Raw genomic sequence first — 144,179 nt, 5'->3', positions numbered from 1 at the left:
GTGAGGGAAGTGAGAATAAAACTAGCTCAAGGATGTCAAAAAATCTTTATTGTTAGACGTACTTCGCCAGGACTAAAAAAGCAGTGCACTAGTGGTCTAGATTCAAAACCGCAATGGTGAAATGAAAACGAATTGGTCAACATGTTTCAGCCTTATAGCCCATAGTTAGGCTAGGCTTTCATCAGGACCTAAGATGCTGCTGCAAAACCAGTGTGAGAGTGATATAACACAAAAGGATACAGTGACACGAATTTTCTTGATGTGCCCATTGCAAGAACAATTGAGGATATTTAATAAGAGAATTAATTTGAATCATCTATCACTTTCTAAGGGTAAAATCAAAGTGTGCTGTTTGCAACTGTATGAAGCTGGAAGAGCAGGGTAAAGTATTTTCATTGTTAGCTAGATGTGCAAATAGTGACACACTAACAACAGGTAATCAAGCAGTGAAGATGAGTTATGATGCTAGCTAACAACACAAATTGCCCAGCTTAATGCCAGAGCTGTGCCAGAGAGTCTTAGGGTGTTAGTGCGCTATTCAGATTGATAAATCAATCAACCACTCAATCAACAGTTAAGATCTCTCATCATACTGCAGATTTCTTTTAGTTAGAACATCTGTGTGATGGTCATCAGGGAAACTTTGGGGCATATGAACAATGAACTGACAGAGCGCGGGTTAGCTCCAAAATTGCTAACGCCACACTCCGTCAATTCAAGCACCCCTGTATTTCCACTGGCGCTAGTTTGAGATGCCTACCACCAACACAGGCACCCTTGCACTATAGTGAAAGGGGTCCTGCGTTGGGGGGAATGATTGTTTATGTGTACAAAGGTGTCCCTTCCTGCACATAAACAATCCAGAATGGGGATTTATAACTCCTATGTGTGCTGCATTGTGCAGCACACATAGAAGTTGCAAATCGTAATTTTTTAAATAATTGTTTATGTGCAGGAAAAATCATTCATGGCAATTTGCTCTTTATTAAAAATTTCTCCTAGTTTGGCCATGTTGAGACAAGGTTAATTTTGTCTTAATTTTGGCACTGCCCCTATTTAGGCCACCCTTGTAAATAGGGGGCAGTGACAAAATCAATGGGTGTTGCAGCAGAACGCCCACCGCAACACCCATTGCCCACCCCAAGCGTGTAGCGTGAAAGGTGGCCTTATGTACAAGGTGGAGTTAAGCCACATTAAGTGACCTCATGTCACCTTGCAAATAAGGCTATGGACTTAACAAGTATTGTTCTGGTGGCGTTAAGTCCATGTACATATGCCCCATTGTTTTTTAATAGACTGTCTGCAGGAGCCTTTCTAATTAAAGTGATGGTAGTGTTGCAATTTTGCACTCCATTGGTTTTAGTTGCAGGGAGCAGGCACCCCAACCTTGCTTGTTAAGTGCAAGGCGTGAGCTGTTTTTACCAATATTACTGCTTTGATTTAGAGCCCACCACAGCATACTTTGTTTCTATCACAATTTCATGATTTTTGTGCACATTTGCAGCCGTTAGGGAATTTTAGATGAATTTAATGTAATACTTTATCTAGAATATTCAGTAGAAGAGGATATTTTAGTCCTTCATCATTTCATCTTCATACAATCGGGTTTATTCAATGAAAAGATAGTCCCACCCATAAAGGTGGCTATTTATGAGAGTTAATTTTAGATTTTAATCTGCAGCCCAAAAATCAAACAAGTACTCCACTGTCATGTTGTGCTTCAAATTGTTTTTATGTTGAGACACCTCTAGCTAATCAGAGTATGTAACAGCAAGCGATTTTAAAGCCCTTGAGGAACCAGAGATGCTTCATATATATCTTAATTAAGGGGATCAGTTACATATAAGTGCTACTCCCTCAATCCTTCTTCAATTTAATCCAAAATCTCTTGAATTTTGTGACTCACTAAGATTATTTTTTTCATGAGAAATTAAGAGTGAAATTGAGGCTGATCTTTCATTTATTCAATTCCCTCTCCTTTAACTGCAGTAGAGTTTGTATTTCACTGCCCTGTCAAAAAACCATTCTGATCTTAATGTATTAGGGATGTGATTATGCCTGCTAGTCAAGCTGCTGACCCCTCTGCTAGGATTTTGATTTCATATTGATGAAGGTACTCACACAGCAATATTTTAGTAAACACGTTAAAAATCTTTCCCCATTGGTTCTTTTGACCTTTGTGGTCGACTTGAAGTGCTGCAAGGGAGAAGATATCAACAATACATTTCTGGCTTTTGAAGCCAATGTGTCTAAACAATAAGAAGGAAGAATCTACAAATATGGTTACATGGATTTATTTTAGGATACTAATGAATCCAATATATAAGCAGAAAAAAAATAAGTTCAATAGATACAACAATGCAGCAGGTAAGATGAAATATCTCAATAGATTGATTGAGATTGAGATACAGAATAATGACAGCCACAATATTAAGAAAACAAATTAAAATAAAAGGGCGTTCCATAGAGAAACGGCCCTTATCTCTTCTAAACATAGATTGACTACAGGACCATCTACCCAGTATTTCTGATTAGGGAGCAAAGAAGATGTCGAGCAAAGACGATGTCAGCATGATAAAGACTTCTGTAGAAGTCTTAGAAAAGGAAATAAGTGTTTAGCCTAAAACTTCACACTTACAAGAAAAAGGTAAGCAGGGAGGCCTGTCCCTCTCTAAGTCTAAAGAGAATCTGCCTTCTAACTGTGGGAACACCAATTAAAATAACAGGTGATTCAAAAACATCCTTATCTCCTTTCACACCACCAAAAACCAATCAATTTGTTACTCCAGAGGATCTTCTGCAACTTTCCCTAAGTTTCCCATCGCTTCCAAACTTGGAAAGTAATCCCCAGCCTTGAACATTTTGCTGTCCTGGTACATGATGAAAAGAAGGCCTCTTTTTTTTTTTTATATATTTTTATTGCAGATACACATGGAGCCAGTATACAATCTGTCTGCGGATCTCTGTGTACATCAGCTGTTGTTACCTCGCTTCCTGAAAGATACACGGCCATCCAGCCCACACCCCGGAGGTCGGGCGGCGAGCGTTGTCGGTGTAATAATTCCACCCATGATTACCAGCTATGATCAGACTTAGGCTTCCCAAGTTTCTGCTTTTTCTTTTTTGTTTAAGTATTGAAACAGTCCCCCCCCACCCACCCCCCTCCCTCGCCCCCATGGCGGTTAAACGTGAAAAGACTCAAGTTAGGATTCAGGAATATACAAGTAGATTTACAGAAACGCATCAGTTTCGCATTCCTTCCCTTCCCTCCTCCCTCCTACCATCGGCCCGGTACATACATTTATTCAGAGCCTGCTGTAATCGGAGACCCTCTATTCCTCAGTGTTCGAAAGTATGTCCACTCAGTCCCTCCTACACCTCAACCGTCTAAAAGTTGTGACGCAGCCCCTCTACCCTCTCTCACCCCACTATAACCCCCCATCCAATCCATGATAGTGCCCCCATTTAGACCAGACTTTCCTGAATTTTCGGGGACAACCTCTAGCCTTGTATGTGACCCTTTCCGCTGCCATATACAGGTCTAAACCTCTCCTCCACTCCTCCAAGTCCGGGGGTTCTGGCGCTCCCCAATGTTTTGCAATATCTCGTTTGGCAACAACCAATACTAGGAGCAAGAGAATGAGTCGTGGGCGGGTCAGGTCCACCTCGGTCGTCATACCAAGCAGCGCCAGCTTGGGGTCTTTAGGGATGGGGGCCCGAGGATCTCCTCCAGTTCCCGAAAGATCAGTGCCCAGTACTTCTGTATTATAGTGCATGTCCATACAGTATGAAAGAAGTCTCCCTCCTCCTGCAGGCATCTAAGGCATCTCAATTCCTCTATTCTCCCCATTTTGTATAGGCGTACCCTGTCAAAATATGTCCTGTGAAGAAAATTAAATTGAATCAGCCGCAACCTGGACTTGATGGCCACTTCCCGGGGGTGTGTCAAGACTATCTCCCAGTCCAGGTCCTCCATCTCCCCCACCTCCGCCTCCCACGTTCGTCTAAGTTTTGTTAAGTCACCCAGCATATGGTTCGTCAGTGTTTTGTATGTGAGGGACACCGCCTGACCCACCATGTGCTCCTGGAGCAGCCTCCCCTCCAGTGGTGCATATTCAGGAATATCAAGCAGCGTGATATTCTGGGCCTTCCAGGCATGGCGCAGCTGGACAGATTTGAAATGTTGCGTGTTGTGTAACCCGAACTCCGTTTGGAGAGCCCTGAACGACTTCAGTTCCCCTTTGGCTATTACATCCCCAATGGTGGAAATGCCAATGTCGTCCCATCTGTGGAATCCGCGTAATTTATATAACTCATGTAGCCAGCGACAATGCCAAAGTGGTGTCTGCCGCGTAGGTTTCTGTTCCCATCCCATGCGTTTTGTAGCTTTCGTCCAGGCCCTTAGCTTTATGGATGTAGCAGGGAGAAGGTGGGCTCCCCTAGCCTCCCCATAGAGATACCGTAGTATGTTTCTAGGCGCCAGCTTAGCTCTTTCTAGGGAATATGTTGGGTGGTCCGCCGCAGCATGGAGCCAATCATTGATTGGAGTCAGGTGTTCCGCCCAATAGTAGGCTTCCAAATTGGGAAGCGAGATACCCCCGCTGTACTGGTGCCTTTGTAGTGTGGTCAGTGCCACCCTCGACTGTTTGCCGAGCCAGAGGAAGGACCTCAAATCTGCATGGATCTTAGTGAAGACCGCAGTCGGTAGCGGATAATACTCATTTTGGAGGGCATATAGAAATTTCGGTAGAACAACCATTTTATACATGGCCGCTCTGCCCAGGAGTGTTAAAGGGAGCTGTCTCCAGCGGTCCATATCCGCCACTGCGTTCACGATTATCCGCTCCACTTTTCTTTGGAACGAGAGAGGGACATTCGTCGTAATATAAACCCCAAGGTATTGGAACCCATCTGCTGTCGTCATCAGTTTCCCTGGTAGACTCCCCCACTGATTGCTTCCCTTCGGATCATATAGTACTGATTTGTGCCAATTTATTTTGTGGCCCGCCATCTCCCCATATTGTTCCAATTCTCGGAAGAGCTCCGGCACGGTCGTCTCGGGCTCTGTTATATAGAGCAGGACGTCATCCGCGTAGAGCGAGATCTTTTCGTGGGATAGCGCCGTCGCCCCAGCGGTGAAGCCGCGAATATTTGGGTTGTGCCGGATCCTGGCCGCTAGTACTTCTATAACGAGTGTAAAGAGAAGTGGGGACAAGGGGCAGCCCTGCCTAGTACCTCTCTGGATAGAAAATTCACGGGAAAGCATTCTGTTAACCCTCACCCTCGCCCTTGGACCGGTGTAAAGTAATCTGATCCATGCCGTGAACTTTGATCCGAATCCAAACCTCTGGAGCACTGCAAACAGGAAGGGCCAATGTACCGTATCGAACGCTTTTTCAGCGTCCAGGGAGAGGAACCAATGCGGGTCATCTCTCTCTTTTACCACCTGGAGCCAGTTGTGGGTTCTTCTGAGATTGAGCTTCGTTGCCCTGTCAGGTAGGAAACCCGACTGGTCCATATGTACCAGGCCCGTTATGACCGCCCTCAAGCGGACCGCCAAGATGGTCGCCAGCACTTTCACCTCCGTGTTGAGTAAAGATATCGGCCGGTAGGAGGCACAGTCATTTCGCGGCTTACCCTCCTTGTATAGTGGTATTATAGTGGCCATAGTAAGATCTGGCGGGAGTTCTCCCACCTCAAGGGCACCCACTAGGAGGCCCCAGAGATGGGGGGTCAGCAGGTCTGATGTGCGTTTAAAGAGTTCAGCGGGGAATCCATTTGGGCCTGGTGTTTTGCCCGGTCGGAGTCTGGCTATCGCATTCGTGATGTCATCTAGCGTTATGTCTGCGTCTAGTGTTTCCACGTCTTCCGGGGGGAGGATCGGCAAGGGGGTACCGTCTAAATATTGAAGGGCCTCCTCATATGTCGCCAGGTCGTGAGTTGTGTAGAAGGTTTCATAGTGGGTAGCAAAAGCCTCTGCTATCTCTGCGTCTGTGTTGACCGCAGTACCTCCTGCCGTGTCTATGCTGTCTATCCATCTCTCAGCTCTCTCTTTCTTGCTGAGCCATGCCAATAGCTTCCCTGACTTATCCCCCACATCATACAATCTGTGTAGGGTAGCTAGTGATTGGGTCTTGGATTCGTTAGTCACCAATTCCCGATATTGCTTCTGGACGTCTAGTAACCGCCGTAGGGAGTCTTCGGACTTATGGGTTAAGTATTTGCCCTCCCATTGTAGAATAGACTGTTCCAGGGCTGCTATCTCAGTCTGAAGTCTCTGTCTGTCCTCCCCTAGTCTAAGACAAATCCTATCGCGCATGACTGGTTTCAGTGTAAAAAGTGAGCCCATATTACTATCGATGCCCGGGCTGCTGGCGCAAGTCGCCTCTTAGTTCCCATTCTGAATAGTTACCAAATAAAGAGATGGGCGCTGGAAGCAGGAATCACAAGAACAGAGTTTTATTTCTCATGAGGAGAGCCTGTCATTTCGGACACGAAACACAGTGTCTTTCGGGAGGTGCTCCAACAAGTTCTCTGAGACATCGCCTTTTATACTTTACAAAACATTCCTTATTACAATAACGACATTGTGAAACAAGGAAAGACATCCCCATAATATTCGTGTCAATCCCACCCCACATACATCCACAATAGAGGCCCTTAGCCTGCCGATAAGAGGAGGGGGCAATCACGCAGCTGAGTGTTCCGCCGATTCTTTGGATGTGTGCGCCTGATCGTACCCCAGGGGGTGGGGAGGCCAGGATCAATAGTGGGTCCTTTGAAGAGGAGTGACTCCATACAATAAGGGGCAGTAAACAGTATCTCCCGGCTTAGGCGATGGCCTCGGACCTGTGTGGACAGTCAATTGCGGAGGGAGGGTTTACCAACAGAAGGGTTATTCATGAAAGGAAAGGAGGTGTTGGTCAGGCGCGGCCGTGACTCCCAAGGACAGGGTCATGCGGACTTGTGCATGTGAGGGAGGGGGCAGCCGGGGTGCGCGGAGGAAGAGGGTCATTTGAGAGTGGGGGGGGGTGTTCAAAATGCGTGCAGGAGGGAAGCCGGGGATTTCAATGAGCGGGCAAAGAGGCCATGGTGCCTAAAATGGCTGTCAGGTACATGCAGGCATGGGCCTTTGCTGGCGGTGTGATGCGGTCAACGTCTCAAGACATTCATGGTGTGCACAGGGAGGGGAATGGGAAAAGACAAATGAACGCCGCTTATGTACATCAATTTCGTGAATTTCCACAGTCGCCGCTTTTTACATAACAAAGTTCATTTCCTAATTGATGGGTGTACATATAAACATGTGCGGTTGATGAAATAGCATTTGTCAATACTAACATATTGCATATAATCATGAGCAGTTGATGTGATTGGCAGAATGCAGCACATAGGAAATTGCATTTGCAAACGTACTACATAGCATAAATGCTTCTGACTTTCTCAAAAAATGTGACCAATGAACATTTTGACCAAGTAGTTGAGGGAGGAATTCAGTCCGATAAGATCTCTTCGTCACAGTGTCTTTTTAGCAGTGAGCCATCACTGGTAGGCTCTAGTCCGTGTCCTTTTGTTGGCGCTATTGAGCACCGGCGGTGGAGCTATAGGTCCAGCTCGGATTTTAACCTTTCGCGTTGCAAGGTGCGGTCTGTCCTCTGCTGTTAGACCACAGTCCTGTTCCCTAACCAAACCTTTTAGTGGCGCCTTATGCTCGGCACCTATATTTCCGTGGTATAACCCCATTTCCACCTAAATGCTGTTCTTCCTTTCGGCAAAAAGTCACGTGGAAAAGAGGGTGTGTGGTTCAATAGTCGATGGGAGAGAGAGTGGAGTGGGGTCAGATTTCCTGGCACACACCAAAGGGACCAAGGGAGCAAAGGATAACAAGCAAGCAGGCCCATCAATCGGGCTCGAAAAGGGGGGGGGGGCCGGAGGCTTCAGGCACACGTGGGTTAGCGGACAGAGAGCTTCAGGACAGCCCTTCATCCTTTCGTCTACCGCGTTTGAGAGTGCTGCCTCGTCCCGTATCTTGTTGCGCTGCGGCTCCACCTTTGGTCGAGGTCGCATGTGTCTCATGATCTGCAGCCAGGCTGTGCGCCACGTCCGACCCTTCTCCTCCGATGATCGTATATCTTTGAATGGGTAAAAACAAGTTTTAGAGAACTGGCAGGAGAAGAGATTTCTACATTTGAATTCCACTCGCAATCCTAGCACCTGGGGGGTATGCTCATTGGTCATAGTCAGAAGTCTATTACCATGAAGTAAGTATGTGGGTATTTCTACTGTGTTCGCACCCAAGTCTAATCGGCGTTCATTCATGACACATATGGACAGAGGTCAGACTCCTATCACTTGCGTATTTCATCAAAAACTCCAAAATTGGCAACATTCAGGGGAGACTCGTCCTTCCAACCCGAGCCTTAACAGTCTTACATTTCCCTTTAGAGCTGGCTAACTCTTTCAAGCAGAGCGGGGGTGCAATCATCAAAGGACAGTGTTAACAGGTTTTTCTCGAGGGGCGACAGTTGGTCATGGTCATTAGTTATACATCGGGGACAGCAGCTGGGGTCAATCAGGTGGGGCGGGGACGCTTCGGGCATTCGCGCTTGAGTGCAAAGGGGTGGGGCAATCTGGGCATTGGGGGTCAATCTGGACATTGGCGCTTGTCTCTAACGAACTGAAAAATAGGTGCCATTGACATATAATTCCCCTATAAAAGGCCATATTAGGGGACCTTAGTCGTCTTACCTGTCCTTTCTTTCTTAGCCAATTCGAGTTCATTCATTTTGCGGAAAGGAGAGGTAGCAATATGGCAAGTTACAATCGTTTTGGTTTCTGTCAATTTCGCTGAACACCTTCGCGTTCAATAAGCATCCAATCAGACTGGTGCCAGCGGGGCACAATTTTACCACAAAAAGGAAGATGGAACAGGGGGACTCTCATAGAGAGTGAGAGTCGTCCGCAACCTAAACGAGCCATTCGTTACACGTACGACATGTAGGGAGAGAGAGAGAGAGAGAGAGATAGATTGAGATGGAGAGAGAGAGAGAAAGAGAGACGTGTACGGGAATAGGCCATTTAGTGCGCTCACAACACAGAACAGCAGGGGTCAGGTAACAAAGAGACGCGAACAGAGGGGAGACATAAACCCATACAGTACATGCACACAAACTCAGACGAAGGAAGACAGGACACGTATCACATACAAAAAAAATATCCACAACAAAACATAAAACAGTTATTGGCCAAAAAAGATCTTTCTGCATGCTGCGCATCTTTAGTATCCTATTTGTCTACGTGCTGAGCTCTTTTTACCTCTTCCTCCTTTTCCTTTCGTTTGCTATCTTTGCGAGTGTTCTCGATCGCTAATACTTACACCTCGGTCGGCCGGTCAGAAATTAACCTGGTCGGGCTATTGCCCACGGTTGGATCTTAAACCACTTTGAAGTTTCTCCTTTTGGTGAGAAGTTCTTCAGGCTGAGGCAACGGAGGGTATTGATCGGGAGAACAGTCGGACAGCTTGGCTATATCTATAAGAGTGCGAGAAGGAGGTGGTACATTTGGAACATCAACAACATTCCTACTTTCCCAGACGGGTGGTGCCTAGGTGACCCTTACCCCGGAACTTTTCCTTGTCCTTTCCCTATCTAGTTAAACGTCATAGGTGCACTATCTGGCGTGCTGGTTCGAGTCAAATTCCGTCATACAGTACTAACCCGTCAAGTTTCTATGTCAGTCCATCCTCCCAGTCGCTATATTCTAAGGAGGAACAGTCATATCTAAGTCTATGTCTTTGAAAACTCGTTAGCATAAGTACTATGCTCAGATCCCCTCCTTCCCCTTTCGTCGGTCGTTCGATCATCACTCCTCCATACTTCAGCCGATGTTCCGGCGCAACCTGCAGAAGGGAGGAGAAAGAAGGGGGTGGGGGGCAGCATTCGGAACACATCAACGCGCATAAATCCGAAAATGTTTTTACCTACCACATACTCGACCTATCTCCACGGGGTGCATTCTCTACCATCTCGGCGTTTAAGCCCAGAGGGACCTGTAGTGTTTAGATAGATAATCGTCAATGGTCTGTGTGTCTACATGAATCACTTGATCGTGGCCTTTTAGGTCATGTGCAAGGGTGGTGGTCAAGTGGCATTTCTTTGGTATCGCTTAAGGGCGTCTAAAACACTTTCCCGGCTGCCTGTGACACATAATGTAGCTGCTAAGTATCGGGCCTTTTTACCCTTCAACCTTAATGAGGCTGCTTATTTTTCGCTTATGTTGGAGACAGTAGTAACACATTCGAAACTCATTAATGCAATCGCTACAATTATACTTTCTTTTTCAATAAACCTTTAATTTAAAAAAATGTTGGCGCACAAATACGGGCCTACAACCCAGTGGGCCGGCTACGGAGCAGACTGGAACTGTGCATAAGAGGAACGAAGTCGGTGGCCATTCATTTCATAAAGTGCAGCAGTGCAATGAAATCGTATCGAACTTTCTTAAGGGGCGAGTATAATGCGTGTCAAGCTTTCAATAATATCATCTCATTGTCCAACTATTTACTCAAGACCTAACGTTTATCAATTTATTGTCCAAATGCTCAATCAGTGCTTATTTTATTCCAATTCATTGCTTCCAAACATAATTAGTACCCACCCTAAATCAGTTCACTATCCCAGCACATAATCAATATCCATCTTATATCGCTTTCTTTTCCAAGCACATACTCAATATCCATCTTATCTACTTTCATTGTCCAAAAACTGCATACATTTCTTGGAGCATCAAGGCTGAGCAATCAGAGTGCAACAAGGAGTTTGAAAGTCTCATTTTGTACCGGCGCCATTTTGGGCGAGGTCAGGCGGGTCCCAGTAGAGTCGGAATGCTTCCACTGACTCGTGGTTGGACCAGAACCTCTTTTGGTAGTTCAAAAAGTTTTTCGCAATGGGGTAACAGACTAGCAATATAGACCATCAGTCAAAAAGTGGGGAGGGCGGCAACAATCTTTCCTACCGGGTCATTCTGGTGTTCCACCGGAACTGAACAAATCTGTATCTTTGCAGGATTTTAGTCATTTCCACACTGAGGCTGGCGCCGGCAGGAGTGCGCCGACTTCTCGTGGCTCCATCGGAGGACGGGGGCGGGGGGCGCCTCGTGGAGAGGTCGGCCCCCCGGCTCTTTTAGAATCTTCAAGGTTGAGGAGCACAGGGCGTGTGCCAGTCCCGGGCAAGAAAACCCGCTTTTTGATATGGACCCTCTTTAAGCAGGAGCGTTGGGGTGTCGCTGGAAGCCTCCACCTGGAGGGAGGTGGGGTGGCTCGTTCGCGCCGCCTCCCCCTTTCAGCGACCCCGCGCCGTTCTTCGGCTCCAGCGCTTTGGTATGGCCGTGCCAGGCGATGAAGATGGGGGGGGGGGGGTCGGAGGCAGCAAGACACCCCCCCCCTTTTGTGGCGGGACTACCTGCAACTCTCAAGGGTTGCCGCTGTGGCGGGACTACCTGCAACTTTCCAGAGTTGTCCAAGACATAATTGAAAAGAAAGAAGTGTTGTCGCAGCCATTATAGCTGAGAGAAGCGCTGCCGACCTCGCCTTGGCTTCGGTCTTCGATGATGACCGGATCAGGCAAGAGAGGGGGGGGGGTCGGAGGCAGAGGCAAGACATCCCCCCCCCCCGTGGCCTGCAGGGCAGCAGAAGAGGGGAAAAGGGGAGACCATTACGATTTTCGGGCCGTCCGCCCTACAGCCTCCCCTTCCGATGGCGGCCAGCCAGGCCCTGCTCTGCACGCGCTGAGGCCTCGCCTTCCGGATGGGCGTAACCGCGGACCTGTTGCACTTTGGGAGCTTCCGGAATGGGGGTAGGTGTTTATTGATTTGTATCTATTTCATGTTACCGTTATTTGGGCGTGGTGGGCAATGAGGCAGATATGTTTGGAGCAGGAATAGGCAGTGGAGCCTAGCTACCTCGGGGCTGTCTTGCCGTCGAACTTTCGCCATTTTATATTTCTTATTACGAACTATTCCTAATGTTTCTTATTTTTAGTGAAGTCGAAAGCTCATCAGGGGGTTACTGACTTAGCCCGATTTCTTTTATTTTTCCTTCCTTTCCTCAAGCTAAAGTTTCTGTTAACAGGGTACGGTGATCACTTCATATTTTTATATGTCCTTTCATTAGGGGTACTCCTGGGCGGACCAGATGAGTTACCTCCAATAAATGGTCCGGGTGGAACTAGATTATCAATCAGTGGGGAACACATGTCCCTTCATTAGGGTATCATCCTGGACGGACCAAATGATGTACCTCCAATCACTAGGGTAGCCTCCTGGACGGACCAGATGGCCTACCTCCAATAAATGGTCAATGAGTGGGGAGCATATGTCCCTTCATTAGGGTAGCCTCCTGGGCGGACCAGGTGAGCTACCCCCAATAAATAGTCAATCAGTGGGGAGTGGGTTGGCCTGACGAATCATAAAGGGGCATAACCTACCCTTTACTACTTGCAAAGACTAGACAGAATATTTCTATTCCACGTTATTTTCAAACAGAAAATACCTCAAACGAACAATTCCTTGGACAACAATGTCCAGTCAATCAATCAATCAGTGGGGAGAAAAACAGGCATGACGGATTACAACGGGGACAAACGTCTGCATTACCTGCCCTTCGCTATCTGCAAAGGGAGACAGAATATTCCTATTCATCTCTGTTTGTGGACAGGGAAGATCTCAAAGAGCAACAATCGATATTTAATCGATATCAAACAATCAGTGGGGAGAAAGGTAGGCATGACGAATCATAAAGAGGCATTACCTACCCTTCTCTATCTGCAAAGAGAGACGAACGTTCCTATTCGCCGCTGTTTGCAAACAGAGAATGTCTCGTTCTCAAGAAGAGAACCAATATTTCAAGTAGCAACCAAAGCTAAATGAACCAATAAACAAACAATATCAGTATTTAAATACCGATTCCAATACAATCAATCAAACAATCAGATGGATAAAACCATCCTACCAATCAGGCGTAAAAACGCCCTACTTAATCTTACCCGGACCGGACCATGCGGACAGTTCTTCGTCTTCCCCCTCCAGCGCCCGATCGTTCTCTTACTCTATGCAGCATTCCTGTGGGATTCCAGTCAGGACAATAGGTCACTCGAGAGAGGTCCGTTCAGAATCGGTGAAGTTCATTCAATCGGCAGCCGGATGAGGGCCCTCTCAAGGCAGGTATACTCCAATCATTTAGATGTTCACCTCATCGTCTGGATCTCTCTTACTGGACCTTATGTCACTGATGGACCCCGCGTTGGGACGCCAATTGTAAAAAGTGAGCCCATATTACTATCGATGCCCGGGCTGCTGGCGCAAGTCGCCTCTTAGTTCCCATTCTGAATAGTTACCAAATAAAGAGACGGGCGCTGGAGGCAGGAATCACAAGAACAGAGTTTTATTTCTCATGAGGAGAGCCTGTCATTTCGGACACGAAACACAGTGTCTTTCGGGAGGTGCTCTAACAAGTTCTCTGAGACATCGCCTTTTATACTTTACAAAACATTCTTTATTACAATAACGAAATTGTGAAACAAGGGAAAGACATCCCCATAATCTTCGTGTCAATCCCACCCCACATTCATCCACAATAGAGGCCCTTAGCCTGCCGATAAGAGGATGGGGCAATCACGCAGCTGAGTGTTCCGCCGATTCTTTGGATGTGTGCGCCTGATCGTACCCCAGGGGGTGGGGAGGCCAGGATCAATAGTGGGTCCTTTGAAGAGGAGTGACTCCATACAATAAGGGGCAGTAAACAGTATCTCCCGGCTTAGGCGATGGCCTCGGACCTGTGTGGACAGTCAATTGCGGAGGGAGGGTTTACCAACAGAAGGGTTATTCATGAAAGGAAAGGAGGTGTTGGTCAGGCGCGGCTGTGACTCCCAAGGACAGGGTCATGCGGACTTGTGCATGTGAGGGAGGGGGCAGCTGGGGTGCGCGGAGGAAGAGGGTCATTTGAGAGTGGGGGGGGGTGTTCAAAATGCGCGCAGGAGGGAAGCCGGGGATTTCAATGAGCGGGCAAAGAGGCCATGGTGCCTAAAATGGCTGTCAGGTACATGCGGGCATGGGCCTTTGCTGGCGGTGTGATGCGGTCAACGTCTCAAGACATTCATGGTGCGCACAGGGAGGGGAATGGGAAAAGACAAATGAACGCCGCTCATGTACATCAATTTCGTGAATTTCCACATCAGGGCCTCCCATAAAGTGATTTTTCAGTCAACCGAGCCTACATTGTCCGTAAAGTATATCTTTATGCCTGTCCTCACATCTTTTAGTATTTTTGGGTTCGGGAGGTCCCAGGCCGCGAGTCGCCAGTACCCCGCGTCCCTAGCTCTGTCGCGCCCCACTGTTACAAACAAAGGAGTGGTCAGAGATACCCCTGGCTCTGTATTCAGCGACATCTCCTACTTTCAGCCATTGTCTGTGCAGGAAAACATAGTCAAGACGTGAGAACGTCTGATGCGCCCCGGAATAATAGGAGTAGGCGCGATGTGTCGGGTGGAGCCACCGCCATACGTCCGTCAGCCCCAGGGTAGACATCAGGTCAGATAGTGCAGTCCTATGTGGGAAACACCCGTTACAATGCAACTTTTACAACGCACTACCATTACATCGCAACTTTTACAACGCAGGATCCATCACAATGCATGCCTTTACAACGCATGACATTACATAGCAGATGCTATTACAACGCATGCCGTTACAACGTAAGTATAGGTAAGTATATAATTTTATTTTATATTTTATTTAACATTATTTAATTAATTTAATTAATATTAAAAATAAATACATATATTAATTTATGTATTTTTAAAAAAGAAATTAAATATATTAATTTAAGTAATTTTAAAAAATAAGTATGAGTATAGGAGTATATGTTTTGGGGCACTGAAGTATATGCTTTGGGGTGTTTGGGTATTTTTAGGGTTCAGGGCTAGGTTTGGGTTATGGGGTACAGGGGTATTTTTAGGGTTCAGGGCTAGGTTTGGGTTATGGGGTACAGGGGTATTTTTAGGGTTCAGGGCTAGGTTTGGGTTATGGGTTACTGGGGTATTTTTAGGGTTCAGGGCTAGGTTTGGGTTATGGGGTACAGGTGTATTTTTAGGGTTCAGGGCTAGGTTTGGGTTATGGGGAACAGGGGTATTTTTAGGGTTCAGGGCTAGGTTTGGGTTATGGGGTACAGGGGTATTATTAGGGTTCAGGGCTAGGTTTGGGTTTTGGGGTACAGGGGTATTTGTAGGGTTCAGGGCTAGGTTTGGGTTATGGGGAACAGGGGTATTTTTAGGGTTCAGGGCTAGGTTTGGGTTATGGGATACAGGGGTATTTTTAGGGTTCAGGGTTAGGTTTGGGTTATGGGGTACAGGGGTATTTTTAGGGTTCAGGGCTAGGTTTGGGTTATGGGGTACAGGGGTATTTTTAGGGTTCAGGGCTAGGTTTGGTTTTTGGGGTACAGGGGTATTTTTAGGGTTCAGGGCTAGGTTTGGGTTATGGGGTACAGGGGTATTTTTAGGGTTCAGGGCTAGGTTTGGGTTTTTGGGTACAGGGGTATTTTAAGGGTTCAGGGCTAGGTTTGGGTTATGGGGTACAAGGGTATTTGTAGGGTTCAGGGCTAGGTTTGGGTTATGGGGTACAGGGGTATTTTTAGGGTTTAGGGCTAGGTTTGGATTATGGGGTACAGGGGTATTTTAAGGGTTCAGTTTTAAAAAAAACGACTTTAAATAAATTAAATTAATTAAATTAAATTAATTAAATTAAATTAAATTAATTAAATTAAATTAATTACAATTTTTTAAAAAAATATATACTTACCTATACTTACGTTGTAATGGCATGCGTTGTAATAGCATCTGCTATGTAATGTCATGCGTTGTAAAGGTATGCATTGTAATGGATCCTGCGTTGTAAAAATCGCGTTGTAATGGTATGCGATGTAAAAGTATGCGTTGTAACATCATACATCCGTCCTATGTACGTCGTCAACTGTGGTGCATGATCTATCGAGGTTAACGTCCATCACATCATTAAAGTCCCCCCCTACCACCTGTATCGTGTCTGCTGTGTCTGAGAGGATGTTCGCGATCGAGGCGTTCGTGCGCGACTGTAGTTTAGGTGGTGCATATACAGAGATCAGGGTATATGTGTGCCTGTTCCAGTTACCCTGCACTCCCGCATATGTGCCCTGCGGGTCAAGCCATGTACGTGTCATGGCGAAAGGTTGTGATTTTTTAAGTAGGACTGCCACTCCCCTGGAATCGGAAGTGTAACCCGCATGGACCAACACCCTGTATTTGCCCCTAGCAATGAAGGCACACTGAGTACCCCTAAGATGTGTCTCTTGCAGGAAAATGATGTCGGGGTCTGTCCTTTTAATGTATGCGTTTACCAGCCCTCTCTTGATCTTCGATCCCAACCCATTAACATTCCACGTCAGGATGTTCAGCCTCTTGCCTGCCACTTGCAATGATTCTACGGTACCTGCCATGGAAGAGTGCTGTAACTATGAGTGACCCAACACTTACAGTTGAAGGTGTTGCGAAGGCATAACTTGCTGAAGTGGTCCTCTACCCGAGTCTTCAGTTTACCCACCCGAGTCCCTCCCCGTACCCTGCCTGACAAATTTGAAAACCTCCCTCCCCTTCCAGTTGTGTCCGATTGCCAGGCATAGCTTTCCGAAGGAGTAGGCCTGTCGCCCACCCACCACACCCTCCCTAGTAAGCACCAAACAACCCTATAAACAAGTCAAACAAAACACTCTTAAGGGGGTGAGTCAACTTGCGTGCTTCCCTTCAGCGGGCTGCCGTTCCAGTCCTGCAAGTCCATCGAGTCATCTATTCGCCATCTGCTTCTCCGTGCCATTGTATGCAGAGTGCACTGCGCATTGTGGGCTCCTCACCGCTAGGATTTGGAGTCTTGAGTGTCAGACTCGGGAGCACTGTGCTTTCCCGACATGTCCAGTTCCAGCACTCGGATTTCTTTTACCAACGGGTGGTCCGATTGCCCCTCTTCCTCCTCTCCGTCTCCACCTGATGTGTGGCTATCAAGTATCTCGTCCTCTTCTCCTTCGATCCCTGTGCTGTTGCACCTCTCGGAGAGGCAGAACGTCCTTTCCGTGTCCTCCCGGTATCACGTCCTCTATATGGCGTTGCTGGGGTCGGCCTCTTCGAGCGCCTGGATTTTAGTCTTTGGGGTTTCGGGAGTTCCCACTGAGTCACATTCCTCAGTGACTTATCCAGCGCATCACGCCTCGCTGTTTCCCTGCTAGTAAGGATGGGACGCTCCTCCAGCCATTGCCATGCGTCTTCCGGATGAGTGAAAAAAAGTGTCTGCTTGTTGAAGATCACTTTAAGTTTCGCCGGGAACAGTAGCATGTATGAAATTTTTAAGTCTCTAAGTTTAGCCTTCACCGAATCAAAGGATCGCCTCTGTTTTTGCACCTCCTGGCTATAGTCTGGGAAGATCATGACCTGGGAGTTTTCCAGCCGAATCTCGCCCATCTTCCTCGCCTCTCTCAGTACGAGGTCCCTTTCTGCAAAGTTCAAGAAACGAGCGATGACCGGTCGTGGTCTCGCCCCCACAGGTGGTTTTGCAAGGAGAGCCCTGTGCGCCCTTTCTATTATGAAACAGGGTGAAAATTGTGCTCGCGTGAACGTTTCTCGCAGCCACGTGTGTATCGTTCTTTTCAATTCCTTCTCTAAAGCCGACAAAGCGCAGGTTGTTACGTCTGGCTCTATTTTCGGCGTCATCCACCTTTCAGACTAGTTGGCGATGAGAGGCCTGAAGCTCCGCCATGTCTCTTTGGAGGGTCGTGATCGAGTCTTCGGCCTCACCCATTCGCGCTTCTGCCGAAGTGACCCTGTCGGACAAGTTTCGGAAGTCCTGTCTTAAAAGCGTCACCTCGGACCCCACCTCGCCGATTTTGACCTCCAGCGCTGCCCTGGACTCCTGGATATCCGTGCGGGAGGCCTGGATCGCCGCCATTAGTAAATCTGTGTCGGATCGCACGTGCGGGGCAGCCGGGAGGCCCTCCGCCACCGGACGTGGCGCAGCAAAGTTGTCCATTGGGCCTTGTTTGGGACCTTTCAACGGGAGCTCCTTTTTCCCCATATTTCTTCAAGTGGCCGCAGCCGGATTGTGCTTATCTCCAGTCGCCGACCTTTTTTGAGGCCTCCGGACGCTCCCCCAATGTCCAGGGCTTCGTAGTCCTCTGTTGCTGCCCGGTCGGGCTCCACCTGTGGTGGCTTCCCTTCTGATCTCTCCCGTCGTATCCTCGACCAGCTACAGCCTTGCCCGTGTCTCTACACTGCTTTCGGTCTCAGGCGGCCTGCCTCAAATGTTGGGCCTGTCCCCGGGTTGTTAGTTCCCATCAGGAACAGTCTCTGATCCACCGTCCGTCAGGTACGGACTCCCCGGGCCTCACACCTTCTCACGTTCTTGCACCACCAGCCGCTGCGATTGTGCCCCCAAAGCGCGACCTCCTTGTGTATATGCTAGGAGGCGTGTGCCCTGTTGGATTTCTTCGCTGCTCCGGGTTGTGGCGGCCGTGAGTGCAGGTGGTCGTGCTCAGTCGCGCCCCTTGGTGCCTCTAGGGTGACCGTAGTCGCCCCTCTCCACCTGCGTGTACTCGCCCTACCGTTACTCCTGGCTCCTCGCCGTTTCTGTTTCGGTGTCCTAGCCCATAGGGAGACAGTAACCAGGAGATGTCAGCCGGACCCTGAGTCCTCCAGGCCGTCCCTCTCCCCACCGGCGGCTCCGCCAGCATTGACTCTCAGCCGCTCGGTGGATCTCTCGGGGATAGGCCTGTATCAGGGCTCAGTCACAACTCCCGCCCTCAGTGGTGTTTTCCAAGCGTACGGGGGGCCGCACCTGCCGTGTGACACCCCCTTCGGCGGTTAAAGCCTTTCCTCAGCCGGGATTCCCACCCAAGGGCTTAACTATGAGCCCCGCTCCCGTTAGATACTCCGCACCAGGCCTCCGGGGATCAGGATCGAGGTTCGTGATTGTGGGCAGGTCCCGATCCTCACCTCTAGGGAGCTTCGCTCGTCGAGCGGGTAGACAGCCTCACATCCGCAGCGGCGCTCCACTCGGACCGCTGTTTGCACCAGCCTTCCCTCGCCAAGCAGCCGGCAGGTCAGTCTGTGCCTCTCAGAGCCGATGGCTCGCATTCCTCGTTCCGGGCGCCATTTTAGTGCAGGTCCCCCTCTGATACCCGGTCCCCGACAGGATAAGGGAGGGCGGGGGGGAGAGCCGGTGCCAGGGCCCGCTCTAGAAGCAGCTGTTCTCTCCTGCGTCCCCCTCCTCAGCACACTGGATCGATGTTGGAGCAGGAAACTAAGCTCACAGCGCTCCGAGCACTCGGGAGCCGACGGCCGCCATATTGGTGTGGTCGGTGAGCGAGCAGGGGACTCCGGAGCGTTTTCTTGGTCCGTGGCACCGGAGATCTTCGTTTCTTCGCCCCGTACCGGTGCAGGACACCTTCAGCCACAGATCAGTCGATTTTTGTGGGTGCAGGATAAGTTTCGACTTCGGATCATGAGGCAGCCTCAGAGGAGCTCCGCAGTTGCACGTCCTAGCCGGCCATGCTGTTGGCCACGCCCCCCCAAGAAGGCCTCTTTTGACCATTAATTATCCACGTTCACTGCCAAGTTCTTCCCTTCCGGCCTCCCCATCGACAGTCTAATACAAACAATAAGCCTTTCCCTAACTAACGAGAAGCATGATAATGCACTTGCAAAAAGAAAGAAAGAGTATACTGGCAACACTATGCATTTCAATTGAGGCCTATAGGCAGGTTAAGTTAGCTCAGCAGTTGGGGGTGTGTGGTATGCTGCGCAGCGGAATGGCCACTTCCTGAGCGAGCTCCACCGGCCGGGATAAAATCCTTCAAAGATCCTGCACAACGGTGGAATGCTGAGCGGCCCTGAGGGTGGTTGTGGATCGCGGAACAACTGCTGATCCTAAGGAAGTGCTTCTGAGCTCGACATATCACCCCAGGGCTGCCGTATCTAAGTGGAGGTGGAGAAACTGGGCCCGCTGACGTCGCGACTGCTGGGCCTCCGGGACACCACAAAACATTAGCCCGTGGCACCGGGCTGTGAGTGGGCTGTGCCGCTGATGCACTCGGCCTGAATGTGCACCCTCCGTCTGCAGAGACCAGATACTGTGCGCATCGTGTTGGCAGTGGACTGCGGATGCCTGCTGGTGGCCTCCTGCACCCTATGGCTGTGTGCATACATTGAGAGGGTGAGTTGAGACACGGAGCTCAGAGCGCCGCTCCAGATCCACCATTTTGAGGCAATCGGTAGAGCCGCGGGAGGAACTGCGGGGCCGCTACTAATCTCTCCACACGGACGATGCTGGCTAACACCCTTGGGCCCTGTTGCGTGCTGGCTGGTTGATTGCGGCACATTTTTGCCCCTGCTGAGCCCTGAAGCCCATATTGCGGGTGCGATTGGGAGCTGACGCGAGAGAGCTGAGGTTTGATGATACCTCAATGCCACGCTGCCACCCTGTGTATACCCGGAGGTGCCGCCCTGGGGACCAGAATAAGACCCTGCATGTATCCCTGGGATGTGTCAACAAATGAACATTGCTTGAGCCCATCTGTGTGACTGCGTGTGTGATGGGCCATTGGCGATCTGTGCTGAGCCGCATGCTGGGTTGGTGCGCCCCACGGTCACATTTCTGACTCGGTGGGAGAGCGTGCCTTGTCTGGATCCACCTTTCGTTAACCGTCTCGCTCATTGCTGCTGTCTAGCGATATGCACCACTGCTGGGCCGCATGCTGTGGGATGTTGTGAACCCCTTGGCGCTGCGTAGTGCCTGAAGCGAAACACATCGGCGGAAGGGGCCCTGACCGAGTTTGACTGGGCCTTGCATAAGCTGCACTGGATATTTGAGCCTTGTGGACCGCGAGGTGGTAAACTGTGGCGTGCATCTGCCCCAGAGTCATAAGTAGAAGTGGAGGCTGTTACTTGTCGTTCTTGACCTGGGCGTCCTTGATTGCGGTCCCTGTGCTGTACACTCTGCGCCTCCCTGATCATGGGTAAGCCAGACGCTAAGCAGCCGAAGATAAACTTTGAAAATAAGCGCGCCACGGGACATACAGAGCCTAAACACGATGCGCAGGCTGATGGCCAACACGACTCGCAGGTGGAGGATCAAGGGGAAGATCTGCGGACTCTCATGCTGGAGATGAGGTCCAGCCTTTGCAACATTGACACAAAACTAGACAGGCTTACGACACAGCTAGACTCCGTCAAATCTCAAGTATCAGCGCACGAGACCCGTCTTGATGTTATGGAGAACCGCCAAACTGAATTCCACAAATTTCAAATGGAGACCAAAGAACAGCCGTGTCACATGAGATCCTCCTCGGCGGCTTGCAGAGGATGGGGATTGGAGGAGTGGCGCTGTCCTGGCTGGAGAGTTTTCTTTCTGGCCGCTCACAAAGTGTCAGACTGGGCTCCTATCGTTCTACATCTAGGGAGCTCACTAAGGGGGTCCCGCAGGGCTCATGCCTAAGCCCCACATTATTTAATGTGTATGTGGCCCCTCTTGCTGACATTGTGAGAACACATGGATTTATTCCAGTGCCGTACGCCGACGACACCCAGCTTCTGTTTCCCTTCCAGACCCTCACCCCGGCAATAAAAAATTCTTTTGCTGAGGGCATGAGAGCGGTGTCCAATTGGATGGCCTCCAATTGCCTACAGTGCAACGTGGGCAAGACCGAGGTCATGCTTTTTAGAAAAGCTAATCTCCTATGGGCGCCAGACTGGTGTCCACAGGATCTAGGACCCGTCCCATGCCCTAAGCCATCGGTGAAGAATTTGGGAGTGCGATTAGATCAGGGACTAGTTCTAAAAGAACATGCGAACCTGGTGACTGGATCCTGCTTTCGGACAATTGGACTTCTGAGACGAGTGTTTCCATTTCTGTCAGACGTCTACAGAAAGACCCTTGTCCAGGCCCTTGTAATAAGTCGGCTGGATTATTGCAATGGCCTTTTTAATGAAGATGTGCTTAGCCGACTGCAAGTGGCTCAAAATACCGCGGCAAGATTGGTCCTTAATGTCCCGCCGAGAACTCCATCTCGCCCCCTACTGGAAAAACTCCATTGGTTGCCCATTCGCCAGCGAATCAAGTTCAAGATCTGCTGCGTTATACATAAAAGTCTCTTTGGCTTAGGTCCCCAATATTTGACCGAAAAATTTAAGACTCACAAACTTGAACGCCTTCTGCGCTCTAGCAGTCAACTTTTGCTAAAAATTCCTTAAATTAGGAAGGCTAGGCAGGGTGGTCAAGTACTCTCATACATAGGGCCTACCCTCTGGAACAAACTTCCTTTCAATCTGAGACAAAACTCTAACCACCTTTCCTTCAGGAAAATATTGAAGACGCACCTGTTCTGGCAGCATAGTCTTTGGCACCTCCTAAAGGCTTGGTTTCTGGTACCTATGGCAAACTAAGCGCGGAGATACCCCCTCGGGGGTCGAGTCCTGCGCTATATAAGCATCTAAATAAAATAAATAAACAAGCTCTTAGGGGTCATCAGGACCGAGAATGATGATTTGGAGGCGAGATCTTGATGTAATAACCTTCGTATCACTGGGATTCCCGAGGCCACCGCCATATCCAAGATGGAGACCTTCATCGCCGACCTCCTTCATGAGCTGTTTAACCCTAATTTGTCCTCTGTCTTCACTGTGGAACGAGCACATCGCTCGTTGGGGCAGAGACCTCCAGTTGATACACCACCGAGACCCATGATTGCAAAACTCTTAAACGACCAAGATAGAGATCTTATCCTAAAGCTGGCTAGGGAAAAGGGGAAGATACAGCACAAAGGTAATGACATCTCATTCTATCCTGACTTCACCCCGGCGGTGCAGGCTGCACAACTCGAATTTCTACCTGCCAAACGTATTCTTTTACAGGCGCAAATTCCGTATTCCCTGTTGTATCCAGCCAAATTGAAAGTGTCTCTGGATGGAACTGCCCACTTTTTTACAGACTCGAAATCTGCTTTAACATTTGCCGAACATGTAGGGAATAAGACTTCCCGGCAGCCCCTCCAAAACTTCACGCATTAGAGAAATCTCCCTCTCCCCTCAAGTTAGTCACACACTTGTATACACAAATGCAAAACACAGCCCCGGTGGTGAAACCCAAATCCTTCCAGAACTGGAACGAAGAACTTCTCATTCCATTGACTGAAGAACAGTGGGATTTTTGCTGTAGACAACTGAAAGAGGTGTCTCCTAATTACAGGCTCTGTCTGATCCATTTTAAACATTTAATCAGATTTTACAGAACACCTATCAGTTTGCATCGCATGGGGCTAAGGGAGGATGATAGCTGCTGGCGATGCAAGTATTCCCCTGCAACATTTATGCATGTGGCTTGGGACTGCCCAGTGATCGCTGAGTATTGGTCTAAGATTTTTGCCTCGGTCAGTCAGATTGTTGGGGTACCGGATACTCCGACGCCCATTTTTGGCCTATTAGGCCATGTCAAAGATACCCCACTCAAACTGCGAAAATTACACGCCCTGCTTGAAGTGTCAGGTTGCAGTGAATTGGGGGAGGAGGAAGGCGCCCTTGATCAAGAGGTGGATTGCCGACGTCACCTGTGGCAATGAACAGCTGAGTACATTTTGGGAACTAGTACCCCCTACTTCACGCCCTCTGGACATTTGGGAACCATTTTTGACGTGGCTCGGGGACAGAGTGAAGTGGCCGAGGTTGAACATGATGAGGGTGCGCAGGCTGCCCAATAGATTCAGAATAGACTGAAGATCACTGAATTTTGGGTGCAACCCTGTATTGTGCTATCTCTGGGAACAAACTGTAAACTGCTTATGAGTTGAGCTGACATGTATAGTACCAGTGCGGCCATATATTATTCTGTGTAGACTGCTTCTGTATATCCACAGACTGCCGTCAAAGAAGGTCTTACCATCTGCGATTAGAAATTCTATGTATTAGGGAGACATGCACTACGAGATGTAAATGTAAATGTATTGGCATTTATATAGCGCACTACTTACCTGTAGGGTCCCAAGGCGCTTCGACCGCTGCGAAACCCTTCCTGGCTTCCCTGAGAGATGGTCCCTTAATGGGTATCTCCAGGGTGAGACCAGGCATCCCCGGCGGTCTGGTGGGGCCGTTAGTGAAGATGAGGCAAGCTAATGCCCAGAGTTGCCGAGTGTGATCGCTGATCAGAGTGGGCACCGAGGCGAGAGAATTATCGAGTCCGCTGACACTGGTCCAGAAACCTGCCGCGCCGGGAATCGAACCCTGGTCCCGGGCCGTCCTCTGCTCTCGGGTCTGCCGCCTCTAACCAGTGAGCCACACTACTTCACTTCAATTAGATAGATCAATTACTGCTTTGCATTTTCGTCTTATGAAATGTAACCGAGTCATATTCCACCTTGATGTACAAATGTACTGGCCTGTTATGTTGTTATAAAGTTTTTGTACCGTGATAAATGCCAATAAAAAAAATAAAAAATAAAAAGTTAGCTCAGCAGTTAATATGATGTTCAAATATATGATTATACATACACAATTATAGCTCTAAGAATAAGTACAAAACATGAATAAAAGAATACACTGTTACATGTTTCAACTGAGCAGTAGTGAACTTCTACATAAACCTCTAATCCCTACGATGATTACATTTCATTAATACATTTAAATGCTTCACACAAGCTAAGAAAGTTAAGATACACAGTGAATATTATGTCAGTTATAAGTATTAAATTGCATAATTGTGACATATAAAGGGTGGAGCCTAAATTATTCTGCTCCAATGGAGACAGGCTGGTACAAGGCATATTGGTCTGGGGACTGTCCTGGTTGAGTATAACTGATATTGTGTCCTCTCTAATGTCTGGGAGCATGAGCCATGTTGGGGCGTTTCACTTAATAGTGCCAGACGATGTGTGGATAGTAAAGATGCTTATTTCTTAAAGAATTCAGTTGGAAACTGATTGTGGCCTAGTGTTTTCCCTGACTGGCTGCCTTTGCATGCTTCACCAATTCCCTCCTCGATCAATAGTGCATCCAATAGCTCCCGTTCTACTGCACCAAGTGTTAGAAAGAGAGTTTACTGTCCGATGGCATCTTGTGCTCTCTGTCAGGGGGGGGTGGGGTTGCTTTCTAGATTTGGCAATTACAGTTGGTGAAGGCAACCACAGTGCAGGTGACATCAGAGATTATTTTGGTGCCCGCAGCCCTTTTCCTGGCTTTGGTGCAAGATGCCAGGTTCCAGCTGGCTAGCCAGTACAAAAGATTAACTGAAATGTCACTTAATTCATAGACTCAGTTTTCCGGTGCCAGCTATATGCTGAGAGTCGCTTCCATCACCAAGGGCCCGATGTAGGTGGCCCATTACCCGTCGGTAAACCCGAAAAATCGGTAAATTTCAGGTTTACCGACCGGTATTGAGCCATTTGCTATTTAGGGGAGAGTCGGTAAATACCGAATCGGTATTTACAGATTCTGTATTTACCGAATCAATATTTACCTAGTCGGTATTTACCGAATTGGTAAATGACATGTAGGAAGCACTTTGAAGAGTGCTTCTGTGCTTTAAGGATTCGTTATTTACCACCAACTATTAGTTGGGGGTAAATAACGAATGCCTCCGTAAATGCAAATCTGTGCATTTACACCAGTGCCATGTGGCAGACATACATGACCTTAGGGCATGTAAGTGTGCCACATGTGCACACAAGCACTATTCAGGGGTGCAACAGGGTGTCAATGTGACACCCTGCCACCCTTGACTCTTTCCCTATTTTACCGAATTAGTATTTACCGATTCGGTAATTCACATTCATTCCTATGGGCCTGGAGGCCCATAGGAATGAAGGTAAATTACTGAATCGGTAAATAGCGATTCGGTAAATACCGAATCCTAACGGTTCAGTAATACTTACCAAATTTTTCTCTACATAACATTTATTGATTCTAAAATACTGAATCGTTAAAATTCGGTATTTTAGAATCGGTAAATGTACTTTACCTACATCTAGCCCTTAGTGTTTTCATTTTGTGTGTCTCTTCCTTGGTTGCTCTACATTATTTTTGAGGTGCTATAATTTTCCATTCTAGAAGCCTCTAGACCCCACTCCCAGTCCTTCAGATAACCTTTATCCCTACCACTCAATACTAATTTGTAGATTTTCCATAGTACTTGTTGCAATTCCACCAATTCCTTATTCAGTTCAAAGTAACTTTTAATTCCTTTGAGTAAAAATATGTTATTTGCACCTCTCAGTTTTAATTTCAGTGGAGCATGGTCTGAGGTATCATATGGCAATAGCAGTATCCCATTGACATGGTGTAAATTAGGCAACAGCAGTCTAGCTCACTTTAATAACATTGTTTTGCAGAGCTAGACACTACCATACCTCTAAGACGTATTAAGAGCATTCTATCTTGAATTACATGACACTTTGTTACCCTGGCTGGTTCCAACAAGCTACCACTCTACAGTGAGATGTATAAGGTCCTCTGGGTGTATAAGGTGCATTATGAAAGACCCTGTGTCTTCATTGTTTTCTTCTTTGATTCTTCTTAACCTCTTTCTTGTATTCTTTGGATCCTTTCCTTTTTCAACTTAGGGTTGAGGCTTTGTTTTTTCTGCTCACGGGTCTTTCCCACAGTTAGATTTTAAACACTTAGTAGCACTATGGAGCACATTTACAGGTCCTGCTCTGGAGAACAGAGCAATGTATTTACAAATTCGATGATTACGTTTAGGATTTCAGTGGTTGTATGGGTCACAGGTTGTACCAAAGGATGCCAATTCCTCCGAACTGTAAATTTTGACATCGTTTTTTCTTGGCAGTTTTCCCGGTATAGTGTAATTGGAATACAATCTTTTTTTTATTATTTCACAGAGAAACCCCTGCCAACCGCTGTGATTTATTTCTCAATCAATATTGTCCTGATGAAGGTGGTTATAATTCCTATCTACCGAAACGTGCGTTGACCGACCATATGGGAAACCGTCCTAAAACAACACACCAGTGGATATTCTTGAGATTAAGTCAAACCACATAATTGTAAAAGAGTATGTCATATGAAGAAAACAGAGTTTCCCACAGAATTTCATTTTTTGTGTGTGAATGTGCTGCAGGTGTGAGAATGTTCTGATTGGTGAGAGTGACTGCTTGATTGTTTGTTAGTGGGGTTACAGTCAATTCTTATTATGTTATTTATTGAAGTTTGTATGTTACTTTATTCTTCTCCTTAGGATAATCCTCCATGCAGACAATGTTGTTTTGCTTTTGTGAAATATTATATGGTGTTTATCTTTTTCATAAAAAAATGAGAATTAAATGTACAATTCTGTCCAGATTGAATTGGTATGAACAAAATATACAAAAAGTTATAAAAAATCATTTACAACTGAATGAAAAATAAACTGTACTAAAGAAAAATGATTGTATTTTTGAATAAGTGGTTGTTGTTGAGCTTTGTGCTGTTCGAGCCTATTGGAGTCCGCTTAATAAGAAATGTAGGTCAGACAAGAGTTTTTTAATATCAATTGTTTTTCCCTCTTACTCTTGGACCTTGAAGTTTGCATAGGGGGTACCTTTTCATATATGTTTGTATCAGGAAGGGACACGACTAGTCACACTAACACAGCAGTCTCCACATTCGATGTTACAGGGAAAACTAATACTAGGATATGTATGATCCTATTAGATGCAGAGAAGGCTTTTGATTACGTGGCTTGGGATTCTATGTGGGCCACGTTGTGTGCTTTCAGTGTCGGTGACAAATTCTCACAAATACTACAGACAATATATAAGACCCCGTATGCTAAGGTGACATACTCAGGGAGGTACTCAAGCACATATCAGATATACCTTGGAACTTGACATGGATGCCTGCTGTCTCTCCTGTTACTTGTTTTATATATTGAGCCATACCTAAGATCGCTGTTACTGAACCCTGGCATTTCGCCACTGAGGTTCAGTGACTATGAACTCAAAATCACTGCTTATGCAGATTTTGCATTAGATCCACTGTTAGCCCTGGGACAGGCCGTCAAGGAGGCTGCGGGTTTCTGTAAGTTTTCAGGGTATAAGTTTATTATCTCGAAAACACAGGTCCCTATGAATTTTGAGCCATATGCCTCAATGGAAGGGGTAGTCTTGACTGCTATATACCTTTGTGTTAAATTGTGCCCTAAAGTGAGGGAAATAATTAAATTGAACTATGAGACCCCGTTGATGTCGGTCATCGCCAAAATGAAGATATGAAATAAACTACCACTTACTATAATTGGAGGATGCAATATTGTTAAAATGAGAATCCTTCCAAAATGTCTTTATCTTTTCCGGGCCATCCCTTTACAGGCCCGAACTCTTTTTGTAGGCGCCTGGAAGGAGCTATTGGAAGTTTTATATGGGGCTACAGGCAAAGGAGACAAGCATCCAACTTATGAAGCTTCCATATACATGAGAAGGGATTCAACTTCCAAATTTTAATTTGTATTTATGGGCTGTTTTTTCAGGTGTTTGCATAGTCTATTAGTCCCGGCCGACCCAGATCACGTAGAATTCTGTTATCAATTAGCGCTAGGTGTGGACTTAGAGCTTTTTTTATACCAGTTTGGGGATCAAAAATACTGTAAGAGGGTAAGCTTTAAGGTCATGAATGATACTATTCGTATTTGGCACAAAATGCATAACAAATATTCAATTTCTTTGTTAAATAAATAAACGCCGTTGTGGGACAATCCTGCCTTCCCATACATGTTTTAAGATGCAAGCAGGAAAGCCTGTAGTTGATATGGGGTACAGACCATTGGACATGTGTACAATGTGAATGATTTTTGCTCTTTTTCCGATTTACAAGCTAGCTATGAGCACCTGCATCAATTTTTTCTTTAAATATTTACAAATGAGAGATGAATTCTTGACACATTGCAGTTATCCGACGGAGTTTGAAGATACTGAATTAATGATGTGTCTTTATAAAATTGGTAGGAAACCAACAATAAGTTTGGTATAACAGGCTCTTTGTCAGTATATAACTGATGATAATTTGTTATTGGCTTTAAAATGGAGTTGGCAATTTGAGACAGATGTTTATGTCTCACATATACAGAGGGCATTGGAGGCTGTCGACAGATCAGTCCATTCTATTAACCTGAAGCTACAACAATTCAAGACTATCTGTCTTTTGTATTGTACACCAGAAATAATCTCTAAATGAGGTCCCAATGCTCATGGGGATAAAACTAGGTGTCTAAAGTGTAGGGAACAGTCAGCAGATACGGCTCATATGTTTGTAGTATGTCCTGCCCTACAGCGGTATTGGTCTGAGGTTATTAAGTTAATATCTTATTGCCTTAGCCTGCAAATGTTTTATCCCCTAAAGAGATTTTGGTGGGTGTTAAATATGAATGTGATGGCGGCATCAAGTGTCTAGTGTCAGTAATGATAGTTTGTGCCAGGTTATGTGTGTTCCGTGTTTTGATTTCAGATGTCCCTCCTAAAGCAACTGAATTTTGGTTTCTTCTGAGACAAATATACGAGTCAGAGCAGGCCCTTGTCAAAGTAAGATGCCCTTCCCCACTCAGGGAATTTGATAAAATCTGAGTGGGTCTCAGCTGGGACCTGACACATTATAATGGAGATTAAAATATATATATTTTTCTCTCGTTTCATTTATATGCTCGCCTGCGATGGCACCAAGTATGTATTTATTTATGTCTGTATTAGGAATATCCTCATCCCTAGCTATTTTATGTTGTAGTATATTATTATGTAATTAAAGATGTTTTCTGCTTTTTATATACATACTTTGTTTATCGAGACTTACGTATTGAACATTCTGACTTGAAATAATTAAAAAAAAGACAGAAATGTGTAATGTTCCTATGAATATGATCATCATATTTAAAATGTAGATAGTATATAAAATGTACATTTATTTGTGTTAATAACCTGTGCTTGTATATAATTGTGCACTTAAGTTTCTCTTAACTTCAACAATGTTATTTATTCTGATGTCATCAGGATTAAAGTCGTGTAACATCACTTCCTGGTAGGATTCAGTGTCAAAGATAATACAGTGTCACTTCCTGTGATGTTATTGGGTCAACGCATTAGGTTATGTCATTTACACTATCCCTGGCATTTTGGTGGATTGACACCCATGAACCTAACCCAGGTCAGTCAGTCAGCCCTTTCATCCGTTCACCCATCTGTGGAGAGCACAGGTCTCTGGCTCACCTTGCAGACTTCTAAGTACTCATCTGGGCTGGCTGCCTGGCTTCACATCACCTGGGAGCAGGTCCATGATCCTGGCACTGTTGGTGCCGCCTTGTGCCTCTTCTCTGTTATTCACAATTGAATTTATTCTTCTTTTAGCTGTCGTCTCCAAGGCTGCGATTTTTCCCCCCTGCCTGGGCCTTCCGCCCTTCCCCACCCTCCTGCAATCCAGTAGTCCAGCAATTTTGGGCTGTGCACTTTCCAAATAGGGTAGGTCGTGGGACTGGCTCGCTCTTCTTCCTGCTCAGCAGGAAAGTGTCTATTCCGCTAACCACCAGGGGCTGTCACTAGACATGCAGCCTCCAAACCCCGGGCCGCACTCCAGACTTGCGACCACCAGGGGCTGTATTATGAAAGTGCCCTAGGGGCGCAACAGGCATTGGCACCCTCTTTGCTGCCCGCAGGGCACTTTGGTCTTACAGAAGGCCTCTGCCTGCACCTGCCTTCAAGGGGATCTTTAATCCCCATTAAAAGTGCAGGCGGGTTGCCACATGTACTGCGAAAACAGGAGCAGCTTTGAAGCAGCTTTGTCCGCTTTTCACGTTAATGCACTGCACCCAGGGCAGCGCCAGTCGAGGCTGACCCCTGGATCGCGCTGGTCGCACCTTTTGAAAACTTCTGTAAGATGGCCCCAGGTGTGCTTCACCTGGAATGCCAACAGCCTGCACTCCGGGGAGCTCTAGTGCAAGCAGCAACCTATTGGGCTATTAATTCAACCCATTCAGCACTCCTGTTTGGCTCTGCAGTGAGTCAGGAGCTCTGTAGCCGCTCCACAATTACAATGTTGCCATCTCTTTGAAGTTCATGATCACACACCTACGGACGGTGAAGGATAATTATGGATGTGTGGGGCTGCAGGCCTCGTGGAAGTGTGTCCAGTACCTGGCCTCACTGGCTGCTTATACTTCCTGTCTCTTTATCTCTTTCTTGCAGGTTGTTTTTGTTTGTCCCTTTTTCTCCCATTGACGCCGTTCTCGTGTCTTTCTATTTATCTGGGTGAAAGTTCAATTATCAAAAATGAAGGCCCGATGAGTGCTCGTCTCCACCATCTGCAAAAATCAACCAATCTGTGAGGTCGAACCAACTTCAGGAGCTACATGCTTCAGGAGCCATGCGCGCTCATGTTTACCTGCTAACATACTGTGTGATCTTGGTAAAGTCCCTTTTACCTCTTCCCTCTGCACCGAGTGGCACCCACAGATGCATGCGGGGGCTCTCTTCTTTCACATACGCCGCTGCCAAAGCTTCATAAATCTATCTCAAATCCGCATTGTCCCCGGTCCTGTTTCCACCCTTTCATGCCGTCCGTCTTTCAATGTGAGTGCGGGTGATTTTATCAGCCGCGTGTCCACATAGGTGGAACACGCAGCCTTCTGTAGTCCTGTAACCTACACCAGCAATTACTTCTTATCGGACGGCTCTGTGCAGATGTTGGTCTCAGATCTCGCGAGTGTTGACATTAAGTAATTCCAGACACATCATCTACCGCCGGAGTCCACGCACCGAGCTGGCCTGTTCATAAATCACCGCTCTCTTTCAATGGGCTCCGCTGCTTGCCAAAAGTTGGTTGTGTTCAAAAAGCTGAATTAAGCGTGATTTAGTGTGCGAATTGCCTGAGCATTTCTCACATTTTTAATTTAAAACTTCCATAAGTTATCCACGGGCTGTCCACACGACTTTCACCTCGTCACCCTGCCTTTCAGTGTAATCTTCTATTACAAAGTCAGCAGCAGAAGTGTAGCTATGCAATTACACAAAGGCCTCACAGTGCCAGTCTGCCATCCCTGGGCTGAAGTACAGCTCAGGAGTCAAGACCTTCAAGGAGAGAGGAGGCGAGGGCATTGTGTGGCATGAACTGAAATCTATATATATTTCAATGTTTGGCACCATCGCTTGTATTTGTGGTGTGGGAGCCGCCCAGCCCCTTGCTACCCCCACCCTCCCACATGCAGGTGTGGGACCAGTCTGGGTCAGTTCACAAAATGCTCCCCTAGAATTATGATTCTAGTTTGTATTGTCCTTTTTAGGGGATTTTGAGTTTCATGGTTATGTGGTAGAGATTTTCACATAATGCCAAAATATTCCTTGGACGTTACAGCATTCCCTATACAAGTTATCCGCATTTGTCTTTCTGCCTAGGCCAGTTAAGACATTTGGGGCCATATGTATCAAGCTATTTAGTTGCGAATGCTAAATACCTAAATGGTATGTATGAAACATTTTTGCATCAAAATAAGGAATCGCAAAAATTGCTATTCCTTATTTTGCGATTGCACTTAAGGAATCACAAATTTTGCGATTCCTTAAATGCAATGTATCAAAGAAAAAAAAATGCAAAAAATGCCATTAAGGAATCGCATATTACCACCAACTTCTAGTTGGTGGTAAGTTGCGAATTCTTTTAATAATGCTTTTTTCAAACAAACCAAAGGTGCCATATGACGCTCATACATGACCTTAAGACATGTATGTGAGCCATATGCCCCCAAATGTCTTTTTCAGGGGTGCAGCAGGGTGTTCTTGAGACACCCCTGAACACTTGAAAAAATTCCTAATTTGCGATTAGCTAATTGCTAATCGCAAATTGCCCCTTCATTCCTATGGGCCTCCTGGCCCTTAGAAATGAATGGGTAATTTGCGATTAGCAATTTGCTAATCGCATATTAGGAATTGTAAGGAATCGCTATAAAAAAGCGATTTTGTACAACATACCATTTTGCGAATTCCAAATAGTGATTCCTTACAATTCGCTATTTGGAATTCGCAAAACGGAACTATGATACATATGGCCCTAGACCACTAGCAATTGTCTGGTTGAACAGAGGATAAAGGTGGGATCTTTGACTAAAACATTTGCATTCTTAACACGTTTTTAAAGGTCATATAATCTTCGATTTTTCTAGCAGACTCTTGAAGACTGTTCTGCAATGTCACACTGGGTGGAAGTATCTTGTTACACCTGCTCTCATGATGCTGACTCTCGTGTGAAAAGCACAAGCATTTTCGCAGCGAGCTGTAAGTTTGTGTTTATTTGTTTGCTTTTATATAGCGCTGTATACCACATGGGTAGTGTCCCTGTCCTTAAAAAGTTGAGATTGGCGATTTTGGATGAAAAGACAGACAGTTAGTGGCATAGGAAGGTGGGTGCGGTGAGTGCAGCCGCCCCGGGCGTCATCACTGAGCGGGGTGACAAAAGGGCAAAAATAGGTTTTAAACACATATTTTTGCCATTTTGTCAAGCCGGGGGTGGCAAGAAATTTTCTGCACGGGGTACCACCTGACCTTGTTACGCAACTGCAGACAGTACAGGGGACAGAAGGTGATACACTAGAAGAATAAGAATATTATGGGCATCATTAGGATGGCAGGTGGACTTTACGGCCCGCCATTATGACGTAGAAAGGCACCGCCCGCCATAAGTGCGGCGGTCCTATGGGGATCATTGAGATGCGCCGCCACATTCTGCATCCTGCATTCTTGACATTGCGGCGGGCGGTGCTCTTCAGCACCGCCCACCGCATTGCCAAAAAGGCATGTAGTGTATTTTCATGCACAACGTGGCAGGCACCGCGCACTGCAGGGGGGTACATATGGTGCACCACCCACCCCACAACTTCCTGGGGGCCCGCTACGGGCCCCCAATAGTAAAGACCGCATGCCTTTCCGTGGAGGCGTTGCCGCCACCGAAAGGCAAATCCCCACATGCATTATAATATGGAGGGCGGTGTCTAACAGACACTGCCACCATATTAAAACCTTTTCCACCCGGTCGATGAGTCGACCGGGTGGAAAACGGGCGGACGGTCTTTCCGTCCGCTGGGGTCCCCCCCGCCATAGTAATATGGCAGGGGGGGGAATGGCGTGCGGGCGGGAAAGAATGTCGGGCGGATCGCCACCGCCATGCGGGCGGTGGCGATCTGCCCGACATTCTAATGGGCCCCTATGTTATGCAAATTTGCAGTGCGCACTATCACCCAGGATGGTATCATGGTGCTGAACAGGTGTGAGTCTAGGCACACCTAGGGCCAAAGTGGGAAAACTCGAACAGCCAGTTCTTCAGCTCCTTGAGAAATTTGTGAAGGGAGGGTCTTTCGTATAGCAGCAGGTTGGTCCAAGCATTAGGAGCGATGTAGTAGAAGCTTCGACCACCAGATCTGGTATTTTGTGTGTGTAAGATTTGTGCAAGTAGGAATCCAAATGAGCAGATGTGCCTAGAAGGTTTGTGAAAGCAGATGTGGTTGTTGAGGTATGCTGGGCCAGTATTATATAGTGCCTTCAAAACATGGGTGAGGAGTTTGAATTGTGCTCAGTTATGAATCGGAAGCCAGTGCAGCTCCTTCACTTATGGTGTGTGATGTGAGTGTGGCACGAGATGTTGCGAGTGATTCTGGCTTCCGAGATCTGAATGGTCTTCAGATTTCCGATGAGTTTTCTGCTAATCCCGGCATAAAGGGTGTTCTCATAGTCCACAAGAAATCTTTCTCTTTTGAAACAGAGATGGGCATGTGATAAAGGTGGTGGGTTAAGGATTGGTGAGGTGAGCCGCAAATAGGCTGGTTGGAGTGTTGGGCGGTCATCAGGAAGCCGGAGAGCATTTTCATTTTAGGCCTGGTTGAGTGTGAAATTATATTGAGGATTGTAGACTTGGATGAAGACATATGGTTTGAATATTTTACTGGAGGTCAGTAAAATCAGGTAGATTGCAGAGATGGATGATGGGGAATTCTAGAGGAAGGACAGGACTTCTGGAAGACCAGCATCTTTTCGAGGTGAGATTTTGGGATACATTGAAAGGAGACTGCTGAGGTCCTTTGTGGGAGAGGGGTAGTCAGGTGCAGTGGGGTGGTGTGTGTGATATATAATGGTTTTCCAGAGTGACAACTCTTGTCAGTGATACACAGGTATTTTAACTGGAATGTAATCAGTTTAGTTTGATGAGAGTGTGGCAGATATGATTCCGCCTTTGAAAGTTAGAGTTTCAGAAAACTTAGAAGAGAGAGTCACATTAGTCGAATTTAGTGAGAATGGGGGTGTGATTGTGGTGATTCGAAAATGGCCTGGTAGCAGGTGCTTTTAGTTTGTGCATGAGGGATAAGGTGTGAAAAAGGAGCTATTATTGTTATCATGTGAGAGATAAAAAAGAATTCAAGTGCACATAATGAGTGGGAACTTGATTTTTCACGAAATGTGGGGTAGTTGGAAAAGAGTGGGTAGTTAGTGAAAAGAGCTTGAGGTAGCATGTTGTGCGGTCCAGTAATTCGGAATTTAGGCAATTGAAGGACTTCTACTCTTGTATAACATTTAGACAAGAGAGCATCCTCTCTGGACTGTTGATCTACAGGATGAGATGGTGCCACTCTTGTACTCATAACATTGTGAGCCTTGAACATAATAACTATGCACCTCTTTCCCCATGAGGGCACTTCTTTGGCAGATCCACAATTCAATGCCAGAGAAAGACCAAGGCCGTCACCTCAACACAGTCGCATAAAACAGGCATCCAATAATCATTGTCTTTTTTTTAATTTTTTTAAGTCCTCATCGAGCAAATAATCTTATGGTAAGGAGGAGTCAAAAGACCCAGTGTTCTTTCAGGGCTTTGTAGTAGGTGGCCCGGGTTTGTCCTGAAAGACACTTTCTCTACCCTTGTCTTTTTTTGTTTTTTTTGTTTGAGGTCTTCTTTTGTCCGAACCAAAAGGCACTCGATTTACGGCAGTGGGGGAGCTAGTCATTATGACTACTCTGGTCAAGTGGTTAGCTTGAAATCGTATAATTTGCCATAATCATTGGACCCTTTGTGTTATCTCTGATTATACCTTTCCCACAGATTCCAAAATCAGTTTTTTTCGTGCGTTTCTTTTGAGTCTCAAGCTTATATACCCTTAGTACAGAGTTTAGCCAATCTGTGTGTTTTGGGGGAGATGGTTTAACCCAATTTATACAGATCTCTCTTCTGGCGATAAGAATCAGGATAAAAAGAATATTTTCCTGATCCCTAGTTAGAGGCAAAGGTGTTCCATTACATAATATCCCAAAAATAACAGTTTCTGCGCTTACCTTTATATGGCGATCTACTACGCCGGAGAGGATCTTACCGATCTGGTCCCAATAATTGTTAAGCGCTCTGCAGCCCTGGACCATATGTAAATCGTCAGCTCTTTCTTCTCCACATTTTGGGCATTTTTTATTTTGTTTGTAGCTGGTGAAATTAGAAAGCCTTTTTGGAGACCAGTATGCTCTGTGGTTCGTGAATAGGTGGTTTTTCTTTAGGGGGGCGGATTTTTCTACACAGCACATGATAGCATTTGAGGAAAGCCAAAGGTTTGAGTGGACCACGTCAGGCATGTTCTTCTCCCAGATATCTTGTGGCGTTTTGTACTCTTCCTTCACTGCTCTTATAAGGGCCCAGTACCAGTAGGAGACCTCCTTTTTGAGTAGCTGGGTTCAGGAGTTTTTGTTCGATGATCTCGTCACCTTGCAGTTTTTCTTTCAAAGTATTCACCCAGCTGTCCAGTCTCTGGACTGTTGATCTACAGGACGAGATGGGGCCATTCTTGTACTCGCAACATTGTGAGCCTTGAACATAATAACTATTCACCTCTTTCCCCATGAGGGCACTTCTTAGGCAGATCCACAATTCAATGCCAGAGAACGACCAAGGCCGTCACCTCAACACAGTCGCATAAAACAGGCATCAAATAATCATTGTCAGGGCTTCACTTTTCCACGACTTTAAAAAAAATTCATATCATACTTGGTCTCAAAGGGCATCCTGCATAAAAAAAATGTTCTTGCTCTATCCTGGATCTTTTTCAGTGTAGTGTCAAAACTAAGAAGCCTCTGGCACGCAGATCTAGGTATTATGGGCCTGCTTTGGGCTTTGTGTTAACTTATTCACCAGACCACAGCTCACACATTACATTTCAGTTGCCATGGAATTCATTCCTCTTGCTACATATTTCATAGTCTGTAGCAAACGTCCCCTCTTCTTCATTCACAACCTCTAGTTCTATAGCTGTGTCAAACGCTTCACATAAATGATTTTAAAAAATGGTATCCTCCACCATTTTTAGTCCACTCATGGACCAAAGTTTGTTTCGGAAAGCTGCCAAAATCCACTCCCATAGAAGAGTATATAAGGGCACGATGAAACAAGCATAATGCACGTATTCACGCTGTCAGCACTTCAGTAAACGGCAAAGCTGTATACAGAGGCCTGGTTTGTCCTTGTCTTGCATAAATCACTGTTAAGGAGCAGTAACCTAGTCTGATAGTTTGAATGGCAGCCTATCAGAATTGCAGAAAAAGCATGTTCCCTTTCAACCAATATTAACCGGCTAATTTAGTTCGGCAGTTGTCATTGGCTGCTGGACATTCGTTCAGAATGGCACTGTTTCTGTTCCTGGACCAGTCTGCTCATACTATCAGTTGCTGTCCCAGTTTGTTTATGATAGGATGGGCAAGTTGGCAATATTGAAGATATCTGTGACCCACTGCTGGATATTGCTTATCTTCGGTTGCGAAAACCGATCCAGTGAAGGGTAAAATAAGCTGCCGATTTGTTTCCTAGTTTCCTTGTTATCTGTGGATTACAAAAACCCTATTTTGCTCAACCTAACTTCTCTTATCCATAGTACATGTGGTTCAGCTCAGTGCCAGTTTAGTAACTTGTCAGTCAACCTTTCCTTCTCTGCCTTTATTCTTCTGGAGCATGGGCCTCCAAGGCCAGACAATACAACATAACATCTCAGGTGAACAATTGAGAGCTTTTACTTTAATGTACTCTATTTCACAAAGGAATATGAACAAATGTGATCTATATTGTCCTTTTGCCTACTTCATAAATCCACAGACAAAGTGATTCTTTAAGCATCACAAATGGAAAAAGTGGAGAACTGTGGACTAGAGCTCTGGTTTTCTGGTGCAATACCTAAAATGCAGTCAGAAGTCCATGGCCCAGATTTAGCGGGTTGCTTGGGTGTTCTTGTGGTGCTGCATCCACAGGATTTTTTTAATGGTAAGTAAATCAAAGCAATGCTTTGTGTCATGCGAGTGCTTAGATAAAACATTATTGAATAACCCCCCATTCCTTATGCAGCCGAAGAAAGCCGGCAGCATTGACCGTATGTTGCGTAATCTCACTCACGTCACAGATGCGCCCCTCGTTGGGTTATTTGAGCAAAAAGGAGGATCTCTCACTTCCTTTGAGGGCTTCTAAAGTAAGACCTTTGAAAGAGTTCATTCAGTATACAATTGATACTGTTTCGCTTCAAGTTGTAAAAACCCATGATGTACATTTTTCATGACTTCTGCCTGGTCCCAGTGATGACGGAGGTTTCAAAGGGGGCGTATCATACTCATTGACACTGCGGAAATTGTGAGTCCCACTGCCTAAATTATCCCAACCTACACTCTGTGTGTCCTTGTAAAAATGACGGCGCCTCAAGCAGGCTTTCAGAGGTTGCTAGCAGGCATCAGAAGGGTAGTACTAGTGGCTTCAGTGGTTAGGCCTGTTGGCGGAAGGGGATGTCACTATTCTGAAAAGCAAGCAACATTCTCTTGACGTCCTCTTGAGGGTATAGACCAGTCCCATGGGGATCACAAAAAACAACAAAAAGCTCAGCAAATCCTAAAGAACAATGGGGCATATTACCAAGCAATAGCGATAATTATCGCTATTGCTTGGTTAGAGACAAAAATTTATCGCTGAGCTGCGGCAATTTTTATCGCAGATAAACCTTGGTATTACCAAGGTTTATCGCAAATGCAATAAAAATCGGCCGCAATGCATGAATATCGCTGAAAAGTCCGCGATATTCATGCATTACCGAGCTAATGCTCTTAGCCATGTTATCCACCTCCCATTGGATAACATGGCTAAGAACTGCTCAGGGGCAGGTGTTAGCTTTTGGAGATTTTTGCGCTTATCGCGAATATCTCCAAAAGTTGGTAATAGGAGATAGCGATGTTAGCGACTGTTTCCAGTCGCTAACATCTTGGCACGCCCACTTTGCATGTCATTAGTGATAAATATCAATGACATGCAAAGTGGGGCCCAAGATGGTCGCTATCTCCTACTAGCTGTCGCTAACTGGTGTTAGCGACAGCTAGGTAATAGGGAGATCATTTTATCTCCGCTTTCTTGGCTTTTAAAGCCAAAAAAGCAGAGATAAACCCCCTTGATAATATGCCCCAATATTTTTCTCAGTTCGCACATATAGTTGTTGTGCGCCCACGTTGGCGTGGAGACACCACCTCCCTTGACATGGATAGAAGTTGTGCTTTTGGGGGGAAAAAGATGGCCAATTAATGACACCCCTTTATTTGGCAGGGGCAGAGAGGAGTACTACCCTCTGAATAAAGAAACCATGAAGTAGCATTCCCCGTTACATCCTTCCTCCGTTTTGTAGCCCTGTTTTATTCATAGCCTTAGCCTAGCTGTGGGATACGATCTGCAGATTTAAACGCCTTTAAATATTGTTTGTTATGCTTCCTGCTGTGTAATCTGCCAAATAATTTAGGTTAGCCAAGCCACAAAATGTAGTTAACATTGCTGCAGAAATTAGCCCCGAGGAGCAGCATAGTCCTAGGGGTACTGATTATAGTTTGCTGAGTAGTACACGGGATTTTAATGAGATGGACAATTTTATTCATTTAATAGTTATCTATTAATGAATGTCACACTGTATTAGGAAAGGATAAAAGCCGGAGCCAAAAACAAGCCAAGGTTCTGAAACAAGAGTGTGCTTTAAATTAATGTTTTCAAGGAATTTCTCTCCTCATCTCATGTAGTTAACTCTTTCCTTCAGTCTGTAATGCCACTTTCACCTTCCCACACAGTGCGTCCTGCCAGCGGAAGCAAGTTCAATTTAACAGACAGCCAAAAAACACACGTCCTTCTGTGTGGTCTCTCACATGCTAAGACTGGGAAAGAGAAAAGACTATTTGGAATCACACATTCATCTATCTGCTAACTGAGACACGCCCACGAGCAGAGGTCAATCGCACGAAAGGGTGATGCAGACTATATTTGTGGACACCCTTTTTCTTTATTTTCTGCGTAATCCTCTCTGTGGTGTGTTCATGTAAGTCTGGTGGAGCTGGCCTCACACCATGTTACAACTGCACTGTCAAAAGCCTGAATGTCCCCTTTCTAGGTCGAGCCTGGGCAGCACACGCAGCACTGCTCTGAGAGGCATGCTGCAATGAGGTAGGGAATTGAAGCTCCACCCACTTTTGACCCACATTTTTCATTGGCTTGTGTCATTGTCCACTGTAAACTGTGGCTGTCCATTGGTCAAAAGGCTTAGTAGTCCGCCTACAGTATCGCTGTGTCTCATTTTGCAACCACCCATGAAAACACCCCCGTTACGTGTGTTGTTGCTTTGTAGGATTTGATTACAGCCTTCGAGCACTATTTTCTCAAATAGCATTGTCCTGCCTGCAAGAGGCAGAACACACTCCTTCCTAAGGCTTTTTAAAAAAAAATTATAGCACGCATTTACAATGCAATAGGTCTCGCATTTACGAGAGTTTAAGCAATTGGCATTGTAAATGACAATTACTTTTCTTTATCTGTTTTAAAAACAACACAATAAAATGCATCGTCGTTTACAATGCTAATAGCTCAAACTCTCATAAATGCAAGACCTATTGCATTGCAAATGCTTGTTTGCTTCACTTCCTGTCCAGCCCACTGCAATCCCCGAAAAGACGTCCTAAGTCCAGCTGGTGTTTTAGGTGTTCCTCAGGGTCCTAGTTGCCTCCTAGTTTTCTGAGCTGTGCAGTAATCCACACGATACGAGGTATTGAAGAGTAAGGCATATGCAGATCTCTTCAGGACTCTAATGCCTGACAAGGTTCATGATGTGGGAGTCCTGGGCCTTGCGCAAAACTAGAAAGAATAGGAATTCTAAGGGTAACTCGAAAGATCTCTAATCAACTGAGAATGAAAATCCTAGCTTCTTTGATTGCTTATTCTTTTAACCCATATGTAACCATCCTGCCCGAACCCTTATTTACCTTTGTATGAGCACCTTGGAAACATGTAATACATTTTGTCCGTCACACACCGAAATTAAATGGTTCTATCCTTAGCCCATGTGGCCTAACCCCGAAGCATGCAAAAAGTCCGACTCCAGAACTGAGCTAACCAGTGCTTAACAAAACTACAAAATATATAAAGAAGGTACTATAATGAGACATGGGTTTCACAAGCATATTAAGCCTGAGTCCTTGAATTACAGGTGGAAGCAGTTGAGATCCAAAAAGCTGGTAAAGTTCCAAAAAACGAGGTTACATATAGGTCATGGCTACTAAAACAATTTTTAGAGTGGAGTTGCTTGCTGGCCAGTGGCCTTTATGCTCTAAAATAGTAGGGGAATCGAAAAATCCCTGTTACTAAAAAAGTCAGTGTGTCATAAACAAAATACATGCAACTATATTTTGTGCGGGTCTCACAAAGAATACTTTTTTTCAAAACGGGTGCGTGTAGTTCATTTTAACAGGCATATTCCTATCTTTATTAACCCCTTCTATGCTTATGACGGACCCGCTCCGTCATGAGCCTCGGTACCCGCTCCGTCATGAGCCTCGGTTGAGCAGTGCTCATGACGGAGCGGTTCCGTCATGGCCCGCTCGACGCGCCTGCGCGGCGCGAATTCCACGCCTGCGCAGGGCGTTCCATTGAGCGGGCGGGGCCATGACGGAACCGCTCCGTCATGAGCACAGCTCAACCGCGGCTCGTTACGGAGCGGCTCCGTCACGAGCATGCGAGCGCCGCTCGGCCCCCCGCCCCCTTAGCGCTGCGGCGGAATTCCCGCCGCAGCGAAGGAGTTAAAAAACATGTGGTATGATATATAGTGAATATGTACGCCATCAAAATGCCATTTTGCTGTTAATGCAGCATAAACAAAAACACTGTGAAGTCACTTCTTTCAGAAGAACCTGATCTTAACTGTGCTTTCGAGCTTAAGCTGATCTGAAGAACCTTTTCAATTAATCTAATGCATCGCTGTGCAATGCTACCCTGGTTTTAAATGTCTTCGGAGCTCAAAAAATCATATACATTTATCCCACCTACATGATGTGCCCCCGTAGACTCATAGAGGCCGATTACGAGTTTGACAGTGCGGAGGCGGGACCGCCAGATCGCCGCACCGCCAAACCCGCATATGAACCACCCACCGCATTATAACTTATTTCGTCATATGGGGTGTTTTTTTGGGAATTTGGGCGTTCCCATTGCGGGGCCTATAAAATAGGCACCTCCATGGGACCGCCAAAAACAGTTCCAGCCTGAAAAGTCCATGCCAGGCTGGAATGTCTGTGCATGCCCACAGGGGGGCATATGTTGTGTGCATCCACAGGTCGGGAGGTACAAAGGGGACCTGTAGGGCCCCCTTTATTTACCTTCAGCCAGGGTTTTCATGGAGGAGGAACCACCACTGGCAGAGAGGAAACTTGCAACATGGTTGGCAGGACCACAGCAGGCCTGTCAAGCATATTGCGACTTCTGGACCGCCGCACCTGGAAACCGCGGTTCCCTGGCAGTGTTGGCAGTCCCGTCACTGCATGACCACAAGGGTCTTAATGTGGTGGTCATAAGACCGCCACCGCCAACTCACCACAAGTCTGGAGGTCCTCGGACTGCCAGACTCATAATCAGGCCCTTAGAGGCACAACAGAAGTATGTTTGGGAAAGAGCTGAACACAGTCGACCTGAAACAATGAGCCACAGAATTATTAATGTTCATCACAAATGCAGTATTCAGATTCACACTGACCATCTGAAATGCTGTGATTTGGTCACAAACACTGTAATGGCTATCCCTATCCCAACTGCTGTGTTTCAAGAATTAAAAATACCCCAAAGTAGTACTATGCCAAGAAAAATGCCCTTCTGAACAATTATTTATTTTATATTTACAAATGCGTGTAGCAGAGTCGAGACATCATAAAGGCAACATAGTGGTTAAATGAACCATGTAATAGTTTAAACAGTCTAGAAGTACACCAAGGCGAGGGAGATAGCTACAGGTGATCATTGGTATGTACTTACCTAAATATTTATATTGGAGAATACTTGGCTATGGTAACATGTCTTATTGAACTCCCTCAAGGTTACCCGTGGGGGTTTTAGCACCTGCCACACCCCTACGTCCAGTGCCACAGTGGAAACCAATTACCTAACTACTCAGTGGCACTGCTAGAAGTCACAGGAGCGGGAAAGGGATTGATGGCCGAGCAGCGCCAATTATATACAGGACCGACCGCCACGGGGCACTGGTGGGAAGAGCGGTTGCGGTGGGTAAGGGGGGCTCATGGACGGCTTAAAAATATATATAATAACACAAAAAATAAAGTAACCTTGCCGCTGCCGGGGCCGTGATCTTCTCTCCTGCTCGCCTGTGTCCAACGCCAGGTGGGACCAGGAAGCAGGCCACCAGGCTCCCACCCCTAAGCCAATCACAATGCTTCAATGGAGCATTGTGATTGGTCTGAGCGCCGTGACACGACGCTCAGCCAGGGGGTGTAGGGGTGGGCATGTTCTCAATGCAGGCTTTAATACAGCCTGCATGTTGAACAGGGGAGTGCCCAGGACTGTTTTGGGTGGCCCGAGAGGGCCAACCAAATAGTCATTGCGCATAGGAGTGTCTACTACTCCTACCCTGCAGCTCTGCCCCGCCACCTCATGCACTGTCGCAGCGGGAGGAAAAAATAAAATGATAATACCATTCCGTTGTTATCAGTTTATTTTTTCTTTTCTTTGCTGCCCTAGCAGTGGGGCGATGCTCCTCTGCCTTAGCGGAGGAGCCACCACTGTTATATATCTCCATTGCTGCCAGGAAACAGTGGGAAATCACTCATTGCTGACCCCTGATGTCCTGTCCATGTTGAGGAGGACATCCTGCTCGGGAAAAGCCAAAGTTAATCCTTCCAGATAGACAAATGGAAGGAACTTCATGGCACCTGACATAGTGCGAAATTCTCTGTAATCGTCCGACTTAAACTGGCCAAATTAAAACCTCAACCACCTCTTCCTTAAAGTAGGAATGAAAAACTTGAAAATTTGCCTTTGGTTATATTCTAACTCACAGAAATAAAGGATCTATTTGAAAAGAAGTACTGATTCAGAAATAGCTAAATATAAAAGCGAGACAGCTGCTTTCTCAGGCAGACTAATTCATTTGTAAGATATTTCTGTCTTCCAGGCACCCCAAAGAGTAACTTAAGAGATCCATGACAATACTAGAATTGTAAAGTAATCCAGTGTACAAAATAGGTAGATATATATCTTCACATGTCATTGTGGCACATGTAAATCTTTTGTTTCTCCAAGGTGAGTTTTTTCTTTGTCACAGAAAAACTGCTTCTCCTTCACTCACATCACAGGAGCAAATTTGCAAAACTCGCAAATACACCTTAAAAATGTAAAATTCCACTAATCCCGATTCTGTGAATTGGGATATGAAGTGTATGTTTTTAAAGTGCTTTCCTTGAGTGCCTAACCTCCACTTAGATGTGCTGCAAATTCGGTGAATCTGGCCCTGAAAGACAGGTTGTTATGTAAGCCAATGGATTGTTTAATTTCTACCAACATTCATAGCATGTAGCAGTCTCTCCCAAAACAGGTTTTCTCAACGAAAGGCGCCCACAACGAAAATCCTAAAAGAAATACTCCCTAAAGTCCCTGAACAAATCACAGGCCAACTACCACCTAGACCCACGTTAGAACATTCAATTACACAAGATAAAAAATCCATCAGTGATACCACGCCTGCCCCTAGAAGATACCAAGATATTGAAATACCTGAACACTTAGGGCCTCTTTAGAATGGTGGGCGGATCGCCTCGGGCGATCTGCCCGCCATCCATACCTAAAAGACCCCCGCCACATTAGGATGTCTGGGGGTCAGACGGGGCACGGCTTGGCGCCCGCAGAGAATGGCGACGTCTAGGTGGGGCGCTCCGGCGGGGCTAGGAGCTACACGGCAGTGACCCGCGAAGCCAAAATGTGCACAGGATATCCTAAGATGCACTGCACATCTTGAGAACTCTGGCGCTCCTGAAATCATCAAGACAACAGAGACGCGATATTGTGGCCGCCATTTTGTACTGTGAACGAACGGCAGCTTTCCTCAGGAATACGGAGCTACCGGCGTATAAGTCGTCTGACTCCCCCTGAATGTTTCCTCAAGCACGCTCTGTCTAATGCGCTTCACTGCTTATATCTTGGATTCTTTGGCAATAGGAGATTGCTTAGTGACTCAGCACTCAGCTTTATTGACTGAAAGAAAACCTCTACAGCCATTTTGTGCATCCTCCCAAGCTCATGATGGAAATGGAAGTAAAAGAGGTATTTCAGGATATAAGAGAGGCAAGCACTAGCTCCAAGGCGCCCACAACGAAAATCCTAAAAGAAATACTCCCTAAAGTCCCTGAACAAATCACAGGCCAACTACCACCTAGACCCACTTTAGAAGATTCAATTACACAAGATAAAAAATCCATCAGTGATACCACGCCTGCCCCTAGAAGATACCAAGATATTGAAATACCTGAACACTTAAGGCCTCTTTAGAATGGTGGGCGGATCGCCTCGGGCGATCTGCCCGCCATCCATACCTAAAAGACCCCCGCCACATTAGGATGTCTGGGGGTCAGACGGGGCACGGCTTGGCGCCCGCAGAGAATGGCGACGTCTAGGTGAGGCGCTCCGGCGGGGCTAGGAGCTACACGGCAGTGAACTGCGAAGCCAAAATGTGCACATGACATCCTAAGATGCACTGCACATCTTGAGAACTCTGGCGCTCCTGAAATCATCAAGACAACACTATTTTTACTCAATGAGTCCCTCTAGCAGAGACGCGATATTGTGGCCGCCATTTTGTACTGTGAACGAACGGCAGCTTTCCTCAGGAATACGGAGCTACCGGCGTATAAGTCGTCTGACTCCCCCTGAATGTTTCCTCAAGCACGCTCTGTCTAATGCGCTTCACTGCTTATATCGTGGATTCTTTGGCAATAGGAGGTTGCTTAGTGACTCAGCACTCAGCTTTATTGACTGAAAGAAAACCTCTACAGCCATTTTATGCATCCTCCCAAGCTCATGATGGAAATGGAGGTAAAAGAGGTACTTCAGGATATAAGAGAGGCAAGCACTAGCTCCAAGGCGCCCACAACGAAAATCCTAAAAGAAATACTCCCTAAAGTCCCTGAACAAATCACAGGCCAACTACCACCTAGACCCACTTTAGAACATTCAATTACACAAGATAAAAAATCCATCAGTGATACCACGCCTGCCCCTAGAAGATACCAAGATATTGAAATACCTGAACACTTAGGGCCTCTTTAGAATGGTGGGCGGATCGCCTCGGGCCGGAGGTGGCCACAGCAGGCTCGGCGGGCGATCTGGCCGCCATCCATACCTAAAAGACCCCCGCCACATTAGGATGTCTGGGGGTCAGACGGGGCACGGCTTGGCGCCCACAGAGAATGGCGACGTCTAGGTGAGGCGCTCCGGCGGGGCTAGGAGCTACACGGCAGTGACCCGCGAAGCCAAAATGTGCACAGGACATCCTAAGATGCACTGCACATCTTGAGAACTCTGGCGCTCCTGAAATCATCAAGACAACACTATTTTTACTCAAGTGAGTCCCTCTAGCAGAGACGCGATATTGTGGCCGCCATTTTGTACTGTGAACGAACGGCAGCTTTCCTCAGGAATACGGAGCTACCAGCGTATAAGTCGTCTGACTCCCCCTGAATGTTTCCTCAAGCACGCTCTGTCTAATGCGCTTCACTGCTTATATCTTGGATTCTTTGGCAATAGGATGTTGCTTAGTGACTCAGCACTCAGCTTTATTGACTGAAAGAAAACCTCTACAGCCATTTTGTGCATCCTTCCCTTATACCTATGGCGCAATTCACTTCTCAGTCTACTGGAACTGTTTGACGCTCTTATGACCCCTGCATTACAGCTCCAATTACCAATGTTTGGGCAACAATAACTCTTTCTCTCATGTTTTTGATCACACATTGCTACAAATGTGAAATTGTTTATTCTGCTTGAATTTTAATGGGCGTTCTGAATGTGACCTTCGTTGTCATATTTGCATATTCTGTACGATTCTCACATGGTTCTCTCTTTCCTTTTGAATTTTTCATCAAAGTGATACATTTCACGCCTCTTTTTGCCTGGGAGTTGTGTTGTTGGTTCTGTGGGCAGACCGAAAGGTGCTTTATCTACGAAGCCGCAACCAGAGAATATTTTTGTTAAAAACTCCAAGATTTTTACTGCATACAAATTGGAGAATTCTCTGTTATCTACATTACGTACCCCGGTGACACACATAGATCCCTCATCTATGCGATCTGGAAAGACTGTTACTAAAGGCCTAACGCAAAATCCTCCTCCTCCTAAGTCAGTCTCACCGGTATCCATGGAGATTTTGCTGGATAATATGAGGGCACTCCGGCTCTCTACGGAGCAAACCAACTTTAAGCTACAAATCCTCACAGACTATTGGTCTCAACTCGACACAAGAGTCACCACAGTTGAACATAGCATATCCTCCTTTAGGGATGCAAATACAAACGTATCCCAGCTTCAGTCTCAAGTTTCGACGCTCCAAAAGCAGATTGAGGACCTTGAAAACCGCAACAGGAGGAATATTCTACGTAATTATGGTTTGCCGGAGGGAGTTGAGGGGTCAGACCCTCTCACCTTCTTTAAATCTTTTCTCCCCAAAGTACTACACCTAGCAGAGGCTACAGCACTAAACATTCAAAGAGAACATAGAGTAGGTCGCCCTTCATCCAACACTTCACCCTCACAACGACCAAGAGGAGTTATCATATACTTTCTGGAGTACACAGATCTGTTAATGGTGTTATTTGCGGTCAAATCTTCTCAACAAATTACTTGGTCTGGTTCAACTTTATTTTTTTGCGCAAGACTATACCAAAAGCAGAAGCAAAGCATTTCTTAATTTGAGACCAGTTCATCAATCAATGGGTGCTCGCTATGGTCTTTTTCATCCCTGCCTGTTTAAGGTAACATACAATAAAAGAACAACAACATATGAAGAGATCCAGCAAAGCTACAAAGTTTCATAAAATCATGTTGCCCAAATGCCATGGACACTCTACAACCTTCTTCTTCGAATGATATCTGGCTTTATGAATTTGCTGTGATAACATTGTGCTTAACCCTTTATGGGTTGGTTGTTAAGGCTCCTTTTGGTCCCTCTATTCATTTAATGTTTGATTTCTGCACACCTTCCACAAGTAATTTAGATCCCAACTTCTCCTTTGCAGAATTATTGCAAACGAGGAGTGTTACTTAGTCTACCTAGGATGTGCTTCTTGTTTTAATTTTTTTATTTTGACTCAAATTTTGTTTGCTTTGTTGGTTTGTTATGTTCTCGTTGTTCTCTTGTTCATATTATGTTTTATCAACTTTCTCATTAATTGTTGTCCTCAGCTTCCACAGATTACATACTGTTAGCTTACTTATACTAGTTCACTAGTTTAGTGTTGTTTATATTACTTTGCCTCCAGTTTTCTTTATCTACTCATCAGTTATTCCTTTTTTATTTTATAACTTGGTGGTAATTATATTGTTCTCCGCCAATTACGGTTACGTTCACTTTCTGGCGTGGTGTCTCCCCGGTCTGGTTCAGTCATCCCTAGATGGTTTGTCTGCTCCATGTGGTTCCTCCCACCCTCACATCCCTGTTTCGTTTTTGTAGGTATGTTTTTAGTATTGTCTTTTGTTTTGTCTTTGGTTTTACGTTTCTTTTCTTCTTCTTCTCATGGTTTCTTTACTACCTTTACCTCTTTTTTCACCTCTTTATTGTTATTTTTATCTCATGCAATACATCTAATTATTTCTCTTTTGCATTCCTTTTGCTACACACACATATCTCAACTTTCTCTCATAGTTTTGTACTACCAGAGCTTTATATCTGAAATCAATCAAATACTATTTTTACTCCTTTCTGGCTCTGGATTATTTTGCATGCTTATTTATCTTCTCTTGTTTCTCATACTCTTTTCTAGTGCTTCATTGCATTGAACTATCATTACCTCCTGTTATTTTATTTTCCTTTAATATCAAATGCCACTGAAATTAGTGTCATGGAAAATTAGGGGACTACATTTTCCTATAAAGAGACAGCGGGTTTTAACTCACCTGGCCAGGCTAGATGCAAATATAGTCTTCTTACAAGAGACACACTTTACGGAAAATGAATCTCTGCAATTAAAAAGAGGCTGGGTGGGGGAAGTTTATTTTCTCAAGGTGATGGTAAACAAAATGGAGTTGCGATATTGTGCCGTAATCCTTTCCAGTTACATTTTTATCACAAGAATCAGATACAGATGGTAGATGCCTCATTGTTAAATTAGCACTAAGAGATGTTCCAGTTTCTTTCCTCAATGTCTACGCCCCCACTGCAAAAGCTTTTAGAATTAACTTCTAAATGGCATCCCCTTTATCTATCCTGGTGGGGTCGCTTAGACAATATAAAAATGATGTTGTCGCCCATAGTTTTATTTACTATTTCTAACAAACCAATTCCAATCTCCACTAAATTAGTTAAGAAAATGAATTCTATTTTATCCTCCTTTTTATGGAATAACAACAAAACCTCAAAAGTCTACATTAAAATTAATACGACCCAAAACAGAAGGAGGAGCAAACTTTCCGAACTTCTGAACTTACCAGAAAGCTTTCCTTTTACACCTAGCATCTCTTTGTTTGCTTGACTCTACTGACAACTGGCCTCTTTGGGCCTCATTAGAATGTCTTTTTTTATCTCCCTTCTCATTTCAGGAATACCTCTCCTGTAGCAGGGTTTCCGTTCTCCCACAGAACTGTGCACAGAGATCTAGAACCTGGGTGAGTTAGGGTGACCCAAAACTCACCTTAGTATCAGAAATCCCCTTACCTAGCTAGCTACAGTGTCTCATTGGTACTAATAACTTCCCAATGACTTAGACAATCCAGAACATGAACTTAGGGTACCTCAGGTATCGTGGAACACATGAACACTCTTTCGTTATATAATCATTACAAACAAAAACTGGGAGTCAAAGAACACACGTGCAAGTTTGAAATATTTATTTCTCAATGCAATGTTCTCAAACGCAGTATCTTATTTAATATCAACATACATATTATAAAAACTAGAGTTAACAGCATAGTCACTAATCCATAGTAAGCGAATGGTGATAGCATATTATAATGCAAAATCTATATAATGTTTGTATCACCTATATTTCGCGCACCCTATTTAGCATATTATATTATATCTAAGAAGGTCTCATTTGGGTATTTAGCAGGGCGGGCCCATACCTTTAATGGTCAGTAGGAGCAGATCACATCAACAGCTACCAGCTCTCTGCATGCGAAGCATCAAGTGTGTTGATTCATTCCCTGTAACTCTATCTTAAACCCGCGTGGAGCCCAATGTTGGCAGCAACATTATTTGTGTTATGTCTAATGTGGTGCGAGGATCAGGCTTTCAGCAACCTTGTGTTAGGTTATTCTTAGAGGGTGCAGTTCTCAGTGTGCAGACAGTTGTACCAAGCACGACTGATATCAGAGCAATAACATATTATTCTCAAATAAATCACATCTTTCGTCTAGGTTGAAAGCTACAATAACAATTAGGTGTCATGTGCAAACTGAAGCCGAAGGAAAATATGTTGTTTAAACATTTAATAAACTCATGCTAACTTAACACAATATATAGAAACGCAGTAACCATATGACACCCCCCAATGATCCGAGGACGGTTAAAAAAGGGAGAAAATATAAGCCAATACTATATGAGAGGCAAAACATGAAAGCAGAGTTCAACAATATTGAGCCAAGCTAAATGTTTGTAAATGTATATAAGTTTTTAATAACAAAAATATGTATGAATGCCTATAGTGGCCACACAAAAATATAAAAATTCGAACTTAAGGCCAACTACCAGTTCATAGGCCTAGAACATATAAAAGTCGAATGTTCGTAATAAAAAAGGCACCATTCAGAATTACTAAAAAGTCACGTGCCATAATAATGAAAGTCTTCAAAGTCACTCATGGGTCGATTGAATATGCAAAATAGGTAGCTACAGCTTCCAACATGAAATCACTGTCATCATCCGAAAACAGTTCAGCCATCCAATTAAGCAATGGGAAAGAACATACGTGTTCCTCCAGCACCGAATCCTCTAGCAACATCAGAGGACAACTCAGTGGGTTCTCGAGAACGCTATGTGCCAGAAAGTCATGCGCCGCTGCGGATATGTCCCACTGACCCATTAGTCCATGCATCGCTGCCACGGCCATAACCCTTTCGCCAGAACAAACCAACTCGTGAGCAACTACGGGGCTCATCAGCTGATCAAAATCGACGTCAGGTGAAGTCGTCAAGCAGAGACACAAATCAATGGCCCAGTCGAAATCACAGCTCAGGCAATGAAACACAGGCTGGTCACATGTGAAATAGGAAAATCAAAACGATAATCCAAAAGCCGAGCTCAAAGTCGCAAGCGGTAAGGAGCCATAGTATTCAAGCATCCGGTTGCGAAACAGTGTTAGAAGGGGCTGAGCGGCTCCTTGTGCAGGATGGGCATCCATGTTTTATAAAGCAAAATATCACCAAAACGCCTGCAGCCAAAGCCAGCAAAACAGGGAATCCGCCAAACAAACTTGCGAATATAGAATGAAAAAACGCAGGGATAATACCAAATACTTTTTCAAACGTAGTCACGAGACCACTGCTAACCACTTTAAAAAAATGTGCGATCCCAGACGTGGAGGAGGCATTAAAGATCTGATGAACCAGCTCGCAGAAATGAAATGGCAAGTCAGTATTTAAAAGTGCCTGCACCTCTGTGCGTGTGTTAGCTATGTGAAGGACATAAGTTTCACGGGCCGAGCTCAGGGCCACTTCTTTCTGAGACAAAAGAGCCCTTATGCGGCTCAAACCGTTGAACTCCGCTCTCAAGGTTGGGATTCGCGGCCAAATGGAAACATCTGAATTCCCATGCGTGGGTGGATATAACACGTTCTTGCAACACACCACACGTTCTGATACAGTAACCACATAGGCGATACCGACCATTAACCCACAACACATTTCGTTATTCAAAAGTAAATAACTACCGTTAGACAATAAAGTGAAGGTGGGAACTATTGCAGGAACCGGCGTGCGCTTTTAAAACACAGGCTAAATTAGGCTTGTCCTGATTACAAGAACCATGCAACTGGATGTGTCTGCATATTAGTGAGCGGTCAGGCGACTGTGTACATTCTTCACCATTCAGATTCACTTCATTCCCCTCCTTTAGACATCTGTATGTGTATGGTAAAGACCATGTCTCATGGAGGAAAGCACTGCCTAATGGTTCATATCGCCCTATAGCAATATATCGCATACAATTTGTAAATTTATACAGAGCAAATGGTAAAGTAATAATACCATGGATAAGCCATGTAGCAGCAGTTGCCTCAGCCACAGAAAAGGGCAAGGACTCTAATTTTTCAATGTGTAACATAGAAAACAATGCATCTCGCATGGAAAGCATGCGCTGCTTGTCAGTCAAATTAAATGGGGCAAATAGTGATGTGACGTTCATATAACTCCAAGGCACTCGACCAGCCTTCAGAGTCTGTAGTGTCCAAGCAAACTGCATTACAGAACGCAATTGATTTTGACCATGATACAACACGGACACTTCATCATGTACAATGTCAACAACAGAAGACACAATATTGTTCAACGTGTAAATTCGGGAAGAAAGCGTGTTAATACTGTTATCGACAACTGCAAGCACTTTTTCTAAATTTGCTTGATCAATTGCCCTTAGGCGCTTAGCAGCCTCAATTTGAGAAACTTTCCAAATTTCATTGTAAACCGCATAAATCCATCGTTTAGATCTACCTTTAGCTGGGCCTTTTATAAAATCGTTCAAATCCACATTTTCAGTTAATTGAGACAGATGTAGTTTAACTGCAGCTAATGTGAAATGTTGTAACCAATTCTGACACAGCTTCCCCACAGAATAAGTTGTGACAGTATAATCATCTTCAAAACGGGGATCAGGTCTGACTTCTGTGAACCCTTCAGCCAAACCCAGAAAACGACGTTGGCAAGAATCAGCACTCACATACCACACCAGCCAACCCTTGGAATCCAAACTGGAAACGTTAAAGGATGAATTGTGCAATAGAGCTTGCAACTCATGAATGGACAATTCAGTATAATTACCCCAACCTGAATATTCCTCTAAATCTGGGATGATTGGTGTATTTAATTTTTTAGAAGTAGCCAATCCAAAGCATGTTGTTTGGAAAATGGATGAATTTAGAAACAACATGTGTTTCGGGATGAGACATGCACGGTGCAAAGCCTCAGTGCCTTGTACCTGCCAATCTTTGGTACCCCAAACCGATTTAAGGTCAATTGTTCCTTTCCAAAACTCGTAGCCATCTACAGCTAATCTGTCTAGAAAGGACTTCGAATACAGCAATTTCGTATCGGTAAGTCTAACTTTGGACATGGACTTTTGTGTCATTTTGAAATAAAATGACTCAGGATTTGATTGATTAAAATCTGTGAAATAAGTGTATTTTTTCAGAAACGTATTGGAGCTGCCTCCCAATGGAGCAGGGCAACGTTCCCACTGTGTATAATTTACAGCAACCCTCCTGGAATTTGTCTTATGCAAAAATTGATTACCATAATGTTGAAAACAAAACAAATCACCATAATTAATAGAATCTAAATACAGATCCTCAGCATCGAAGGCAGCATAGTATTTCAAATCAGAGAACAATGCTTCTACGGCCTGAATATCCCAATCATCAGAACGTATATTTTGTTTAATCACATCCCCCATGTTTACTCTAAGCACATTCGGAACATTAATCACTTCAGTGGGCCCATGTATTTGAAATCTAAACGCATCCCACACAATCCCATCAATGACAGGCCAAGCAGTAATGTTGACTGTATTCAAGTTTCGTTTCAGTCTGTGTGCTGAATGTGAAGAGGAAAGAGGGGCCAATGTTCTATTAAGGTACCGAATTCCTGTTCTTTCTTTAACATAGTGACCGTCGATCAGGCGGAAAAAATAAAACACAAAACCAATTGACATAAAAAGGTAAAACTAAAATAGAATCAACCAAATGTATGTCCAAGGGGGTATCAAAAAATGTTTTTTAAATAAGGTGGCATATTTTGCAATAGTTGAGGGTTTCTTTGAAAGTTCCGAAACAGAGTCAAAAGAGAATCTGGACTGGCCGGCCAAACGAGTCTGCAAATCTGGCATAGATAAGTCAGCAGGATAGGTGTAGTTCAGCTCGTCAATGTTAGTAGCAGGAATAGTATTTAATAAAGGACTGGATATGGCAGGCATCTCGAGGGACACCTCCTGTTCTGCACCAGAAGTTATTGCCAGCACAGAATGCCTCACCATGGTAGGACAGGAAACAGACGGTGTCATGCTATGAAGAATCGGCCACCCTGTGTGTCTTGACATTGTCAATAGAAATAAATCTGTTTTCCTTACGACCAGGAAGTGGTGGTAAAATGACTGTTCTTGTGCCCTTCACTCCAAGAACTCGAACCGGTGCACGATATGAGGGACCAAACTCTTTCTTGTTATCGATCTTCTCTCGAACCAGTTCTCCAACTTGGGGTAGCCAGCCAACTACCGGGATCTGCAACGCATCATCCGATGTGGAGGGCAAATGTTCCTTTGCTAGACTGTCTCTGGTCTTTTGTAGATCCTGTAAAACATTGTAATGTGCATCTACATCAAAGGCCGTGGCCTGGGCCTTGCAGTCTAGACCGTCGAGGTCAGGGACGTACATCTTGATACCAAAGAGCATTTCGTATGGGGTCCGCCCACCCAGAGACCTTCTAGGGAGATTATTAAGCGCACGCTGCACGCCATTGAGGTGGGCTAGCCAGTTTCTGCCAGTGCCTATAACTCGAGCTGTCAAAGATTGCTTTAAGTCACGGTTCATTCGTTCCACTACACTGTTACCCTCGGGTCTGTACGGACTCGAAAATTTGACTTGGACCCCCAACGAAACCATAGCATCCTTATACGCCTTAGAGGCGAAAGCCGGACCCCGATCCGAATGGAAGGTACCACAGGCAAAAATCCCTATAAAGACTCGCAAATCCTTGATGACAGTTTGTGAATCAGCGCTTCGATGTGGCCATACCCACACAAAGCGTGTGCATGAATCAACTGCTACTAAGATGTACTTGTATGCAGTATCAGAAGAAAATGGACCGCAGTGATCCAAATAAATGCATCCAAGCGGTTTATTCGAGATGTACAACTGTGTCTGAGGCGGACGCGCAGCAGTTGAAGCTTTAATCTGCTGGCAAATGTCACATTGAAGGACATAATCCCGCGTCTGTTTGTACAGTCCCCGCCACCAGAACCTTTGTTGTAGCTGAGTTACAGTGGCTGAGACGCCCGCATGCGCAGACGCCACACCTTCATGAGCCGCTGTAATCAAAGCAGCCCTGCGATCCGAGTTGGGAACTAGACGTTCGCCAACATCAGGAATTTTCACATAAGGAACCGTATCGGGACTTAAGTGGTATGTGTATTTAGAAGGGAACCCCGCAGGATATTTACTTCCCTTCGCGGTCGCAGCAACAGCTGCCAAGATGTCATCATCTATTTTGCTTTTGGACCTCGTGACTGCTGCAACCAAGTATTTCGATACCGCTGACTTCGCTGCTTCATCAGCAAGCGAATTACCAACAGCGTGGACCCCCACGCGCTGATGGCCGAGAGTATGAATCACAAACACGAGTGGCAATTTCCCTTTAAGTTCTGCCACTCGGACCTAGATCATTTTATGTTTTATTGTGCTACCTTTGGAATCACGAAATTCATTCTGAATCCAAAGTTTTCATTGTAAGACTGGACACAGTAGTAAGAGTCACTTACGATTAAAGTCGTCACACTAGGATCTGCGTACTCCAATGCAAGCATCAGAGCACGAAGATCTGCCAATTGTGCGGTGCAGTCCCCAAGCGTCTGCGTGTGCACGACACTGGACTTGAACTCATCGTTCACCATGGCACCGACCACAATGGCGCATGCGGAAAAGTAGGCATGTTTAGAGCCATGCGCAACCTGCGCCGAACCATCAGTGTAAATGATGCAATGGAAATCCTCCAACGGCCGCATCGCTAAAGGAGCAGGATGAACAAACTCATATTGTAAATACTCCTGCGACCGTAAAGTGGCGTCAAAAATAAACGTGACATCCTGGGATGACAAGGATGCAGCCCATTGAATCCACCGAGGGTGCAAAGCTTTGGAATTTGGTACACTGGCTTTCGTAACTGCCTCCAAGGCAGAACACGGGGTAACAGCCAACATGCGTTTTCCCTGTGACAGGGCACGTTCTTTAAGAATTACCATCTGCACAGCCGTTAAAACTTTCTCCACAGTGGAAAAACGCAGTTCAGCCGAAGTGTACAAGTGTGACTTGTAAGCAATAGGTACTGTATCCCCTTCATTAAAAGTCAGGTACGTGAAACACACCGCCCCAGGGATAATTCTTATCACCAGGTTGGTCTGGTTATCACGAGTCTGTAAGTATTCAGAAGCAAGCAAATCAGCCTGCAAAGACTGCAGAATGGCTGAATGCTCAGGCAGCCAGCATGATTTGGAAAAAGATGGTTGTATCAAAGCATACAAAGGCTTGATACGCTGGGCATATTCCGGAATGTAAGTCCTCCCGAAATTCAAAAAACCCAGTAAAGATTGTAATTTTTTCAGTGTTGTCGGAGAGCGCAACTGTGCGCATCTCTCCAGGAAGTGAGGTGCCAACCCCTTTCCCTCGTTGTTAAGCTCGTAGCCGAGAAATAACACTGTGTACTCTGCAATGTGCGACTTTGCAAAGTTAAACTTGTAACTTATGTCCGCAAAGTTACAAATTATGCTATTCACTCGACACAGATGCTCCCAAAGATCGTTGTCTGTGAGATAAATGTCATCCACATACGAACAAGCAACTGGGTCGAAGCCCTCCAAAAGAGAGACTATGCGGGAGGAGAATACTCCAGGACTATTCTTATAGCCCATTGGGAGACGCCGAAACATTTTTTGCACACCGCCGCATGTGAAGCTGGTCCATTGGGAACTTAGACCATCTAATCTATGGGCATAAAAACCATTGGAAATGTCAAGCGTGGTTTTGAACCGTTTACGCTCAAGACTATTCACTAAAGCAGAGCCATGAGTATTCTGTACTGCGCAGTTACGGCAATGCGAGTTTAAATGCCTATAATCCAAAACCAAACAATATGAGCCGTCCGGCTTGTTTACAGTAAAAAGGAGGTTATTCATCGGTGACACACACGTTTCAATTACACCTTGATATTCCAATTGTTCAAGGATAGCCGCAACTGAAGCTTTGGCTTCACGCCGTATGGGATATAGAGGTTGAGGCTGCGGCTGAGACCGTAAGGGAATCTCGTGGCTTGGAGACAATTTATCCCAGCCACACTGATTGCGGTACACAGCCGGCGCAAGCGCCAGAGCCCACTCTTCTGCAAAATGCAGCGCTTCCACTCTCGATACAGTGTGCGCGAAACTGGGGAGGATCACCTCCTCCCCTCGCGGAGCTGCGAGAACAAAAGGCGGGGGCCAGTCAGCCTCCAAAAGCAAAATGTCATACGTAGACGAGAGATTTTCCCAAAATACCCCTTTTACAGTTCGCTGCATGTCACCTTCTATTAACAGGACAATTTCAAAAAGACGTTCAGGGGGAGCAACATGCGTATCAGCAGTTTCAATTACAACATAAGTGTCAGTCGCTGTCACCTTCAACAGTGGACGGAGGGCCTCTCTCACTATGGTAATCTCTGCCGCGCTGTCCAGCAAGGTCAGAGCCCACGTCAGATTCCGAAGCCGCGTTCTCACTATCTGGAGCATATCGATGCGCTGTCAGGGCGGCGACTTTCTTCGTGGCAAACTGTGGTCTCTTGGGCGTAGCGCCTTCCTGCTGATCTCCACCGTTACGCGGGTGGGGCTGACCACGTCCTTGTTGGCCACCCCGGCCCCTGCCGCCCCCTCCACCACCGGTTGACGGAGCCGATGAGTCCTGAAAGGAACGAGGAGAGCGTTGGTCAGAAGCCTGAAACCTTTCAGGTGACTTAATCATCGCGCGATCGCACAAATCATAAACCCGATCCGACTGCGCAGGCAACGGAGACGCAGGAGCAGAAACCTGTGTTTGTTGTTGTTGTTGCTTACCGCGAGTCTGCTTTTTTGGCCAATTTTGTTTCTTGGACTTTTGTTGACCACTAGTTTCCGAAGACTGACCCTGGGGCTGCTTTTTCTCTTTATCAGTAAAAGCTTTAAGTCCCTTCGCATTGCGGCCAACCATTTTATAAGCTGCCACAATTATCCTTGCCAACTGACGGGGTTTCTCGGCCTCGGGAATTAACGTTAAAGCATTAGCAACCTGAAAGTTCACTGCATCCCCCTTGACATTCGCAAGGATCAGATCGCAAACTACATCAAAGGTGCCACACAGGCGCATACCCAACTCAACCGCCGACTCCGGTCCGTGGTCATCTTGAACACGTTTAAGGACCGCACCCAGATTGGTCACAGACGGGGTGCCATAGCACCTCGAATAGACCGCTGCAAAAGTCTTACCCCAGGTCTCACAGTCAACAAGTTCAGGTGCCAAATCTTTCGGTAAACTAAGTGTAAGAATCCGGTGCTTATCACCGGGATTCGTATAAGGAAACACAGCTTCTAGCTGGCCGAATTTCTCTGCAAGCCAGAACGGAAAATCATCCTTGTCCTGGGGCTTTTTGCCCATCACGGAATTCACCATGACAGGATTGATTTTCAAACCAGCCTGTTCTGCACGAAGCTGCGCACCCCTAGGGGTGCGTCCTGAACATTACGGCTAGTGTAATGAACAAGCACTCTAATCACAGACACTGCGACTTCATGAAGTTGCTGCAGATCAGCCATGCCACAAGTGGCGCGATTAGGGTGAGGAGGGAATCCAGACAAAGCGGGCCAATTAGTGCCCGGAATGGACAAAGGACCCAACCTCGGAGCGGTTAAAGCATGTGGTAGGGCGCCACCAAACCAAACTCCATGCTGCCAAGCATCAATAGGAACCTCCAGTGCTCTGTACGGAGCATACGCAGCCGGTACAGCCGTAGCAGTGTATGAATGGAAAACACCAGAATTAGCGTTCACCGGCGGAAACGTCACCCACGAATAAAATAGTTCGTACGGGTAAGCATGTTCCGCACTCACCACCAGAACCACAGCCAAGCCTTCCACAGGGACATTAAAAGCCCGCAAGTGGTCACGCACCGCAATGCGACTATGTTGCGGGATGTCCACGGCTTGTGCCATGTTAGCACAGGAAGTCGAAAAAACAAAGAGTACTTTGTAGCACAACTGGGTAGTAATTCAAAGAAACCGTTTATAGAAAAATTCAAGCTTGAAAAGACCTATTTCAAAAATAGGTAGGTTTTTCCGACACCACCGTTTTCCAGAAACGGGAATGAAGGGGTTAAGGTTTGAATGATATACTACTCGAGTGTCATGATATAAGGCCAAGAACGTATGGGCGCCATGTAGCAGGGTTTCTGTTCTCCCACAGAACTGTGCACAGAGATCTAGAACCTGGGTGAGTTAGGGTGACCCAAAACTCACCTTAGTATCAGAAATCCCCTTACCTAGCTAGCTACAGTGTCTCATTGGTACTAATAACTTCCCAATGACTTAGACAATCCAGAACATTAACTTAGGGTACCTCAGGTATCGTGGAACACATGAACACTCTTTCGTTATATATTCATTACAAACAAAAACTGGGAGTCAAAGAACACACGTGCAAGTTTGAAATATTTATTTCTCAATGCAATGTTCTCAAACGCAGTATCTTATATAATATCAACATACATATTATAACAACTAGAGTTAACAGCATAGTCACTAATCCATAGTAAGCGAATGGTGATAGCATATTATAATGCAAAATCTATATAAAGTTTGTATCACCTATATTTCGCGCACCCTATTTAGCATATTATATTATATCTAAGAAGGTCTCATTTGGGTTTTTAGCAGGGCGGGCCCATACCTCTAATGGTCAGTAGGAGCAGATCACATCAACAGCTACCAGCTCTCTGCATGCGAAGCATCAAGTGTGTTGATTCATTCCCTGTAACTCTATCTTAAACCCGCGTAGAGCCCAATGTTGGCAGCAACATTATTTGTGTTATGTCTAATGTGGTTCGAGGATCAGGCTTTCAGCAACCTTGTGTTAGGTTATTCTTAGAGGGTGCAGTTCTCAGTGTGCAGACAGTTGTACCAAGCACGACTGATATCAGAGCAATAACATATTATTCTCAAATAAATCACATCTTTCGTCTAGGTTGAAAGCTACAATAACAATTAGGTGTCGTGTGCAAACTGAAGCCGAAGGAAAATATGTCGTTTAAACATTTAATAAACTCATGCTAACTTAACACAATATATAGAAACGCAGTAACCATATGACACTCCTTTTCACGCAAGCCACAATCTGTTTCCATTCCAGTAATAAAACAACTTCCAAACTCCTTGATTTATCTTCCTCTCCTACTTACATTACCACGGATTCCTTCCTTGACTCAACAATCTGGCTAAAAAAACCTTGATGATCCAAAATTAACCCTTTTACTGGAAAACTTGGAGGAACAAGGGTTTAATATGGGTCTATCAACTATTTTCATAATACATTTTTTTGTCTTTCGATACTCTTAGCCAATTATTTAACTTACCAGCTTCCTTTATTCACAAATATAACTTGCTAAAAATAAACGTGTTGGAAACCTATACTCGCCTCCGCATGGTACATGACACCTCCACTATCTCAGAACCCTCTATACATTATTACGGACTGCACCCAAAGCTTCCATTATTTACAGCTACCTGTGAGACACTGACTTGGTTAGACAAAAGACTAAAACAGAAGAGGCATGGGAACGTGACCTTACTCCATGCTGGCCACTATCACTCTGGTCGGGCATATAGACTAAGATTCGTAAATCCTCCAGGGCAGCAAACACCACGCAAACTTTGTTTTTTTGTTTACAACAGACTCCTATTTACACCAGCCACTTTAAGTAAACGATTCTCAACCCCATCAGATTTATGTTGGACTTGCTCGTCTCCCAATGCTGACTTATTCCATATGTTTTTTTCATGCTCACATGTATACACTTTTTGGAAACAAGTATGGTCTCAAATCAACTTAATTTTTGGTACTAAATTCCCCTTTTCTTTTTCACACATTTTCTTGGGCAGCCTCTCTTCTATATGGGACGATGTTCCCCTCAATGTCAAAATTATTGACTTACTACTAGGAATTGCTTTTCAGCAAATAGCCATTATTGGGAAGACTACAAAAATCTCTTACAAGACCTGGTGGTACACTGTTCGTCATAATCATAGATTAGATACTGCCTTTGTTTATCCTAATATTTTGGCAACAAAACGCCTTGATTTGTAGTCACCTGTAACAACATATATTGATGCTTGTGCCAAACAAAGTTCTAAGTTAATACCTTCCCAGCAGGAAGTCCTAAAACCACCTTGATTCTCCTATAGGTTCCAACAATTTCTTTTTTGTATCCCAATGGCATTTTTGTTCACATATCCTGTTTTCTCTCCTTTTTAAATTGATATTCATAGTCCAATATTTGTACTTTAAATGAAAAATGCTTCAAATGCATTGATGTAAATTTAAGATTGTATATTATACTCAGACACCTCATTTTCTTTCAATAAAATTCTTTTTTTTAACTTAAAAAAAAGGGTTCTTGGGGGTCCGCGGTGAAGGGGAAGACCGTCCGCCGCTTTTCTGCCGGTCGACTCGTTGACCGGGCAGATAACATGCATAACATGGTGGCGGTGTCTGCAATTGGCCTTTCCATGGCGGAGAATCCACCATGGAAAGGCATGCAGTCTTTTCTTGGGGGGACGATACGGGCCCCCAGGGGGTTGGGGAGTGGGTGGCTGCACTTGGGGGATACCTATGGTACCCTTTGCATGCACAAGGTGGCAGGCACAGCGCGGTGTGTGTCACCTTGTGCTTGAAAATGCACATCGTGCATTCCCAGCATTGAGGCGGGCGGTGCTATGAGCACCACCCGCCACAATGCTGGCATTAAGGGATGCCACCACCACAATGACATCCTAATTGCAGGTGCGGGCCTGTCGCTCCCCTGGCAGTTGTCCCGCACACTGTTACGTGTCCGCCCGCCATAATAAGTACACATAATGAGTAAACCTTCCTGTTATATGACAACCTAAACAACGATAGATGACAGGAGCTTCAAAATGTATCCCAACTCATTCACTCAGATGTACACCATACATGGTGAATATTAAGACACAAATATCCCTTTTATATATGCCCTAATACTAAATAAACATAGTAGCACTTACAAAAAATTCTTAAACCTTATTAAACATAAAACAAATGACTAATATCTACCAAAAATAATCATAGACTTTGAACAAGTCAAACCATTTTAAATGTTTACCCCCACACACCCATACAAGGCTGTTACTAACATTTCAATCAAAGCATTTTGGGGCAAATCCAATAAGCTACACCATGGGGCACATTAGGATAACGGGCGGACTTTGTCCGCCCGCCATCCCGTTGTAAAAAGGGACTGCCTGCCATATGGGCAGGGGTCCCGTGGGTGCCATTAGGATGCGCCCGCCACAGTGGCGGGCGCATTCTGCATTCTTAACATTGTGGCGGGTGATGCACTCAGCACTGCCTTCCACAATGCCAGGAAGGCATGTTGTGCATGGAACTGCAGGGGGGTACCATAGGTACCCCCCATGTGCACCCCCACCCCCAGAGTCCCTTGGGGCCCACAATGGGCCCCCACAAGCAATTCCCGCATGCCTTTCCGTGGCGGCAATGCCGCCACAGAAAGGCATGCTTCCCCCCTCATAGTAATATGGCTGGTGGTGTCTAACAGAGACCACCACCATATAAACTGCTTTTCCGCTCTGTAGGCAATCGGGCGGATTGCCTACCGGCGGAAAACCGGCGGACTGTCTTGCCTACCGGCGGAAAACGGGAAGACCGTCTGCCGGGGTCCCCCCGCCATGGTATTGTGGTGGGGGAAATTGGTAGCGGACTGAGGTTTTTGGCGGGCAGATCGCTACCGCCATAGTAACTTTGCCTTTGAAATTAAAATATAAGATAACACTAGCCTTTGTCCCTGCCACAGAAGTAGCTAACCACTACAATTTACTAATAGAAAGACCTCTGTACCAACAAAACAAACACAAACTAAGCCAGCTAATTGATTATTTCGAAGATAATTGGGTTGGTAGACTACATTGCGCTGGCCACAGATGCCAACCCAAAATTCACATGCCATAGTAAAAGGTCCATTACAGCACCTTGGCACAGGAAAACAAAGCAAACAATGCTGTGGAAGGATGGCACCACGGCTTCTAGTCCACATGAGGCAGAATCCAACATACACTGCACAAATTTATAGAAACATTACAAAAAAGCAAAGCTACCAGCAATCACGAATGAAGCAATTCATAACCATAATTGCATCTAAAATTTAACAAACACTCCAAAAGAATGTATGAAATACTACATTTCAATGTAACATTCTTCATAAACAACAAAGTAGATTACTAAGCTATAATAGCCAAAAGCATATTATTAAATCAATAAATACTAACCTACAAAACTCCCAAAAAAGCTAAGCAGAATCTTAACCAACATTACAAATCAGTTTTATATAAATATTAAGCATATTTCAATACATCAGTCAAAACATTCAATAGAACTTCAATGTTAAATAAGAGTGATAAAATGAAATATATAAGCCATTTATATAAATACCTCACCAACCAAAAACCTCAAAAAAACTCAATCCATTATGTAAAATAATTACCACACATACAATTCCAAATAACAATCACAACACTTACAGAAATAATAAAATATAACAGTTCCCACCCAAAACAAATAAATTAAATATGTTGTACTGTTCTGTAGCTGCAGATCATCCTATGTATCCATATACTCAAAAAGTATCATTCAACCAAAACTGTAAAAACATTTTCCAAAAAGCCCCAAAAAATACAAAAATGAAACACATTCAATAGAGATCCTTCAATGCAATCCAAAGTATCTAGGAACCATAGGAAATGGGGAAAGATGTTGTACAAAGAAGAACATTTTTGGAAACCCAAAAAACTGGAAAGCATAGTAGAATATTTCTTTTTTTATAAAAGAAAACCGATTTCCTGTAAAAAAAAAAGGTAAATCCACATATCTATAGGACACGTTTGTAAAGAAAAACCTGCACAGTAAAACAGAAAACCCACCCTCAAAAACATTACATTACAAAAGGTACATATATATTACAATTAAACATCAAAAAGCAAGCAGCCTAATACAATATAACATAACATATCAATAAATTACAAAAACACTGTATGCAAACCTAAATTGCTACACTAGTGAAAGACACTACAATTAGAACAACTAAGGGGCCGATTACGATCTCAGTCAAAAAGCTTCCAACCTTAGGTCGGAGGCTTTCTGACCGGGATCGTTGGCTTTACTTCTGACTCTTCTGGAGCCTCACGTAAACCCAAAATGAAAAACCCTGCCATACTCAAAGTGTCCAAGAAAGGTGCATTTTGTGCCCAATAAGTGAGTCTCCTGTAATAAAACGACTGATGGTTTGCACCACTTAATGTATCATAGTACTGCGAATAAGTCTGGATGGTAAACTCCAGTCGCGGAGTTTGCAGAGTTTTCCGCACTCCGTGTTCTGCAGATCTAAGCGGAGTTCCAAAAAACTCCGCGTTGCGTTGCGGAGCAGAGCTTTTTTCCTCGCTCGCTTTCGTCAACATCAAGTTGTTAAGTTGCCGAGCGCAGGTGTGGAAAATCAACCTACCGGCGAGATTTCTCTACTCGGGCGCTCAGATTTCTCATTGTGAGTGGTTGCATATGGTCCCGACTGCTCACATTGAGAAACTGCCTGCTCACATTGAGAAAGCTGCAGCTCCATTAAAAATCTACTCGAGTGGCAGAAAAGAAGCAGCGCTTGCTTGCGCAGTGCATGATGCCGTTCGCGATGATTGCACAGTGCGGACACGCACCTGGCACCGACAATCACAGTGAACTGCATTTGATCTAAAGAAACTCCTCTGCTCGTGGAGCTCCGCGTAGCGTGGCAGAGTTTTTTGTGCACTTGGCAGAGTTCCACGTAATGTAACTCTGCAAACTCCGCCCAGGGTTAACTGCGAAGTGTTTGATCAGGACTAGGAGGCCATTGATGTTCCAATAGAGAACAGTCAGTTTATGGGTGGGGAGGCATGGCAGATTGTGAGGGATGTGAGTAGACCCTGGCAGACACTTTGTAACTAGAATATACATATTTGAAAAAAATATACATCAAATAAATGTTGAAAAACAAAATGAAAATGTGTTATGTAAATTATTGTTTTATTTATTACTAATATACAACCATTGTTTAATACATTTTTACAAAGGAATTTAACACAGAAATTGTTAAAATAAATAGTCACACTCCAAAGTAAACCCTTTTGGAAAAGGTTTTGGACACTAAAAGGGTGACTTATACTATTCCCAAACCAATCTAAACCAAGTTAGAGAAGGTGTGGGACACAAAATGGGCAACATTTATTCTTCTCACTACAATCTTAACCTTTTGTGGAAGTGTTGGACACGACAGGGGTGCCATTTACTATTCCCACTACAATCTAAACCAATTGGTGCTAGGTGTTGGGCACTAAAGGGATAACATACTATTCCCCCTTCAATTTAAACCAATTTTGGGAAGGTATTGGTCACTAAAGGGGCAATATTTTGCTATTCCTTTTCCATTCTAAACCAATTTGGGGAAAGTGTTGGACACAAAAGAGGCAACATTTACTATTCTCACTCCAATCTGAACCACTTTGTGGAAGGTGTTGGACACTAAAGCATTTATATACATAATCAACACTCCATACTCATAGATAGGGCCTTATTGCAATGTCGGTGGGAGCACCACCGACAGAACGTCAGTAGCGGTCACACTGCTGACAGCACTTCGGTCTGACCTCTGCATTACAATGCTGGTGGTCGGACCCTTGTCTGTCGCGGGATGGACCGCCGCATCCGCCACAAATGTGATTCCGAATGGAGGCGGTACTGAGGACGGCCATGAAAAGGCTGTCAGAAAGGGTCCTTAGGATATAGTGGCATGCGTGAAGGCATGCCTGACACTATATTAGGGTCAGGCATGCCTTCACGCATGTGCCTGCAGTTCTTCTTGTTAATTGAATTCTAGGAGCCAGCCGGAGCAACGGGAGATGAGTGCAGCCAGCAGCAGGAGTAGGTAAGTCCTACAACCCTGTCCTGCTGGCACTGGTAAACTCCATTCCGCTGCAAGTGCAGAGTTTTTGAAAACTTTGCACTCCAAATTGAGTGTGTAGTTCAACAACTTTGCAAACTCTGCTGGCTGAGCGGAGTTAGCCGCCCAGGCTTATTCAAAACAATGCTTAAAATGATATTCTTACCTTCAATATTCATGTTCATGATATGTTTGACATCCTGATATTCATGACACCATATTTTTGTATCAGGATACTTATTTATTTGATATTTTGTCCAAACACCAATGATCTTTCCAACTATGATCTCTCTAACTTTAAAAACAAAGCTCAAATTTTGGGAAAAATATAGACAGGCAGCTGCTTGCATACAACAAAATACTTTCTCTTATACAGAACCAACAATCAGGATTTAAACCAAGCAGAAGTACGGAATCAACACTACCAACACACAAGAGAATATTCTTAGTGCTTTTGTCACCACACCCTAAGGCCTTAATCCGATTTGGACTCTCTGTGGCAGCAGTGTAGCTTTGGGGATGGGGGTGTTTGGGGTGTGACACCCCCCAAAAAAATGTATTCTTGGCTTGGTAGTAGGGTCTGCTGTATTCTTGGTCCTGAGTTGAGTCTGCTATCTCTGTGTCAGTTTTTCTCATGATGAGCCAAGAATGAAAAATAAAATAGTGGACTTTGATAAAGGGTATAGAGAGACAGAGATACCCATCTGGTGGCTGAATTTCAAAATATGAAACCAGATAACCTGAAATCAATACCAGATTCCCTGCTTGTCCAAATTTTATGACAATACTCAAATAGTTTATTTCACAGAGCCTACTTTTTCTTTATTAGTTTATATGAGCAATCTTTTAACCCCTTCGCTGCGGCGGCTATTCCGCCGCAGCGCTAAGGGGGAGGTGGGGCCGTGCGACGCTCCTGTGCTCATGACGGAACCACTCCGTCACGGCAAGCGGGTGAGCTGTGCTTGTGACGGAACGGTTCAGAAACGGGCCCGCCTGCTCTTTAGAACGTCAGAGCAGGCGCGAAATTTGCGCCGCGCACGCGCAGCGAGCGGGCCGTGACGGAACCGTTCCGTAACCAGCACAGCCCACCCGAGGCTCGTGATGGAACGGTTCCTTCACGAGCATGGGATGTGTTGAATACTTGAGCTCATGCGGTGCGCTGTACAAGCACCGCTTATGTTTGATTTAATAGAATGTTATGTTGCTCCATCTATAATAAGAATCTATGCCTTGTTTACGGTTTACATGACTACTGACTTTCTTAGTACACTAATGGAACCATCGATGGGGGCAATTCATGAACTTTTAATAAATGCCTATCTATGCAGTGATATAATCTGATGTACGAAGATGATACGCTTCCACATGGTAAATAAATATACTTTTTGAATACTGAACAGTTTTTATCATCATTTTACGTTCTGTTTGTTGCATGGCATACATCCAAACATTTTCATGGGTCAGCTTGAGAAATCTTTTTAGTTGAGAAATGTGGAATTCACACCCCCTGAATCTCACTGACTAAGCTATGCTCATGCTCTTTGGTGTATGACTTTGTTGATCACGAAACCTGGTGTAAGTAATATTGGGATTAAGAGTTGTGCCCTAGCATGGATGATATCCTGACTTTAGTATCCTGCACAGCAAGTACCAGTGGGGCAGATCACACCCTCCACCCAAGAGCCCCCTAAGATCAGTATTATCCACCTGCCTCGTTAACACATAATTATATCATCAGATTGATGTCATAAAGCAATTCAAGATTTAATTTCATGCTTATGGTGATGAATCACTGATCTTGACCACATAAGTGAAGACAGTGAGAACAGAACAGACATTACCTCATCTCTCTAGCTTGTGCAGGAATGTGCGAGGGAAACACCCTTTGCCTCAAAGGTTCAAGATCAGAAATATGACTCTTTGTAAAACTCAAACCAAGGCACCCACCTTTCCAGTAGCCCCTTCCAGGGGCGAGACACCTTCCCCAGTGTTCAAAGCTGGGAACCTGGAGGCCATGGGGTATATTATCAAGGGACAGGAATACAATTATTGCCGCTTCAGCGCCCGTTTTTCGATAATTATATCGCATTATTTACAAGGACACGCTAGCACGTGTATCCCTGACTTAGCTCCCGTTTTTCACATGCCTCGCATCGATAATGAGATGCAAAGTAGGCGTGGCTGTGAAAACAACATGGGAAAATATCACGAAGGCAGCTTCGCAATATTAACAACGAGGCATAGCGATAATTTACATCGCGCTTACTTTGCCTTAACTCAGGAATTTAACGTGTGTTAAATTCCTGACTGTAGCATACCTCACATGGGAGGTATTGCTGGGGTTTGATAATATGCCCCTCGTTTGATCATGTTAAATTGATACATTAGCGCAGTTACACAGAGTGCGCACCTTTATTGTTACATGTTACGCAAAGTTAAATTTCTTTCATTCTTTCACTACAAAGTAGACAGCATTGTGGACACCGGGACTAACAAAAACAAACGTGTCAGTCTATAACGTAACTGGTACTCATGTGAAGCGCTCTGAAACCTTCTGGTCTAGTTCGCGCTATATAAAACTCCACAAAAAGAAAAACCAACAACTGACTAGTTCTATTATGCTCTGACTAAAGGGTGGGCGTAGTTTGCGAAGTAGCGCTACGCGAAGCTACGCGAAGTGCACTTCGCAGTACGCGAACTTCACGTAGCACTACGCGAGCTGCGTAGTAGCATATTCGCACTGTGCAAGATGCGTTTTCAATGATTGCACAGTGCGGACAAGCATCCGGCACTGTGCAATCATTGAAAACGGCATATTGCACAGTGCGAGCTGTAGTTTTCTGCTGCTCGAGTAGATTATTACTCGAGCTGCAGCTTTCTCAACGCGAACTGGTAGTTTCTCATTGAGAGCGGTCGAGAGCATGCACAACCACTCACAATGAGAAACCTTACCTCCCCGCGTTGAGAATCTCGCCGGGATGTCACTTTGCTTGCTCGCGGTAGCGATCATGACGTTCAGGACCGCGAACAAGCAAAAAATGAGCGCTGCACTACGCTACGCTGCACTACGCGTGTTCGCACTGTGCTACGTGCAGCTCGCGTAGTGCGAAGTTGCGCAAACTTCGCAAACTCCGCAAGCGTAGCATAGTGCTTCTCCCACCCTTAGTATTTAGGATCCAAACGAAGAAGCCTCCACCGACTTCAACTATTGCAGGGGGTTTGTTCTGCATGTTATTGCCAGAGAGCGCTCATGCCCACCCATACCAGCTCGGATTGGAGCTGTCTCAGCTACCAGGGTCTTGTAATGTGGCTGAGCGTCCTCGCAGCGTTCTCTCCAGTGGAGCCGTGTCTCCACAACCTTCTCAAATACCACACATCGTGGGTTAGAGCAACACATTTTAATGCAGGTGTTCGCATCTACAGGGGCGTAATACAGGCCCCAGTATCTCCTGCAGTGCGGGGGGGGGGCACGCTCCAGGGGGATCCCTCAGCATTGCACTTCAGCCGGGGAGCTCCTGTTAGAGTCCGGAGGGGGGGCCTCCATGTACCTTGCAGGGGGGCCCCCTAGATTATCGTTACGCCACTGCGCATCTACCCACTAAAATGCTATTTAACCCATTACTAAGCTAGCTCCTATCATGCTCTTGGAAGCGCTGCAGCTGACGGTGCCAGTGCGGTCAGTGTAAACAGATCAAGGAGCGATGGGTTACTATAGAGACCACCTCCACGGGGCTGGCTCAGTTGTTTACTATACAATCTTAAGGCCCAGCCCACCCTCTCTCTTCACATGAAACATTTCCACTGAAGAGAGCATCAGGCAGTGAGGCTGACTCAGGCTGGAAGATTCAGCACTAATGTACTTAAATTGGCATTGATCAGTCCATCACGGGGGGGTGGGGGTGGGGGGTAGATTTCTTTTAGCACCTCCAACTCTGGCATGTTTAAAAAAAATGCCATTGATCTGTCCATCACTAGGGGGGGTAGATTTCTGGCATGTTTTTTTAAAAAGGAGCACATACTTCATATATGAATGAATCTTTCGCATTGCATCATGGCTGATTAATTAAGAAATTATCTATTTAACATTCATACTTTCTAAATTAGCCAACTTGCTTCCCCGATAGAAGTGGAACAGGTATTTGCAGATGTTAGCTGGCTGCCTGAGTATTTATCTTTTGATGAAAGAAAGCGTTTTTCTATTCTGCTTGAAAGTAAGATCTCACAATGGACACCTATTTACTCTCCTTCAGGGGCAATCTTAGATGCTTTTAGCTTTGAACTGAATAACTGCAATATTGACATCTGTAATACCGTATTTCATATGCATCATGTAAACAAGAAGCCACGAATATAAGGAACTATTCAGACCCGTTGCTCTAGGTCTTGAAGCCCGTGCAAGAGGACCTCCTTGGCTAAGCGTTCCCCTCATGTCTGCTCTAGTGTGGCACGCTGTACGAAACCATACGTTAACATGTTTATGTCTGCCCTCCCGCATCTCAGATACACCTGTCACCCCTGAACTGTAGTTCATTGCTCAACAGCGGTCATTTCTGAGATATATCTCTTTACTTGGACTTCATTGCTTGGTTTAACTTGCGAAAAGTGTCACTCAAAGTGTCACACATTTGGCAGTAGAATGTCACTCATACGTCACTGAAATAATGGAAATGTCACACATGAGCAACATGAAAACTTGGCAGCTATGTCCACGGGGACATTCAGGCACTAACAACTGCTCAATAGATGTGTTGTTTGCTTTAGCTTTTTTTAATAAGCCGAACTTTATTAGCAGCATTTAACACTGTCTGAGTCTAATATATTGTGGCACCTGTCCACTGTGCTACTGTCTGCAAGAATGCATAGAAAGGAGGCGTGGTCATGAAGCAGTGCTCAATGACTGACAGGTGAACAGCAGTCTGCAATCTCCTATCTCCAAAACCTTGGTTTCAAGTGTAGATGTCTGGCTGGATGAATCGGCCAGCCAGACATGTAAACTTAAGCGCCTCCCAGACGACCCACAATCTGTGAGACAGATCAGGAGCAAACACTCCAGCTCCCAGATCTCTGGGAAGGCACTGTGTTGCCTTGTTCATCCAATTCCAATGCAACTATTCGTTGCAAAGAGCAGCGTTGGGATTGGCTGGGCTGGACTTTAAAACCACAAAAGTGATTGGCTATGTTTTCTGATCCCCTTCTCTCCATGTAGTTTGCACTCATCCCAGCCAAATAACTCAACTACATCGGGTGGTGGGGGGGAAGCAATACTATCAGGGTAACTGCGTTTGGTTAACAGAAGTTACAAATAATTCCTCCTGTACTATTAGATATGCCAGCACTTTCTGGGATAACCAAATCCAGAAGTAAAGAGCATGACAGGCACCGGCAGTACATGGGAATTGTCGACAATCTGTCCAGTGCTTGCTTACAACACACATCCAATTGGTCTGGCCTTCGCAAGCATGCAATGTTTGCCTTTATTTACTCTGAAGGAATTATGTAAAAATGGCAAAAATATAAATAAATACAACAGTAGCTCAGACACACTGGTCTGGCGCTGAAATGAACCCATTTTGAGGTGCACGAATGATGTGGCAACAAGCCATCACTAACAGTGCAGGACAACCAGTTATGGCATTGGGCTGGTCCACAGCCCATGCCGTATACTGTAATTGGGAAGCAAAATGTTAATGATATTTTAACAGCCCAATGGATGACGAGAGCTGAATTTAAGCCCCTTTTTGCATGTATATATCTATGGATTTTATTATGTATTTTTGGAAAAAAGAAGGCGGTTGAGTCCTAAAAAATGTAAAGGCATATAAAGTGGGCCCAGTCCTTGCACGCTCACCTCCTTGTTTTCAGTGGGACTCACCCAGAATGAAAGAAGACTTATGCAGCGTTCTATACCTTAAAAGAGTCGCTAATTCTAAGCCAAATGTACTTCTAATGGAGAGATGTTTCATGTCATAAATATCAGATTTCCAAAAGATATTAAAAAATATTTAAAAGAGGAATTGTGATTCTGCATCTTCCGCTCAACCACTTGATATCCCTTGTTCATATGTTATTGGTAAACAGATGGCAAGATAACTCAATGCAATATTTTATATCAGTTGAAATATGTGTAAGGCCTTGCACTAAGACAAAATATTGAGTTTAAAATATCAAAAACATAAATATCGGGTAAAATATCATCATTCAAAAATAATATTATATATACTATCATCAAGAATATAGTTATTTTGTAAATATTATTGATTTCAATAATGTTTTTAACATGGTTTTCAGATAACATAGTGGTAAAAATATAATTACGTTAATATGTTTTAGTTTACATATTAATTTTATGTATTGGTATTGTGGTATAATTATAAATTTTATACTATAAAGGGGCATATTCACAAGGAGCTATTGCCGAATTAACAGCACTTTATCGCAGCCAAGTCGTGATAAATATAACCCACCATTCACAAGGTGGTGCTAACAGCCCACAGCACAGTTTTCCCATGAAAGCAGCCGCAAAAAACATCGCCACAGAGGACCCCCGCAACTATCGCTAATGAGATGCAGAGTAGGCGTTCCCATGCAAAAAGCCTCGACAACACAGCACATCAACATTCACAACGACCAGCCAGATCTGCGATAACAACACAAAACACGCGACAAGGCACGTTAGCAGCAGGAAATTAACACCTGCTCTGACCTGGTGTAAAGTCAGACTGCAGCCTGCACCACAAAAGGGAGCCCAGCCCAGGGCGTCATCAGAAGGGCAACAGATGCCATGGAGCCACTCATCTTGCAGCCCAGACACCCAAGAGGGCCACAACACCAACCCGGCTCATCCCCCCAACCCCCTCCCTCGACCGCCACAAAGCAGCAAAGACAAAGACAGCGGCCCCCCAGGAAACACACCTGCCTCACAGGCCCAACATATGACAATGGCACTGTCCACTACAGCTTGAAAGGGACAACCATCCTACGCACCCTGACCATCATCGCTTAACAGGCTTACGGCACCACACAGTGGACAACAAACATCCCACCCCACACCAACCTGCTGGCTGTGCTGCACCAGTTGGCCCCTGGCACACCGGAAACAACATCAGCGGAGTCTCACAGCCAGCCACATCCAAGTCCCCGACACCTGTCCTGGACATCACCATTACCCTGGCACCCCAGTACCCATACATCCAAAACAATGCGCAGGAACCTCTGGAGACCAAGCAAGGACTACATGCCATAGCTGGATGCTCACACGTGTTGTGGGCCATCCACTGCACACATGTGCCACCTGGTGACACAGCACACAAGCAGCAGAACAGGAGGCACAAGTCACACATCAATGTGCAGGCATCATCCGAACACCGTGGGACCTTCAACAATGTCGGCTCCAAATACACAGCCAGTGTGCAGGATCTCTACATCCTCTGACAGTCCATCACCAACCAGCGTTCCCAGGATGGCACAAAGCAAAATGCCCAGCCCCTTGGCAAGTTCCCAATTAACACTCCACTCATCTCAACTCCACAACCATACAATCCACAACTCTGGCAATGCACAAATCACAAATTCACAACCAACATGCAGAACAACATGCCCACCCACCAGACACGATAGAACGACTTACAATGGTAACCTGGGCAAGCCGTGAACATGACCAATCAACTGCATGGCACCTCAGCCACACAATATCCAAATGTGGGGAGAGGTGGCAACCAGGCGTGTGTGACGGATGCAGTAGATCCATGATTGGGAAATTGGGAAAGTACACAATGCCAAGAATAGCGGCGATGTACTGGACAGACCGCAGTATGCAGAACACACCCATATCCACGGCGACATACACCTCTGGTATATGGAGTGTAGTGAACAGTGGACGCAACCATGTCACCCCAGCTAGTGGGGGTCCTCTCGGAAATGTTGCCTGTTACCCCCCCCCCCGTAAGCGTGAGCAGAGTGAGATGTCCCGACATACGCAAAGCCAGCGTAGGGGTGTGAATAAAAATCATGTAGCCCTGGGCGTAGTCCTCTTCCGGAATGCCCAACGTCTCTGCCAGGGTAGCGTCTCCCACCATGTCACGAGGCTGATGCCGTCTTAGCTAGTGGAGTTGCCATAAATCCTGTGCGCCTGCCATATCCCGGGCAGCTGGGCCACAAACCCGTCAGGCTCAACCCTGCACAGCCAGGCCACACTGATCAGCAGCTGACACCAGTGTGTGTCATGTACCTGTGGGCCACTGCTGACCGCTGCCTCAGGCCTACACTGCGGTCCAGTAGGTCACAGAGTCATGATTTTGCAAAGGCGCAGTTCATATCAGTGTACCGGCATCATTGCAGACTGCATCCACACTCAGCCTCGGTGCCACTAAGTCTGTTCCCCGACATTCATGGACACTCTCTGGTCGGCATTTGGTGGCGTCTGAGTCTATGTACTAGGGGGGAAGTTTTCATCCTCATGTAGCTGATACCGAATTGGTGGTGGCAACAAGGCTGTTGCATTCCACTCCTGCATTTGCTACTTCCGGATAAAATCAAACCTTTTGGGGTCATGCCCTGGAGGACACCTTCCACTGTCCCCTGAATCCCTCTGCAACATACACCTCGGACATTTATGGTGACCCGCTCAGGTCGCCTGGCCCATCTGACTGCACGGCAAATTACCGTCCCGTGGCTAGGTGCCTATTCCGGCCGCAGTGCATCCGGGGCCACTAACTCTGTGCTGGTCAGGTCCGGGACCCCTTCTCTGGATAAATTGGATGGCCCCTGAAGCATAGGCCTTGGGGTCATCAACGCCATTTCTCTGTGGCCTTGCGCTATACGCAGCGTCCAGGACTTACACACCAAAGCGATTTCAGACCGGGCGGGATGTCGCATCACTGCAGGAGGCACACGCCACCACCGCAAGGACGACCTCCACCCGCCATCTGCCAGAGTTGAAACGGTGGTCCTGACAGACTTACGGAGTTGCTCAGACCTGTTGTGGATGCCATCATTGGCCTGATACCTTGCTCTGCACTCCAGGCACCACAGGCCATTGTCCGTTGCTGATTGTGTTTTATGCTGTGGAGCGGTTGCGCAGCTATGTCACCTCAAAGAGTGTGGGGGCCCTGAGACGTTGATGGTGAAGATGATGCAGGTCTAACACACCCCACTGCATCTTCATCAGTGTAATATCGAAGGGACAAAATCCTTGACTTTTTCTTCACATGAGTGCGCTCATCTCTAGTGTCCCAACCCCAGTGCACTGCAACTCACGGACACTTCAGTTTGCATGTTGGCTGTCCTCTGGACTTTCTCTGGCTCACTCCATGTTGCTCAGCAGTTGACTCTGTAATGCATGTGTTTTCTGTTTCCGTTGCACTGGTGTCCAATGTTCAAGTGGTTGCCAGCACCAGACATTCTGTGCGGAATGGCTTAAACTCACCCCACACACATCCAGCACAGGTGCCACTGTACATGTGGCCCTGCCAATGAAGGGGCCGGGCGCATGTGCCTGTAGCCAGTACAACATGATATCTGCATGTGTCCCTGTGGTCTTGTAGTATGCATGTGGGCCCTGGGCCCTACGACATTACATTGTGCTGTGTCCATCAGATGCAGACATGTCACCGCAGGCAGCAGGTTGGAGCTTGGACATGTAGCTTAGTCGTCACCCGCTCAATTCGTAAGGGGAGTGGCCAGGGCCGTCGTACGCAGAGCCATCGTGGGTGTGTGACTGCTATTTGAGCGCCCCTGGGTGTGGTCTGTGCTGTGAATGTGCATCTGCATGTATCTCTATGGCAGTGTGGGTCTCCTTAGTGGGGTGTGGTTGGGCCCTGAAGGGTGATGGACCCCTACGTATGTGTCCTGGTTCGCATTCCATGGGTTCGGCCCGACCCAAACCTGTTGGACCACCTCCTGTCGCCGTTGCTGCCTTCCTGTTAGCAGCGGGTTGGTGCCTGGTTTAGGTAGTCACGTCATGAGAGCCTATCGGCCTCCTAGATTGCCCTCCTTGGTACACCGACTGCAATCCAGGTGGTCTGCTAGTGGGTCTGTTGCCGGTAGTGTTCTGTCACCTCTGTGACACTGGTCTTATTTTCCTGCGGTCTGCACCCCGTCTTCCTCTCCATCTTCTCCTTGGTCTTCCCCGACCCCGTTGTTCCTTGCTGGTGGTCTGTGGCAGTTGCGGTGTTCAAGTTGGCCTCTGAGCTGGGTCAGGGTGCATCCAGGTTGCTACATGCTTTGGCTTGTTTCTGGTGTATTTTTCCTGTGGTTTATATGGTGCAATGTCCCGCCAGACACGTGGAATTTGCAGGCCTTTGGATGGTTTTCTATGATTTTTGTCCCGCGATTTGCCTCATCGCATGTTTTTTTGCATTCGCGCATCGCATTTTTGCGGCGTGGCATTGATTTTCATGCGGACATTTGACACATTGTCTGGTGTCTATTGCATCCTACTGCAGCGTTGTGAATTCCCCGTTGACACTGGGTTATCTTCCCACGATAGGCTGCAATGTTGAAAGTTGTGTTACGCTACTCTTGCAGTAGTTATCACACATTCTTGTGAATATACCCCCTAGTTTGTAATTTTAAGTGATTCAGTAATTTAAAAAAAAAATATTAGTAATTTATAGTGTCATAGCAGGTGTTGGATTTGTAGGGGGATAGGGTGGGATGCTATTTAAATTGGATTTTTTGTTAAATATAATGTTAGTTTGCTTTTTGTTAATTTTTCAATAGTTCATTCATTATGTAATTTTTTAAGTGTTATACTATATTTTGAATTCAAAACTGAAATTCAGTTTTTATTTTAGTTTTCCTTATTAGTAATAATAAGATATATTTTACTAGTGGGTTGTTGGGTTTGTAGGGATGTACAGTGGGAAGTTAAGATATTAATAATTTAAAAAAGTTAATCTGGTTTGAATTGTTAATTAATTATTTAATTGATTTTTAATTAAGTAGTTTAATACTTACATATTTAAGTTATATTTTAGTTGCAGGTTGCTTGGTTTGTAGCGGAATATGGTGAGAAGTTAAATAAAAAGAAATACATTTTATTTTAATGCACAATATATTTTATTTATATATTATTTAGTTATTAATAATTTAAGTTGCTTAGCCGCAAGGAGAGAGCTGCTGGGTTGAGCTCTGGGTCTAGGGATCACATATCTTGTGTAAATCCCGACCGGAGTAACCCCCCGATGACCCCCCTTGGAACGCCACAACAAGCAGCAGCTCCGACGGAGGTAATGCCAGATTCCCGAACTCTAGAACCCCCGCGAACATGGAGATAGACGGCAACTGGGCAGGCTCGGCAAGCCAGGGAGTCCTGGTCCCATGCCCACCAGAGCCCCCACCTCAGCAGGGTGACCGGAGCCCCCCCACCTCACCGCAGACCGAAACAGAAAGTGGGCACGAAGTCCCACACTCACTTGAGAAGGCGGAATGAAGTAAGGTGACAGCGGAGATGTCCGCAGCTCCAGAGGAACCGCGAGCTGCGTCAATGACCCACATGAATCCAGCGAAACGTCGCGGCTGACATGCCAACCTTGAAGAACAACGGTAGGAGAAGTAAAGGCCCCGTTATGAGCAAAGCGCGGACCGCAGCGTCGGAGATGCGTCACGCTCCACTGCTCCGGGGCTGTCTGATCCCATCAAGGCCGCCCGCCAGCCACAACCAACTAAAATACTCAGTCCCCTAAGCTAAAAAGACCTAAATCGACGTCTGCCTGGGGTCGAGGTGAGCTGACCCCTGAGGCAACACTGAGGAACACCCAAATCAAAAGACTCTGTAAAATTCAAACCCCAGCTCGCTGCCTGACTTCAAAATGGCCGCCATTCAGAGTCTCTAACTCTGAACTCTGTTATCAAGGAGACAGGGTCAGCGGTACAACCGTGCCCCACCTCAACATCTAGACGACCGGAGAATCCCCCCCCCCCCTCCTGGGGCTGGAGGGACCACCCGCAGCGGAGAGAGAGGGAGGCGCTCCAACAAGTCACCCCACAGAATGGCCACCACTCAAAGACAGTAACTCCCAAAGTCAGGAGACCGGCACCCAGGCTCACCGGTGCCCCCCCTCCCACAAATAGACAGGAGTGGCCCCCACTGCAACAAACTAGAGAGGCGCAGGGAAGGAGATGCCTGGACGAGCCTCGGGCCTGGAAGCACTGCAAATGTCAAGGATTGCCCATCCATAATAATCCCTTGGTGACCCGTCAACACCAGGTTAGTGGGGTCCCTCATCATGCCTCACAGCCTCAACTGAAGGCCTCTCACCCTTGGAGCACCACCCTCCCGCCTCATGAGTGATCTCCAGTCCCCACCTCTAACGCCCCCACCCCATCAATCAGCTTCTGCACAACACTTTCTCTCCTTCGCACAAGTGGGCCGCACATAAGCACCCCCTGTCGCCTAGACAATAGCCCACGCTAAGAGGAAGACTCCACTGCCTACTACCCCACTACACACAACGTCAAGCAGCATGGCCTTCACGGCTCTCTCCCCATTTCTCACGCTAGGGGAACTCCACCCCCTCCCACCCAGCAAAGATGCCCCCGGCCACACAATTGGACACCTATTCAGGTCCTACACCTAATTACCTGACACCTCACGGTCAGAACGCCTTTGCGATAACTTTCCCCCACAGACTCTCCTTCAAAGCAACAAAACACTTTAAACACAAAACAATCAGGCAACATCCCGAAACGCTAATTGTAGACACATACCACTGCCCATCTAGAGGGCAATGTAAAATGGACTTTATATTCTACACTGACAGGATCACCTTCATCTCTCACCTCCTTTTTTTCAAAACCACCATCACAGCCCATAGCCGTAAACTAACTATCTCTCTCTTGAAGCACCAGACCCTTTCCGGATGCATCTCCATCACCATTTTTGAGAACCGCACCATCCTAATTCAGGCAAACAATGAGAACCTCGAGTTCTTCTAATCCCTTTTTTCCTGCACTCAAGAAGGCCTCATCCCACAACACACACTATTCCCATCCCCCCCACGGGAGATCTCCAACAATCACCAAGCCATCAAACCTTGCCCGTACACTCTCCCAGAGCCCACCCCCCCATCGGACCATGACTCCACCCACCCCGCATCCCCTTCAACTTTGGCTTCCCCTATCGTTCAACCTGACCCCCCCATCGATCCCAGCCAGCCTCCCAGAGCCGAACCTCTCTCCCAACCACAGTGGACTCACGGCTCCCCCGCCCCCACCACCATGATCGCATCCAGAGCACAGACATCCGCCCAAAGAGAACCCTGTCTCCCAGGCAAAACCGATCCACAGCCCCCCTCCAACAACCTCATCGCAACTAGAGCACAACCACCCTCCCAGAGAGGAACACCACTCCCAACCACAACGGGGACACAACCCCCTCCCTCCTTCATCCCCACCGCAGGTGGACATTAACCCTGAACCTGCACCCCCGCTTCCCCTGAACCCCTCTAGAAGCAACATGTCGTACAGCCCCTCCCCCCCAGAGCCCAGCTCCTCTTATCCTTCCCCCCTTTCCCCCTCTAATAAGCTGACCCATCGCCTCAACCTTCTGGAAGCGCAGCTCGAAATCCTGGTCTGTGGCCTGAATAAAACCTTATCCTCCCTAGCAAAATTCCGTCTGCCCACCCAACAGTACGTAGCTCCCCCTTCTCATGCCAAACGAGAAGGAATGAATCACCGCCCCCAACCAGCCACTGATCCACCCAGATCTCGCCCTCCAAAACATGGACTAAGCCCCGAGCAGACAGGCCTAGAAGAACAAATCCCTAACTTCTCCCCTCAGGAAGCGACCACACTCGCCGCATCATACGACCATCCCACAATCCCCTATTCTAAGTCTGCACTTAGCTCACAGACTATGATTCCTCCCACCCTAGCATAAGTCCCGCCAGTGAACTCCACTCCAAAACCCTCGATCCAAGTTATCACTGGAGTGGGTTAGGACCATCCTCCCCGGAGAGCCACCAGACCCACACTAGCACATGTCCCGCCAGTGTACTCCGCTCCAAAATCCTCGATCCAAGTTATTACTGGAGTGGGTAGGGACCATCTTCCCCGGAGACCAACCAGACCCCCAGCGCACTTATCCTCTGTACCTAGAGCCCAACCCAGCAACTAGAAACCCGAAGAAGAACACTCCATTAATTGCATGCTCATCAACAGTAGATCGGCCTCTAAACATGCAACTGAAATAGCAGAAGCCATCCTCTCCCATGACCTAGATGTGGCTTTCATCACGGAAACATGGCTCAACACCCTGTCCTACCCCAACATGGACATGTTGGTGCCGCCCGGATTCTCAATTATCCACAAAGATAGACACAAACAGAGAGGCGGTGGCATAGCAATCATTCACAAAAGGGATCTCTCCATCTCAGAATGCTCCCCGTGCCTCTATAACTCCTTCGAATGCCTGTCGGTCAACATCAAATCGCTCAAGAACAGGCCGCTTCGCTGTCATCTCCTGTACCACCCTCCAGGCAACTCCAACGAATTTGGATCACAGCTCTTGGAACTGATCACCCAATCCGCACTCAGTAATGACAACTTTATAATTCTGGGCAACCTCAACTTAAGATGGAATGAACCAAAAAAACCTTCATCCAATCTCTAAATAGCCTCATGCTAGAACACGGGCTGACCCAACACTGCTCAAAAGAAATTCACCACAGAAGAGCGATCCTGGACGCAATCATCTCGGACAAAAACACTATCACTTTGAACTATATCATCCCCGTGGATTGGTTGATGAGTTTAGGCCTCAGCCAGGCCCGCAGATGCGAAAGGTTCGCTCTTCTGTACACAAGTAGTCCTCAGACTATATAAGAATTGGCACGGAAACTGGAAATACAAAGACAAAGTTTAATAAACCTTTAAAGGTGGTACTACAGCCCACACAACACCCTTCAGTATTGTACAAGGTAGCACAAAGAACACGGACACGCGGTCCCCTTTTATACACAAAGAAGGGGGTTCATAAGTGGGCGGTTACAGCAGAAGAACATGATTTACGACCATATAAGGACATTTCTTGAACATAATCAATACATGGGTGAAGCGAATGGGTTCGTGAAGCCCCCTGAATGCACATTCCAATCCCCTCTAATCAGAAACAGATGCTGCACGTACTGAGCATGCGCTAGATAGGCTGGAACTATTTATAGCTTGTTGCTGGGCAAACTTCAGGGGTGATGGTCAGTGAGGTAGGACTTGCCTCGTGGCGAGCACATGGCATGATGCAGCCTACAAGATGGAGGCCAGAAAACAAAATGGAGTCTGGCCGTAAAGTAGTAAACATAAGAAAACTACCCTGAAGACGCTATAATATGTCTTCAGTGGTTGCTTAACATTTATCGCTGTTTTATTTACAACAGACGACCCTTTCAGCATTTGCTGAAGACATTTGGTTTCTTTGGATAATCTAGATACTCATCGTTTATATCGATGCTCATCATTTCCGCTATCTCTCTAGTTATAGTTTTCTTATGGGTAGCATCCGCAACAGTCTGTTTATTAGGCACCCAAAACGAAATGCATAACGAACATATCATGGGACTACATTGGATACACACACAACAGGTGAACAATATGACAACAATTATACATAGTCCAGTGAGAACCTTCCAACCCCATGTGGAGATCAGGGTCCAAAACCACCCAGAGAATGTCCAAGACCCATTTTCTTGGTGTATATCTGCTGCAATTTTGTGCAACTTATTGATAGCTTTGTATACAGAAGGAGTGTGATCAGGTATAAAAACACAACAACTACTTCCGATAATTCTACAAGCTCCACCTCGGTCCGCTAACATAACATCAAGGACCATTCTATTCTGTAACGCAACAACCCTGGTAATCTGTAGCTCTTCGGTAAGGTTTCCCAGAGCCGCTGCAGTTTGATTTGAGACAGCTTCCACTACTCGCGTTAATCGTCGTATCTTTCTGCTATTCAAGGCTGGTCCCACAAAGAAGAACAATCCTAAGTTAAAATCTATATACTGTTGTAGACTAGTGTCTGTCTGATCTACTTCATCCACAGATAAAGTTCGTTTGAACCTGTTTACAGTTACATTGTTCAACAATTTCAAATCCTTGTGATAAGACGCTGGTGCTAAGAATACAGGTGGCAATAGGAATGATACATAACATACTCCAGACCATCCAGCAGGTAACCCTTATTCCCACACACAAAATAAGTGTTATGTGAAGCAAGAAAAGTACTGTTATTCAAACCATCGATGTTTAACACGACAATACAATTACTAACACTCACAGGAATATGGCCGACACTTTGTACGCATAAGTCAGCTTGTGCTTGGGCCACAGAAATTACAAATTTCTCCTGTCCAGCAGTGTCTCTGGTGTTCGTGAAGATATATGGAGTTGATGCATTGTCCGGCTTGTACTCTTCCCATTCCCATATAGTTCCATTGGCTTGGGAAGGCCATCTTTATCTTGGTGGCATTCTTTGTTCAGTTTAAAGATCAATCGTCCCACAGTAGGTTTTCTTGTAGCAAAAAGCAAAGTGTACCATGCTCTACAAGAGCCATTGTGTGAAAAGGGAAGTGGTATGAACGGTGTTCCCCCTTTCTTTTGGTGCGCTGGCATCATCCCACATATCCAGCAGTCTGTGGCATTTGTAGCAACGTGGGTATGATGCAACATCTGTATAAAAGTGTTATTCAGATAAGACTGTTGATGCTTCAATTCTTGATAAGGGAGTGTGTAAAAGAAATGCTCATCGGGAACTGGAGTAGAAACAACATTCAGTTCACGGGCAGGAGCTTTTTCCTCAACCAACCACATGACTGTAGCAATGACTGCTATGATGAAAATGAACCCTACAGAACCAAAAACTTTCCTCTTATCCATTTCAACCAAAAGTCACAGTATCTTCCTGTTTCTAAAGTGTTGTCGGAACTCTTACCCCTAGGTAGCCGTTGTTTTCTTCACCATCGGGCCAAGACGGGTATCACTACTCTAATGCATGGCTGATCCCCCCCCCCTTGCCTCATCGGCTCTCCGTTTCACAAACCTAGGGACCGTTCCGACAACTTTTCACACAATCGCAGACTCTTTTCTTGGTCGCAGGTCGTATCTCCTCGATGCAGGCGTTGTTTGGTCCGGGAAGAACTCCTCAGAATCGTCAGGTCCCACAGCACAGCCTTTGTCTGTAGTCAGGATGTCTCGATGGTCTGTCAGTACAGCAGGCTCCACCAGGTCAGGTTGTACCTTCCGACAATTAACTGAATTAATCCAATTCTTTCGATTTGTCACTCGCACTGCTGTTCTTGTGGCCAGAAGAACTTGTTCAGGACCACACCATCTCGGCTCCAGACTATTCGACCTCTCAAAGGACTTCACGAGAACGAAATCACCAGGCCGGAGGTTATGACCTTCTCCTGTGGACCGATTAGGGAGTGCTTCTCGAACCTGTTGGTGAATAGAAACCAAACTATCAGTTAATTGTGCCAAATAGTCGTTCATTAAAACACAAGGTACATCATACACTGAACTCGGTTTGGGCACTCCCCATATATTCATGGGGCGCCCGAAAACAATTTCATAAGGTGTCAAGCCTGTCCGAGAGTGTGGTACCGATCTGATAGACAACAACGCCAAAGGCAAAGCATCTGGCCAAGTCAAAGAAGTAGATGCCTGTATTTTTGCAATTTTCAATTTCAAAGTTCCATTATACTTCTCCACCAGTCCTGCTGATTGCGGGTGGAATACTGCATGGAACTTTTGCACAATGCCTAATCCCTTAAGGACATACTTAATAACGTCCGCCACAAAATGGGGCCCGTTATCACTCCACAATAATCTGCAAACACCGAATCGAGGAAAGAATTCCTTCAAAAGCACCTTAGCAGTAGTCATTGCAGTATTATCCTTAGTAGGGTATGCTCCAATCCATTTGCTGAATGCACAAACCACAACCAGAATGTACTTCAGATTATTACAGCGTTCCAGCTGAATGTAATCCATTTGCAATACTTCAAAAGGTGCAGTGGGTGTTGCAAATCCTCCTGCCGGAGTTCACGTCCCTTTTCCTGGATTGTATTTTAGGCAAATCATGCAAGTCTGTACTACTCTCTTAGCCGTGCTAGCAATCTCTGGATGCTCCCAGACTTGTGCAAGCAATTTCACAATCGCTGAAGCTCCAACATGTGCTAGCCCATGTGCCATCTGAACCATAGGTTGCACGAAGGCTGTAGGCAACTTCCAACTATCAATCTGCTTATTCCTCCAGCAGCTTTCATCGTCCAATTCTCCATCTTTGGACCACTGCTCTCGTTCCTTATCAGTAGCAGTCTTTTGCATCTCTAACACCTTCTCCCTTGCATCATGCCACCGTTCAGCTTGTGACTTGATAACATACATAGAAGTGGAACCAGGCTGCATCGCAGTTTCTCGTGCCACTCGATCTACGAAGGCATTTCCTTGTCCCACCTTGTCTGTCACTTTCTTGTGCGCACTACATTTTACTATGGCTATTCTTCTAGGGAGTGTCAATGCAGTCAGAAGCTGATGTACTAGTTCTCCATACATGATCTGAGTTCCATGTGATGTCAAAAAGCCCCTTTCCTTCCAGAGCAGGCCGAAATCGTGCGCTACTCCGAAAGCATAGCGGCTATCAGTGTAAACATTCACACATAATCCTGTGCTAAGCTCACAAGCACGTATCAATGCTATTAGTTCAGCTGCCTGTGCTGACTTCTGTGGTATGCGGGCTGTTTCCACTATCGTGTATAATGTGGTAATTGCATAGGCCGCAGAGGTGGTTCCATCTGGTAACTTTAAGCAAGAACCATCCACCCACAGTTCTCCATCCACATCTGCGAAGGGTGTGTCTTGTAAATCAATGCGACCCTTTGTCTGTTCCTCAGTCACAAAGACACAGTCATGCGTCTCTTGTGCCTCAAGCCGGGTCGTTGGAAAGGGCAACAATGTGGCTGGGTTTAATGTTGCGCATCGTTTCAAAGTTATATGGGGGGCCAGTAATGTTAACTCATATCCTGTGAGACAAGCACTAGTCAGATGCTGCGTCTTTGTCTGATTCAAAAGGGCATCCACAGCATGGGGGACCAACACTAACAGCTTATGTGATAAGACAATCCCTTCACTCTGGCGTATTGACACAGCTGTCGCCGCAACTGAATGGAAACATCCAGGTAATGCTCGGGCAACAGGATCAAGTACTGCCGAGAAGTATGCACATGAGCGCTGCTTATCGCCATGCATCTGCACTAACACTGACAACGCGCATCCATCTCTCTCATGCACATACAATGTAAAGGGCTTCGTGTAATCAGGGGTGCCTAATACTGGTGCCGAACAAAGGGCTTGACGTAATTGGTTAAAAGCATTCTCACATTCATCCGTCCATGGAAGGGGAACTGGGGTATCTTTTGTCAAAAGGGCTAACAGTGGTTTGACTATGTGTGAAAATCCTAATGTCCATTGCCTACAAAAGGAGGTAAGACCCAAAAAGGCTCGAACTTCTTTCTGCGTGGAGGGGACTGGTGTATCTAAAATGGCTTGAATGCGATCTGGTGTGAGCGCACGCCCCTCCTTAGACAAAAGGTGACCTAAGTAGGTTACCTTTGGTCTACAGAATTGCAACTTCTTTTTCGATACTTTGTGATTGTGGGATGCTAAAAATGTAAGTAGGGACAGAGTGCATGTTTCACATTGCTCTGGGGTGTCGGCGGCCAGCAAAATGTCATCGACATATTGTATGAGTGCCACGCCATCAGATAAAACAAAGGAATCTAGTTGTCGTTTCAATGCCTGACTATAGATACTCGGACTTTCAGTATAGCCTTGGGGAACTCTACAAAATCTATACGATCTATTATTCAAAGTGAAGCCGAAAAGATATCGGCTGTCAGGATGAATAGGGATCGGAAAGAAAGCGTTCTTCAAGTCTATAACAGAAAACGTTGTTGCGGTTGGTGGGACCAAAGTGAGAAGTGTCGTAATATCTGAGACCTCAGGGTATTGAGGTATCACAATCTTATTAACCTCCCGTAGATCGATAATAAATCGATAAACTCTGGTGTCAGTGTCCTTTTTCAAAATCGGTAGGATAGGGCTGTTACACACATTGTAAGGGACTTCTTCGACCACTCCAACTTTAATCAAATCCTGCACTATTTGAATGAGCGTCTCCTCCCCCTCCTGTGAAATCCGATACTGAGGCAGGCGCGGCAATACAGCTCCCTCCTTCACACTGATGTGTACTGGAGGGATGATCATTTGTCCTACATCGGTATCGGACGTAGCCCACAAGGATTCAGGCAGAGAGGCCAATGCAGCTTCTACCGTAATCAAATACACCCTCTCCGTGGATGGATAGTTGTCATTCAAAATAACACGCACTCCTTCAGGGGGGCACAGTATCGTGGCTCGAAAATATTTGAGCATATCCAAGCCAACGATATTGTCGGGGGTATTCGGAGAAAGTAGGAATGGACATGGTGCAGCAAACTGATCAACATAAAGTGCAAGAGGTTGTGATAGTGGGCTAACAGAAGGAGTTCCATCGAACCCTATTGACGTAATCGATGAGCCAGACAGGGGAGCCCTCGGAACCAATTTTCTAGACAAAGCGCTACGAGTAGGTCCGGTATCAACCAGGAACTTATCAGTAGAGCCCAAAACGTGTGCCGTAACATAAGGACCCCTCTGATCTACTGGCACTTCAACTGGTTCCTTACCCCATCCTACGCAATCCTATGCATACTGGGAATCATGTTGTTCAGGAGGTGCATAGTCAGACATTTGATACTGATTTCGTCGATCAAAAACATTGGATCCCTCACGGGATCGCACATTCGAATCAAATCGAGCCCTGTCATTTGTGTTGGATTGAGGACCTGGAAAGTTTCCTCTACCCCTTGCAAACCCTTGCCCCCGATGAGTGCGTAGCACCGGGCAATCACAGGCCCAATGTCTCTTCATTTTACAATACGCACATTGATCCCGGGCTACATCAGTACGACCCTGTGAAGGAGTAGAAAAATTCCTACCACCCCGGTCACTTCCTCTACGCTGCTGCCCATAGACTTGCGCTAACATAACTTTCATTTTTAAATCTTTAGTTTTCTTATCCTCACTCCCTTTCGCTCAGGAGGGATGCTGGCGTCGAGGTGGTCCAAGAACTTTCACTCGCTTTTAATCGAGCTGCGATACTTGGTAATAAGTTTGAAACATATTTATCAACAAAAAAATTGCACCCGTGTCGTCTGTAAGCGACTGACCGTTAAGTCATGAAACGTTTCTTCAAACCGTGTAAAGAAATCCGACACAGACTCATCTATTTTCTGTTTGCAGGACGCTAACATAGTCCAATCAATCTTTTTAGGGGGATAAGCGTTTCCAATTTAGTAACTATAGCAGCGGGAAGATCTAAAATCGCTTGGGGCGGTTTCTGTGCAGGTTTTCTCTCCCTATCTTCATCCTCAAGGTCCCCCCATCTAGCTTTAAAAATCGTAAGATCATCTACTTTTCGAATCGACCTCCACATATCTGGTGGCAGAATAAGCCTAAAAAACAAATCAATATCAGCTAAAGTCATAGTACAAGAATTCAAAGCCCCCTCAACTTCTTCATAAAATGCTGCAGGATTCTTTCGGGGATCAGGTAACGCTGCTTTTAATGCCATGACATCTGCTCTATTCCAAGGAGTATATACCCAATTATTAATAAAGTACAAGTTGCGCTTCAGGCGACCCCTTATCTGAACTAGTACCCGCTCCCTTAGGGGGAACGTACAACGGAGCTGCCTCCTGCATCGGTTTAGCATGCACAGTGTCGATCTTATCTGAATGAAAGATGGGTGCCTGCTTTCCGGCGCCAGACAGGCCCGAAGACTCGTCGCCGGCTTCCGTTTCCGTGCCTCTTCCCGGAGTCGTACCGTTTCATCCCGTAACGCAAAAAGTCGTCGAACTGCATCGGGCACCTGGGAAGAAGGAAAAAGACCTTTACGTAATTCTTTAGCATCAGCTACCACATCCTCTGGTTCAAAAACATCTGAGTTTTTCTGAAAGGCAGCCACTACTTCACCGGAAAGAAAGCTAACAAAATTCAATCTTTCTCTATCCTCCCATGTTTCAAGGTCAGTTAACACATCAGTTAGAGACACAGTATCTTCGGTGACCCGATAAGCAATCTTCCGAAGATCCGTCATACGATCGGCCGATAACATAGACCGCGTATCCCTCTTCTGATCGGGCGGTCTGGAATCTGAATCTCCTCCATTCGGTGCGGACGAGCCAGCGTAGGGCGGAGGTGAACGATCTAATAACGAAAAATCATCAACCGATTTATTAAGGACAGGATAGAATGGCTGGCGAACAGGGTATTGGCCAGATATTTGCAATCGCCGTTCTTTCTCCTGTTTCTCCTCTAACTCCTTAGCTTCACACTGTTTCGTCTCGCGCGCCTTCTCACGCTCTTTCTCAATCAGTGCTTTCTCACGCTTCTCATGCTCTCGCACTTCTTTCACCCAAATGCTTATACACTCGAACATATCTGGTCGCACTCTCCGCTTACACATTCACTGATCCACATACTCAATCTTCCTCAAATCAAACGATCCATACATAGGCCATCGCAACTCAGGATCCTTCTTGGTATATTTCCTCCACAACGTGCTGTACATTATAGGGGAAAGACCAAACTTCACATACATATCCCTATTCGGCGTTCCTTCTCGGGGAGCCGGCTGTGATTCTTCAAGTACCAACCGGTCATTCCCAAAACAGCAGCACCACTTACGAAGTGCGCTAAAAACGGGCATGTCTCAAAATAATGCAGAGTATGCAATATTACAATAAAATGGCACTTAAAACGTTGAGCCGTTCAAATTCAAAAGTCAGGAGAAATGTCCCCACATTGCCCGCCTATATTGGTTGCAACTCATATATCACAATCAAAGACACATTCACAAATGCCTAGTCAATTTCAAATTCAAACAAATTAGTCGGGGCAAGCGTATCCTAAAACTGCCTTGCCGATCAAGACTCAAAAGGCTCGGGGCAAGTATCGTACCACAATGTTTACCAATCAAGAGCGTCCAGATTCCAACTGCCAAGTTCTGAATTCGGCCAAACGGCCACCACACGGCAAACCGACAGAAGAGGTCTCAGTCGAGGACCGGCGCCACCCAGACGGTCAGATCGAAGTAGTCCTCAGACTATATAAGAATTGGCACGGAAACTGGAAATACAAAGCCAAAGTTTAATAAACCTTTAAAGGTAGTACTACAGCCCACACAACACCCTTCAGTATTGTACAAGGTAGCACAAAGAACACGGACACGCGGTCCCCTTTTATACACAAAGATGGGGGTTCATAAGTGGGCGGTTACAGCAGAAGAACATGATTTACGACCATATAAGGACATTTCTTGAACATAATCAATACATGGGTGGAGCAAATGGGTTCGTGAAGCCCCCTGAATGCACATTCCAATCCCCTCTAATCAGAAACAGATGTTGCACGACCTGAGCATGTGCTAGATAGGCTAGAACTATTTATAGCTTGTTGCTGGGCAAACTCCAGGGGTGATGGTCAGTGAGGAAGGACTTGCCTCGTGGTGAGCACATGGCACGATGTAGCCTACAAGATGGAGGCCAGAAAACAAAATGGAGTCTGGCCGTAAAGTAGTAAAACATAAGAAAACTACCCTGAAGACGCTATAATATGTCTTCAGCGGATGCTTAACATTTATCGCTGTTTTATTTACTACATGGTTGGACCACCACATCATACTTTTCCACATCAACCTACCGGCCTTATCTCAAACCCCTTTGCAGACCCCTCCCAAATGGGTCAGGAACACAACCCGAGTCCCCCAGGCCGCACTAGAAGAAGGGCGAAGCACGCTCCTCCCAACCATGACGAAGCACCTCTCAACCACAGAACTCACCTCCCTTTACCATTCCAACATGACGCACACTCTGGATCTTCTGGCGCCTCTGAAACTAAAAAAACCCCGAAGCACCCCCTCCAGGTCTTGGTTCAATACCGACATCAATGACGAAAGAAGACACCTCAGAACCGTAGAAAGAATCTGCAGGAACAAGCCCTCCTCCCTCCACCGCGACCAACTCAAGGCAGGACCCATAAATTACAATAATCACATTAGGAACAAAAAGACAACTTTCTTCTGCTCCGCCTTAGACAATGCAAATAACCGCCCCAAAGAAATCTTTAACATCATCAGGAACCAAACATCTAAACCGATGACAACCAACATAGTGGCATCCAAAGATCACTGCAACAATTTTGCCAACTTTTTCAGTGAAAAGATCGCCAAAATTGATATCTCTCTCAGCTCAATCCCCACCACGCCCGCGGGGACCGTGTGGCAAGCAACAGACGTCTCCACCCCAGGGTACATACCTACTCACTGGTCCTCCTTCAGCCTCATCCAAGAAGAAGAGATAGTCAATTTGATCGCCTCCGCTAAACCCTCATCCCACTCCCTAGATCAGCTGCCCTTGAGCCTGGCTAAAGACCTGAAGCTGACACTAGCCCCAATTTGGTGCAAGATCATCAATAGTTCACTGAGCTCGGGAATCATTCCAGACTGCCTCAAAGTAGGGCAAGTCACACCGTTACTAAAAAAACCCGGGCTCGACACTGAGGACATGAACTACTTCAGACCGGTATCGAACCTTCCTCTTTTGTCCAAAACACTAGAAAGATGTGTTCTTCCACAGCTCGGACAACACCTTGAGAATATCGAGCTACTAGACCCTCATCAATGAGGATTCAGGAAGGGATGCAGCACCGAAACCGCAATCTTAAATGTCTTAGACGATCTTCACAAGTCACTTGACTCGGACCAACGCAGCCTTCTCAATCAGCCGCGTTCGACACAGTTGATCACACCCTGCTCCTCAAAGTCCTCCAGGAAAGAGCGGACATTGAAATGACGGTACTAAACTGGTTCTCCTCCTTCCTTCACAACCGCACGCAAAGAATAAAAATCAATAACGTCGAATCGGACCCCCTTCCCGTCATCAGAGGAGTTCCACAAGGGTCAGTACTTTCTGCCCAACTTTTCAACATCTACATGGAACCCCTCACCACAGTTCTCAGGAACTCCAACATCCACTTCCACCTCTATGCAGACGACACACAACTTTATCTGGAAACCACCTCGTTCACAGACATACACAGACTAAATGTCACGCTCAAAGAGATCCAACACTGGCTCTCAGCGAACCACCTTAAACTCAACCAAGAGAAAACAGATGTTCTCCTCATCTCTAACAGAGATGAAAACCCCTAAATCAAAGAATGGCTCAAAGCCATTGATGCGCTTAATGGATCCCTTGTGCCAACGGACTCAGTGAAATCCCTAGGCATTACCCTTGAACCCAAACTGGACATGAAAAAACACATTGTAAAGACCGCCAAAAGCGCGTTCCTAAATCTGAATCTGCTATACAAAATAAGGCCCTTCCTCCCCGAAAGATCTTAAACAAGTCACCCAGGCACTGGTGCTCTCTAAAACTGACTATGGAATCGCAACCCTGACTGGAACAGCAAAATCCCACCTAAGTTCCCTGACCTCTACCCTCAATGCGGCAGCTAGAATGGTCACAGGAACTAAGAAATTTGAACACATTGCCCCGGCACTCAAGGAACTGTAGTGGCTCCCCATTGATCAACGAGCCAGCTTCCGTACAGCCTGTCTCACGCACAAAGCCCTGCACACAGGTAAACCAGATACCTGGCAGCCAAACTCAAAAAGGCTGGCCAGACCAGGAACCTCAGAAGCTCGTACACGCTTCTACTCATCCCACTGAAATCTCGGAAACACAAAACCGCAAATAAATCCTTTGCAGCTAATGCACCCAAGATCTGGAACTCCATCCCCCCCACATCAGAATGACCACCTCCTTCCCAAAATTCAAGATCCTTCTCAAAGCCCTCTCCCTAGAGCACTCCCAACCGTAATGAGAAACTCACAAATGACTTTGGAAGGGCAACTAACTCCTCTTCCTGCTACCCCTCAGCCCGAAGATCGGCACTTTAATTTTGTTTACTAATGCTTTAAGTTGGTAAATTGCAGTTGTTTGTCTGTGCCAAAAACTGCTCATAATTGTACCTATTGTGAAGCGCTCTGATACCCCTGGGTCCAGCTAGCTCTATACAAAACTTCTAAATAAAGAAAGAAGTAAATAAATGTATTAATTATTGTGTGAATATTTGACTGTTTTATTTCTTTTAATATGTTTTTTAGTTTGCACATGTTTATGATGTATTTTTACATGTGTAATTCTTTTCGGTGTGTAGATTATGAAGACAAAAAGTATATAATTTGTTTACATAATTGATATGTAATTTATTGATTGGTTAATAATTATATATTTTATATACATATGTATATATTTGTTTTAATTGAATTTATTTGATGGTGTTTGTGAAATGTTGTTTGCGCAATGATATGTGTTACATTTCAGTTTTTTTATGCATTCATTGAAATAAAATAAATAAGTATTGCTTTTATAATTCTGTTTTGTTATGGTAGCTAGGGCAGTTGATATTAGCATATGTAATTATATTTGTTCCTATCTTTCCTTTTTGATTTATATATTAAAAAATGTTTTATGCCTGTTAAAAAAAATATATTTGTTACTATATACTGTAATTTATAAAGTGTTACATTAAGTGCTAACACATTTTTACTAAATTAATTGTATTTGTATTCATTTATGTAATCCTTTTGAAGTGAAATACTTTCCCTACTGTTGCTTATCCTAGAGTGTGTATATTACATTTAATCCCTCCAAAGTCCTACACTTTCCCTACAATTGTTTAGACCATAGTTGTAATAGTAAATGTAAAGCTTCCCAAGTCCAACACTTTCCCTTCTGTTGCTTAGTCTGGTGTGGGAAAAATGAATATCATCCTTCTGAACCCCAACACTTTTCCTAGGGTGGGAAGAGCTAGGGCCTGATTATGACTTTGGCAGCCCTGCAGCTGGGAGGGGCAACACGATGTCCACTAAAGGACCACCAAATCCGTGGTATTACTGCCAGCCAGATCAGGAGTTAAATCCTGGTGTGGCAGGCGATCCTGCAGAGGTCTGACGGCGGCTGCTGTCACGCTCATAGAAGAGCCTAACATGTAGGCCTCCGATAGCAGAGCGCCAACTGCACCTTCCTATACGGTGTGCCATACATGCCACGCAGTGCAGGAACTAGGGGTACAAATCCAGAGGGGCGTGCACTACTTGTGCCCCCTACATTCTCCTCAAGGCCCAGGAGCAGCCTCTCCTCACCATTTTCACCACCATGACAGTGGACAGGCAACTTGTAATATGCTAGGCAGTGCAGCAGCGGCACCGCCTACATATTACTGCCTTTGTCAGCACTGCCTCTTCGGCATGGGATCCTTGATCTCAGTGGAGCCAGCAGTCTTGTGGCAGTTCAACCGTGACACTACAAATGCTGTCGCCGGACCTTCAGTGTGGCTGTGGTCTGACTGCCACCACAAATACGCCTGTCCGGTGGACCACTGTACTCGTTATAATGCCCTAAATCTAACCCCACCAAAGTCCAACACTTTCCCTATTGTTGTGTGGACTGAAGTGGGGAATAGTAAATCTAAGCCCTTCGAAGTCCAACACTTTCCACATTGTTGCTTGGACTGGTGTGGGAATAGGGAATAGTAAATCTAACCCCTCTGAAGTCAGACACCTTCCCTACTGTTTCGTAAATTGGAGTGTGGAGGGTAAATAAAACCCTCCCAAACCCAGCAGTTTCCCTAATGTTAGTTAGAGTGGGGTTGTATTATTTTCAATATTGTTTTTCAATTTCATTCGTTATTTTGTTTAATTTTTAGAAAAAGGTTTGTGTTATTATTTTTTATATTTATTATGTTACTTTAATTAATAGTGTTTATATATACCTTTTTCATTTATGTTTTGCTTCTGTTGATGTTATTTTTTTAATTTCTTAAAAGAAAATAGTATACAGTATTAAGACTATTCTCATATTTTTATTTTAATATTCAAATGAGGTTTTAAGGCAATACGTGGTGGTGGTTAGTTCTCCGCGGGGTGGTTGGGAGGAAGGACTGGCCACAGGCCATGCTCTGTGGCCGAACCCCACACCACACATGGCCAAAGGTTGTGTATGGCAGTGCAAAGGTTGCTCATGGGGGTTGGCATAATTATGTATGGTAATAAACTATTAGTTTATATTAAGATAATGTTAGAAATTCACAAAAAAAACAAATTCAAAAGTGACATTAAATTTAGTGTAGTAATAATATCTTACTTTGCATTTTAAAAAACAGAAATGAATGGGGAAAAAAACAAAGGTTAAAGTGACGTTACAGTTAGTTGAAAATGCCAGTTCAAACTAAGGCCGGGCAGAGAACTCCACTCCGCCATCAGAGTGGGCAGAATTGTGCCTACTCCGCGCCCCGCTGAGAACGTGGAGTTTCAGCAAAACTCCACACATGTAGAGTTCGTGCAAGACGTACGTTTGATGTAGGGGTTTGCGGTAGAGAGACCACGGCATGGAGGGCAGCCCGGAGACGCCACAGTGCAGGTAAGTGCCTTTTTTCTTTTTTAATTTGTGTTTTAATATTTTTTATTAGGGAGTGGAGGTTAGAAGTGGAGCGGGGCAGAGCAGAGTTTTTTCCCAAGTCTGTGGAACTTCGCGTAGTGGCACTACGCCAGCTCCGCCTGGGGTTAGTTCAAATGTAACATTTTAAACTAAAGAAACACTGGAATTCAACAGATATAGTTATTTAAGGTAACTGTAACTCACACCATGCACTGTTTATGATCTCACATATTACATCACATTATTGATAACATCAAGACGACACCTGAAATGGCATCATTGACAACTCTGAAGATTGAGAGTCCTTACTTGTAAGTCTCTACTACAGGTGCCCAGGGCCTGTAAATTAAATGGTATTAGTGAGCTGTAACACTCATTGTGCCACCCACTAAAGTTGCACCGTACAACATGTCTCATACGTGCCACTGCTGCCAGCCTATAATGCAAATTTATACTGCCATTTCGATTTGGCAAAAAAAAACTTCTGACGGGCCTAAACCTTCCTTTTCAATACTTTTAAGTATCATCCATAAGGTAGGCTCTCACCACACTTAGGTCAAGGTGCACGGTATTGAAAAAGTAGGACATGTGTATTTGCACATGTCCTGACATTGAAATCTCCTGAAGATGTTTTTTTACTGTTGTAAGGCTCCCTCTCCCACAAACTAACAGTGGGCTACTGAATTACACTTCATAAGTGACAACCTTAGTTTGGCAACATAAAGACAAATGCTTCTCCCACTCAAATGAATTGCAATTTCAAATCCTCTTTAATGGTAAAGTCGATCTTTAAGTTGCTATCCTGGAAATGCCACATTTAGAAAATTTGCTTTTTCCTGCCTCAACCAAACGTGCCTTTCTGCCAGTGTCTAGGGTTGCATGACTCTAAAGGGGTCTCCTGTGGTGTTTTCTGTACACCTTCCATCAGTGGTGGCTGCCTTTGAACAGGGGTGGTGGGGTGGAGATGGATGAAAAGATGAAAAAAAGTAAAAATAAACTTACCTGCTTTGCCGCCGCCTCCACCTCTGCTGCACACCTCTCCTCCATCTTCTTGTCTTCTTCTGGCTGCTGCCTGCACATGAAGCACCCAGGCTTCCAGACTCTGCCAGCCCATCAAGACGCTGCAGGAGCAGCGTCATGATTGGTTTGGGCGGCCTGTTTGGCCGCTCAGGCAGTGCCTGGGGATGCTGGGCATGTTCTCCACGGGGCTGTGCAACACAGCCCAATGGAGAACATGCCAACTACGCATGACTGTTTGGCTGGCCCTAGAGGGCCAGTCAAGCATCATTCACGTTTAGGGAGGGAGTGCAAGCCACTCCTGCTCCCTCTGCGGTGAGCCAGCCCCGTCCTACCCAGAGTTGCAAAGGAAACAAAATGATAATAACTTCTTGTTATTATGATTTTATTTTTATTTTCTGCTGCTCAAGGAGCGGGGCGACGCTTCTCCAGACATGGGGACAAAAGGGCCTTGGGTGTGGGTAAGGTGATTTCTCTTTTGAATGGGAAGTCCTCTGTGGTTGTACTCAACCTTCATTAGCTTCAAGTGGCAGCCTCAGCCTGCTTGTCTTGAACCCAGGATCCTCCGAAGTGAATCAAAGGCTGTCCTCCTGTTTGAGCTACGGGAACACAAGTATCCAGAGGCCTCCCTGAAATTGTCCAACTGACCAACACCAACTGGACATGCCTGGACCTGCCTGAGGCCTGCTTCTGAACTCTACTAGAGTGAGTCTTGGCCCCCAAAAGAAGCCTACTGGGTCTCAGACCGTTGGGTGGTGTCAGAGAATACTCCTCCTAAATTAAAGGTGAAAATCCAGATGTTTTGGGCTCCTTGCGACTCCTAAATGAATGCTTCATGCCAAACAATGACTGTTTGGAAGCCGACCAACATGAATCTCCAGCGACTACTGCTCTTTATATCAGCTACATTGGTCCATGTCAGCAGTGGCAGTTCGTGTAGACTACCAACACTAATCTCCAGTAATGACTAGCTCTTCACGCCACAACTGTGACAGTCAGTAATGCCTGATCTGTTCCTTAAGCCGACAACGACCTCCTTGTGGCCCCGTCAATGCAATCCTCACCATCAGCTCCTTGTGTGGACTTGGACTCGAGAAGGTAAACTCTTCAGCAGGATGGATCTCATCCCTGTATTCAACCTGCGCCCCATTTTGGTCGGCCTGAATTTGTGACCTTACCCCAGTCCAACACAGCCATATAACTGTGGGTGGAGCTTTGTGGAACCATTTTCACCTGAAAAGTTATAATTTCATAACTCCAATTCTACTTATTGGATTTTTTATTTTTTGTGTCATTTTATTTATTAAAATTAACTCTATAGTTCTAAACTGGTTTGGAATATTTCTACATATTACTTGTGTTTGAGTGCTAAATAAATGCTTTGCACATTGCCTTTAAGTTAAAACTGACTGCTTTTGAGCCAAGCTTCCAGAGGATTAATTTAATGACTTTTGTGGTACACCCTGACAAGGATTGTGTATATTACTTGCAGGTGTCTCCCAGCAGTCTCAACTAATAACCCAAGCTCAAGCTCAGATTAGCTTTATTCGATTTTCATAGCGTAAAATCATAAAAGCAGCAGTACATATATATACATCTTAACATTTCATGTATTAATAAATAAATAACATTTAGGTTTAAAAAGGTATTAAATCAGAATTATACTTAATCTGTCACATATCAAAAATTTAGCTAATCATTAAATTACGTTTCCTTAAAACACTTTTTAAAAAACCTATCATAACCATGGTACATTTAACGTTTCCCAGCTGTTGCAGGCTAAGGTACGCGGGCCTACATTGCCGCCAGGCTCCCTGTCTCAGGCATTGTTTGATCCATCTACTACGCTCCCCCTCATACAGTTTGCTGAACAGCACCACGTGAAAAGTAGATAGCAACAACATATTATCGCATGGGCATGGTTCTACGGTTCTGGTCCAGTTATTTTTGGTTGGAAATGTGACCAGCCGATGAAATATGTTAAACCTAAACCTGGTCAAAATGAAACAGTCAAAGCCCATTGTGCTTAAAGTTAGGTAAGGTTTTATTGTATAACAGATCAAAGACAGTTGGTGTTGAATTACCGTTTTCTTTGTAATCTCCCCTGAGCATCTTAATAGGTCAAAATGGTTCATGCATAGCTTTTTTAGTACTTTCTCTGGTACCCCGCAGATCAGATCCGGGTTACTAAATAGCTCTGGCCTTTACAGGTCAGTTAGCGTTTTCCTGACATACTCGAGCCAGGTAATGCGTTTCGCACTATCCAGGCCCATTACGTCCCTAATGATACCCTAGTTTAAGCCAAGTGCTTTAGTGGCCCATACTCTCCGCCAGAGCAAGATCGGTTGCAGTCTGATCAGGTCTGTTATATGGTCCATGCCAAGTTCTGCGTGACAGTTAAAAACAGACATGCCCTGTGGGAGAGCTAACAAATATCTAAAGAAGTTATTTTCTACAATTTGCATGGAAGATGAGTCCTGGTACCCCCAGATCCCTACCCCGTACAGTGCAATACTTCTACATTTGGCGACATAAATCTTTAATCAACAAACAGCTGGCCGCCTTCCTCGAGACGAATGGATCCCTCGACCCATCACAGTCCGGATTCCGTGCCAACCACAGCACCGAGACAGCCCTCATCGCCGCCACTGACGACATCCGAGCCCTGATGGACAACGGAGAAACAGCGGCCCTCATCCTCCTAGACCTCTCCGCGGCTTTCAACACGGTCTGCCACCGCACCCTAGTGCAGCGCCTCAGCAACGTCGGAATCCAGGAGAAGGCACTAGAATGGATCGTCTCCTTCCTCGACGGAAGAACACAAAGAGTCCGCCTACCACCGTACAAGTCAGAGGCCACCGAAGTCATCTGCGGCGTCCCTCAAGGATCCTCGCTGAGCCCTACTCTCTTCAACGTCTACATGAGCCCCCTCGCGACCATCGCACTCCAACACAACCTCAACATAATCTCCTACGCCGACGACACCCAGCTGATCCTCTCCCTGACCAACGACCCCGCCGCCACCAGAGCCAACCTGCACGAAGGGATGAAAGAGGTAGCCGAGTGGATGACGACGAGCCGCCTGAAACTGAACTCAGATAAGACGGAGGTCCTCATCCTGGGCTCCTCGCCCTCCGCCTGGGACGACTCCTGGTGGCCCCCCGCCCTGGGCACCGCACCCAAACCGACGGACCACGCATGCAACCTGGGGTTCATCCTGGACTCCTCCCTCTCCATGACCAGGCAAGTCAACGCCGTCTCCTCGTCGTGCTTCAACATCCTGCGCATGCTGCGGAAGATCTTCTGGTGGATCCCCACTGAGACCAGGAAGACCGTCACCCAGGCCCTCGTCACCAGCCGACTGGACTGCGGCAACGCACTCTACGCCGGAACCACCGCCAAAATCCAGAAGAGACTCCAGCGCATCCAGAACGCCTCAGCCAGACTCTTTCTCGACATCCCACGACACAGCCACATCTCCGGACACCTTAGAGACCTACACTGGCTCCCGGTCAACAAGAGAATCACCTTCCGCCTCCTTACCCACGCACACAAAGCTCTCCACGATCAAGGCCCGAGCTACCTCAACAACTGCATCAACTTCTACGCTCCCAAACGCCACCTCCGATCTGCCAGCCACGCCCTCGCCGCCGTCCCACGCATCTGCAGAGCCACCACAGGAGGAAGGTCCTTCTCCTACCTGGCCGCCAAGACCTGGAATTCCCTCCCGGCCGACCTGCGCCTGACCCAAGACCACCTCTCCTTCAGGAAGAAGCTCAAGACCTGGCTGTTCGAGCAGTAGCGGCACCCCCCACGCGCCTCGAGACCCTACGGGTAGGTAGTGCGCTCTATAAATGTCTTTGATTGATTGATTGAAATCTTTAGCATCATTTCAGGCGTTCTTTTGCCTAGTTTGGTAGAAAAATTCATCAACGCCGCTATTGATCGTTTAAAAGATAGGGTCCTGTTCTTAACCTCGGGTCCCCAAGTGCCTGAGCCATCAATTAGTACCCCCAGGTATGGAAAGGTTTTGGTATGTTCGATTTTTAGACCTGCCGCTTTAAGGTGTTTGCAAGAAGCGCGACCTTTGCCACAAAGCATCACAAATGATTTTTTAGCATTGATTTTAGGGCCCTGGCTTCCATAAATTCTACATATTTCAGAAGGGCCTTCTTTGCACCCACCTTCGTTCTGGCCATCAGTACCGCATCGTCTGCATAAAGAAGGGAGACAATCTGTTTGTTACCATATCTCGGGGAGTCAATTGTGCTGGCCCCCAGTTCCGCCTCCAGGTTGTTCGTGTATAGGGAGAAAAGGAAGGGGGCCAGCGCGCAGCCTTGTCTTACACCCTTCTCTATGCGGAAAGACCCCGTACACTCCCCCCTCAGGCCATGTCTAACCTTCGCTGTTGCCCCTGAATAGAGCTGCCGGAGAAAAAGCACGATGGCGGGCTCAACATTAATTTCCTCCAGTATTTACCACAGCTTTGCATGTTCTACGCAATCAAAGGTGGCCGAAAGGTCGACAAAGATTGCGTAGAGACATCCATCCTTGGCCCAGGTGTATTTCCCTTGTAGCATTACAAAGTTTAGGACCTGCTCCACGGTGCCCATCCCTTCTCGGAATCCGTACTGTACAGGGCTTAATATGCCATGCTCCTCAGAACAGGTTTGCATTTTGTTTAGAACCACTCTACCTGCAATTTTCATGAGGGAGTCTAGTAGGGATATAGGTCTATAATTAGATGAACTCTCCCTCTCCCCTTTTTTGTATGTAAATGTATGAAGCTTATATAGCGCATGACTTACCCTGGGGCATCTCCGCGCTTGCTTAGGGAACCCGTCCTGGTATTCCCCTGTGAGATAACCCTGGCAGGGTATCCACAAGGTGAAAGCCAGGCATCCCACCGCGAGGGGCCGATGTGGAGATTAAGCAAGCTATTGCCCAGAGTCGCAGAGTGTGAACCCGTGAGTCGAGAAGGCACCGGAGCGAGAATTAACGAGTCCGTGGAATTATTGAGCCCAAGATCCGCCGAGGCGGGGAATTTAACCCTGGTCCAGGGCCGAACTCAAGCTCCGGGTCTGCCGCCTCTAACCCCTGAGCCACACTTCTCCATTATATATCGGTATTATGACCGATTCGGACCATGTATTTATGAAACCTTTTGCACAGCATGCTTCAAGGACCCGTGTGCAAAGTGGGGCCCAAAGGTCAACATTCATTTTACATATGTCATTAGGGATCCTGTCGGGTCCCGGGGCTTTGTTATTTTTACTGGCATTTATTGCTAGTTGTACTTTCTCAAGGGAAATCTCCATATCTATCGGGAGATGGTCACGCTCTATTGGGGAGTGCCCTTTTTCCTCGTTCTCATTTGTAATAGGCCCTCGTGTATTCTTGTACACATTAGAGAAAAAATCTATCCAAGTTTTTTCGTCTATGGCTATTTCGATTCTTGTAGCATCCTTTTTAGTGAAAAAGGGTGCGTTTACTGCCTGCCAGAATGATTTGGCATCTCTACACTGTGAGACCCTTAATAGGTTTTGCCATGCTTGGTCTTTAATTTCCTTCTTCCGTTGGCATCTTGCTAGGTTATATTTCTCCCTGCATTTTCTAATTACATCAAGGTCCCTTGGTTTGTTACTTAAAGAGACCTTCAGGGCAGTATACGCCTTAGTGCAATGAGGGTCAAACCAGCCATTACTTTTTTTGGTCTTCCTGGTATGAGCCCTAGTTAACCTGTCTTGGATGTCAGTTGTAATATGGCCAAAAGCCTCCAGGGAGTCATCCATAGTGGAGTTCTCATCTAAGCAAACCATAAAGTGTGCTAAAGCCTTGGCTACAATCTCAGTGGATTTTTCCACTGGGTCCACAATGCTCCATTTCAGTGCCAATCCATTTTGGCATGCTACTGTAATATCTTGTGTCCATACCAAAGACTCAATAGTGGAGACCTTATTATACTCATAGATGCTAATGGACACACTAAGGGGAAGATGATCGCTCAGACCAATTGTATGGATCTCAAATTTTTCCACCCGGTTGGAAAATCTATTAGGAACCATGATAAAATCAATAACAGATTGAGACCCCCTAGCTAGAAAGGTGGAACTAAAATCGACCTTGGGGGAACACATCATATTAGCAAAGCCGAGATCGAAATTGGCCAATACAATTTATTTTCTCCCCTTTGTCAGTATGCATAAAGTGACTCTTGCCCACAGCTTCTTCCCTACCATATTCCTGGAACCCGCATGTTTCAAATTCACATATGTTCATGTTGAAATCACCAACCCAGATCAATATTGCATCTTTCCCTTTCATTGAGTTCAAACAACCCAGTTCCACCTGTAAGTTGTTTAGGACTTCTGCATAGTCAGAGTTATTAATATTATTGTAGAAATTTACCATTACTAACTCAACAACGGAATTTAGAGTTACCGGAACCATTTGATAATAGTGAAAGCAATTTCTACTAGCAATCTTGATAACCTTCAGCAGGTTGGAGATATATATACATATGCCTCCTTTGTGCCTACCGACAGACTGCGGGGATGTGGAAGGTCTTGAAACCATCTAGATGTTTTTCATTCAGGAGCCAGGTTTCCTGGATACAAAGGATATCAATATTCTGCACAAACTCCCTCCAAATGGTATTATGTACTTTACTCTCCAACCCACAGACATTTCAGGAAACAATCCTCACTTGACCGCCCTGCTGGATAGGGGAATTTTGTTTTAGCCGTAATGTATCGCTTTTAAGGCTATCCTTCAGCGCATCTACCGCAGGGCCCCTCCACTTAGCATCCTTCTTGATTTTGCCCCCATTAGTTTCAAGATTCGCCAATGCGGTACCACTTCCATGCCCCAGTGAGGGCATGATCATAGTATATTTGTCGGTAGCTTTATTTAGAGTGGGGGTGGAAGTTTTCTGCCCTCCCAAATGGAAAGCAGTAGATACTTCCCTTGGTACATTCTCCACCTGGGCTCCCTGATCTTCAGGTACAGACATTTTGGGCGACCTCCTAGGCTGGGGGACGTGGTGATGCATATAGTTTTTAGTTGATTTAATTTTATCAACACCCAGTCAATCACAGTCATTAAAACCGGAAAGTACTGCAAACCTGTTTATTCCTTCGAAGGGTGGGATAGGGCCCTCACTCACCCGGTTTGCTTGGTACAATGGCCTCATTCTGGGGTAACCCCACCCCTGTCTTGCTTGTAAATATGGTGTCCTATTATGTCCCAACCCTCCCCCTTTATTGGGTCTTGTTTTATTCAGGTCCCTATAGAAATACTCCAGTGGCAGGATCTCGATGCCTTGTCTTCGTGGCCCCACATTAAAGATGGTCTCCCCTAGTATCCTACCTACTGGTTCTGGGGTATTAAAATGAATTACAATGCAGTCCCCCGTTTTAGCTTTGCGTGTCCTGCCCAACCATGACACCCTTCGGGCCATTATGACATTTTACCCTATCCTGTTTCCCTCTGTTGTATTTGTTGCTAACCAGTGGACCACCTATTTTTTAGTTGACTATAATTCTCCCTTGTTCCCTTGTTCAATGCTGGGACATTACCCAACACCAGTACCAATGGTGAGGATTCAGGGGGTAGATTAATTACGGGCAAGGGAGCCCGATGTTGCATACAGTCTAAACCATCCCCAGCCCCCTCATCCATTTTCTCTCTTGTTGTCTGTAACGGAGTGTTCTGGGTACATGTTGTGCTATTTTTAATTTCAGTGGATTTATTTGCTTGCCCACTGCTTGTTAGGCTCTTGTCATTTAATTTTGGGTCATCAGTTACAGTCTTAGGAACTGGGTCGTTAGCGGGAACAACTTCAGTTTCTATGGATTTACCATGCTCTGTCCCAACATCCCTTTTTTCCTCTGCGGGCGCTAGATTGGCCAGCTTGCGTGTGTTCTCTAGGGTCACTTCCCTCAAAGCATCCAATTTTCCATTGATTACCTTCAGTCTCTCAATAAGGGGAAGTGCAAATGATCTTAATAAGTGAGTCATATTGCTGACTGTCAATCCTGCATCGTTCCCTGGTGATTGGGCACTGATTTGGGGCTGTTGTCCCAGAGTATTAGGTATTGGGAACCTTAATGCTGGGTTGGTAGGGAAGATGATAGCCCTTGACGCAGATGTTCACAATTTACCTGACAATTTGGAAATTTTTGGTTTGCTACCGAATTGGCCCCCTCCCCTCTTTCCTTTGCCCATTCGTTTGGGACACGTAGCTGTTTTTATTTGCAAATCGGCGGCCTGAACGCTTTTCCTATCAACAATGGGGTGAAAGACCACCAAGGACATACTAGTACATGATGAAATGTTCAGTGTCGGTATGTCACCTCCCCATTCTAGCGATTTCTCTTTAACTGTTGATCGTTCCTGTGGACTAGGGCTAGGGCTAAGCGTGATTAGTCTCAGCGGATCATCATGATCAGGTGTAACAGCTTTTTTCAATTTGCCCAACGAGGATCGCTTTTCACTCGTGAGTTCAAGGGATAGACGTTTTTCAGTGAGGGCGATTTCCCGCTCAAAGACACCAGCAGCTCTCGTGAAGAAGTCGTCCAGTGTCCCAGTTGTGTTTCCCCCAGGTATACGTGTGCCACGTTTCCTCCCCTTTCCAGCGCTGCGGGCCATAGCCGGGTGAAAATTACCTTTGATAGAGTACGGATGGATAGAATTGTTAAAGAGTCTTACCAGGCTGTAGGGGCTTTAGAGGGATAGCCCAGTCCAATCTTGTACAGCCTTGGACGGCCGTAGACGGCCCGCCCTTTGCCCGGGCTTAGCCCGGCGCGTCCCGCCGGACCTCTTCCAGAATTTTTAATTTTGAGATAAAAAAGAACTGATCTAAATAAAATAGTGTAAGCATTATATTTTAGTCTGAGAGTATACTTGAGACTTTTGTTGGCTGGAGTGGGCGAGTGGATGCATGTTGTGATTAATGAACACAATGAATGATAGGATGATGTGAAGACATACATAATCTGAGTCCTGGGATTTTCCTATTGGCTTAAGTTGTCTAAAGTACCCTGTTCATCTCTCTCTTTTTCACTTAAGAGACAGAGACTGGGCCAGAGGACCTCCCCGGGGAACTGCGGAGTGCAACAACTGCTGTGCGGCCTGACCCGCAGCCGCTTGGACGAATACTGGAAGCAGCGCCCTTGAAGAAGAGGAGACAAGAAAACTGGGATGCGAGTGGACCCCACATCCCACGCAAGCCAGAGGACAGGTGCACACTGAGCAGAGGGGCTTGGAGACCCAAGGGACTCCAATCTGAAACCCGTGGAGACTGCCGCACTGGGACTAGACACGGGAGCCCTGTGCACAGCCAGGAACAGAGGAAGAGGCAGAGGAGCAGCGGGGCTGGAGAGCACTGGGCGTGGAACTGACCTAACAAGACGCGAACCCTACGGCAGTGACACCCGGAGGCCCCTGGGTACTTAGTCGGTTGACACGCCGTAAGAGCTGCCCAAGGTGCGCCCACAGACAGAGGCCAGATTGCCGTCCATGAGAGAGCGGGACACAGTCCCATGAGCACACACAGTGCCCGGACCATCAGGGGGCGAGAGGACGCCATGGGGAAGCCCCTGAAATGAAAAGACAAGGAGGAACCCACGGCGAGCAGACCCCCAGATGAGACTGAGAAATCTGTCACAGGGACAGAACGCCCTGCAGACCCTACGCTACAGGACAAGCCATCACCACCTCCAGCAAGCACCTGAAAGGGAAAATTGACTCTCTCAGCCTAGACATGGGATTGCTCCAGGAGGACCATCAGAAACTAACAGACCGGGTCATGACAAATGAACGAACATCAGCCGAAGCTTTCCCAGCGGTCACAGACATGCAACATCTAATGACCATACTGGAAACCAAAGTGCGGACGCTGGAGAAAAGGGCGGAGAATGCCAAAAATCACTTGTGCAGAAGCAACCTAAGAATTGTGGGTCTGCCGGAGAAAAATGAGGGCCGCAACATGGCGGACTACCTCGAGAACTGGCTCAGGGAGGAAGTGGCGCCGACTGGCCTGTCGAATTTCTTCACCCTGGAAAGAGCACACCGAGTCCCTGCCAAGCCGCCTATACCAGGTGCACCGCCACGAGTGGTAATAGCAAAACTGCTCCACTACAAAGACACAAATGACATTCTAACTCAGGCGGGGCTCAAAAGCGACATCCAAGTGCATAATTCGGTAGTACGCATTTTCCCGGATTTCTCCCGCGAAGTACAGCGCCGAAGGGGATCGTACCAGGATGTGAAACAGAGGCTGCACCAACTGAACTACAAATACGTGATGCAATACCCGGCTACGCTATGGGTTACCACAACAGAGGGCACAGAATTCTTCAGGATCCCACAGGAGGCGTCCGAATGGATAGACAGACAAGGAGGAGCAGTGCCAACAAGGAACCTGCTGGGAGGACGGTGGCAAGGACTTCGATCACGCAATCAGAAGAACGGGAAAGAGACCATGGCTCCCTCGCAGGAGGAGGCACAGCTAGAATGGCGGAACGCAATGCAGGTGGTGGCTCTGGACTCGGAGAACTGGTCTAGCGACTCTGATGTGCAGAGCATGACACTGCCACATGTTACTCCGCAGACATCAGACAGCATCGTCTAGAGGCGGGGAGCGAAAGACGGCCCTGACTGCAACCAAATTGCAGTGAGACACTATGCTCCATAATTAAGGTAGAGGGGTAGAAGGGGAAGCACAGCTGAGGGACGGTTCACTGAGGAATCAGTGGGGGATGGCGGCCATAGAGGCTGGGAGAACACCGGTGAGGGACCACCCCCGGAGACTGACTGATCGAACTGCAAGCATTGACTTGTAGACTTTTCACACTGGTTTGGATGGGAGGAGTTTTCCTACTTATCCTGGGGAGCGGGAGTTGGGGAACATGTTCACTGTTGACAAAGGGGGGAAACCTTGAGTTGCACTGTATAACAAATTATATGATAGGGAAAGTGGAGGGTGAGAGGAGGACATTTCTCGGCCTGACTAGCGGCAGATTCACCGACTTCAAAGTCAATGGCTGATAAACAACACTATAAATGTATGACGTGGAACATTAGGGGAACGCACACAATTTCAAAGCGCCACAAGGTACTCTCTTACATCAAGAGGTGGGGAGCCCAGATAGCTTTCCTGCAGGAAACGCATCTAACACAGAAGGACGGGCAGGCACTACACAAAAGATGTAGGGGGCAGCTTTACTACACCACCTATTCGGCATACGCGAGAGTGGCGTTAATATGGGTCCAAGCGGGGGTGCCGTTCCAGCTGCTCAACTCAGTGGTAGACTTGGAGGAGCTGTATGTGGCAGTAAAAGGGAGACTAGAGGGCCGAGAGATTAGCCTACTTAGCATCTACGCTCCTAACGTGGACCAACCTGCCTTCCTCGCAACACTGAGCCACAAACTAGCACACTACCTGGCGGGGCGGTTATAGCACGGGGTGACTTTAATAGCGTGGATGATGTATTACTAGATAGGTCCTACCCCCCATTGCAAAACTCCCAGGCAGCGCGTGCCTCCCAAGCATTCACCACATGGAGACAGAGTTGGGGACTGTTTGACTCATGGCGCACCCTGAACCCACAAGGAAGGGACTACTCCTACTTTTCAGCAGTCCATGAAGTACACAAACGCCTGGACGCCCTCCTTAGCTCAGTAGACGTCCAACTCCTTGTCACAAGCGCGGAATACCTCGCGCGCACTATCTCGGACCACAACCCACTGATCTTGTCCCTGAGATGGGCGCACCCACCAGCAGTGATCCCCACGTGGCGGCTTTGCCTAGACACTCTGGAAGACCAAGTCTTCAGGGAGGAGATCAGAGATGAAATACCTTGCTACTTTCAAACCAACGCGGGCACGGCTGTGTCACGGAATGTAGAGTGGAATGTGTTCAAGGTGGTCCTGAGAGGCCAGTGTATAACACGGACCATGGGGGTCAGGCGCGCCATCACGCGCAAAGTGGAGGAGGCAGAAACAGCACTCAGAGAGATAGAGCGCAGGAGGCCGGGACGCCCGGAATTGCATATGGCGCTCCTAGTGGCGAAGCGAACGGAGAGGCTTAGGAGCTTCAATTACAAGAAGTACTTAGAGCGCACGCAAGCTGAAAGGGACAAATCAGGCTCGCTCCTGGCGTGGCTGGCAAACCCGACAACTAGGGGTCTAAGCCCGGGAAGGAACCTCATGATTACACGGCCTAAAGGCCACTGTTCATGCTGAATATGGATTATAAAATCCTAAGTAAAAAACTAGCGACGCGCCTCCTGCCACACATGCCCCTGCTGGTGCACGCAGATCAGGGGGGATTCATATCTGGGCGGAACACAGCCATAAACATCCGGCGGCTCCTGGCAGTAATGGACTTGGATGGGTATGGCAAAAGAGGCAGCAGTATTTGCAGTAGATATCGAAGAAGCATTCGACAGCCTGGAGTGGCAATATTTATATGAGGTCTTAACCAGGATGGGGCTGGGTGAAGGATTCCTGCAAAGGGTGCGGCTCCTGTTCACATCCCCTACGGCCCGCGTCCGCACTGGGAGGATCATCTCACCCAGACTGAGGGTGGAGAGGGGCATGATGCAGGGATGCTCCCTCTCCCCGCTACTGTTTGTCCTGCCATGGAGCAGCTGGCGAGCAGGGCCAGGAGCGTCCGGGACTACAGGGGCTTGGAGACGATGATAGGGCAGCACTATATCACATTATACGCAGATGACCTCCTGATATTCTTGCACACACGGCTGAGGAGTTGCAGGGCGTGCACAGCATGCTGGCTCGGTTTGGCACTATGACTGGTCTCAGGGTAAACTGGCAAAAATCCAGCCTATAACCATTAGCGCCAGATACCCCCTCTCCCCCCATCGCTTATGCTAGAACAACTGCGCTGGGAGCCCAACTGCTTACAGAACATGGGAGTTAAAATATATCACGGTGCGGCAGACCTGTTGGATGGTAACGTAGGAAGAGCTATGAGGGCGGCAAAGACAGCAATGGGCTTCTGCGGAACGCTTCCGCTATCTGTGGCTGGAAGGGGGCGAGTCCTAAAAATGGTAACACTGCTGCGCTTATTATACTATTTTGGAACGCTGCCGGTATGGATTCCGCGAGCAATGTTCAGGGAGCTAGACTCCAAGATTATATCATTTATCTGGGGTGCAGGCAGATGGAGGGTGGCATTGACAATGTTGAGACGCCCCACGGCAGAAGGCGGACTGGCAGTACCGAACCTTGAGGCATACTACCCAGCAGCACAACTACACTGGGTAATCCAATGGCTAGCGGCGGATCGAAACCCGGACAGGGAGCAGGATCCTGCTTCACCAGACACAGCCACGTTGGTGAGAATCCTCCTCCGAGTGCATTGAACCTCGGCTGGGGACACAGAGGTGGCTAAGGTGATAGTGCGCTGCTGGACCAGGTATCTTAGGAAAGTGGGTGCGGCAACACCCTATTCCCCTGGCATACCACTCACAATGCTGTGCTATCTCCCTCAGGGGGAACACTGGGCAGGAATTGAGGACTGGATAGAGGCAGGGCTGTGGGAGATGGGCGACTTATATTGCGACTCTGCGCTCCTTCTCTTTACAGACGTACAAACCGCGTATGATTTGCCTGGGGACACTTCTTGAAGCATAGAGCTCTAACGCGGAGGATTAGGATGCAGTGGAAAACTGGGGACGCCGAGCCAAGAGCACTGGCAGGATGAAGGTTTGTTGCTCTAGCAGCAGGAAGGATCAAGACGGTGTCCTGCCTCTATAAAGCAATACAGCGGGATATGCAACAACCGCTAGAGCACTTGCGAACACAATGGGAGGAGGACCTCGGTAAACAAATACCTAAGAAAGACTGGGACAAAATCCTAGAACGCACCCCAAAAGTGTCTCAGAATGCATGCTTCAAATTAATTAACTACTATGTGTTGCATAAAGCATATTTAATGCCGGCCCGCATTGGGAGGTACTTTGGCGTGGACTAAGCAGCATGCTCCAGATGCGGAGAAAGAGAGGCGCACATACGCCATATGTTCTGGAGCTGCCCAATATTGCAAATATTTGGGGGGGAACTTAGACATATCATAAGCGACCTGATTGACAAAGAAATTCCACAGATCCCTGAACACTTCCTGCTAGGGTGGTTCCCTCACACAGCTAGAAACAAGGTGACAGGAAAGTTTCAGGACCTTGCCTATATATTAGCTAAGCGGGAGATAGCCAGGAACTGAAAGGCGCCGGGCTGGCCGAGACTCACTACCTGGAGAAAAGAGCTTGAAAAGTGGGCGGGGTGGAAGGGAGACTACTACTCCAACAGGCCAGCAAGGGAATAGGTACGCTAGAGAAAGCCAGGGCATGGGCGCTCTTGTAGGGGAACTAGTGGCAGCAGAAGCAGACGCTGAGAGCAGGGAACATCCCGAGGGTGGCAACATTGGACCCAGGTGACAGGCACAGGAGCAACCAGCCCCACTCACCTGAAAGAAACAGCGGGCCAATAGCTGCTTATCGGGGGTCCTACAGCCCGGCAACCTCTTCACACACCTCTTCCACATTTCGCATGGGCGGCAAAAGGCCTAGCTACGTCACTGTCCAGCAGAATTTAAGAATCAAGCTATTATGAATTATATCAGTACTTTCTAACACATTGCTTGCCCCTATTTGTCTTCATGAAGCTCAAGCATTCCATGAGCACCTTCAGTCTTAAAAAGTCACAGGAGAAAATCCTTCTGGTCTGCACCTTTAGGAAAATCTGCAAGAGAGATAGAGTATTTTTGGCGCTGGCATCTATCCTTTGGAATTTTTCGCGTTACACAATCTGTTGTAAAGAAGGTGGTCTGACATTTAGGGAAGAAAATGAAAGTTATATTCAGGACCACTGGAATGATGCAGCAGGGGAGCATTTATTAATGCAGCAGTGTTGACTAAGTAGTGCTCAAAGAAAAGGCAAACTATGATGCATAATGCAGCATATATTTTGATAGTATTACTTCATTATTTTGTAGTTTGTACACATAGTAATATTATTGGGGCAAATATTTCACCTCATTAATACCAGTTTAAGAAAGAAATACAGAAATAGGCAACTGAATGATGACCAGTTGATATCTGTGAAGGGCCTACCACTACATGTGAACATGTTGCTGCGTTTTTGTAACTAGAAACACATGTTTTGTTAAAGTATGCAGATTATGCTGCAGATAATGGATTATGTAGCAAATGTGGCAAATTTTATGTAATGCTATGCAGATTTGTAGAGCATACTATCCCCCCCAGGGTATCCTGACGCTGACCAGGTGTTAGTTTAGCCACATCTAGGGCCTAGTGGAACTACTCGAAAAGCCTGGTCTTCAGCTTCTTGCAGATTTGAAGAAGTGAGGAGGCGGCTCTTATGTGTAGTGGCAGATGCTTTAGGAGTGATATAGTAGAAGGTTCAACCACCAGATCTGATTTTCCATTTGTGTGAGATTTGTGCAAGTAGGAGTCCGGAAGAGTGGAGGTGTCTGGAAGCAGATGAGATTGTTGCAGAATGCTGATCAAGTAATATGTAGTACCTTGAAAGTGTGGGTTGAGTTTGAATTGTGCTAGTTTGTGAATGGGAAGCCAGTGCAGTTCCAACTTGTATGGTGTGATGTGAGTGTGATGTGGGAAGTGTATAGGGATTCTGGCCACTGAGTTCTGCACGGTCTGGCACCTTCTGGTGAGTTTTTTGTTGATCCTGGCATAGAGGGTGTTCCCCTGGTCCAGCTTGCTTGTGACCAGGGTGTGCATGACAAACATCCGGATGCTGATTGGGAGTCATTTGAAAGTCTTGCTCAGAATCTCCAGGGAATGATAGCATGAGGTGATGATGGCAGTGACTTGGTCGGTCATGTCGAGTTGGCTATCAATGATGATCCCAAGGTTCTTTGGCTGAGAGGTGGAGGTACTAGCTCTGTTGGCCACCAGGTGGAATCCCATGGTGATGTGCTCTTTCTGAAAATCACAATGTTGGTCTTGTCTGTGTTCAGCTTTAGACAGCTGGTCTTCATCCAGTGGACTATTTCAGTCAAGCAGGAATTAAACTGAATCTCTCTCCACGCCATGGGGAGTCCCTCAGGGCTCCTCCCTGAGTCCGACTCTTTTTAATATTCATCTTAGTCCTTTGGCTCATATAACGCAGGAATTTGGCATTTCCATTGTGTCATATGCTGATGACAAGCAATTAGTGTATTAGTGTTCTAGGTGAGGCTTCCAAGTGTTTTAGTTGGTGCTCCGGCGTGGTCTTTCAGGTGGAAGTTTGGGTTTCTGAGTAGGATGGATTTGCTGTGATTGAGGGCGATTGGTGCAACAAAGTCCATGATGGTGTCAGTAAAGTTGGTGCATGGTCCTGGTCGTCTGTAGATGAGAGTACCCCTTAGGTTCATGTTGACTGTGATGTGAAGCTTGAACAACAGGTTTTCCATGTTGGAGGATGTTGTGTCAGTGGATGTGTTGCAGCTCATTATGTTCTTGTGGATGATGGCGATTCCGCCACCAGGCTTGTGAAGACTGTCTTGCCTGGCAATCTTGCAGCGAAGCGGAATGGCTGCAGTGATGTCAGGTGCTGATGCAGGGTTCGGCCAGGTTTCAGTGAGGAAAAGCAGGTTCATTTCAGTTCTTGTTCTTGTCTAATACCCTTTGATGCCACCATTTTCCTAATCAGTGTAGGAACTCATGTGCTGCCTTTCTGTCTCTAGAAAAATATTGCACATTTTGCACTGGTGTAAAAAGCATATCACATTTAATTTTGCACAATTTTCCTGTTGTTATAATAGAAACGGGAACAGGGAAGTTTTTCTTTAGTTAACATCACATAAACAAATGAAGACCCAATACAGGAATCCTCAGCAATCAGAAATCATACTGGGCATCGCCCTCTACATGTTTTCCATCATTCTCTGTGTGAAGAATCGATCACGGACCATAACTTCATAGAAAGGATATCTCCTGCGTCAGACACGTACCATATATAATTTGCCTCAGAGTAGGTCCGTCCATTCATTGGTAACAGAAAACAGGTCCAATAAATGACCAGATTTTAAAATTTAAGGCCTTCTCTTACAAATCAGTAACTATTCCCTCGAAACACCATTTAGACTCAGCAATCAAGAAGATGTTCTGCTGCAAAACATCACTCTGAACTAAGGATACTCAAACTACAATTCAGATTGGCTGAATCTGACAACATCTCCGACAGCCACTGTAATAAAGCTGCATCATGGTTTTGCTACCAAATGCCTTAACATGGAGTGTAGAAGAGGCTAGATGTGGCTCTCATACACTGGAACAATCTCAGTTGCATTCCTCTCAAGTGGCAGCTGGCATGTACCGAGGGTGGTGAGGCAGAGCTCATGAAAAAAATATAGACTTACCTTCCTGGCTTGCAGTGCGATGTCCTCCTCCCTGGGTGTCTTCTTGAAGCTCCGGACCCAAGAAACTGCACTACCCAATCCTGGCACTGCTCTCAAAGTACTAGAGAAGCACCAGGATTGGAGGGAGCGGCCTCACTCAGCGCTCTCAAGAGCACAGATGGCCTGCAGTTTCTCTAACCCAGCTGTCTGAAACAGCTAGGTTAGAGAAGTTTCAAAAGTGCATGTCTGGCTACCCGACGCAAGAAGACTGACAAAAGAGACATGGGCATTTTAAACTTTGGCGCACAGCTCCCTGCTGCTGGTACTCGGCAGTAATGGCCCCACCCCATTCTGACACTTATTTCGGGACTGGTTGCTGAAAACAAATTGTAATAAATAAACTCTATTACCATTGTATTTTTCATCTCTGGGGCTTGTGAGGTGACACTCCTTTGCTCAAGTGGAGGAGTCGTCCCTGTTCCTTTCATCACCCAAAAATGTTCATATTCATCATTCGAAAGCATGAAACTAGCCTTCTGACTCTGCCGCATCCTCTGTGTGCTTCAGTGTTTCGTAGCCGTCTCCCTGTGACGAAGATAAATTCATAGAACTAATGCCAGGTGGTCCTAGCTTCAATGCTGTTGACCGTAACATTTTACTTTCTAGACTGTGGAACAGACGTGAGTTTGACAACTTGATTCTTTGTTATCAAAAAGTGGAAATGAATATGGACTCAGCTCTGCTAGATACTCCAGGTGACATGGTTCCATCCTTGCACCCCAGCCATTCTACCTTTACGTAGAGACACCGAGGGACCTCCTAAGTGGCTTTAGCATTGACTGGCACAAGTATACAAATGATATTCAGCTATACCTTAGAGCAAGCCCTGCGTATAATGTGTAACTTCTTATAAAATGCCCTAAGCAAACCAGCTCCTGGATAACACAACATGAACGCAGTCTCAATCCTCTCCAGAAATGAGTATGTTTCAATACACTAGAAAACATTCACGCAAGCTGCAATTTGTACTGCTTCCTGTAGTGTCAAACTATAGTACAGATATTATGGACACCGCTTATATTTCATGCATTGCTCTGCACAGCAGCACAATGTAGATTGCTTTTGCTTGAGGAACTGTACTGTTGCTCCCTTGTGGCACTCTGTCAATCACCACCCTCTTGTACACGATCTATCAAGATTGCTGTGTAGTGTTGTAAAACATCTGAGGCTGGTTCACATTTAGTAAAGTGATGTAAATAAACCTTGGGCTGGATCATGACATCTACCACAGCCCCAAATGCAGCCACTCCCCTAGAGTGGTAAAATGTTTACTCAAGCCCGGGTAATGTAAATTGATACTTGTATAGCGCACTACTCACCCGCAAGGGTCTCAAGGCGCTTGTACGAATATACCGCTGTGGAACCCATCCTGGCTTTCCCTGTGAGGTGTCCACTCCTGGGCACCCCCAAGGAGGAGGCCAGGCATCCTTAGTGTTGTGGGGGCCGTTGTGGAGATTAAGAAAGCTATTGCCCAGAGTAGCAGAGTGGGACTCCATGATTGGAATAGGCACAGAGGCGAGAATTATCAGGTCCGAGGAATTATTGTGAGCCCAAGAACCGCCAAGGCAGGAATTGAACCCTGGTCCCAGGCTAGACCTCTGCATCAGGGTCTGCCGCTCTAATCATTGAGCCACACTTCTCCACGGGTCCCATGTTTCTTTAAAAAAAAAAATCGAAGAAAAATCCATTGCCTCTATTTCTTATTATATGAAGACAGATACAATAGTATTAAATCGCGTTGCTCCTAGAGATCAAAATAAAAGTGGTCTTAATTAGCAAAAAATGGGCCACATTCTGCTAGTAAGGGTAGTTTTGAACTTGTAAAGACACACTGTACGGTTATTTCACAAGGTTCTGAGACTGCATGCAGTTTGTGGCAATATCAGAGAAATAAACATAAAAACCGTCCCACCGTCCTGTAAAACAGGCCCACAAACAGGTAAATAGCACAGCCTTGGCACTGACCTGTCAGACAAGCCCTTCTGGCATTGCCAGGTCGCCTTATAGGCCGCTCAGCCTTGGTTGCTCCATTTTTAGCCTTCCTGCAAAAATTAAGTGTCAATCTTCTCCATTGAACACACCCATTGTACAAGCAGCAAAATGGCGCCTAAGGAATTTGTTTCATTTCTGACTGATGACGAATGAGTAATGTGGCCTTTAACTTTTTCCCGGACAAGCCTGCTTCCGTTTGCAATTTAATGGCATTATATCATGGGTCTTTATGACATCATATTATTTCACCCGTTCTTGTTTTTGACGACAGCATTATTGGTAAGATTGTACTTTTTTTCCAATTCTTTTCTATTGATTCAGTACTTCCCGTTGCTCTGTAGCACACACCTTCACGGATTGACCTGCTCATATATTCCGAGGTTTGAAAAAAGATATTTTTGTGCCTCCTAGAAAAATTTACATTTCCTCACATTGCTCATTTAAGCATCACAGAAAAGTAATATTGTACTTGCGGATGGACATGATATTAACTTTAAGAGGCCTATTTAACGTGACGGTTGTCAGGGAGCGAAAGCCAGATATGGTAATTCTCCGTTACAAATCAGACTGCGGCGGCCGGAGAGTGGACAGCCTTGTTAATGCAGGCGAGGGACGAGCAGCGCCGGGGTCAAAATGGCAGCGCGAAAAGGAATAAAGACACAGGGCCAAAAATATGTCCTATAATTAGGGCGGCTGCAAGAGTCAAGGTTGAAGATCCTTCACCGTGACATGTCTGATATAGAAAAAGCTATGGGTGAGAGTAATCACTTACGCGCAGTAAGGCTTAGAGAAGCGCCAGTGTTATTTACTGTCTATTAAACCCCTCAAGCCGGTGATAAGACAATGGAGTCGCGAGCACTCTGCGGCGGGGGACTGTGGTAGGTGGGCGCTACTGACAATGTTGAGGTCGTCGACTGTAGCCGAATAGGCCACGTTACGGCGCATGCGTTTACAACGCATGCTATTACAACGCGGTCATTACAACAACCCATTTGTTAAGCCGCATACCATTACACTGACTTGCTGTAGGTGTGGTGGGGGGGTGGGGGGGGGGGGGGGGGGGGTTTGCTGGATTTTTGAATAGTATAATTTACTATTCCAACACCACTCTGTACAACAGTAGGGAAGGTGTTAGATTCAAAATCCAACACCTTCTGCCCCCTACAGCAAGTCGTTATGACGACTTGCATTGTAACGGCATGCAATGTAACAACTTGTATTTGTAATGACCGCGTTGTAATGGCATGTGATGTATCAACATCGTTGTAAACGATGTTTACCCTGTAGCCCTATAATGCCATTGAGGGTTTCTGGTGACAGCATGACAAATCATCAGATGTGAGAAAATGTATGCCAATATAGGCTTTGAAACAAGTACTATTTGAAGAACAACAATAACTCAACATTTCATATTTATAAATGTATGAATATCTGCATTTATATATTAACTAAATAATCCTTGCAAAAGGGAATTTGTTTTACACTCAGATCAGAAAAATAAGGGGGCATATTAGCAAGGGCTTTATCGCCGCTTTAGCGGCACTTTTTGCCGCTGAAGTGGGGATTTTTTTATCGCCCTATCAGCAAGCTGTCGCTAACAGGGGTTAGCGACAGCTTTCTGGCAATAGCGGCCGGTTTTCCTATCACCTTGCATGCCAGCAATGGTTATCGCTAATGACATGCAAGGTGGGCGTTCCCAACTAGATGCGACTGAAAACAGTCGCTAACACTACTTCCCCCATTACCAACGCTGGTGAAGCAATAAAAATAGTCGCACTAAGCGAGATTATCGCTAGTATTTAACACCTGCTGAAAACCTGACTTACCTGTATTCCTCAATGGGAGGTGGATTTTCAGGCTAAGTCTACCATGGCGTTAATGCGTGAATATCGCTGGATTTCCAGCAATGTTCTGGCATTTTGCCGCTATCGCTGGATAATATATCACAGTGGAGATAAATGTTGCTAATAGCATGTTTTCTCTGCTAAAATATCCAGGGATAAAAATAAACGCACTATGCGCGTTTTGCGATAAATATCCCAAGTTCATGCTAATATGCCCCAAGTTTTGATGTGAAAAACCAAAGATATTGAATATTGGTCCTGGGGTTGGTGGAAAGACATGGTTGGAGGTCAAGTGCAGCTGATTCAAAGGGCAACAGGTTGGCTACTGGGAATAATTATATATAGCAAAGCGCTGGGAATAACTATATGCAACAAAGAACCTGACGCATGCAGCTCAAGCCCAGAGGGGTTTCCTTCTTGGTCATATATGACCTAAAGCCCACCTCAAACGCCACTTTTTAAAATTTCTTTTATTGGTATTTTCTCGTGGTAAAAAAAGCATCAACAACAAGAAAAAATAGAGTGCATTATCCGTCATCCCCTGCAGCTGACTTAGCTTGCTCCCTTGTTCTCAAATAGTTCATGAGTGGTTCCCAAATGTCTTTGGGTCTAGAAGGGGCTGACAGCTCCTCTGCATAAAGTTCCAGGTTCTCCTTACAGTACACCATGGGGCAGATTTATGTTAACTGGCGCATCCCCAGGGATGCGCCAGTTAACGTGCGCCACAGTGCGCCACAGCTCCGCCACCCATGGTGCGCCGCATTTATAATGCGGCGCACCATGGTGCAAAAACGGCACAGATGCGTGACGCATCTGTGCCGGAAATGTGGCGCATTGCTGGAATTGCGTCGCAAGCGCGACGCAGCTCCAGCAAGGCTCGGGGGTGCACCATCTGCACAATGCTGCGTCAAGACCTACGCCTGCTTCAAGCAGGCGCAGGCTTTTGACGCAGCATTGCCCTGAAAGTGACTGAGTGAAATCTCATAGATATCACTCAGCCACTTTCAGGAGGCGTTCCTGCGCAGGAACGCCCCCCCCTGCGCAGGAATGCCTCCTTATGGCGCAGTGCTTTACAACGTGATGCATCTCCTAGATGCGTCACGTTGTAAATAGGGCGCATTGTTTGCGCCGCAGTTGCGTCAAAAAAAGTGCCGCAATTGCGGCGCAAAGAGGCGCAACAGCCTCATAAATCTGCCCCCAAGTCTTTTATCCATTGTTCGATCAGTGGAGCCACCCTGCACTCCCCGTTCATCGCCACCCTCCTCTTTGCTAACAGCAATGCAATTTTCATCAATTTACTATTTTCTCCCTTCAAATGTGGCGTAAGACACGAAAGGCAAACATGTGGGCTACATTGTAGGCTAACAGCGGACATGATCTGTAGCCGGTGTACCACCTCTGCCCAGAACTCGGACACCCGCCCGCATTCCCACGACATGTTGTCTTTGTATTGTAGCTCTTCTTCATAGAAATCTGCCATTTGGGAAAAAATCTTACATTTTTCTATACCTGCTAGTCTCAGGGTGTGCATAGCCCCACCTCGCGCGTTACCGCGTGTGCTGCATGATGCACCGAGGGGAGCAAAGCCACGTATAGTGGAAGCTTCGCTGCCGAGCGACCTATTGCTTGCTAAGCTGCAATTGTGGTGTCTAAGGTGTTAATTTCCTCTTTGGGAGTTCCCCTTTGGGAGTGCGACAGTATACATCGTAAAGGGATTGGGTGAGCATTGGGTGAGCATCGCCATCCTCCACTGCTTTGTGAGGAATGAACAGTAGTGTGCGTATTGCGCTTGCGCACACAGGTCATTTAAATGCATATCTGGTACGTTAAAGTCACCTTTGTTGTAATCAAGGATGAGTGTATCCCAGCCCCAACGGCTGCTTCCCCTCATACCAGCTTCACCAATAACAAGCGTATATATATTTTTTAAATGACAGGTCAATTTTATGGGTACTGTGCTAAATAAGTACAAGAATCGATGCCAGATGATCATCTTAATGAGGGCTATTCGGTCAGCTAGTGATGACGGCGTCCCCGTCCATCAAGCTACTTGGTGTTCCAGCGTAGTATATGCTTTGCCGTAGTTTTCCCTCACAACTATCTCCGGATCACAATGGATCCATATACCTCAGTACTTAACAGGGTCAGAGGACCACACAAGGGGGAATTCCAGGTATGCAGAGTGGTGCTCTCGGTCAGCGACACTACAATCGATTTGTTCCAATTGATGCTGAGCCCTGAGAAGTGCCCGAATCTGATGTACTCACGTAAAATTGGCACTATATATGTCTGCAACTCCCTGACGAACAGCACCATTTCATCAGCAAAGAGCGATATACTTACAGGCGGATGTGCAAGCCGCAGAGCGGTCTCTCTGTGGCGCTGCCTAATAATGCAGGCCAGCGGCTCCAGCATCAACGAAAAAAGGAGTGGCGAGAGAGGGCACCCCTGCCTTGTCCCTCTGCAGATCCTAATTGGATAAGACGTAGGCCCGCCTATCCGGACACGCACCATTGGGTCAACATACAGCAACCGCACGATCTACTGTAAAATTTAGGGTTCCCTATACGTTATAAAATTCAAAACACATAGCTCCAGTCAATAGAATCAAATGCTTTGGCCGCATCCAGCATAACTGTGCGGCTTGGAGGTCGGGGTTCAGGAGATGAAACATGGCGAAAATTATGCGCAGCTTGTGTGACATAGACCTATATGGAACAAACCCAGACAGGTCCGGCAGGACCAGCTACGGCATTAGAGGATGGAGTCAAGTGGCCAGTATTTTTGCCAAAATCTTTGCATCAATGTTAATAAGTGACAGTGAGAGGTACGATTCGCAACGGGATGGTGTCTTGTCCTTTTTTTTAAAGTGTGATTATCAGGACCTCTCTAAGCTTTGGCGACAGCCTGCCTGGCTCATACGACTCCTCATACATGTCTAACTATCAGCTTATCTCCAAAGTCCTAATAGAGTTCGCGCATGAGACCATCCGACCCTGGAGCTTTCTTGTTTGGGAGCGACCGAATTGCTTCACGTATTTCAGCAGCCTCAATCGGCTGACATAAATATTCCCGTTGCCCATTGGACAGCCAGGTGAGTGCCATGTCTGCCAGGTAATCATCCAATTCGCTGGGGTCTGTTCCGCCCTTTGAGGTATACAGGTCAGCATAACAACTCTGAAATTGCACAACGATTGCCTGTGGAGAGTAGTGGCCCCTCCCGGAGTCGTCTGTGATTTTTGTTAAAGGGTGAGAATCAATTCTAAACCTAATCTTGGAAGCTAGGTTGTGTCCTGGTCTGTCCCCCTCACCGTATGCAAGAGCCACAATTCGCCTGGACGGATAGCGCACCTACCCTGCCGCCAACTCATTGTATTCTAGGATTAGGATTTTGATTTGGGCCAAAGAGTCCTCTCATGGAGAGACCTCGTAATCCCGCTCAAGCTGCTTTAGCTCCGTCTCTAGAGATCTGCCCCCGAATATCTTTGAGTATGCCCGCAGTTGTGCCGATCCAAGTGCCCCTGATAGTAACTTTAAAGGCTTCCCAGAGTGTTGCGACCTCACTCACCCACCCCTTGTTTATACTGAAGTATTGGGCTATGGCCTCCCTGATCGTGGCATTGTACAGCGGGCCTAGCAGTGCCTCTGATGTAAACCTCTATGTGAATTCGCGAGGGACACACACCGGGATGTGGAAAGTGAGTCGGACAGGTTTTTGATCAGATTAAGGTCTGGGTAGCGTGTCTATGGTAAACATCCAAGCATTTGTACCTTCACTCAGCAGCCAGTATCCAGCCTCGACCAATTTCCGTGTGCAGTGGATGTGTGTGTGCCTTCCAGTTTGTCAGTGTTGTGAAGCCTCCACGTGTCTACAAGTCCCAGCTCCACATCCTACCCTTGATAATATGAGCTGATTTTGGGTGAATGCCCACCTTGTTTACTTGATTTGTCTTTGCTAGGGTCTAGGTGTGTGTTCAGGTCACCTCCCCATATAATTTGAGCTTCTGGCCAGTCACATAATACATTCAGGATACCTGCGAAAAAACCTGGCTCGTCTGTATATGGCCTGTACACATTCGCTAAAGTTATAAGCAACCCTGCTAGCTTTCCATGAACTATGGCGTACCTTCCCTCATCGTCTATGATGGATTTAATCATTGTGAATGAGAGACGTATTTTTATGGGTGTAATCACCCCCTTGCCTACGATGAGTACGAGGAACTATACAGCACCCGGCCCAATGCGAGCCCACCCTGGTTTCAGTTTGTCTCGTCAGGAGCGTTACCTGGAGGAGAGCAACCTTAATGTTGTGTCTGTCTAGGTAGGACAATATTGGTCTGATTTTTTTCGGAGAATTCAACCCGCGGACATTCCATGTCATACAAGAAATCGATTCTCTAGTCCCTACTTTCATTTCAGCTATCTGGTGAGACATGTATTATATCCAAAGTGAAGGCAAAATATAGACCAACAAGTGAGTCCATGAGTTTCAGCAAGCCGCATAAAACATCCCGTAGTTCTCCCCATCCCCTACCCATCCCTCCCACAGCAGCATCCCCATTATGCTGAAGACAGAATCTCCAAATATCTTGAAACCCAAACAGTAAACGGTACTTGACAGTTCAGCTGGGGACCTCAAACGCCACTTAAAAAAATGTTAAATGGACGTTGTGGCATAATTCTCAAAAATGTTAAAAACATTTGTTTAACCACTTTAAGGAATATCCTCTAAAATCCCCTTGCATGGATTGAATATCGTGGAGAACAGAATTAAGTTTAGGGCAAGACTGGAGGCTCCAATTACACTTCTCTTAACTTGCTTTATTTTAAATAGCAGCAGTCAAGACTACTAAAAACTACAAACCCAATCAGGCTTAACAACAATACTCCATCAGTGAAACAAGAGCAGAACAGTCGTCAATAAGAAATATGGAACCCCTATAATACCTATCTTGACTGCAAAGAGTCCTCTTTTCTTGCTGCTCGCTGTCCAGATAAGTATCATTTCACTTGTTTTTCGATTATATAAACAACAACAACAAAGGAGTTTATAAAGCGCCTGATGACGCCATCACGGCGTGTCCCCGCGCTGTGGAAAGAAGTCAGGTGCCTAGTGGGGAGTTACAGGGAAAACAGGTGAGTTTTTAAGCTTTTCCTGAAGGCAGTTTCCGAGTCCGCTAGTCTGATCTCCATAGGGAGAGCATTCCATTCACTGGCGGCCATAACCCGAAAAGAGCGGCCACCCATTCTGGCCTTCCTGATACGAGGAACTGTGAGCAAGCCAGTTCCCCTGGAGCGAAGAATTCTATTGGGCTCATAGGGAATGGCTAAGTCATTCATATAGGGAGGAGCTTTTTGGGAGATGATCCTATGGCACATTAGTAATTCTTTAAAGAGGACTCTTTTTTTTATGGGTAACCAGTGGAGGGTATCTAGAGCAGGTTTGGAAGGAGCTCTCTTGGGAAGTCTAAGGACTAGACGTGCTGCTGTGTTCTGCAGGACTTGAAGTCTCCTGATGTTATTTTGCGATGTTCCAAGCAGAAGCACATTCCCATAGTCTATTCTGGAAGTCACGAGCGCCTGTGTCATAGTGCGCCTTGCTTCAAGAGGGAGGAGATCAAGGGTACGGTTAAGGGTCTTCAAGACCCCATAGCATTTACCGACCACCCTGTTCACGTGGCAGTCGTAGGAGAGTTTAGGATCAACCCAAATCCCCAAATTTTTGGCTGCTTCACAGGGGGTGGGTAACGGCCCCAGACATAAAGGCCACCACTCCTTAGTCCAGCTCGTATCCCTACCTCCCATAACAAGGACCTCTGTTTTCGAGCCATTAAGCTTCAGGCAGTGTTGGGTCATCCAACCTGCCAGAGCCTGCATGCAGGATTTAAAGTTGTCTGGAGAGACAGAGGGGGCTTGGGATAGGGAGATGAGAAGTTGAGTATCGTCGGCATATGAAACTAATTCAATGCCGAACGATTGAACCACTTCAGCCAGAGGGGCCATATACAGGTTGAACAGGGTAGGGCTCAGGGCAGAGCCCTGATGCACCCCCTGTTCCAAGGCAATGCTGTCAGAGAGAAAAGCACCTCTCTGAACCTGAAAGCAGCGGTTGGTGAGAAAAGCCTTCAGCCAGCCCAATGCTTCCTGGGTGACCCCGGCTTTGTTCAGACACTGTAGCAAGATGGAGTGTGCTACAGTGTCGAACGCCGCACTCAGGTCCAGCATTATAAGTGCCATGGTTTGTCCTGCATCTACACCTGCCCGTAGGGTTTCTGTCGCTCTCAGTAGGGCGGTTTCGGTAGAATAACCTGCCCTGAATCCTGATTGGGAGCTGTGAAATGCACCATTGGATTCTAGATGGGCTATAAGTTGGTTATTAGCTATTTTCTCAGCCACCTTCGCTAAGTAAGGTAGCAGCGAGATGGGCCGAAGGTTTTCCAGAGTGTCCTGACTGATGTTGGGTTTTTTCTTTATCGGCAGCACAATGGCTTTTTTCCATTCCATAGGGAGGGTGGCCGCAGAGAAAGAAAGTTGGAGGATGTGCCTAAAGTGATGCTCAAGGACCTCCAGACTGGCTGTGAGTATCCTGGGGGGGGCAGGGTCCCGGGGAGAGCCAGACTTAATGCTCCTACAGATGCTGGTTAGAGCAGTAGTGTGAGGAACAGAGAAACTGGTCAGGCATTTTTTAGTATGGATGAGCTCCAGATTTTCAGTAAAGTCAGATCCTGATGGCAGGTCGGTGGAGAAATTCGAATAGATGGTGGTGATTTTATTAGCAAAGTATTTGGCAATATCATTGCATTTCGCCACCGAGTCATTAAGGGCATTGCTCTCGTTGGTGACTATCGAGATTTCCTTGAAAATTTTAAAAAGCTCCTTAGAGGAGTTTTCTGCTTCACCTATACGGGTCTTATAGTGTAGAGCTTTAGCGGAGCGGATCAATTTATAGTATCTTGCTTGCTCTTTTTTATAGTGGTCTTTCGCAGTGGGGCAAAAATTGACACGCCAATCTCGTTCCAGTTTTTTACAGGCGGTTTTAGCATCTTGAAGTTCAGATGTAAACCATGGGGATGGTTTCCTCAATTTCTTATTGGTCACTGAACTCCGGACGGGAGCAGTTTCATCAAGGGCAGTAAGGATAGTATTTTTTAGACAAGTATAGGCGGTCTCACAGTCGGAGCCTTTGGGGGGTCCAGCCAATTCAAGCTTGTCAGCAAACGTATTAGAGTTAAAATGTTTCCATTTGCGACAGCGATAGGTTTGCAAGTTTTCATTCTTGACTACAGTTTCAGTTGCTAATATGTGTAAGGGAATCACAAAATGGTCATATTGTTGTGCAGTTTAATTTAATGTGTGCTGATTAATTCTGAGACTGATTTTAAAGTGTTAAGTTCATTCAAGATTTCAGTTTCATCTTTTTGCATAACCCTCATTTGGTAGCGCGTGATCATTACCTCCAAATTGCCTTCTCCCCTCAGTGACCATTTTGTTTCCCGCCGCATGCTCGTTCATGCATTTGTCGCAGGTCACCCGCTTCTTTCCGACTCTGTCACAGCTGTTGTTTCTCACAGCGTGTGGTGTTCATCGGAGCGCCTTTCAAGCTCTGTGCAATTTCCCTGTAAGATTCTTGCTTCCTCCAAGGTGTCGCAACAATGGCCGATGCCTCTTCAGGGCGCAGCCTTTCTGTACCTGCATTTTCTTTCCTCATATCTCCTCAAGCCCTGGGTCACAGTTTCCCCACCCCTTGTGGGAGGGTCCATCTTCTTTAATATTTTAATAAAGAACATTTTAACCATTACTTTGTATGGAATAATTGTGTTTTACTCTTTAAATGTGTTTTGCATTCAAATAGTGTTTATCCTGGTTAGATTTGAGTAAATTTGATATAATACTATGGATTTCACAACTTCTTTCTCATTATGAGGAGGATCATGTGGGAGAGGAATTCTGTTAGTGTTTTTATTCAGTCATCAGTGGACAAACAGTCCCATCCTCTATGTCAAAAATTACCAAGTATATTAAAAACACAGTTAAGAATATTATGTCTAGGGGCGTGGCTTGCAGTCGAAGAAGATGGCGGCGTAGTCCCGGAGCTGCGCCGAGTCCCTGAGTGATCCTCGCGACATCCGACAACATCCGAGCACCGCTGCGGCTGCAGAAGGTATCCCGCTGTTGTTGGAGTGGTTGGGCAGCCGGCGGCAGTGCGTCTAGTGTCCTCGAGTGCCCCGGGACGCAACCAGCGAGCATCGGAGGATCGGCGGCTGGCCCTACAAAATGGCGGCGACCAGGCGGAATAGAGCAGCGGCTCCCTGGAGGCACGGCAGAGTGATTAATAGGAGCGAGAGCGGGCTCTGGCGCTGCACCCCCGAGAGATACAGCTGTGGGGCCCTAGCGCAGCGGGGCCTGACTGTGAGTGAAGCCGGCGGTGGGGGGAGGCACAGACGTCCCTCGGCAGCCCCAGGTTGGAAGACTGCAGGCGGCCTGAGAGTCGAGCATGGCGGCTCCTACGCGTGGAGTGAGAAGGGTCCGCCCTTAGTCCTGTCCCCCTGACATCATGGCTACCCGGACCCTGGGGGTGTGATCAGTCGACCTGTGCAATCTTGCTACCTCCTGCGGTGAGCTGTTTGGACAGTGAACGGGGCCCGGAGCGGAGGAGTGGGTACCTAACTGCGGAGGTGCCGGCCTGGGAGAAGGGAGAGGCGCTGGACCATCCGGCGACCGATGGTGGTGCAAGTATCTGACAGTGAAGGTGGGCCCTTCTGGAGTGCTGACCGGGACCCGGCCTGCTGCGTTGCGGACCTCTGCAAGCTGTGGGGGCCACCCCAAAGCCGGAGGCCTCTAATCTACTGATGATACCGCCGCCTACGCCAAGGACGGTGTCCAGCCTAGCCTGGTGGTGGTCACCCCTGGGAGACAGAAGTGCCGGCACGCCGGGAGTGTCCTTGGAAGTGTTCTGGTGGTGACTAGGGGCCGGTGCACCGAAGTACTAACCGTATTGCTTTGTTGGTGCCTAGGGGTGGTCAGGCCCCGCAATGGGCAGAAATAGAGCATCAGGCTAATCCAACCACATTGAAAAATACACGGTGGCGATGAACAGGGATTGAGGTGAGTCAGGTGACAGCCAGGTTGGCGACCAGGTTGACGGGGGCCCTGATCCGTCTCTGAAAGACATAATGAGGGCCATTAATGACTTTCGGGGCACGATGGAGCCGAAATTGGACTCAATATCCGCAAGATGTCTGACAAGGTAGCAGCGGCAGAAACTGGCATTACTGGGCTGCAGGCAAATACGAAGCGCTTGGAGGAGCAAGTGGAGGCGCTCACTAAAATCAGGCGGATGTGTGGGCCCGCCTGAAGGATCAGGAGGGTTGTGCCAGGTGCAATAACATTCGTATAGTGGGTGTGCCGGAAGGGATGGAGGGGCCCTCGACGGACGTCTTTGTGGAGGACCTTATCCTGAACCACTTGAAGCCGAAGTGCCTCTCGAACTTCTCCATGGAGCGGGCAGACTGGGCCCTGGGAGGTAAGCCAAAGCCGGGGGCCCCCCGCGCATGATCATTGCCCGCATCCTTAATTTTAGGGATAGAGACGCTATATTGCAGGCAGCACAAATCCATGGAGACCTTCACTGAGACAATGCTGTCATCCGTTTTTTCCCGGATTTTACACTCCAGGTACAACGCCAGCGGCACTCATTTGATGGTGTTAAAAGGGCGTTCCGAGAGGCGGGGGTGAAATACATGATGCTGTTCCCGGCGCTGCTCAAGGTTCTGGACAGAGACAAGGCCTACTTCTTCGACGGGCCAGCGGATGCCGCCGACTGGTTGGAAGGGTGGCGTACGGTGGGACGGCGGAACAAGGGACAGGAACTGCAGGTGGAGCGAGGTGGCCGAGGGCCGAGCCTGGATCAGGGAGGGCTCCCAGATTTGAGGAGCGGCAAGAGGCGGAGTGACTATGGTATAGTAGGGGAGTGCATTATTATGCCTGTGTGCAGGCCTGACCTTAGAGTTTGGGTTATGGAAGCGGGGGGCTAGAGGGCTTGGATTTCAAAGGAGGGGGGTCTGCCTCGCCATGGGACCTTGAAGTAAGACATTGACTGAGGCTGCTCACGGACTGGAGACCGCATTACTTGTTGGGCTGAGTGTTGGGGGTGCATGGCCAGGGGTGGGACGCCACGGGGGATGATTCGTGTGGGAGCTGGTACGATCCGGCATGATTCATGTGCATCTTTCTCGGGCTAGCGATTCCACGTTTCTTCTGGTATGTTCTTTGTTGTGGATTGGAGACAGGCACTCTGCTTTTTTCACTGGTGGGCGGTTGGAGGCTCACCTGTTAAGGAGGCAGGGAGGGGAGAGTTGGGGGTATGGGGTGTTTGGTTGTTCCAGGGGGGTGGAGGGGAGTGTTCGAAATGGGTTAGTTATGCTCAGCTCTTTGTCAACTCCTCCGGGGCAGCGGAGGCGGGTACTTCCTGACAAAGTTGTAGGTTCCAGTCGAACGCCAGGTGGGACTCGATTGCATCATGGGCTCCTAGACACAGGCTAGGATTTAGACGTGGAACGTCAATGGCCTAGGTAATAAGAATAAACGTACCTTTGTACTACAGCACCTGAATCGGCACTCCCTCCCGACGTGGTTCTCCTGCAGGAGATGCATCTGCGGGGTAACAGCTGCTGGGCCCTGGATCGCTTTGGGTACAGAATAGTGGTCCACCCGGGTTTTACATCTGGTTCCTGGGGGGGTGGGCATCCTCATACGCAAGACGTTCCCGATAGTCCTTTCTGGGAAATGGACAGATGATGCGGGGTGCATGGTGGCAGTGGCGGGTGGTTGGGAGGGATGAACGATTGTTTTCTGCTCAAGCTAAGTCCCACCGGGCCTCCACTCAACGACCTATGCCCGACTGGTGGCCTTCTTGACTGATCTTCCCCTTGGGATGCTCCTGGTGGGTGGAGATAAGAACGCAGTCCTCATGGCGGATCTTGACAGATTGGGGGGCGGGGATACCGGGTGGAGTTGGGCCTACAGGGCTTTCTGGAGTCATTTGGCCTAAGCGATCTATGGCGGGCATATCATCCCTCGGCGTGACAATATACATTCTACTCTGCCAGGCATGGGTCATTCTCAAGACTGGATCACCTCCTGACACGGACTGATCAGCTGGAGGAATTTTCAGACCCGCGGATAGATCCCTGGCACTTACAGGATGTCAAGTTAAGAGACAAGCTCAGGGAGGGTTTTCAGCTTTACTTTGAGGAAAACCAGGGGTCCGTAGCATCACATATTGTCCTGTGGGAGGCGCATAAGACGTCTTACAGGGACAGGCACAGGCATTGATTGGAGCCAAAAAGAAGGAGGACTCCCTGCAGATTAGGAGGCTTGAGGATGAAATCACGGAATTGGAAAAAGGGGAGGAGGGGGTTTCCCCGCCGGAGGGTCGCCATGTCCTGGCACTAAAGCAGAAGGAGCTCCGTGCCCTAGCGGAAGGCGAGGCTTCTAGTGTGGCTGGAAGGTAGGGACAGAGAACGCTCCTGGGTGGCAGCAGTGCGCGATAAGTCGGGCGCCTTGGCTACCACAAGTACTGATATCGCAGAGGCGTTCGCGACGTACCTGGAGGAGGTTTATACTCCGGTGTGTACTAGGACGGAGCAGGATGTGCAGAATTCCTTCAGAATTTTGTGCTTCCCACCCTGTCGCAGTCCCAGAGTGATGCCCTGGAGACGGCTCCGACTGGGGAGGAGGTGGGAGCCGCGCTCAGTTCCCTGCAATCGGGCAAGGTGCAGGGTCCTAATCGGCTGCCGGTTGAGATGTTCAAGAAACAATCAAGTATAGTCACGGGCCCCTCTTCAGGATGTACCTAGAGGCACGTCAGGTAGGCGTACTACCAGTAGACCAGAGAGAGGCCACAATTGTGATTATACACAAGGAAGGCAAGCCAGTTGAGTTCTGCTCCTCTTATCGGCCGATCTCCCTTATAAATATGGAGGCAATAGTGCTAGAGAAGGTCCTGGCGGACAGGTTGCTCCTGCTCCTGCCTGACCTGATCCACGTAGATCAGTCAGGTTTTATGCCGCGCAGAAGTACCAGGCACAATCTGCGACGTATGTATGGCGTACTGCACATAACGGAAGGGGTGGGGGACACGCAGACGTCATTGATGGCGCTGGACGCATCAATAGCGTTTGACAGCATTGAATGGCCATATCTTTTCATGGTTCTGCGGAGGTTGGGCTTCGGGCCGATCTTCTGCAGTTGGGTGCGCCTCCTGTACGAACAACCTATGGTGCGGGTGAATGGCACGGTTTCTAGAGCCTTTCAGCTCTGGCGGGGTACGAGATAGGGCTGCCCCCTATCCTCCCTTTAATTTGCCCCGGCATTGGAGCCCCTAGCGCAATGGATTAGAAGGGACTGCTCGCTTCGGGGCCTGGCTTTTGCTGATGACTGGGAGGAGCAAATTAGCCTGTATACTGATGACATTGTGCTTTACATGGCTAGGCCCTACCAGTCGATGGCGCAGGCACTCCACCTCTTCGAACTCTTTGGCAGCTACTCGGGCTACAGAACCAATTGGTCGAAATCAGTCATCTTTCCCCTTGTCCGGCTCACCTCCGCGGATACCATCCAGATGCCCGGCGGTGGTAGCAAGCGATGGCTTCAGGTACTTGGGGGTATTTTTTACAAGAGACAAGGCAGAGTTTTTCGCCCGAAACCTTGAGCCCCAGTTGAAGCGCCTACTCACGGATGTGCGGTACAAAAGGGGGTGGTGATGGACGGAGCATCTGAATCAATCAAACACTCACACCCAGTCAAAAGATCTGGGTTTAATCCATCACCGTTCTTTAGCCCACTCTGCCACCCCAGTTCAGACATGGCTATATGCAAATCAGTCTGACCCTGTGCCTCATGGGAACAGTCCAGCCCGAACTGCCAAGCCATGTCTTCCCTGGACCGGAAACTAGCTTCCGAGGACCAGATGTGAGCCACTGGCGCACACTGCCCCTATCCCTGATGGGCAGGGCGGCCATTTTCAAAATGCTGGCACTGCCCCGCCTACTATACATTCTCCAGAACACCCCATACCCAGTGTCGCCGGGATTCTTCAAGAGGGTGTCTCAGGCGGTTCGGACGCTTCTTTGGATGGGGGTGCCCCACGGATTGCGCTTCGTAAGCTGACAGGGGGGTGTACGACGGTGGGCTGGCCCTGCTGGACGTGCAGTTATACTACTGGGTGTCCCAACTCCAGGTGGTAAATGACTGGGTGTACACCAGGGGTCTTCAAACTGTGGGGCGCGACCCCCAGGGGGGCCGTGGAGTGGTGTGAAGGGGTCGCGCCTTCACAGTCACACTTCTGCCCGGCCTCCAGGGCTTCAGCCCCCCTCTTCCCCCGTCCTCTGTCTCTGCCCGGGCTGCTGCATTGAAACTCGAGCTGCTGGGGGCTCGGCTGGGCAGTGTCTGGAGTCTTATCTCCGGCACGCCTGGGTTTTTCACAGGTCTTTAAAGACCATTAGCATATTTACATGCCTTTGTAAACTGGTAACAGAGGCTTAATGATTTTTATGGTTCCAGTACCCCCTGGGCCCCCACTCTGCCTATTCCTTACATTTGAATGTTTACACTTCTTGCTGTAGTGGGAGAATTCATTTAATGAAAAGGAATATAAAGTTGGGTTGCCAAAAGAAAAATGCCTGCTCTTGACACTAAATAGAGTCATGAATAAAAAAGTATGTATTAATTAGTTATGCGACTTTTCTGTCTTTGTTCTCTTAAATTTTCAGTCATGGATCATTGAGGCAGCCCTAGAACACAATTAAAAGTGACACAATTAAAAGTGCTTTCTATTTATATTTTCTGTTCTAAGTATTCACAGATAAGTGCTAAAAATACAGCTTTTGGTGACTGCTTAATTCTTGGCCATTAAAATAATGAGCTGGTAACCCTAACCATAGGACTGTAAGTTTGTTGCAGGATCAGCACATTATTTATTTCCTCCACCCTCAATCCCTGATTAATGCCATAATAGCAATAGTTTAACTAATATCTGAAACCCTACACTTCAAGTTTCTGGGAATGCACCCTGCTTTCAGACAACTCACTTCTCATTTCCGACTTCAGTTTCACGCTCACCCTGCACTCGCAGCGATCACAATGCACTTGCACTGATCACCATGCACTCACACTGATCACCATGCACTCACACTGATCGCCATGCACTCACACTGATCGCCATGCACTCACAGCGATCGCCATGCACTCACAGCGATCGCCATGCACTCACAGCGATCGCAATGAACTCACACTGATCACAATGCACTCACACTGATCACAATGCACTCACACTGATCTCCATGCACTCACAACATTCACCCGCTCACCCTGCTCTCACAGTGATCACTCTGCACTAAAAATGTGCTTGCATTGTTCACTCTGTACCTCACCCTGCTGTCACACGAGCACACTTCTCATCTTGCACTCATGTGACACTTCACTCACCTGTCCCCCCCCTCACTGCTCAATCTGTAGCTCACTCAAACAAGGCCATCACTAACCATGCACTAATTTGTCCCACTCTGCACTTACAGCCGAACCCAAATTCATATGGTCACCTCACTCAACCTGTAGTCGCATTGCTCTCCGTGCAGTCACATGGGCACTCTTGTCACCCACACAGTGCAGAAGGTTAAAGTACCTGGTACACAGAAGATGTACCATTCACATCACAGAAGTGAGTGTGAGTAAACTATGAGTATTTTGTCAGACAGGTGCTATATAGAGATGAGGTGTATTGTTGGTGAGTGGTAGTGAGGGAATTCATGGAGAAGGTGGAAAGACTGTTGCACCGTGTGCGACCAGGGCTAGGGCCAGCCCTGGCTGGGAGGGTTAAAGCCCTCTGAAGTTCCGGTTTAGTGGATCCCCTGCTTCTGCCTATTATTATTTACATTTGTAGTGCGCTACTGTTACCAAAAGGTGTCATGGGGCTAATAACCATCTGGCTGCAATGTGAGAGATGGATCCGGGGTTGGGAGAGGAGAGAAGAGAGTGATGGAAGGAAGGGGTGAGAGGAAAGGGGCATGGGTAAACTGCTTAACTCTGCACAAGACCGCCAGGGTTTGAAGGGACCCTTGCTGCTCCCAGCCATGGCCAGGTGAGTTTCTAATGTGGCAGGGCGTATTCCTGCGCAGTGGGAGGCCCTTCACAAAGGTTGACTAGACATCTTTCTGATGTTAATTGCTGTATTTTGGTTATAAACTGGCACTGATGGGGTGAAATCTTTCCTCAGTGTTACTGTGTTTAAAAAATGTCAAAATAATAAAGCAATGCTATCCCAAAATACGCAGCATCACAGAACATTATTTAAATTTTCTACTCAAATAATTTTGTCAAGCCTGTTGCCTAATTTGGTACTCACCTGCCTCATAATTCCAGTGCCCTGCCTAGAGGTTTAGACATTTTTTTAAGGAGGGGGTCCTTACGCCTGCAAATGTTGACAGGGGGGTCTCGGCATCCAAATGTTTGAAGACCTCTGGTGTACACGGATAGGTCTGAGCGGGCCTATAGAGTAGATCGCTCAGTGATGCTGGGCGGAAACTGCGAGTCTTTACTGTACACCAGGAGGGTGCGCACTGATTTGCCCTCACATACCGGAGTAGTGGTCCAATCTGGAAAGAAGCGAATTGGTTTCTGGGGTGGTTGGGGTCCCTGACGGGTCAGACTCCCTTATGGACTGGGTAGCAGCTGAGTGAAGTGATTAGGCTGCAGGACTTCAAGGGCTGGCAACTTATTGGCATTGACTACTTGGAGGACGTGTTGGTTTTGCCCCAATTCCCCGTTGTCCCAGACATTACTGCATTGCTCACCATGGTACCTTCTACTGATTCATGGTTTTCTGTCATCGACCTCAAGAATGCTTTCTTCAGCATTCCAATAGCTGAAGATAGCAGAGATATTTTCGGATTCACCTTAGGAGGTCGCAGTTTTAGATTTTGTAGAGCTCCTCAAGGTTATTGTGAGAGCCCCTCTATCTACAGTCAAGCATTTAAAGCCCAGCTTGACACATTATTCTTACCACAAGGTGCTGCCCTGATACAATATGTGGATGACTTATTGGTAGCAGCAGACTCAGAGTCATTGTGTAAAGAGGCTACTCTTTTACTTTTACAACACTTGTCTCAATGTAGACATAAGGTCTCATTGTCCAAATTACAGTACTGTCAACAAGAGGTTACTTACCTAGGTCATCTTTTGTCAAAAGAAGGGCGTAGATTAACTCCTGAAAGAATACAAGCTATTTCACAGATGACAATCCCACGCACACAAAAGGAGGTACATGCTTTCATAGGTATCACCTCTTATTGTCGCCAGTGGATACCAAATTTTTCTTTAATGGCCAAACCTTTATTAGCTTTGACATTGAAGGATACACCTCACCCTCACTCTTGGACACCAGAGTGCCAGAAAGGTTTCTCAGATCTACGATCTTCTTTGTGTTCTGCACCAGTCTTAGGTACTCCTGATTATACAAAACCATTCACACTGTATGTCCATGAGAGAGAAGGTTGTGCATTATCAGTGTTAACACAGACATTCGGTGGTAGACAACGTCCTTGCGCATATTTCTCAGCGGCCTTGGACCCTGTCGCCAGGGCATTGCCGAGCTGTCTAAGAGCAGCAGCAGCAGCAGCAGCAGCAGTATCAATCCGCCAATCGGCAGGATTGGTATTGGATACTCCGCTTACTGTTATGGTTCCCCATGCTGTAGACACTTTATTGAATAGCACAAAGACACAACACCTTACCAGTGCCCGTCTCTCCGGGTACGAATTAACACTGTTAGCGAGCCACATCACCATAAAGAGATGTATTACACTGAATCCTGCCACCTTACTTCACTTCCATCAGATTCAGATACTATTGAACATCATGACTGCATTTCTCGAACAGAAGTGGAGACAAAATGTAGAATAGATCTTAAAGACATTCCAATTCCGAACCCTGACGGAACACTGTATGTTGATGGTTCATGCTTTAAATTACCTAACGGTGATACTACAGCACCTTACGCAATCACAACACTGCACACGATAGTAGAGACATCCAAAATACCGTACCATTCAGCTCAAGCAGCAGAATTAATAGCATTGACTAGAGCTTGTGAGTTGGCGAAAGATAAAAGGGTTAACATATACACGGATAGCCAATACCCATTCGGAGTGGCGCACAATTATGGATGCCTCTGGGAAGAAAGAGGTTTTCTTACTTCTCATGGGACAAAAATACAACACGGACAGTTAGTTAGTCATTTGCTTGAATCGCTCACTTTGCCCACACAAATAGCGATCATCAAGTGTAGTGCTCATAAATGATAACAGATGACATTGGAAAGGGAAATGCTTTTGCTGACCAAATAGCAAACAACAGAGCTAGAGATTTGTCCAACCGAATGTATATGGCTGATCCAGCACGATGGATTGTGGAAAGAGGGATGTGTGAGGATACTCTAGAAAGTGTGAAAGACATACAAGCAGAAGCCACAGCAGGAGAAAAAGACAAATGGAGAGAAATGACTGGCCGGCTAGATGACAATGGTTGTTGGACAGATTTATCCGATCAGCAGAGATGGTTGTTGCCTGACGCCTATGTTCTCCCTGTTGTGACAATGGCAGGGATATGTAAGCTTCTAGCACCAGTTTGGCAAAACTCTAACATTCCCAAATACGCTGAGAATTTAGTAAAGACCTGTATGGTGTGCCTGATGTATAATCCAGGAAAGGGAATGCCAACTCCAGCAGGACACTTTGCACCACCGACATACCCTTTTGAAGTACTCCAGATAGATTACATTCAGATGGAGAGATGTAACAATTTAAAGTATGTACTTGTAGTGGTATGTCCCTTTTTCCGAATGGATAGAGGCCTACCCCCTCAAAGACAACACAGCCTTGATAACTGCCAAAGCCATTTTGAAAGAATTTTTCCCCAGATTTGGCTTGCCCCGAATCATCTGGAGTGACAATGGAAGTGAATTTGTGGGCCAAATTATGCAAAAAGTCTGTACTGGTCTAGGTATTCGACAGAAATTTCATGCAGCAAACCACACACAATCAGCAGGTTTGGTGGAACGCTATAATGGGAGTTTGAAACTCAAACTTGCGAAAATACAAGCCACCACGGGCCTAGCATGGCCTGATGCATTGCCTCTTGCCCTTCTATCCACAAGGACTACAGCACACTCACGCATGGGGATCAGCCCTTACGTGATTGTGTTTGGACGTTCAGCAAATGTCTGGGGCATCCCTAGACCAAAGAAATACTCTGATATTGAATACCCTGTACTGATTGATTACTTGCATGAATTGACTAATAAGATGTGTGTCCTTCACCAACAGGCGCATGACGATTAGCCTCCAGCTTCCACTGGCCAGGGCCATTCCATACAACCTGGAGACTGGGTCTGCGTACGCAACTTCCAGAGGACCAAGAATCTCGAGCATAGATGGAAAGCCCCGCAACAGGTTTTACTCTCAACGAGAACAGCGGTCAAGATTGCTGGTAGAAAGAATTGGACTCACGGGGTACACTGTAATAAAGTGTCCCTACCCTGCCTTATGATCAATGGGTAAAGAATGGACTAGGAGACGTTGAGTGTGAAAAAGTTGCAAGATTTGCACCTTTCAGTGACGCACATTAAAAGTACACCAGGACTGAGAAAGAGGACGACGAGATCCTCCAAGCAGCGGTGCCATCCTCATTAAAATTAGACACTACTGAGCCTCACCTCCTTTTCCAAGATCAAACTACACCTGGTTCAATGAAATACAATTTGAGGACAAGACTAAACAAAAACACTTCAATAATGTCTCAGTGACTCTGTCCATGATTTTTTGTTTGTCAACCATGTTCTGATTGAACAAAGTTGCAGGGCCGTGATAAAGTCTCAGACTCGTGACCCGAGTAGTGGCATTAGGCCTGCGGGACCTGTAGGATCATAGGACTGCAAATAATCACGGCTGAGTGAAGCAACCACCAGTCACGGGCAACGCCTAGATGGAATCGACTGTTCCTAAAACAATGGACAACGTCCAAATGAAGAGAAAAAAGTATTGCAAATTATTAAGCACGGGCCGAAAATTCGGTCCGCTCGCGGAAGTTGCAGATTTTCCGCGATTTCGTAATCCGCGAATCTCGCGAAATCGCGGTAAAATCCGCAAATCAGCGGGACGAATTTTCAGCCAAGCACTTACAGGGTTACAGCAGCAGGTGCAAAAGTTGAAGCTAATTTTTTGTAACCTTTTACAAAAGGGTTACAAAGAACTTAACTTCAACTTGGGCACCTGCTGCTGTAAGCCTGTAAGTGCTTCCTGGCGCCTCGTTGCCTTCTTGCAACTATTCTTTGACCCTGCTCTGACCCTTGAAGCAGGGTCAGAGAATAGTTACAAGTAGGCAATGAGGCACCTGTCACGAAAATTAAACCTCAACAGGAAGCACTGACCGATATAAAAACAAGCATTTGCAATGCAATAGGTCTCGCATTAGGAACGTTTGAGCTATTAGTCTTGTAAATGACAATTTTTTTTATTTATGTGTTGGTTTTGAAAATAGCTAAATTAATAGCTTTGTCATTTACAATGCCAATAGTTATAACTTTCACAAATGTGACACCTATAGCATTTGTAATGCAACATGTTTTGTATTTACGTGACTTAGATGTATTGATATTATAAATTGCAATGGCTTTTAATTTTTTAAAATAATTAATACTTAAATAAAAGTGATTTTAATTTATAATGGAACTTGTGTAAATAACTTTTGTGAAGATTATGTTCAGTGTATTTTATTGTGACGAAAATCCAAGAACAGAAGTGAAATATTAACATCTTTTTGTGACATTTGTAATAAAGCTTGAAACATTGAGAGAACATATTTGAACCAGTTGTTGTTGAATGGTTGCGCATATTGATGCTGGGGTGGCGCTGGGTGGTGCTGTGGGGGTGCTGAGTGGTGCTGTGGTGATGCTGAGTGGTGCTGTGGTGGTGCTGAGTGATACTGGAATGGTGCTGAGTGATGCTGGGGTGGTGCTAAGTGGTGCTGTGGTGGTGCTGAGTGATGCTGTGGTGGTACTGAGTGATGCTGTGGTGGTGCTAAGTGGTGCTGTGGTGGTGCTGAGTGATAATGTGGTGGTGCTGAGTGATGCTGTGGTGGTGCTGAGTGATGCTGTGGTGGCGCTGAGTGGTGCTGAAGTGGTGCTGAGTGGTGCTGTGGTGGTGTTCAGTGATGCTGTGGGGGTGCTGAGTGATGCTGTGGTGCTGCTGAGTGGTGCTGTGGTGGTGCTGAGTGATAATGTGGTGGCGCTGAGTGATGCTGTGGTGGCGCTGAGTGATGCTGTGGTGGCGCTGAGTGGTGCTATGGTGGTGCTGAGTGGTGCTGTGGTGGTGCTGAGTGATGCTGTGGTGGTGCTGAGTGGTGCTGTGGTGGTGCTGAGTGATAATGTGGTGGCGCTGAGTGATGCTGTGGTGGCGCTGAGTGATGCTGGGGTAGCGCTGAGTGATGATGTGGTGATGCAGAGGGCAGAAAGGTACAAAAAGCAGTCTAACAAAGGGCAGAAGGGCAGAAAAACAAGGGAAAAACGAGTCTAACAGAGGGCGGAAGGGCACAAAAAACGAGTCTAACAGGGGGCAGAAAGGCACAAAAACGAGTCTAACAGAGGGCAGAAGGGCATAGAAACGAGTCTAACAGAGGGCAGAAGGGCACAAAAAATGAGTCTAACAGAGGGCAGAAGGGCAGAAAAACAAGGGAAAAATGAGTCTAACAGAGGGCAGAAGGGCACAAAAAACGAGTCTAACAGGGGGCAGAAGGGCAGAAAAACAAGGGAAAAACGAGTCTAACAGAGGGCAGAAGGGCACAAAAAACGAGTCTAACAGGGGGCAGAAAGGCACAAAAACGAGTCTAACAGAGGGCAGAAGGGCATAGAAACGAGTCTAACAGAGGGCAGAAGGGCAGAAAAACAAGAGAATAACAGAGGGAAGGGCACAAAAAACGAGTCTAACAGAGGGCAGAAGGGCAGAAAAACAAGGGAAAAATTAGTCTAACAGAGGGCAGAAGGGCACAAAAAACGAGTCTAACAGGGGGCAGAAGGGCAGAAAAACAAGGGAAAAACGAGTCTAACAGAGGGCAGAAGGGCAGAAAAACAAGGGAAAAACGAGTCTAACAGAGGGAAGAAGGGCTCTCAAAACGAGTCTAACAGGGGGCAGAATGAATCCTGCCCTGCGTGTTTGTCCACGAAGATGCCACCGTTTTGTGCCATACCTCTACTCAACTGGAATACTTTCTACTGTCTAATCAGTAAGTGCTCCCTCGTTGGCTAAATGTATAGGGGCAGATTTACAATAACTGGCGCATCCCCTGGGATGCGCCAGTTATTGTGCGCCGCCGCTCCGCCACCCATGGTCCGCCGCATTTACAATGCAGTGCACCATGTGGCGAAAACGGCACAGATGCGTCACGCATCTGTGCCGTAAAAGCAGCGCATTGCTGGAGCTGCGTCGCAAGCGCGACGCAGCTCCAGCAATGCTCTGGGGGGCCCTATCTCCCCAATGCTGCGTCAAGCCTTGCGCCTGCTTCAAGCAGGCACAGGGTTTTGACGCAGCATTGGCCTAGATTTCACTCAGCTACTTTTAGGAGGCGTTCCTGCGCAGGAACGCCCACCCCTGCGCCGGAACGCCTCCTGATGGCGCAGGGCTTTACAATGTGACGCATCTCTCAGATCTGCCCTATCTGCCCTATAGTGCTTTTACTACACTGTAGCTGCGTAAAGGGCCAGAAGATGTGTCTCCAGTGACCATTTGTGCCTGTGCCTCTGTTACAGGCACACATGGTCACTGGAGACACATCTTCTGGCCCTTTACGCAGCTGCAGTGTAGTAAAAGCACTATACATTTACCCAATGAGGGAGCACTTACTGGATTAGCCAGTAGAAAGTACTCTGGGGCAAATCGCAAAAAAATCAGAGATTTTGCGGGGAAATTCGCGAATTTGCGGATTTTTTTGCAATTTTGCGGGGAAATCCGCGAATTCGCGGAACGCGAATTCGCAAATTTCGCCCATGCTTATAAATTATTGCATAGTCGTTGTGTCAAAACTTTAATAATAGTGGTCTTAATATGCATTATGATTTCTTGTATAGGATGGGTGTTTCATGTGGTTTTTGCACAACCTACCACTAAGATTATTGATGAAATGCATTCTCATGTTACTCTATTCGTACATCTTGAGTCAAGATGGAGCGAGTTCCACAACAATACATTTGTTTCTATGTTACATAAACACCAGCTAGCCATCAACACCACAAATTGTTGGGTTGCGGCCTTCTGCCAAGTTCTACAAGCACAGGGACACCATATATCCCTCTTCCTTTTTCCTTCCATGGTTCCTGTAGTGCGTGGTGGGAGTTGAGCGCCAGTTGGGCATCTAGTACTAACAAAGACAATACGGATGTATGGAGTTTGGGACTACATCTGTACCATTTGTGTTGGCCAGATGGGAAAAGAGTATACGAACGATTAGCGAAAAGTCGGAATATGCTGACCGCCAAAATAAGTCTACAGACCTGTATTTCCTGCCCTCCAATAAGACCTCTCGAAAAGGACAAACGCTTTTAGTAGCGTCCGGACAGTCACCATTTTGTATTAAGAAAGGGGGGTCAGAGAACAAAGGTACTAGTAAGTGTCTGTACATTGTGACTCTGAATGGAACAGACTGGCCTCGCATGATACCCTCACGTAACACATATTTTGTGTGCGGGAGTAAAGCCTACACTTCTTTACCAGGTAGTTGGAGAGGCACTTGTTATATTGCTTGGTTACTGCCCCCTACGTATACAGCAGATGCCAAACACCACCTACTGAAAAGAGGAGTGGTATCTGCCGAAGATACAGCAGGACAAGGAACAGCAGATTTCTTAAAAGGGCTCCTTCCAATCTGGGGTCCAATGGCCAACAGCAGAGACATAAGGCAACTTATTCGAGTTGTAGAGGCAACTGTCAATGAAACAGCTGGAGCTCTAAATAATCTTACAGCAGAGGTTGCTGCCGACCGCCTTGTCATGCTCCAAAATAGGATGGTGCTAGACATTATCCTTGCTGACCGTGGAGGCGTATGCAAATTGATCAGATCTAGATGCTGTATTTATATGCCTGATAATGCCCCTACAGTATACCAGGCCATCTCAAAACTGCATAAGATAGCTGAGTCTATCCACCAAGACGAAGGGAGTTGGTCATTAACAGGATGGTTCTGGGGAATGCTGTCCACTTGGGGTTGGAGGATTAGGACATTTATTGGAGCTATGTTAGCTGTGATTATCACCTGTTGCCTCTGCCTACAATGCTGCCCGGCCATCTGCGGCCTTTGCGCCACATCATGCATACCACGACCAATGAATAGGGAAAAGAAAAATGCCCAAATAATGCTGCAAAAACAAGTCTCCCAATTCATGGCTATTGAGGTGGATTCGGACTAGAATTTGCCTGTGTATGGCAAAAGGGGGGTTTGAGGAAATATGGAATATCCGAATACCGCGTCCATCTTGTATTTTGCCTCCATTTTGTATTGCCATTACCCAGGCAGGTACGTGCTCGGCGCTCCCTGTCCCTGAATGAACACAAACGCTCGTTAAAAAGCAAACTACTCCATGTTAGCTTTGCGCAAGAGAGTCAACCTAGTACACAAAGATGATTGTGCATGATCCAAGCCCCGCATTGTGGCTCATGTTTATAGTTAGGCTCATCTGTCCTTGTAGCAGGTGGTATAAGTCATGAACTGCATTGATGATTAACTATGTTATAAAAGATATTGCACGAGTGAAAAACAAGAGCATGCGATGATCACGCCGTAGTCTGACAAACAATAGAAGTCACTGCTGATTGGTTGAAGTTTTGGTGTGTCTACCACTATAAAAGAATGTACGCTGCGGATTGAAGCAGCGGTCTCCCGAGAACTTACTTTGTTGTACTTCTGGGACTACTGTTCATGGCGGCAGTCAAACAAATGTTTACTCTTTCTCACGAAGAGAGTGTTCCATGTCTCTGTGTACCTGGACAGGAGAACTCGAAGATTTCAGGCGTCCCCAGCGCCGCCGGAGCATAATTAAAATCCGGTTCTTCACACTGTGATCCCATATTCGAGGGGGCGTGTCCGTCCCGGAATACTCCCCCATGGAGGATCGGTTATTATTGGATCCCATTCTGGACTGGCCAATGTCCACGATCTACCGTAAGTTAATCAACAATATGCCGGCCCCTTTGGTGTCATTAAGGGCGACCTGGGAGAGGGATCTGGGCCCCCTGGACGACGACGATTGGCAGGATGCCCTACAAAGCCCGCGGAAAATTGCAATCAGAGTCCGGTTCTGGTTGGTGCAACTTAAAATTCTGCACCGGGTGTACTACCCCCGCACTCTGTTATATACCTGGGGGGGGGGGGGTGACAGTCCTCTCTGTGGGCTTGGGGATGTGGGGGAGAGGGTCTTTTTACCACATTCTTTGGGACTGCCCGGAGATTGTTACTTTCTGGACCAAGGTCACTGACATAATGTCGGAGGTGGTGGGGTCTCCGGTCCCGAAGGAACTCAAATGGCTGCTTTTAATGATAAAGGGACCCACTGATTGGACCAGGTATGGGGAACTCTGGCTGGCCATGGCGGCTGGCGTGGCCAAAAGGAATATCGCCAGGTCTTGGGGGCGTCGGTGCCCCCACAGTGTGACCAGTGGGAGAGGGACCTGGACTGGTGCCAGAGGGCAGAAGAGACCATTTACAAGAGAAGGGGTTGCCCTAAAAAGTGGAAGAAGATATGGGGGCCTTGGAGAAGATACAGGTGATGGGGGGAGGCCTAGGGTAATAGGTTCCACTGTGATTGTCTTGATGCTGGCTAACTGTCAATATTCTGTTTGCCTTACACTGCATGTTTATCCGATGCAATGTGACCTATGGATGGATATGTCAATCAGAATGAGTACTGTTAATAAAAAGAGTTTAAAAAAAAAGAATATTATGTCTAAAAATATTTTGGCCCATGCTGCAGACTGAAAGCAGAAAGCGCAAGGCTCAAACTATGTCTGTAAAAGTACCTACGTAAAAAAAACAAAATGAATCAACATTGTTTGATGTGCCTATTAAAATATAATGAAAATGTGCAATTAGTTGGTGAGGACTCCTCACATATGATAGAGGACAATGATCCTCCAATTTTTCCTTCCAAGGAGGGGAATTTACCTAATACAAAATACGTAATTACTGACATTCAGGACACTGATGATGACAATTATTGTCATGACACTTATGATGATAATGACAAGATTGGCAACTCAGTTTGGGAGGGTCCTAAAGAGAAGAAAGGCAAACTGCATCCTTCTTCTCATGCTGGCCCTTTTGTGTCAAAGATGTTGATGGACTCTGGTGGTCATCCTAAGTTTGATACAAAATGTATTCATCATACTAATTCTACTGAATGGCTTCCATCTGATCATGTGGGAGAGTATTTCACAATCAGATTACGTTTAGCTTTGGACAAATAAACCAGAGCTAAGTTAAAATCTGACTGCCCTAGGCCTTCTTTGCCATCTAATATTACGTCAACTCCCTCTATTGACCCAAATATGTTAACATTCTTTTCAAATTTATGGCAATGACCCAAGAAAAGGTGTGGATAAAGCTTGGTTGTATTTCCAAGATACAATATTGGACATGGTGAATCCTCTTGCTCGAATTTTAGATCTGGTGAAATCTGCCAGATTGGAGAATACTTCAATAGACCCTGAAGAATTGTCCATGTGGACTCAGTAGGCCTTTTGTTTACTCGGAAATGCTAATTTTCCTCTAACCCACGAAAAAAGAAAAGGGCTCCTTTTGAAATTAGATACCAACTGAGCAAATTTGGCTGCAGTTGATGCTGGGATTAAAGCATGTGGATTATTATTTGGAGTTTCCTTCATCAAGGAATTAAGCATGTTACCACTTTCGCATCTGGCAACTGGCAGAGGGATGATCCACTTTTCCAGCTGTGTCTATGGGAATCAAAAAGGCTCCTCCAACTATGGTTACTAGGATTTCTAACCTCAGTTCTATCCCCAGAGGGGCAGAGGCTTCGGTAGCTGAGATCCAAGAGTTCACAGAGGTGCAAACCCATCAGGTAAGCCAACCTTAAAGCCTTCATTCTGTAGGGGGTCATTTAAGTTTTTTTCTCAACAGATGGAAGACCATAACAGTAGATCCTTGGGTACTGAGCACTGTTAAGGGCTATTCTATCAAACTTTATGCAGCTCCTTTTCAGACTCCTCCTCCTTTACCCTCAAAATTTTCAAGAGCAATGTAGTCTCTAGTGTCTGAAGAAATTCGGAACCTTCTACACAAACAAGCAATTCAGGAGACCCTTTTACACCCAACAGGGTTTATAAGCTCTTCATTCCTA

This window comes from Lissotriton vulgaris, chromosome 2_1 (genome assembly GCF_964263255.1).
Source record: "Lissotriton vulgaris chromosome 2_1, aLisVul1.2, whole genome shotgun sequence".
Lineage (NCBI taxonomy): Eukaryota > Metazoa > Chordata > Amphibia > Caudata > Salamandridae > Lissotriton > Lissotriton vulgaris.
The sequence above is the reverse complement of the archived record's forward strand: the minus strand, read 5'-3'. Positions refer to the sequence as shown.